This window comes from Lethenteron reissneri, chromosome 14, assembly GCF_015708825.2.
Source record: "Lethenteron reissneri isolate LAM-NWPU_2019-01 chromosome 14, ASM1570882v1, whole genome shotgun sequence".
NCBI classification, from domain to species: domain Eukaryota; kingdom Metazoa; phylum Chordata; class Hyperoartia; order Petromyzontiformes; family Petromyzontidae; genus Lethenteron; species Lethenteron reissneri.
Genome location: NC_083792.1, coordinates 8,683,558 through 8,827,736, shown reverse-complemented (window position 1 = coordinate 8,827,736; position 144,179 = coordinate 8,683,558). Strand labels below are relative to the sequence as shown.

Genomic DNA, 144,179 nt, shown 5'->3' with positions numbered 1-144,179 from the left:
GGCACAAGCGTTGTGGTCACGTCACCGCCACTTAGTGGCGAATGGCGGTTGTTGTTGTTGTGTGGGGAGCGGTAGTGTAGCGGTTAGCGCGCTGCCCAATACAAGCGGGGACCCGAGTTCGATTCGCGCTCACGGCCAACACCAGTCATGGGCCTCTCCTAGATCGACTCAGCCTCAAATGAATACCTGGTGCGGTGTGTTAAGTCATCGCCACTCGGGAGATAAAAGCGACCGAGCGTGATGCTGGCCACCCCCACCTCACCGTGTGTCGTGCCGGCCTTCATAGGTGCTACTCGCTAACAACACTTGCCCCAACAGTCTATGGATGCTATACGGGAATCTTTGTCTTGGTGCGTCTATCTATGCATCTAAGTTGGCCCGCTGACAGCACTTGCCCTGCAAGCCTGTACACGTAAACGAGGGATCTTTATCATTCCACTGTGATCTTTACAAATCAATTCGTACTGGGAACGAGCCGGATATCCACGCCACTTTGACATCTCGGCTTAAATATAACGTAACAAAATGCAGCAAAAAAATATATACTTTGCCTATTTTTTTTATCATTTTTGCTAAATTGGGCCAATCTATGATGCACACGTGGATATTTTGACACCACTCAATCGGAATACTACATTTCACGAAAAAACAATATCGTTGCTCCGTCTTATTTACCCCAAAAAAACCACGATGAGTCTCGAGACATCGGGCAGATATGTTTTTTGGCGAATTTAAATGTATCCTCAAAGACAAAGACCCCTCCCGCCCCCCATATCGCCTAACAGACTTGTTGGGTGCAATTGCTGTCCGTGAGCACCTCAGAATTTATCCTGGAGGAATCCTATGAGCTGTAAAGCTCTTTTTCACAGATGTCCACCTAATGAAGGCCGGCACACACACACACACACGGCACACACACACACACGGCACACACACACACGGTACACACACACACGGCACACACACACACGGCACACACACACACACACGGTACACACACACACGGCACACACACACACGGCACACACACACACACACGGCACACACACACACGGCACACACACACACACGCAGATAAACCTTTGATCTCTATCGCCGAGCCGCGTGTATTGGTAACGGGGCTGTAGCCACGACCATCGCCATCTCAAGCTCGTGCCGTCCCCAGAATACAAAACACCCCGGCTGGCTGGCTGGCTGGCCAGGGGTTATTTATTCACTCGCTCGGAGGTTTTTTTCTTTTCTTTTGGAGCCTGAGCTTGAAACGAAAGATGGAGAGAATTGCGTGAAGACAAATCTCTTTGCTGCCTCTGTTAATGTGCGTTTCTTCCCCCTCTCTCCTTCTCTCAGCATCGTTTTATATTTGTGTTAGTTGCTTTACAAAAACACATGCGTCTTATCTAATATGAATGTCATGCCGTGTAATGAACAGCAGTCAATCCGCCGCTGGATGAAGGGCTCCCCACGCTGTGTCAGTCAGTCATGGAGGTTGTGTAACCATACTTCACCACGCTGGTCAGTAAGGGTTTAGGGAAGGGCAGAGGAGGGGGTCGATGCTTTTTGACTCGTACGTGTCGCATCTAATGGATTCACACGACCTCGAGCCAACAGAAAGCCACTAACATCGATCACGCTCTCCATGGCCCACGGTGGCTGCTACGCCGCTGCACGTGGCCGCCTGTAATCCGGCACTACCACGGAGGGCAGCAGCGATGGTTTGTGGGTCACCGCACACAGATGTTGCGTGAAACTCCCTTCCACCCGTGGCTGGACGTCGAGGAGGTGCCGTAACCGTGGCTCGCTAGAAGCAATTGTGTGGACGAATCTCTATATGTTTCCATCTGTACGGGGATAGAGCGTTGCCCCCTCGCTCGCGCGTGTGAGTTTGTTCCGGGTGCTCCGCTTTCCTTCCGCGTGGATAATGAAGACGCTCATTATTAATTGTCTGGAACCATCTTAAAATGGAAAGATAAAACGCCATTGTAGCAGCAGCAGCAGCAGGACCCCTCCTGAAACGAAAGAGGAATTGGACTCGGCGTGGCGTTCCTAGACGAACGACTATTTGAGAAGCGATGCCTGAATCGGATCGTGACTGAATCGCGAGTAAGGGACTCGCATCGGACCTGCAGTACAGTGATGTTAATCCTCAGAGGAAATAATAGCACCGTTTGTATTTATTTATTTACCTGAGAAACGATGTTAAATTGATCCGGGTGCTGGGACCCAAGTGTAAGAAATCAATGTGTTTTTAAAACTGCAAAAAAATTCCCCCTGCTACCTAATGAAGTTTTCACGATGGATATTGCCGATCAATCCGCTGGCTCCGCTTCTGGGTGTGCCGCGCAGGAACGAGCTGATTTCGCGTTCGGATGAAGCCTCTGTCAATATTAACAATCGTCTATTATTCACAAAGTTTTGCTCAATTAAATGCTAATTTCCCCCCATGTGTTTTTTTCTTGCTTTCTCTCATCTCCAGGTTTCATCGATCGACGACACTCATGTTCCCGTGTACCCAGCAACGCCTCCCCGAGTCTCACGGCTCTTTGACATGAGGGTCCTGTCAGCTCTTACCGCAGCACGGCGGGGGGTCATTGCTACGTACGATTGCATCATACGAATTGAACAAGAAAAAAATATTTTTTTACCTTTCCCCGAGACCTTTTCTCCCTTTTGTCAAATCAATAAATGAAGACACTGGACTAGAACTCTCGCGGAGCGGCGCGGCAATGCGTGTGTTGGAGAACGACCTTTGCGAAAGTAGATGTCACAGAACTACTTCTGAGACCACTTCAAGTGACACCTCTTTACTTGATACAGCAATTGTGCTGTGACGGTTCCACCTGAAGACGGAAGCTTGTGTTGCCTCCGAAACGTCGTGATGTATTATTTTATTTCTATTATTACTTTTATTAATTTTATTTGTATTTTTTACTTACGTGACTTTACCGAAAAAGCCTAAGAGTATATATGGAGGGCGCTGCACTTTCGCGTGTGGCTTGCTGTGCAGAAAAGCCACGTTGCATGACGGTCACACCAAACTGTTTCATTCTCAGAGCTGGGAATTTGGCCAACTGAAGTAAAATTCCAGATGTGACATGATGTTCGTGTGCGAGTGTGTGGGAGCGGTAGCAAGCAGCGCTACGAAACCGGCGACCCGAGTTCGATTCCCGCTCACGGCCACCCCCAGTGACGATTATTTGAACCGGTCCTGGGTCTCCCCTAGGTCGGCTCAGCCAGTGCCTGGTGCAATGTGTAAAAAAATCGCCATTGGGAAGACAAAGGCGGCCAGGACGTGGTGATGGCCACCCACCCCCTCGTGTACCGTGCCGGCCGTCATAGGTGCTCGCTAACAGCACTTGCCCCAACAGTGTGTTGAGACTATATGGGGAATCTTTGTCTTTGAAGTTATTGATGACGGTATTGGGATCGTCAAGTCGCTACACTTGAGAATTATTTAATTATTACTTTTATGGGTGGCTGAATCCTGGATTCCAACCCAGGTTCTCAGCTGTGCTGACTCAATACACACAGCGTGGTAGTCGTAGTGCGCTAACCACGCCACACCAGTGAAATCTGAATATTTACGAGATGAAAAAAATTACACCGAGGATGCAGTAGCAGACGCCCAATTTAAATACTACAAGCAAGTGAAATTCCGCCTTGTCTGTCGTATTAGGTGAAACGGCACCGTAAGCCAAAACAATATATAATCTGGAAAAAATAAATAAAACAACAAAACATCTGCTTTGCAAGATTTCGCTTTGCAAGTGCTGAGCAAGGTTCTCCAAAGCCACCGATCGGTAGCGCTGCCCATCGCAGCGGATAACAATGCACATTAATAACAATGTTCTTCGGTAATCCGTGAAAACCCTTACGGGGGTGACTCTTTGAGGAGGTCTCCCGCTGCATTGGGACCGTTCGGCCAATTGCACCAACGGGCGTTTGTCTTTGTGTGCGGAACAAACGGAGAACCCAGAGAATAATCCACCAGGCAAACTGGAGGCCAGGGATTCTCAACATTTTGTTGGCTGCTGCTGCTGCTGTTATCCCTTCCTCCCCGCGCCCCTTGTTGAATTTTGTTTAAACCGAGTCACCGGCCCTCCCCTTTATTTTTGTTGCCTGACCCAACATGGTTCTGAGAAATAAATGCATGAACAATGAACGTCAATAATTTAATCAATCGTCCATTTTTGCGAGATATCCTAACTGGCAGGTAACTGCAAGCGAATAACAAAAATAACAACAACATTTCAACGGGCGCTCTGCATGCGCCACGTGATTTGTTCCCGCTCGCTGCTTCCTCTTCGAGCCACGTTGTTCGCGATCAATGAGTATAGAAAGATCTTTTATATCATTCTAGGTTATCATATGGATTAAAAAGCTACGGTGGTTAGTCGACATTGGCAGATTCATACGCGATTATTAACCAACGACTCTCACGCACGATATCATTTTCACACATTTATAGCTCGCCACGTGTAACCCCCTCGGACATTGCCACGTGTAACCCCCTGTGGTCCGCGTGTCCCCGGATGAGAACCGCTGCCCGAGAGCTCTGCAACCTGTGGCCACGTGTACCAGAGGTCGCAACCGGGTACCCGATACCCGATACCCGGCTACCCGTACACGGCCGGGTACGGGTACCCGTTTGCGACGCTGGTGCGGCCGGGTACGGGTACGGGTAAGGAATCAAAACCCTAGATTTGAAGCTTTCGTGACTGCAAGGATTCATACTTGTGTTGCTTCCGAAACGTCGTGAATTTTTTAATTTGTTTTATTTTACTTTCATTAATTTAAAATGTTTTACCTACGTGACTTTACCGAAAAAACCTAAGAGTATGAATCAAAACCCGCTTGCGACCTCTGACGTGTACCTCCCTGGTGGTCAGCAATGCTACTGCAGGGGGGGTCCGTAGTCGAGAAACATGAATAACATCCTCGCCAAGGAAATGTACGACTTTTAAATAACTAGTATAGGATGTGGTGGTCCGCGACATTGTTGAAGGTTTGAAAAAAGGGTCCGCACACTCGAAAAAAAACTGCTAAAGACACGTGCCCACATTGTTGCTGCCTCGCAAGCCCGGCAGGCTTAGAAGTCTCCGCTTAGCTTTGAGAACTCATGCGTGGTCGTCGAAAACTCAAATCCGCAATGCAGCAGCCACTTGTAGCATGTGATACGCTACAGCGCTTTGTCAGGCTGCGGTATCGGGGGTTCGTTGAGCATGCCCTAACCCCGCTGGGTCAATGCGCTTCGAGTAATATCCCTCGTCGCTGATGTTGGCCGTGTCAGAGAATCAAACTCAGATCGCCGGTTGTGAAAGAGAGTCCACGCAAATCGTCCTGGTAAGGCAGGGGTGGGGAACGTCCGTCCCGCGGGCCGTATAGGGCCCGTGAAATAATTTGGTGTGGCCCTGCCAAGGCAACCGCAGGCGGAACTCGAAATTCAATAAATCTATGAGCAAATCTGGAAAAGCAGTTGCGAGTAGCAACATCATCAATACCAGCTAACATCATCACACGCCTCGCCAAAGAGAAGCAGTTCCAGCCATCACATTAGGGGTGAGTTAATTCAATGTTTGACCAAATATAACAGGCTATTTTTTAAGTTGATGATTTTGTATGGCCCGCGAATGATGTTATAAATATCCAAATGGCCCTTGGCAGAGAAATGTTCATCACCCTTGTGGTTATTATCTCTCTTTTGGGTTTGCTGCAACCCCCTTTCTCCTTTATCGCGCCTTTGTTACCAGGGTCTTCTTTAACGCTTGCCCTCTGCTCTGCAGCAATGCCTGCGTGAACAGTAGTGGGATACGTTTGTCCCAATCCCAGCCAGCTGGCTCAAACCACGTCATAAACTATCAAATAATTCAAAATAAAGGTTTGTTTAGGTTAGATCGTGTAAATCTAAATGTGTCGTGAAGATAGAAAAAATTACTTTGCTGTGATCTCATGTTACCCCTACCTAACCATCTTGGCGAGATGTTAATTACCTCGCCTGGTGTGCAAGAGGTCGTGGGTTTGATCCCGACCCTGACGCCTGCTGCATATTGGAGTTTATTTTGTTTCTCTCCCCGTGGTCGCGTGGATTTTTTCTCCGGGTCCTCCGGTTTTTCCCTCCACATTTAGAATTAACATGCGTTTAAAGTTTTTGGCTGCTATAAATTTCCACATCATAAGCCACTTCGTTGAGCTATCATTTGTGGCGAGGTCGCTTCTGAAAAAGAGCTCTAGGGCTCAGTGGACCCTACCTGGTCAAATAAATATCTTATTTTTGTTTGATTTAAATATGCATCCACATCTGTCATTGTTTGTGCAATTGATGCGGTTTAGGGTGGACAATGAGCTTCGTGGAAGATCAAACCCAGAGGGATATTCTCCACTTCTCCCCTGACATTTAGAAACACGCGCTTAGAGTACTTGGCTGCGATACATTTCCACGTGATAAGCCACTTCGTTGAGCTATCATTTGTGGCCAGGTCGCTTCTGAAAAAGAGCTGGAAAGCTCACTGGGCCTTACCTGATAAAATAAAATAAAAATGATTGAGTTATTTTTTAAACCTCAGCGTGACACCCGCAAGACCTTCGCACGTACACACGGTGAGCGGGTCCATTCGCTTGCCCGTCTGCCTGCACTGACCGCGCGGAATGAGGGCCCTGATTTGCATGACAATGACATTAATGTAGCAGTCTCTGACGCATTGAATGGGCGGCGATGCCACTCAACGTCGTAGCGCGCAAATGGAGTCATGGAGATTGCAATAAAAAAAATTGATCAATATTTATGCGACCCGCGTTCAAATTAAATGTTATGAGCTTTGGTGAAAAAGTGCCATACACTCTAAATAATAATAATTTTAATTTGTACGGTGGATTTCATCCGTAAGTCCAAAAGCGCCTTGTATAGAGAGCAGGAAACCAACACGGAACCAATGCAAATGACCAGAACTCTGGGTAAAGGCCAATTTAAAGAGGTGAGTTTACAAGACGGATTTCAGTATCTCGAGTGACCAATTGTCTGATTGCCAAAGGCGAGGCGTTCCACAGCCTTTGAAACTGCGCTGGCAAAGAAAAGGGGCCTGGTCACCCCATGAACAGGGAGCAACGACTGTGTGAGCACTTCGGACAAGACGAGCCGAGGATCTCGTTGGAGAATACAAACGGATCAGTTCATGCCGATGACGTGGGGCTGACCCATTCAGAGCCTTCTAGGTCAACAGCAGGACCTTAAGAGTCCACTCCGCGCCTCCGATTAGCACGGTTGGCGACGTACGGCACGAAAGAAGCTCAACATACATTCACACACACACACACTCGCTCGTGTGCAATAGGCGACGTTTCGGGAAATGTCCCTTCTTCTTAGCACGTGCATTGAGAGGCGCGCGCACACGCCCCGTGCGGTACGGGCGGATGGACCGCTCGGGGCTTGCAAGCGGCCATCCGTCCGTTTCCGACGCGTCGTACGCAGACGCCCGTCGGCCAGGCCCGCTCTGTTTGATGTGGCCCATCCGCGGCTGGCCTCGATAGGCGGCCAACGAAGCGGAGCGTGTCCTATGGGCCGGAGCAACCAGGTGTCATGAAATGTGCATCGCCGTTTCGTTTCACGTCCCCTCCTTCTCTCTCTCTCTCATGCCCCCCGCCCCCCTCAATGAGAGCTGCGTACTAAGAATGTGGTCGTCTGGTTCTCCCGCAGTGCAGTCAACACAGATCTATGGAGCACAAATACAAAGATACCCCGTATTGTGTTACATACTTTTGCGGCAAGTGCGGTTTAGCGAGCACCTATGAAGGCCGGAACAGCACGCGAGGGGGTGGGTGGACAGCACCACGCCCGGCTGTATTTGTCTATCTCGTGTCGATGTTTACACACCGCACCAGGTACTCATTTGAGGCTGAGTAGACCTAGGGGTGTCCCAAGGCCGGTTCAGATAATCGTCATCGGTGTTGGCCGTGAGCGGGCATCGGACTGGGTTCGCCTGGTTCCGTAGAGCTGCACGCTGACCTTTGCACTGCCGCACACGCACACACACGCACACACACGCACACACACACGCACGCACACACACACACGCACACACGCACACACACGCACACACGCACGCACTCACACGCACACACACGCATGCACTCGCACGCACGCACACACACGCACGCACACACAAGCACGCACGCACACCCACGCACACATACACACACGCACGCACGCACACGCACGCAGACACACGCACACACACACACGCACACACACGCACACACGCACGCACTCACACGCACACACACGCACGCACACACACGCACGCACACACACGCACGCACGCACAAGCACGCACGCACACACACGCACACATACACACACGCACGCACACGCACGCACACACACGCACACGCACACACACGCACACACACGCACGAACACACACGCACTGTGCCTGGCCGAATTTCCATGGGGCAAATGGAAATTTCGCCAGAGTTTTAAATATTGAAAACCGTTATTAGAAACATTGTAAAGTAATGATATTGATTTATTTGTATTAAATGCCGACAAAATATGATAATTGTCTGCTCCATGTGGACAAATGATTGAGTGGCTTTCCATAGTATACAATAAGTAAAGAAAGTAGTGTAATCGATACAATTTGTTTAAGATTTGCAAGCTAGGTATTTTTCGCGTGACACAAAAGATAAATTGTCACAATTCAAGGTCATGCTTTAATTCACGTATCGATATTTGTTCTCACATCGTGTTAAGTGTAGCCGCCTCCAGTGGCTGCAGGGTGCAACGCACATTAAACGAAAGCACATCTATTCCAACGCACGCAATCAAATGCATGTGCCGTGAAAGTAAGGATCGATAGCCGATGAATTGACATTGATTTGAATCCCCTTGGAAAAGTTATCGCCAGCAAAAAGTGTATTATCAGGTGGATTATTGTATCGCAGGATCGTTAGAGATGCCAATTTATCAGGGAGGCCTTAATCCAGCAGTGGATTAAACCATGACTGATGACGAACCTACTTCCCAATTAGAACACGAAAGACGTTTGAGTCTCAATGAGCCCTCCCGCGGTGGAACATTTCAGCGTGCGAACTGATAAGCAGAGAAAAAAAAGAGAGCAAAGCAAATTCGGCCAGGTTTTGTTTTGTCTGTGAAGCAATACTTTACACGTTGTGTTCATTGCCGCAGAGATAAACTGAAGAAAGTTCCTGTTAAAGTGTCAAGGACATCGCTCGGTTCATGTTATCAGCAGCATCATCATCATCATCAGCCATGATCGATCCACAGTTGGATAAAGGCCTACCCAGGCTGTCGCCAATCCTCACCTGTCTCGCAATGCGAAAATTGATCTCGCACATGATCTCATTGGTAAATCTCCACAGTGGACTTCCTCATCGGAGCATTTCCTCCTTGGCTACCAGTTAGCACCACTGCAGTTATTCTCGCCCTTAAGTCACGATCCCGTTGAGCGATGTGTCTTGCCCATGCCCAGTTACGTTCCTTGCACACATTTGCAAGCCGTCCGCTGCTGCGTACATCTTGTTCTACGTAGGGACAGCTGCCACTGGAGGTCCCCATCGGCGAGATTCGCGTGGGGAAATAAAATGGTTGTGTTGAGATGGGACATAGGGTGCTTTGGGATGCTGTGAAAACCATAAAAAATGTTTTGCAAATTAATTGGTGCTTCTGCTGCGTGGGCAGTGGAACACAATCACAAAATAAAAAAAAATCGTCAACAACACCTCGGCCTTAAAAAGAAAAGGATATGTAATAGGCAACGTTTCTGAGCAATGGTCCTTTTTCAGAGGCCACAGAGAGGCCCGCGATGCAAATGCAACATCAACGTCTTTCCCCTCCGTGTGCGCTCCACTCCCATGCGTTCCTCTCTCTCTGTCTCTCCGCGAGGCCGCTTCTCTCCGCTTCTTCTTCTCCCTCCTCCTTCTTTGCGCCACAACTTCTCGCCGCCAGTATTTTCTTAGCGAGGATAGGGGCGGGCAGCGGGGGGGGGGGGGGGGTCCGGCCGTAATTTATTCATTCGCTGGAGAAATGAGTAACGAGTGCCGCGCGTATCGGCCCTGGCGGTTTGAATAAAAGATGAGCCCCCCTTGCTCTACGATGCTCATCGCCAGCGGTACCTCTGGCGCACTGGGATGGAGGAGGGTGGAGGGGTAATCAGATGTTATTATATTTTTTTTTGGGGGGGGGAGGGAAGAGTGAAGAATCGCCGACACTCATTTCAATTAACGATATCATCGCGAGATGACAAACGAGGCGTGTATGTCGTGAGATGAGAGATAATGAGAGATACGGATGACGCAGACACGTCGTGAAATTTACGCGTGCATGTTGAACTTCTTTCGCGCCGTACGTAGCCGCACCGTGCTAAGCGGAAAGAAAGGAGGCGTCGAAGCGAGAGATGGAGGTCGAGAGTGATGAGAGATGGGCGAACGACAAAGAGAGACGTAGTGAGATCAGAGATTCATCGCGTTGTTGTCGCTGTTGTAAATTACGTTGCGTATGATGATTTCAACTTAAGTCGTGTGTTTGATGCCCCCGTGATTGTGTTCACGAATGTAGCAACCTCTGTAGCCGCTCGGGGCCACGTCTGTGCGTATGTTGACCTTCTTTCGCGCCGTACGTAGCCAACCTAATAATGGCACCGCATGAATCGTCGTCATTTCCCCTCCGTTTTTACGATATCAAGGAAGAGGTTCAAGAGGTCGAGTGAATCGCCCCCGCCCTCCCCGCCCTCCCTCCTTCCCGAGCGCTCCCAGATGCAGGCGGACGTGAGTCGCGCAATTACGAATGGGCCGAGGTTCAGGGTGGACAGAGTTCACATTCGAAGCGGCTTGCACGCGAACGATGTTTGACGTTCAATTTGACCGCCCCGCGTTTAAATCGCGGCGCGTGCACGCAAGGAAATGCGTCTGAGGCCATCTTCGTGGAAAATCGGCTCGTCCCCGTTCAATAAACGCACGTGTGTTACCAATTTGCACGCCCGTGTAGGGTTAAGTGTTTCAATAAAAACGAAGGTCCACGTCGATATCTGCTCACATGCATATTCATCCTCTCCTGCTAATCAACCAGCATGGGCATCAGAACGTTTAATTGGACAGGATGCGTTTGCCAAGAATAGACCCTTGGCACTTATCTTGATGTAATGTATGAGTTTGACCTTTCAGCAGCAAAGGGCGCGTCAGTGCAAACGGTGAATAATTTAACTCGTTGCTTGATTAGTCTTTTAGGTGCAAGTGCGGCGCGGGGGGCGGGGGAACGTCCCAGAAGTAATGTCTTCGCGTGTTTTTTTTTGTTTCCAAGCAAAACTTTCGATGAACTCGCAAGATTTATTCTCAGTGATTTTTATTTTATTTTTTTTTTATTTTATTTTCAGTGATCTACTGTTTACAGATCCCGTAGTTTGGGTTGCGCGGTGGCAGACGCACTCCTGCCGTGCCTTGCTGGCGTCTTCAATCTCCCATTCGGGAAGGTAGACGTGCGCGCATCCGTTGAATCGCAATCAATCGTCTCACTCGAATGGCTGCGTAGCACCAAACGACCACGAAACAAAAAAAGAAGGGGCCGTCCATAAATGACGTCACGCACCTGGGGGGGGGGGGCAGACATTTGTGACGATGCGTGACGAGGGGGGGGGGGGGGTTTGAGAAATGTGACGTCACATCAAAATGCGCAACTTTAAATAAATATAGACAACACGTTCTATTTAATTAAATACACTTTTTGATAAATGTTTTCTCTTACGACATCAAAGTGCAGCGGCACATTAAATACGCACTACAAAGACAATAGTTTAAAGCGATTTGAAGCATGTTTAATTTTTTTTAGGGTAGGGGGGGGCAGAGCTTTGTGACGTCATATTTGAGGGGGGGGGGGGTCTGACTTTTTGTGACGCCGTGTGACGAGGGGGAGGGGGGTCAAAAATCGTCCAAAATCGCGTGACGTCATTTATGGAAGGCCCCTAAGCAGATATTTTGTTATCTCGTTTGGGCTCTTGCCACACTGTTGAAAAGAAGAAGAAGCCCTCTTCGCAAAGTGAGTTGAAGTGACTGATTTGCCGTGGCGTGTTATTTAATGCTCCGTGTCAGGACCATGCATCACGGCACCTTTGCGGTCGAATGCGGGCTGCGTAAACGCGGGCGGACCCCCCCCCCCCCCTCTGACCCCTCCTCCCCCCACCTTGCTTCCTATCGTTTGATATTCCGCCCCATGCATCCGCTTAGCAGGAAGCATGCATCACCAAGAAGAGTCGTTCAATTTCGCAAGCGAGGGCAAAACATTGCCTGCATGGTAACGCACTGATTAAATACAATAAAAAAAGATGAAATCTAAAAGTGAGCACTTTCTTGGCCTGCCAAATAATATTGTTAAACATTACAGTGAAATTAGGGCTCGCTGCTGTGATTCGCATCATTGCTCTCAATATGTACGTTCTGTCGCTTGTTTTGCTTGCAATCTTGTTGTTGGCATCCACTACACGAAGTGTAATGTCTCCCAATGTAATCAGAATCAGAATATGTATTCATATTGAAGGGATCCGATGAGCTATGAAGCTATTTTTCGCAGATGTCCACTCGGGGCAGGTCAGAACGTTACAACAACAAACAATATAAACACACGAAAGGGGTGCAAAGTATAGAAAAAAGTAAGCGAATCACTTTAAAATGTATACAAATAAAACTAAACTATGGTTTACCTTACCAGGTGAAGCCCACTGAGCTATTAGTTTCTTTTCCAAAAGTGATCTGACCACAAACGATAACGTCGGTCATGCCTGATGTTTGACCATACTCCACACGATGGCCCACTCTTTCCAATGATGCCACGGGATCTTTAACGTCCAACTGTGAAGAAGACCGGCGCGTCATAATTGTACGGCCGAGAAAGCTCATATGGGTGCCACGGTGGCGAGATGTGACCTACCTCGCCTGGTATGCAGGAGCACGTGGGTTAGATCCCGACCCTAACGTCTGTGTTTGTGGATGCTGGGAGTCTTTCTCCCCGCGGTCGCGTGGGTTTTTCCTCCGGGTCCTCCGGTTTTCCCCTCCACATTTAGAAACACGCGTTTAGAGTATTTGGCTGCAATACATTTCCACGTGATAAGCCACTTCGTTGGGCTATCATTTGTGGCCAGGTGGCTTCTGTAAAAGAGCTATACAGCTCAGTGGGTCTTACCTGGTATAATTTTTTTAAAAATGTAATAATTTTTTTTGTAATAACCAGCCTGGCCGCTAGTTTCAAACAGTGAGCCTCTTCAATGAGAGGAGAATGCGCTACCGCCTGGTCGTGTTCATAATGGTTTCTTGAATCCATATGTGCGTGGGTTTTCTCTGGCTACTCCCACACCCCCCAAAAAGAGCAATCGATGGCATTGGCCAAATATCTCAAATCCAGGACTCTGCTGGAAAAAACACATTCTCGATCCTGGGTGAGGATATCCTCGATTGCATTGCGTTCTCGTATTGTAATAATATCTGGGTTTTGGTTTGAGATGCAAATTGTAGGGGGGCGGGGGGGAGCTGAGACCGATATTGTAATTGGGGTATAACATTCCGGCGTGTGATGTCCTGGTGCCGCCTAGTCACGAACCACCACACAGTGAAGGCGTTAAGGGCATTTGGGCAAGCACAACATCCAGTAAACATTCAGATCGTAACGACGCCGTCGATGCTTTGACCAAAACCGGTACTTGTACTCATGATGCATCGGATTGTGCATGTTATAAACTGTTTGCATGTTCCATTCGCATTGTCAACGGCTCTGTCTGAGATACCAGATATCACAGCGGCGAATATGCATTGATTAAAACATATTCTTGGGAATAGATCCACCGTGGAGATGAGATGGAGCAATGAAATCAGCTCGTGTGCATGGGCCAAGGTGGAGTGTTCTATCCCAATATTGTTGCGAGATGGCGACTGCTGGCGGAGGTCATCATCCAGCAATGGATCGATCATGGCTGTTGACGTTGAGGATTATTTGTTGTGTGTAATCAGTTCACACGTGACTGCCCCCCCCCCTCGGCCCACCACCCCGCCCCCACCCTACCCCCCTCCCCCGCGGCCTCTACATTCATCACAATGTTTAGAAAAAATAATCAATCCTTGAATCAAATTGTTACCCTGAATCAAGACGATTCATTGAATTGTGAGAATGAAATATTGCACAGCGAGTGGACATGCCCCGCTCCCTTGCGACGACCTTTGCTTCCCTGCAGAATGTTTGTTGCATCTTCTTTGCCCCCCGCCCCCCCCACCGTATTGCAGGAGGAGAAAATCAACGGTGGTGAGACGCGTTCAGAGTCGAATTCTCCCACGTACGTTCAACCAATGTTCGCGCGCACGTTGAAATTATTTCGCGCTGTACGTAGCCGACCGTGCTAGTCGGAGTTGCGGTCCAAGAGGAGGCAGCGACAGCAGCAGCAGCAGCATTCGACGCCGTGTGAATCGCAGCGACACCGCCAGGGTGATGTTGCACGGATGGAGCGCCCTTTTCGTCGTTCTTTGACGGCTTTGTGCTTCACCGCAGCCGCAGTTGGGCGAGTCTCGGATCCCTCCTCTTTCGTGACGGCCGCTGGTGTAGATGCAGAGCAACTGCACTTTGACATTCAGGTGTTCAAGCCAGACAACCGCGTCGCAATGTCTCCTTTGTATTTGTGGATCGGCCATTGCGGCGTCATACGTGGCCCGGTCTGTTCTGGATGACCACACGGTCTGTGGTTGATCTTCCATGCGTGGCAGGTGGGGCGCGAACCTCCCACGTTGCTTCTAGATTTGAAGCTTTCGTGACTGCAAGGATTCATATTCTTAGGTTTTTTCGGTAAAATCACGTAGGTAAAAAATTGGAATTACTTGATACAGCTATCGTGCTGTGACGGTTCCACCTGAAGACGGAAGCTTGTGTTGCCTCCGAAATGTCGTGATTTTTATTTAATTTTTTATTTTACTTTTTTTAATTTTAATTTTTTACCTACCTCCCACGTTGCGTCCGAGCGCGGCGTAGCGAGGTCCGTGGCTTTCGTGGCAAAGAGAAGCCTCAACCAGAGTCTTGTTTATTGCCGCGTCCGTAGCAAGCCACGATTCAAAAGACCGAGTCCCGACGTCTTAAAGTGTAACGCAGAATTTTGATTTAAAGCTTTCGTGACTGCAGGGATTCATCTTCTTGGTTCTTTCGGTAAAGTCACGTAGAAGGGAAGTAATAAAATAATAAAAATAAAACATAATAAAATTATTCTCACGACGTTTCGGCCACAACGCAAGCAGCCGTCCTCAGGTGAAAACCAGGTCCGTCGAGGCGGCTGCTTGCGTTGTGGCCGAAACATCGTGAGAATAATTTTATTATGTTTTATTTTGTTTTATTTTTATTATTTTATTACTTCCCTTCTACGTGACTTTACCGAAAGAACCAAGAAGATGTAACGCAGAAGCCGTGTTACACTTTAAGACTTTAACACAGCTTCTGTGTAACACAGCTTCTGTGTAACACAGAAGTGGTGTTGCGCGTCAAAGCACGTGTTATAGGTTACTGCAGGGTTGCGCTGTCAGCAGAGGGCCCTCATCCAGCAGTGGATTGACAGAAGAAGGGCGGTAGATGTGCATGTTAGACTTTATATTCAGCTTATGCTGGTTGGATGTTTCCGTTCGTTGATAAATTATTGACACTTTTCCTGATGACCACCCCTTGTGTTGCGATCGAAACGTCGTAGTCTTTTTTGTTACTTTTCTTTGGACCTATCTACGTGACTTTTACCGAAAGACCCAAATAATATAAATTAGTAATCCTTTGAAAAAATAAAGCGTTTATTCAATCGCGGGATATAGTTTCTCATATAAACATTTTTTTTGCCCAAATGTTATCCCGATTGCGTTGTCGGCGAGATGTCACGAGGACGGAAGTAGCCAATCGGAAACCCTCACAGAGAACAGTCCCCCTGAAGGAGACACGCACGGTCGGGCTACGTACGGTGCGAAAGAAGTTCAGCATGCATACATGGCACACACATTCTTCTGAATCCCCTTCGTGGGATCTCAAATGTACACTAGGAGGCAACACTTTTCCACCAGCACTGACACGGATAACTACGTTTACCGCATAACAGTAAAAAAAAAAATTCACGAGCTGGAATTTAGCCAGATAAAGTAAAAAACAAAACGTAATGTCACGGGGAATTTGCATGCAGCCATTATGGAGGACGCTACCGTATATCCATCCAGGCGGAGAGCGGATGAAGGCCGTGTGAGTCACAGCACAGTACAGTCGTCCGTCCCAGGGTCTCGTGGGATCCGTGAGATCTGTCGTGACTCCGGCACGAAGAGTCCCCCTTCTCCAGCGCGTCGACACGTGGACACTGCTCTGGCTGGCGCAACGAGAGCCTTCGGAGCCGAAGCGTTCCCGGATGATGATAGGCGACGGTGTAGACAGCGTGCACAATTGACAAGTCGGCTTTGGTCGCGAGTGGCTGTACCCAGTCTCAGCCCAGCATCTCAGCGGTGCCAACTCTGCACTCTGACCTATGGACCACGTGGCGTGACCTCTGGGCCACGTGGACACGCTTTAATTATGATTGCTAAAAACAACACATCCTGTTTCCCTCTTCGTAATTGTGGACTATGCACCTATTAAATTGAGTTTTTGTTTCCTCCCAAGGTCAAATTGCCTGCATAGTTCCGCGTGAGATGTGTGAAATATGAGAACGGCGAGCAGCATCACGAAGACAGGCGGATAGTCAACACGTCCATAAACAGAGAACAATTACAACCACTTCAAGGCAATTTTGGTTTCAAAGCAAACGCATGCCTCCATTGACGTGTCTCCTTATTGATGCTCGGTATCAAACGATGAACCACAAATGAAAGTGCCGCGCTTGGGCCGTGAGTATTAACCCACAGAAAATAAGAGATCAATAACAGAGTGCGGCTTTGATCAATGTTTAATAGCAACAGGAGCAGCAGCAGCGGCAGCAGCGGCGGCAGCGGTCATGATGCATCCACTGCTGGATAAAGACCTACCCAAGGCACCGCTAACTCTCACGATCCTGCCGTGCAACAATTGACCTTGCGCAGTGCACACGTGCTGATGTCATCACTCCCATCTTAAATTCGATTTAAAGCTTTCGTGACTGCAGGGATTCATCTTCTTGGTTCTCTCGGTGAAGTCACGTAGAAGGGAAATAATAAAATAATAAAATACAACATAATAAAATAATTCTCACGACGTTTCGGCCACAACGCAAGCAGCCGTCCTCAGGTGAAGAACAGGAAAGACGCTGTCTTTCCGACAGACCTGTTCTTCACCTGAGGATGGCTGCTTGCGTTGTGGCCGAAACGTCGTGAAAATTATTTTATTATGTTTTATTTTTATTATTTTATTATTTCCACTCCCATCTTCTCTCGGTGAACGAATTCCATTCCTCGGCTGCCACTCCGCCGATAAGCTTGTCCGCAGATCATCGTCTCTCCTTGATTAATATAAACTCGGGATGCAACCGTCTCGACGCAACAAAAGGCGTACTGAGGTTGGCGCACACTCCAAAGTGTAACTGAATGTCAACGTTTGGCATCGGCCAACCTTGTCACACTCTCGCGGTCCGCACGGCGAGGTCACTCCGTTATCTAGGTGTATTCGTCAAGAGACAATTGTGCCCGAGCGCGGCCAGTTGATGGGGTTGCTTCATGGGGTCAGGACACGTTAACAATCTCAGCTAAGTGAATTGGTGCACCCCAGCGGACGGATGTGTACACAACGAATGATGGTGGCGGCGGTGGTGGTGGTGGTGACGGTGGTGGTGATCGCACCACCAACACAGCACAATCTCCTCCATTCGCTCCCGGCCACGGAGATGCGTTCATTGGACTTCACGGGAGGGGATTATCTGGCGCCCAACTCATTGCCCGAGTGCGCGCGGATCTTGTCGGACGATAATGTTGCAGCGTAATGCTTGGGTCTCCGGTCAAGGTGGCAAATGCAAGCGCCGGTGTTCATGATGGGCGCGGTGTTGGTGACGGCGAGATGTTAACTCCCTCGCCTGGTATCCAGGACGTCGTGGGTTCAATCCCGACCCTGACGCCTGCTGTACGCTTGGAGTTTGCATGGTCGCTTCTCATACTCGTGTGGATGTTTCTCCGGGTCCTCTGTTTTTCCGCCCCCATCGACATTTGCATACATGCATTTCGAGTATCCGGCCTCTATAAACCTCCACGTGATGATAAGCCACTTCGTTGAGCTATCATTTGTGGCCAGATCGCGTCTGAAAAGAGCGACATTGCTCAGTGTGGATTTCCTGGTCAAATATACCAAAACATGTTTAGTTTTAGTAGTTTATAGAATGGCACGATCATTGTAACTTTTCCCTCCGTTGACTTCACCATACGATGTGCCGCGTTGTGCTTGCGTTTGTTCGCTTGGGATGTTTTTGAATACTCACCGTTGTATTTTGTGCGCGGACATATTTACGTATTAATCTCTGTTTTCAGTGCGTGTTCTCAACAGTTTCCATCTGTCTATAACCGATTACGATATTTTACTACTTGTCAACTCTTTGCCTACAAATCGTTGTTTCCAAATGCCCTTGATTTTTGCAATCCGTCCGCAACGCCTCCTTGATTTTCGGTGGGTGCCACTGTCCGATTGATCGGTGAACAACCTCACGCGTTCCAGAACGTGGGCAGCATAGAGAGAGAGAGAGAACGGTTCCTCAAAGGGAATTATGAACATTTGACAAAATTTGTGTCCATTGGTTTGCAAGTGTCAATCCACTGCTGAATGAGGGCCTCCCCACACCACCGTGCTGTTCGCGGGGGCTTTAAGACAACATACCTCTTCTTGGTTCTTTCGGTAAAGTCACGTAGAATGGAAATAATAAAATAATAAAAATAAAACATATAAAATAATTCTCACGACGTTTCGGCCACAACACAAGCAGCCGTCCTCAGGTGAAGAACAGGTCTGTCGATAAGACAGAGTCAGACTCTGTCTTATTTTATTATGTTTTATTTTTTATTATTTTACTATTTCCATTCTACGTGACTTTACCGAAAGAACCAAAAAGATGAATTCTAGTTTTGAAGCTTTCGTGACTGCAAGGATTCATATTCTTAGGTTTTTTTTCGGTAAAGTCACGTAGGTAAAACATTAAAATTAATAAAAGTAAAATAAAATAAAAATCACGACGTTTCGGAGGCAACACAAGCTTCCGTCTTCAGGTGGAACCGTCACAGCCACGACAGCTGTTAAAGCTTGTGTTGCCTCCGAAACGTCGTGATTTTTATTTTATTTTACTTTTATTAATTTTAATGTTTTACCTACGTGACTTTACCGAAAAAAACCTCAAAAAAGATTAATCCCTGCAGTCACGAAAGCTTTAAATCGACAACATACCTCGCCACGCCGATAGGCACGGGTGTGCGTAGGCGGGGAGCGCAGACATGGACGCATAGAAGAACAGCACAACACTGAATGTTGCCATATTGGCCACACACGTAGGCACGCAGCTCCCACTGTGCTTGGCAATCATCCCATCGAAGCACTGCCCAGGCTCAACCCCGCTTAGCTTCCGACACCGAACACAATCGCGTGGGTGATGGGATGATTGGGTCATCGGCGTGTTTTACTTGCTTGGTGTACATTGCGACGAGATATAATCCGGCAATAATGAAGCATATCCATTGTCCGTCATCAATATTCCCAAGGCCGTGAGGGTGTCTGCTGTGGCTATTAAGAGAGCAGCTGCTTCAGCATTACTAAAATGTAACTACAGCACGATGTACGGTGGAATTTCTTTTTTTTTCTTTTGGTACCTTAGAGAAATCGTGCCGACCGTAGGCATTATTAAGATTTTATAACCGTTGGAAATGGCCAGGTTCCGTTATTGGCTGCATCGGGAGACGTGAAGTGGCAACTCGTTGAAATATTTAACGTGATAAAAGACACACACACACACACTTTCGTGCGTGCCGCGGTATTCATGTAAACGTTTGAGCATTTGGTGACGGTAATATCTAATCTTAATTACGTTATGAAGTATAAATATTTCATGACGTTTTACAATTGCCTTCTTTGCAAGCCATGTATCCACACACCATGGTAGTGCAGGGCGATGCGGCCAGCAATATCCATTGCGGCACTGTACTCCTGTGCTGCATCGTTTGAGCTTGCAAGCCTTCATCAACCCGCACTGATACCACGTGGTGTAGTACGGTCAAATAGCCCCCCCATGACCGCCAAATACAGCGTGGGCAAGCCCCTCATCCAGCAGTGGATTGTCAAAGGGCTGTACGTGCATACACATGTACACAGCATCGTAGTGCAGTGGCGCGTAACTGTTAAATGCGTTATCGCGTGGGCATTTCGCTCTTACGCAGAGGGAATCATTGAGAGCTACTGACCCCAACTCTGTTGAATTCTCATCGGCACCATGGGCAAGTGGCACGTCGTTAAAGGGCCTTTCCTTTCGGATTTGTAAAGCATTGTCCTAAATGTACGATTGATCATAATCACAGTAAATCACAGCGGCAAGCCAGCAAGCCATTCCGGTGTGGCTACGTACGGCGCAAAAGAAGTTCAACAATTATTGTTGGTTGGCATTGGCGTTGCTAAAGTATTAAGACGCGTGTGCTGCCCTCTGGTGGCTGGCGACTGATATGGAATGGCATAGAATGTCGCTCAGAGCTTCGTGTTTGACGATCCAGCCTCGTAGATGAAACACATTCCTGCGTAGGGAGCTGGTAGGAACGTTGGGTTGCTCGGTCAATGGCCAGGGTCAACGGCGGCGTGGTGTATTCCGCAAATACGCCCGACTGTCAGGGCGGGCACAAGCTGGCGTGAGTAGGTTAAACGTTGAGTTTTATAAGGACACCATGGGGTGACCAGCCCTTCCCCACCCAGCCCCACCCCTCCCACCCCCCACCTAGCCCCACCCTTCCCACCAAGCCCCTCCCCACCCTCCCCACCCAGCCCCTCCCCACCTTCCCCACCCAGCCCCTCCCTTCCACACCCAGCCCCACCCTTCCCACCCAGCCCCTCCCCACCTTCCCCTCCCCACCCACCCAGCCACTCCCTCCCCACCCAGCTCCTCTCCACCTTCCCCTCCCCACCCACCCAGCCCTTCCCTCCCCACCCAGCCCCTCCCTGCACGAAGGACGGACACAATAATCCCCTGTGGGCTGGTGGAACCAGTGGGTTCCTACCAGTATAACGTGTTCTTTAAATGAGACGTAAATGTTACCTCCGTCACCCTGAGCGGCACCAGTAGTGTAGTGTATAGTGTAGCGTATAGCAGTGTATAGTGTCGTGTATAGTAGTGGAGTGTATAGTAGTATAGTCGTGTATAGTGCAGTGTATAGTCGTGCATAGTGTAGTGTATCGTGTAGTAGTGTATAGTGTATAGTAGTATGTAGTAGTGCTTGAGTCCGTCACGAGGGAGGTGTGGACCGCCACTACTCAACACGCTGACGCCGCGACCCTTGCGGACTGAGAAACGAACATTCCGCGCCATGGCCCTATTGCCATGGCTAAAATATGATTTGCGTTTCGGGCATGTATTTACTATGACATGTATTTCCTATGAAGAAGGGCCATTGGCCGAAACGTCACCTGTTCCATATTTTTTATTAAAGTTTAGATTTGTCGTTTGTTGTTGTTGTTGCACCGCTGGCTATGCAGTGTCACCATATAATCCATCAGAAAAATATACGTTTCTCATCGTGCAAACAGCAAATTGACAGCTGGGGAAATATCAAAAATTGAAACAACAAAAAGTGTAATCGAGTACATCGTTTAACTCTTACGACTCGTGCGCCTTTCGGCCACGCTTTCACGCGCGCGTGTCAGACGAGCGTCAGAGTGCACGTGTCTGTCCATTCGCCCGCTTGCCACGTGCAACGAGTAGAGCAAGGCTGGCGAACTATATGATGGCTGTCGATGATGGTGAAGCAACATTCACATCATCGCCCCGTTCGCTTGCATGCGTTATAACATCTATTACAATGATAGTAATATCGTAGTAGAGGTAGTATTTTATTGTGCAATTTTATTTAGGGACTCCGTGTTGTATTGACGTGGTCTGGGACTCTTTTTGCTGGAAATTTATGTACTTGTGGAATTTAACTTATATACTATTCATTTATTTAAGGAGCGGCACGGTGACGAGTTGTCATCTTCCTCGCCTGGTCTACAGGAAGTCGGTGGTTCGATCCCGACCCTGATGCCTGTATATTTGGAGTTTGCATGTTCTACCTTCCTGGTCGCATGGATTATTTTCTGAGGTTCCTCCGGTTTTTCCCTCCACATTGAGAAACATGCGCTTAGACTATTCGGCTGCTTGTAAATCTCCACGTGATAAGCCACTTTGTTGAGCGATCATTCGTGGCCAGGCTTCTGAAAATAAGCGAATGGCTCAGTAAGCTTTACCTGCAGCTGCAAACACCTGTGTATGCACCACACCTCGGCAAACCACACAAACAACACAAGCAGCAAAAACAAACTCAATACACCCGTCAGTAACCCAGCCTCCAAAAGGAAAGACATAAAACAGGGCTATGCCCCTTCTGCGTAGTTTTTTTGTCGGTTATATTCTTGTGTTCGCCACTGCCAATGCAGCGTCACCAAAGTGTTCGTTTAATTTTCGACCGCAGAAATCGATTATTGATTTCGAATCGTGAGCAAGGATCGTGACCTGTCATTTTTTTCCGATCGCGTTGGATGTCGAACACGTACGTGGACTTACGTGAATAGAGCTTGTGGCATCGGTTGACACGAATTGCATTCGGTAACAAACTGTATCGATCTGCATGATGATGATGAGTGGATAGCCGATAGAGTCGATCACGACACCACTTTGGAGAGGACAAACCTGGTGCCAGAAGCGTTATAAACCCTGTAATTAATTCCGTACCCCCAAAAACCCTGGCACGGTTGTCTCACTCGGAATGTGAGCCAATCGCGTCACGAGCCCTGGAGGAAATCGTTGAATCTAGATTCTTAGATAACTGCACGAACGCATGATGCGCCTGTGATCGATGCACCTGAAACGCGCCCGACCTAGACGGACCTCGAAAGCCAAGCAGGGATTTTGAGCCTGGATAAAGCTTGTATGGGTGATCACGCCGTACATCAGATTGTGATTTAGAGATTTTTTTTTAAACAGTAATATATTATTTCTTATCGGGCATCAATACCGTACCGAGGGCACGGCGAATCGGTGCGACCGCCCCGAGCCCACGCTTTGGTGGGCCCGAACTTTGACGCGAACGTACCAGATGTAATACTTTCGGTTTATCTTCTTGGTTCTTTCGGTAAAGTCACGTAGAATGGAAATAATAAAATAATAAAAATATAAAACAATACAATTCTGGATATCACACCTGATGATGATTACTTGTGTTGCAGTCGAAACGTCGCGAGAATGTTATTGTTTAATATTTTTATTATTTTATTATTTCCCTTCTACGTGACTTTACCGAAAGAACCAAGAATATGAATCCCTGCAGTCACGAAAGCTTTAAATCAAAATGTTATGTTAACCTAATAAAAGACAGCGTCCGAATTTCCGACAGACCTGTTCTTCACCTGACGACGGCTGCTTGCGTTGTGGCCGAAACGTCGTGAGAATTTTATTTTATTGTTTAAATTATTTTATTTTATTATTTCTCTTCTACGTGACTTTACCGAAAGAACCAATAAGTTGAATCCCTGCACTCACGAAAGCTTTATATCGAAACTTTCAGTTTAGTTTGCAGGCGTCCGGGTGCACCACACGGTGGGATTCGCCCCGGGCCCCGCACCGTCAATCACCCCCCCCACCCCCCCATGGGCGGTCCTATCCACTCCTGGTTTAATGTCTCATCTTTCACGGTGATGCGATTTAACAATCCCATCTATCTCCAAGCCTGCCTGACGTCCTCTCGGGCATATTCACTCCTTTGGTAGTCACTCCGTTGTTAGTCTCGACCACCGGCCATCACCCCCGTCTAGCGTGTCCTTCCCAAACCCCCTTTTCCTGACTCCCAATATCATATCTCAAGCTCTACGTCTCTAACTTAGGCATGTCGTCCTCCCGTGCACGTGTTCCCCTTCCCGTCTCAGCGTGATTCGAACGAGATGCACTTTTTGCAAATCTTGCCGCACTTTGCAAATGCTCTTCCACTTTCTTTGTCCGTGTCTATGTTTCTGATTCGCGCCACATAGCGAGCCGAAAGCTAAACTAATGAACCACAGCAACATACCCACGTGCCAATCATTACATAAGTAATAGATTGACGAAAATGCTGAAGTTCCAAAAAGAAATAAAATAAATGCGCGCGCGCGTGTGTGTTACATAACGACTTTCCCCAGCACTGCCGCGGGAAGGGCCTCTGCTGGTAGGTAGTTGGCATATTCTTCCACGTTGGTTAGACGTAGGAGTACCCACATTTCTCCCCACCACACGTGCCGTGTAATTCGACCGACTGTGATGTACCCCCTTATCCTGCTGGGTGGACAGAAGCAGGGGGCAGGGGGGTGGGGATTCCAAAACACGTGATCCATTGTTGTTAACTACCACACCGTCGAATATAATTATCTATAATCCAAACATTTACTTTTGGCCTCGTGACGTTATTAGCTTACTTAGTATCATGTGTACTGACATTCCACTGATTTGACACCTGTAATTTACGAGCTGTGTGAGGTGTGGTTCGGATGCTTGTTCATCACCGGATCACCTGAAGTGCGCCAGAGCTCGTCAAAAGCTAAGCAGGTTGTGGCTGGATAGTGATTGGGCGGATGAGCACGATGCGTTACACGCGGAGCGACGTTATGTGAAATGAAGATCATTACGATGAAAAAAAATCCATTGTTGTACTGTACTATGTCCCCACGTCTATGCTCCCTTCCTGCCAGTAGTGTGTTGACACCTGTAAACATGTGTATTGTGTATCTCGTATGTAATACACTATAATTTGTATTTACATAGCATCTACGATGAACAGCATGACATTAAATAGGATGGCGCGGTGACACCATAATGCCGGCTCCCTGAGTTCCATTGCTGACCACGGCTACCATCAGTGGTGAGTGATATCCGAGCCGGTTTTGGGCACCACTGCACCCGACCCCGTGCTATCCAACGTATAGTCGAGCATCACCCACGACCCACACCGTGCAGAGAAGCAGGCAGGCCGTCATCCAGCAGTGGACTGACGTACACCGACACACACGTGTGCCTTCCTTGCTCGCCAGCTGATGCCACAGCCACTCCCGCACCGTTTCCAAACGCACGCAATCATTCGACCCGAAATGAAACCAACCGGCAAACACGCTGCGTGAGTATTACTTTAGTCAGCATCGGTTTTTTTTTGTTTTTCAAATATATTTTAGTCGCAGCCTTGGTTGGCCGGGCGGCAGAGGCTACGTCGCACGCGGCCTGTAATCCAGCACTGTGGAGACAGCATGCGACCAGGGTTAGTGGATCACACACAGATGTTGCAAAATTCCCGTCCCGTGGGCGTCGAGTAGCCACTATCGCGCAGCCCGTCAGGAGAAAGCGGTTACAGCAGAACGCGCGGCCTCATATCATCTGTCCCGTCTGTGTGGGATAGAGCGTTACCCCCTCGCACGCGTGGGCTTTTCTCCGCGTGTGATAAAGTGTGCACCACTTTGTGGGAAAGTCAACAGTGGTTGCTCGGATGCAGAAACTCGCTCCCACCCACCATAGGAAACGTGGAATTTCTACCACCGGCTCACGGGGGCTGTAGACGGGACACGGGCAAAATATCATCTCTCTTGACTTTTCACTTTTTGAACTTCGTTCGCTGAAATGAACACCGTCACTTCCCCGCCTGCGCGCCGGTGTACTCTGCATCCAGGGCAGCGGTGACGGTGGTGGAAGAGGGGGGCGAGGGGGAGGCGGTGGCGGTGGTGGTGGAGGAGGAGGAGGAAGAAGAGGAGGCGGTGATAATTGCCCTGCGTCGATGCTTACGCAGCGCGGCGCTGTCGGGATGCAGCAGTCGCAGGTGGTCGTGGTAAGACTCCGGATCGCTGGCCGTGAAGCCACAGATCTCGCACACGAACAGCTTGGAGCGGCGCTCCTTGAACGAGTAGAGCTGCTGCACGCTGTGAATCTTGTGCAGGTGCGACTCGAGCGAGCACCGCTGCGTGAACGCCTTGTCGCACGCCTGGCACTTGTAGGGGCGCACACCTGCACAGGCGGGGGTGGTGGGTGGTGGTCAGTAGCGTAACGAGGGTGGGGGCCTTGCCCCCCCCCCCCCCCTGGTGGCCAAAGCAACGAGTTGGGGCCCCCTTAACAATCACCGTGAGACATGTTTTCAACATCAATGTACAGGAACAAACACTTATTATGTGAAGACGGAGCGCCCCTACAGCGTTAAGTGTTCGAGACCGTGAACGTGACGATGTGATGAGACAAAAGATGCCGCGATATAGAAAAGAGCCTCTAGGTGCGACCGTGCGAGACAAATCAAATATTGGGGGGGGGGGACACCTGACCGATTGCCGCACCCCCTGAGCTGAAAATGTCGTCACTCCGCCACAGGTGGTGGTCACAGCGTCGGTGGTTATCGAAATAATTTAAGTTGATTTTGTCTAACCAGGTGAGACCTCAAGAGATCACGGGATGTCAATCTCATTTTGCAAGCATCATACACTGGCGACGCATGTGCACGTGTGCTCGCGTGCAATACATTGGGCCGCTGTGATGATGGTGAATTGAACTCAGTGCGCACGTGGACTGCACGTGGTCTGCGTTCGGTGTGAAAGGGTGGAACGATTCCCCACTTACCATGAATTCAGGGTCACTCTTCGGCTCAAGTGTCGATTCATTTTTTTTTCAGTAGCGCCTCTGTTGGCTGTAGCGGCGTCAACCCCGCTGCATGTTTTAATTGTATTGTTCTGTCCTTATCCAGGTGATGACTCATGGGGCATAAGTCTGACAGTAGGGGGCGATGTCTAACCCAAATCGAGTAATTTGTGGGTTTGTTTCGAATTTCGCTAATTTGGCAAGCAATGGCCCACTTTTTTGCGATTGACGTCACTGAAGCAGACGGCGCGTAGTGTTGACATGGTTACTACACCGGCAGTACTAATCAGGGCGGCCGCTGGAAACCGAACCGTGAACCTCTTGCATGCGACCTTTGTAGAGACACAGAGTATGCAGTTGTCGTATCGCCATCCTGCCACACTAACTAATGTGGCCACAATGTGTCCTCTGTTGAGTTTGTATAATTATACACGCGCTATGGTAGGGTGATTATCCGGAGATGTATTTCTCAATCGATATTTCATTTCAAAACGCTGCTCGGCTGACTTGCAGTCGGCACTATTAGCGTTAGGTAATACCACTGTAGTCCCCTTCACTACGCCCCCTCTCCCATCCCTGTGCACAGTCGTGTTTCCGCTCCTCTTCCCTCCTGGCTGCCCTCCATTGGCATAAACTCCCACTCCACATCAAACAGGCAACTCCACGAAAGATGTTCCGTTCCTGCCTTAAGACTCATCGCTTTTTAATAGCTTATCCCTCTCCTACTTGTTGTCCTCTTTCTTAAAACCTTAACCACCACCCCCTCTTCCCCTCCCTAACCTCGCCATCGTCTTTTTACCTATCATCACCCTTATTAACCATGCAAAAAAAGTTTTAACTACACATATTTGTACCATCTTATTTCACAGGTACTATATTCTACTTTACCGAGTGTTGACATCCCCAGCGTTTAACAGTACTCTCCTTTTTGTATTTGATTGTCAACCAACACCGGGTAGTACAACAACATGTGCACCTATTGTTCTCTTTCAGCCCCCCCCCCACAACACGTTCCATTCAGATAAGCCCCTCCCCCCTCCTCCCCCCTTAACTTCTATTTAAGAGCTTGTCTCTTGGAATTTTGCCTCACTTGATACAGTAAATTTAGCTGTGACGGTCCCACCTGATGACGGAGACTTATGTTGCCTCCGAAACGTCGTGATTTATTATTTTATTTCTATTATTTTTACTATTTATATTTTATTATTATTTTATTACTTAGTTATTAATTTTTTACCTACGTGACTTTACCAAAAAAACCTAAGAGTATCACCCTTTCTTGCCATGCCTTCCCCTCCCCAACACTCAAACCTCATCCATTTTTCCCATCAGCCCCACACGAGTGTACCATGTTTAATTCTTGTTAAGCAATCTAGATTTGAAGTTTTCGTGACTGCAGGGATCCATACTCGTTGGTTCTTTCGGTAAAGTCACGTAGGTATAAAATAAAATAAATTAAATCACGACGTTTCGATTGCAACACAAGCAATCGGCATCTCCCACTTCAGCAACAAGTGTTCTTGCTGTGGTTTCCCCACCTGATGATGATTGCCTGTGTTGCAATCGAAACGTCGTGATTTAATTTATTTTATTTTATACCTACGTGACTTTACCGAAAGAACCAACGAGTCTTGCAAAGCGCTTTGACAAAGGCGCTATATAAAATCTGAGAACAGAAAAGTGCACGGCCCACAATAATCCTATACTCCTGTAATGAACATGTTTTTTTTTCTCATAAATCCGTTCATCACCAAGTTGTCACTTGAGGCTGAGTCGACCAAATAATCGTCATTGGTGTTCACCGTGAGCGGGAATTGAACTCGGTTCGCTGGCATCGTAACACCGTCCGCTAAACCACTACACTGCCGCTCCCCAACCGATGCTACGGTCACAGTACAGACACACACACACACACCGCTGTATAAATGACAGCATCTGTCAATGCGTCAGCATCTGTCAATCCACCCCTGATTAGCACGGTCGGCTACGTACGGTGCGAAAGAAGTTCAACGTGCACACGTGCAATGAGTAAAGAAGGCCTCTTCACGCCATAGCGGAGAGTGTGCGGGTGGGTGGTGGGCGGGTTCCGCGGGTGGCCGACTTCATATAACAATGCATAATATTTATGTGCAAAAAACAACATTGTCGCGACCATACTTCACCACGCCGGCGCTCCCCCTCACCCGTGTGCGTGCGCACGTGCCGCTTCAGGTCGAAGGTGTCGTTGAAGCCCTTGGCGCAGAAGGGGCACACGTGTCGCTTGACGCCGCTGTGGCACTTGACGTGGCGGTTGAGCATGCGCTGCAGGTTGAAGTGCTTGCCGCACACGGGGCACGAGAGCAGGCCCGGCTGCCCGCTCGCCGCGCCGTTCACCTGCCCAGCACAGAACGACAACGCCGAGAGGTCGGTATGCAATGCACGGTGACACCCCCTCCCCCCCTCCCCCCCCTCCCCGTTGTACGCCGCTTCGCAAATACGTTGCCCGCTTTTTTTTGTTACTTTTAATACCGCCACTTGCGTCGCTAGGAGGACGTTGCTGAGTCGTGTCTTGTGCTTGTGAGTGTCTTGCGCTGACAAGCCTCACTCCGTTGTCAGCCGGACAATATTGAGGTGAGAAATTACGCCCGAGATCGGTGACACGCCATATATTTCTCGTGCAGTAATACCCCGATATACGTCTGCCCCTTTCTACGTCGTTTCGCAAATACGTCGTCGCTACCTGATTTGCTGTCGCCTCAACCCACCCACACTTACGTCGCTGACGGCATCATCCGTCTTTGTTCGTATCCGTCACCTCCACCACCTGCTACCCTGTAAATCGCTTTGATTTTACGTCGTTTCGATATTCGTCGTCGCACCTCTCAGGAACGCATCCCCGACGTAAAGCGGGCTATTACTGTGTATAGATGTAATGTTATTGCACTCGTAGCACGCGCGCCCTTAAGACGTGACCGACCGTCCGTCCCTCTCTCCCTCCCTCCCTCCAGACCTGACGTCCTGCCTTGCCCTTCAGCCAGCCAGTCGGCAAAACTTTTTTTCTCTTACTTTCGTATGAAGCGTGATTATTGGTGAGGTTTCAAGCAAAGGCCCCCCTTTTTTCACGCATAATAGGCAACGTGTCGGAGAATGGTCCTTCAACTATGGTTAGCGACGTCCTGGCCAATGACTCTGCATATAAAATAGGTGACGTGTCATACAATGGCCCTTCTTCATTACAGAAATACCGTCTCGCCTCACTTAGCTGAGAGATAATATCTAATGAAAGGGCTGTGAAGAAGGGACATTGTCCGAAACGTCACCTCTTGTTTTTCTCTGTTCATGCCAGTGTCATTGACGAGTTTGTTGAGGTTTTTGTTGGGTTGCGTACCATTGCCGATAGAGCATCACGTGATTTTTTAAACCATTAATGTTTCATTTAGTTGTGTCTGTTTCCCACCATTCACCCCTCATTCTGTTATAGGTATCATTTCATGATACGAAGAATCCATTCGAAAGTCACGCAGAGTACGCAGTGTACAGCTTCGTGTTAGAGAACGCCCCGCAGAGGCAGACACTACGGAGCTACTCCTGAACACCTATCGAGTGACCTGTGATGTTTTCTTGAATAAAGTGCCGAAGTGAAATTTAGCAACATTGGTGCAGAAGGGAAAATTAGCGCAATTAAGTGCATTCATCGGTGACTGCGCTGATACCATCAACTCGCTACTCTTGAGAACCCAATTTAATCACTGGCGGCTGAATCATTGATTCGAACCCAGGATCTCAGTGCTGTAAACTCTCAGACAACTTGACACATCATGGGACCTCCTTTGCCAGTACCAACTCTAAAGAAAGCTGTCTCTGGTGTGGACCAATCAGTTTCAAGGACAATGCATAAATAATCAGAGTTGTGTTTTTTGTTTGCATTTGACTGCAAGTATTGTGGTTAATGTAAGCATGATTCCTTGCAAAAGGTGTTAGTTTTGTTGCCAGAAAAAAGGGGAAAACCCCCTATTATTAACTTGACACATCGTTTGTCTCCCCGCCCACCCGGCCTGGTGCAATCGCCGTCACGGCCGGACCTGCACCGCCAACGGTGGCCACCACCGCCACCACCACCACCACCACCGCACCTGCAGCTGAGTGTCCCAGGCCGGCGGGCACCCGTGCGCCTCTCGTCGAGACATTATCGACACCAGGCTCTGGATCTCCTGCCACCCCGCGTGGAAATCGGCGGCTGCCGCTGCCCGCAGCTCGGCAGGCACGGGCAGCGGCGGGGGTCCACGGGGCAACACGCAGCCGTGCGGGTAGGGCCGCCCGGGTAGGGCCGCGCCGGTATGACCGTGCGGGTAGGGCCGCCCGGGTAGGGCCGCGTGGGTAGGGCCGTGCGGGTAGGGCCGCGAGAGGAAGGGCCGGTGAGATGCCTCCGCGGGCGAAAAGCGGACGGGCGGAGGCAGGAGGGAGAATCTCCGCAGGGACTCGAACGGAGTCGCCGGGTACCGCGGCGGCAGCGGCGGCGGCGGTGGCGGCGCAGCGTCGGTGGGAGACGGGGAGCGCGTGCCAAGGGATGGGTTCCCCATCGAGGAGCAGGGGGAGGACACCCGCACGGTCAGATCGAGCGGCAGCTCCTCCGATGATTGCGGCCGCTCCTCACTGCTGTTTTCCGACGCTGGGAGGAAGGAGCGAGAACGGGAGAGAGGCGCGCGTGTTGATCAACCCGAGGGGCAGCGAGGCCACAGGGCGCCGGCCGCGTGGGGTCCGAGCTGGAGCTTTGGAGGCGAGGGTTGGTGTATCACGTAGGGGAGTGGTGGTGGTAGTGGTTGGTTGTGCAATTGAGTGATTATATCGACTGCCAAAGTGAAGACGGCTATATAATCGCCACGCGGTCAACTTATCCGGGAAATTCATCGCAATCCATTGCAGTAAACGTGAATGGGCAACAGCTATATAATTCGGACTTCCATTGTTGTGCTTTTGTTAAATTATTGTGTCAGAACGATGACGAATATGTGAGCCACGACCATGACCATGTAACGATATTTAGCATAAAGGACTCAACTCGTTTGGCGGATCATATATCCAGTGTTTACATTCAGCCGGAATAATCCCTAACGCAGTTCCAAGAATACGTTTTGCAATGCCACATCCATTATCTCGTCTTATTTTGTCCATCAATTTTTTTCACGTGTTCATTAACAAAAAACACACACACACATCGGGTACAATAATATCGCATTCTTATTAAGGACATCTGTACCGTGGCACTCGAGTGGCAATGCCTTATGCCGATAATCCATACTCCATGTAGTGCCTCACGCACATAATCTGCACGAATCGCATATCGGGGGGGGGGAGGGGGCTTTGGGGGGGTAACTTTTGAGTGAGAAATGAAGACCTCCTGATATCGTGCGCCAATATCGTAGTATCGCCACATCGCGGCAACCCCATTATGGACACGGGAGGTGGGGGGCTGGTGTCACCGACCTGTGGAGGGCGCGCCCTCGTCCGCGCACGTCTCAGGAGAGGAGTCCTGCCAGTCGCGACACCACCTGCTGACCCAGCGCTTCTTCATCATGAAGGAGCGAGGCATGATGATGCTGCTGATGATGATGGTGATGCTGGTGATGCTGGTGATGTTGCTGCTGATAGTAATGATCTTAATGGTGGTGGTGGTGGTAGTAGTCGTCGTAATGTTAATACGTATTGCGGCTGTGAGGCTGACGATGTTGGTGTTGATGGTGGCGTTTGTCGACGGTGTTGTTCCTTTGGCGGTGTTAGTGGTATGCACGTATGTTGAACTTCTGTCGCACCGTACGTAGCGGTGTTGATGATGGTGGTGGTGTTGCTGGTAGTGTTTTGTAAATGTTCTCAGCTCTTTGGTCAGCCCAATGACCACCAAGATAGTCTTCTTCTGCTGCTGATGCTGTTAATGTTTATGTTGCGCTGGTAAAGTATTCTTCTTTTTCTTCTTCTTCTGATGATGATCACGATGCTCCTGCCACTGCTACTGCTGCTACTGCTTCTGCTGATGATTATTTCTACAAGCAGAAGAGCGACTCGCATCCGCGTGGGCCTCGGAACTTGGGTACGCGTCTCCGTCCGTCCGTTCACGCGCACGGACGCACGTGCACGGACGCACGCGCGCGCGCGCAACGCAAAACAAAACAAGCGACCCACACCCCAGCGGTCGATTGCGAGTTGTGAAACTCGTCGCGAGCGATCTCAGGCGAGGAGACGAAGAGAGGCGCGGCTCGCCCAACCTCGAAGACCAAGACCGGGCCACCCCGGCGAACGAGAAAGACGGGATGGCACGACGCTTGGAGATCACACGACATGGTTCCCCGAAATAACGGTGCCAATGCGATTGCCAAAGGGTGGCCACGCCACTGCTGGTTAAACCGGTTCATCATATTGGTTCGTTGCATCGCCCGGAGCGATTGCACACACGTACACACAACTACAACCCATAACTTCACAGAACAGGTATAAGTTTTGTTATTTACATTTTTGCATTCCTTCTCCCTGAAGTTTCACGCTCATTATGCATGCGCAATCCTGATCGTGTACGTGTAACCATCACTCACGCGCGCACTGGCTATTGTGAGGATAAAGTGTCGTCGTCTCAAGACAAAAACACATTACATTCATTTGTTCTGAGTCACGGGTGGCCAAACTGGAGAACGTGTTCCGCGAATTATGAGGTCCACTCTGGCTCCGTTCTTGTCCGAGTAATGTGAATGCTTCCATAAAAAAGTGCGTTCAGAGTGATTGGCTGCTCGACATTTCCACGTGTCAAGCCACTTCGTTGAGCTATCATTTTTGGCCAGGTCGCTTCTGAAAAAGAACTTTCTTTTTTTCTCTCCTGATGAAGATTGCTTGTGTTGCGATCGAAACGTCGTAGTTTTTTGTAATTTATTTTGTTCGACGTGACTTTACCGAAAGACCCAAAGAATAAAAGCTATACAGCTTAGTGGGCATATTAGTTATATCCATGTTGTATGTATGGATGTATGTATGTTGAACTTCTTTCGCACTGAATGTAGCCAACCGTGTTAATCGGAGGTCCGGGGGAAGGACAACAAACTAAACGTAAAAAGCAGTTCCAAAGGAATTCGTTTTCAACCTCGTTTGTAATTAGTTATTCGGGTCCGTATTTTTTGAAGCCACCTCATGAACAGATCACCCGTAGTGAGCCTTGTCTCCGTCACATCCCACAGACTCGACAGGCGTGAGCCTGCGCAGAGCTCGTAAGGTCGGCGTGTTGCCAGCGGGGTGCGGAACCGAGGTGGTGGGACATCAGGAAGCAGTGTAGCCAAATCGATTGTTGTATTATACTTCAATGCTTCCAGGCAGGACTGTTCCTAGGAAGGGGGGTGCGGGTTCCCGGGGCAAATCCCACTGTGCCCCCCGCCCCCCACCTCACAACGCCTTCAAACTAAATCGAAAAGTATGACATCTGACACCGTGACGTCCAAGTTCGGAGGCTCCCCCAAAGCACAGGGCCCGGGACGGTCGCCCCGATTCGCCAACACCTCTGCTCCCAAGTCCTTCTTCACCAACTCGCATTGACCAGAGCGGTGACACCCGTACGGTAAAATAACCTCCCCCCCCCCATCCCTCCCCACCATGCCTCGCATAGCTTGTAAATGCGCTCATCCAACAGTGGGGTTCACAAAACGTGTGTGCACGTAACATGCTGGTTTTGCACGTGATTTTACAGAGGTATATTCTTCGAGAAGAGGCGTGGGCTTCCGTGATTTGACGGCATGCTTTTGGTCGAGGCGGGTAAAGGTCAGGACGGGGAAGATGGGGAATCGGATGCGCTTGAACAGTGGGTTCCACGGAGCCATCCAGCCCAAAACTCAGGATGTTGTTGGATATCGAGCGTGCCAAATAAGACGTATTTGAGGAATTCGTGTCTTTTTTATTATTATTATCATCCTGCCAGGTGGCTCAGCGGTCGAACGAGGAAGGTTGCGAGTTCAAATCTCGATTGGGGTGGGGTGGGATGACTCATCCCATTATCCCTCCGGGGTCGAAATAACGCACGCCACTGTGTGGGGAAGTGAACAGCGACTGTCCTATGGGTAAATTCGCACTCCGCCATGGGAATGTAGAATTTCCACCACTGGCTCAGGGCTGTGAAACAGGAGATGAGCGGCGATGTCTCATTACTCATTTGAGTTGTTTGCCCGCTTATGAGCTGCATGGTCGTTGACGTTTGCTGCTGGTTCCGTTTCTCACGACAGTGATTACGTCAAATCTAGAATTAAGTGATTACGTCGTTTCAGAGTCGGCATCAGCGCGATGCGACCGCGATTACCGCATTCTCCGTATAATAAGACGCAACTTGTTTTTTTAAAGAGTGTTTAAATAAATAAAATGGGGTGAGAGGAGGAGGTGCGTCTCATAATCCGATATGTGTGTGTATGCGTCAGAGAGAGATCCGATGTGTGTAACTTTATTGACGCCGGGTGCAGGTGTGCGGTGCGTCTTATTCTTTTTTAAAACCGGAGAATACGGTAATCGAGGATGATATGGGTTCGACTTCAACCGTCTCCCACTTTGATGCGCCCGTGACGTGTTGACGTCAGGGCGCTCGTTTATCGTTGACGGTCTCCATGTGAGCGAGGTAGTGAATGGCTCAAAGCGAACACGTGCGTCCCATCCAAACGCATCAGAGGTGGAGACGTCCACCAGGGAGACGGAGCGATTAAATCAGCTCGTGCACGGGAGCCAAATGGAGTATTGACAACGTGGGGACGTCAGGGGTGGTGGCCGCTTGGGGAGGCCTTCATCCAGCAGTGGATTGATCATGGCTGATGATGATGATGATGAGGACGTGCATCATCCAGTTGTGACGAGGAAATAGCGTTGTCTTGCAATAACTCAAGCGAGCGTGGATAGGTGATCGCTTCCCGTTCACAGCCCGAAACCAGTTTTAGTAATGTCACATTCGCGGGCAAGTCCATCCAAAGAACAACCGTTGATGATTTGTACGTACTATGAATGTATGTTGAACTTATTTCGCACCAAGACGTAGCCAACCGCGCTAATCGGAGTTGCGGGGGAAGGACAACAAACTAAACACAAAATATAAGTTCTAATGAAATTCGTTTTCAAACGAGCCTCCACCACACAATGATACCCATTTCATTCTGCCCCCAGGAATGACTCCTGGCCACGGCTGCAATCAGTGGCGAGTGATATTTGAATCAGTCCTTGGCACCCAAACTCTGCTAGTCCGCACTGGACCAGCGTGGTGAAGTATGGTCCAACAACCACCAAGACTGAAATGGTGTAAAGGAGGCCCTTTATCCAGCAGTGGATTGACAAAAGTGGCTGTTACATTATTCATTACGAGAGAATCGCTGTTATTATCGCAATACAAGCTTGTGCAGTTTCGCATGCATGTCGCAGTGGGCTCGGATAGTGATGCATTCATAGGTGCTCTGCCAAACTTTTAATTCACATCTTATAATATTCTTTAATCTGCAGTCAGTCAACGAGCTTTCTCCAAATGTCGCATTTGATGCCAGCCTTTGCTCTGAGTGACGCCAGATCACTGCTGTGCTGAAATGCGTAATGGGCATGGCATTGGTCGTCGGCCAATGTCATGCTTCAACAAATAATGTTGCTAATCACCGTGCCACACGAAAGAAGGAGAATATAAATGAGACATTACACAACACTAACGCTAACGACAGTTATTGACAATTATTAAAATTACCGGGATAAGCAGTGCAACTCATAGTAGATTAGGTTAACATTAAATGTTTATTTAAAGCTTTCATGACTGCACAGATTCATATTCTTGGTTCTTTCGGTAAAGTCACGTAGAAGGGAAATAATCAAATAATAAAAATATAAAACAATGAAATTCTCACGACGTTTCGACTGCAACACAAACAATCATCATCAGGTGTGATATCTAGAATTGTATTGTTTTATATTTTTATTATTTTATTATTTCCCTTCTACGTGACTTTACCGAAAGAACAAAGAATATAGGTTAACATTTTCAAAGGGATGGGGTGGTGGTGGTGGTGCATTTGTTGGTGCACTGCGTATATGACCGTGTCCGCCTGAGTTTGATTCCCGGCCACGGCTAACGTCAGTGGCGAGCCCCCCCCACCCCTCCGCCCCCCCCCTGCCCCCCCTTTCACTCGACCCCACCTTCACCAACACACACTCACCAGCGTGGTGAAGTATGGTCAAACTCCCATTATTAACAAGGCAAGGAGGATGTATGTGTGTGTGTGGGGGTTCATCTAACAGTAGATTGGCAATGAGCTGTACATTATTCGTATAATGATTCATTATTATCAAATAAAAAAGTTTAATAATAATGAATCATTAAAAAAGAAACACTCATACGTTTGCTTAAATTATTAATGACTTCACATCAGCCGAGTAGTCAAGTAGACATTACGTTCAGCTGGCCCAGCAAGTCCACGTCTCCATGCGGCACAGACCCTGGAGACAACAAAAACGTCGCCGATTTATTAATAGGCACCTCGGCAGATGCCACTTGGAAACAGTGCTCAGAACGGGTCGGGCAGCTATGTTTTCCAGTTTGTATTATTCATCACCGTACAGTGTTTGATGTGGGAGCGCTGCGTGCACACATACGGTGTGGTGGTATCTATGCGGGGACTGGAAGCTCTTGCGAATTTAACCCAGAGCAGCGATTGCTGCTATCTCCTCCTCCGACACCGATGGACAATTCAGAATAGCCCGACAGAGCGATTGCGGTCGCTGGTCTCAAATCATGGGCCACATCATTCTCAGACAGAATTTAAGATGTTCGCCAAGAGTACGTGTGTGTGTCTTGACTCCGCTATTGGAGTCTATGGGTCTATATATGAGTCTATGGGTGTCTACGTGAGTCCATATCTGAAACCATGGACCACATAGTAACACCACCCACTTGCATTATTTCAGATATTCACCAAGTGTGTGTTTGTGTGGCTCTCTATGTGAATCTATGGGTGTATATAGGAATATATGAGTCTCCGTGTGAGTCTTTATTTAAAATCGTGGACCACACAGTAACACCACTCACCGGCATCATTTCAGATATTCACCGAGTGTGTGTGTGTGGCTCTCGATGTGAATCTATGGGTGTATATGTGAATCTATGAGTCTCCATGTGAGTCTTAATTTAAAATAATGGACCACAGAGTAACACCACTCACCGGCATCATTTCAGATATTCACCGAGTGTGTGTGTGTGGCTCTCGATGTGAATCTATGGGTGTATATGTGAATCTATGAGTCTCCATGTGAGTCTTAATTTAAAATAATGGACCACAGAGTAACACCACTCACCGGCATCATTTCAGATATTCACCAAGTGTGTGTGTGTGGCTCTATGTGAATATATGGGTGTATATAGGAATCTATGAGTCTCCGTGTGAATATTTATTTAAAATCATGGACCACACAGTAACACCACTCACCGGCATCATTTCAGATATTCACCGAGTGTGTGTGTGTGGCTCTCTATGTGAATCTATGAGTCTCCGTGTGAGTCTTTATTTAAAATCATGGACCACATAATAACACCACCCACCGGCATAATTTCAGATATTCACCAAGTGTGTGTGTGACTATGTGAATCTATGGGTGTATATGGGAATCTATGAGTCTCGGCGTGAGCCTTTATTTAAAATCATGGACCACACAGTAACACCACCCACCGGCATCATTTCAGATATTCACCGAGTGTGTGTGTGTGGCTCTCTATGTGAATCTATGGGTGTTTATGTGAATCTATGAGTCTCCGTGTGAGTCTTTATTTAAAATCATGGACCACACAGTAACACCACTCACCGGCATCATTTCAGATATTCACCGAGTGTGAGTGTGTGTGTGTGTGGCTCTCGATGTGAATCTATGAGTCTCGGCGTGAGTCTCCATCTCAAACCGTGGAACGCGCCATCAAGTCACCGCCCGCGTCCGTCATTCGCCGGCAGCAATTCAAAAGCAGGGTGCACTGCCTCGCTCACCATCCGCGACACGAACGCATCAACACCGCTGATCAACTCCCCGCCGTACAAGAGAAGAAGCGTGCAGTGCACCTTGGTCGAGGCGTTTTACTTTCTGCAAAGACGCGCGGCCCTTTTGCTCGCGAGACATTTGGTTTAACCACGCAGGAGGTGACGCACGTGCAGTAAGAGGGAATGTTTGTCGTCGAGAATTCGCCTGCGTATGTTTCGCGGCCTACTTTATGCACTGCACTGCACGTTGCTGGCTCAACGAGCGGCAGAAGGTCGCAGTTAGCGCGTATACGGACACCACCAGGGCTTGCCAGGTGCTGTAGGTTGTGGTGCTGCGAGGTGTGACCAGGGGAGCGGTTGCGCTGCGGCTATGAACCCGGCGTCCACGGGTTCAATTCCCACTTATGGCCAACACCACCGACGATTATCTGAACTGGTTCTGCCCCCCCCCCTACGTCGACTCAGCCTCAAATTGGTACCTGGTGCGGTGTGTAAACATTGCCATTGGCGAGACGAAGGCGCCCGAGCGTGGAGTTGACGACCTATCCCCTAATAGGTTTCTTGCTAACAGCACTTTCCCCACACGTCTATTGAGGCTTTACGGGCGATCTTTGTCTTTGGTGTGACTACGAAAAGAGATGGCCGTGCTGAGAGATTTGAATGGCCCAAACACCTGGAATTCCATCGCTTCAAAAATGTATTTCGTTACTCTCCCATCTAAACCAAAATGCAATGCTGATTTGTCGATGCTTTTATACGATAACTTAACTCGCAGTTGCATTTTACTTGCGTCCGTTCGTCCGTTTATATATAAGTCCTCCGTTTAATGTTTTTGGAACTTAAGTGTAATTGTGCTATGTGCAATAAAAAAATAACCTGCCGGAGTCAACTTATGCGATATGGAATGAACTATTTAACGATGATTTAAGTTTGTTTTTGCTCCGATTTATCTTCAATGCATGAATATAAACATTTATTATTAATTCTTTTTTGTCATTTTGGTGATTCACGTGGTCACTCTTGCAAATGAGACTCCTATCCTGGTTTCTTGAGCTCTCACCGACTGGTTAAACAACAACAAAAGGTTGAACTTGAAACGTCAAGATTCGCACGCATAAGACGTTCTACTAAAATAAATAACCGAAATATAAAGTCACCATTAACTTTAACATATTTGATTATATTTTGATTTAAAGCTTTCGTGACTGCAGGGATTCATATTCTTGGTTCTTTCGGTAAAGTCACGTAGACTTTACCGAAACAACCAATAACATATTTGATTATGTTCACGTGCGCGGTGTAAAAGTGATTGGAGAAAGCGCCACCCCACGATAAACTTCCAGAACGTCGATCCCCCCCCCCCCCCCCGTTCTCGGATAATGGGATGATGATTATCCTGGTGTTGTGCATTGTAGAGATTTGCATCGAACTCGGACCCCATATCTGTATGTGTGTATGTATGTTGAACTTCTTTCCAACCGTACGTCGCCAACCGTGTTAATCGGAGGCGCGGAGTGGACTCTTAAGGTCCTGCTGCTGACCAAGAAGGCTCTGGATGGGTCAGCCCCACGTCATCGGCATGAACTGATCCGTTTGTATTCTCCAACGAGATTCTCGGCTCGCCTGGTTCGAAGTGCTCACACGTCGATGCACCCTGTTCATGGGGTGACCTAGCCCTTTTTCTTTGCCAGCGCAGTTTCAAAGACTGTGGAACGCCTCGCCTTTGTCAATCAGATAATTAGTCACTCGAGATATTGAAATCCGTCTTGTAAACTCACCTCTTTAAATTGGTCTTCATTCCCCTATTAACATTTGGCAATGCACCAGCATTGCTTGAAGCAAGCAGCCTGCCTCAGCTGGTGAGACACTGAATGTCGAAACCGGTCCAGAGTTTGGTTGTTTGTTTGGATGAAACCATTCACTCTCAGAAGGGCCGTGTGTGGGCGATGGAATGTGTGGCCGATTTTTTTAACTAAATTGTTACGTGGAGAGACATGTGTGAACGCGGTAAATCTCCCGCTTAATTATTGTGTTACTTATATTATCCGGGTGGAAGCTCGTGATTAGTTCGGCTAATCTGTAGGTATGGCAGAGATGCCAGGCCAAAGGAGGCGTGCCAAGGAGGGGGAGTGCGTATTTAATGTGGCGCTGCACTCTGATGTTGTAGGAGTGTTGTTATAACAATTAGTGTTGTTATAACAATTCTATAATTATTTAAAGTTGCCCATTTTGATGTGACGTCACATTTCTCAAACCCCCGCCCCCTCGTCACACATAGTCACAAATGTCTGACCCCACCCCCACCCCCCTAGGTGCATGACGTCATTTATGGACGGCCGCTTAAGACGACCCTGACGTTCCATATAAAGCAGAATAAGCGGAAAAACCAGGCAGAGATTTGTTCATTTGTTTTGCTACAGCTTTCGACGCGGTGGCGATGGCTCGTGCCTCACAGCAATGCGAACCAGGGTTCGGTTCCAGAATCGGGCGGACTTTATATGCTCTCCCTGTTGTGCAGTTTCCGTGTGTGAGAGAGAGAGCGCGTGACTGAGTGTATGAGTAATTGTGGGTGAGTGTGTTTGGAGTTTGTGTGTTCTCCACCTGGTCTGCAGTATACGTGTTTGTGTGATGAATTCATAGATGCTCGCTAACAGCACTTACCAAAACAGTATGTTACAGACTATGCGGGTGATCTTTGTCTTTGTAATGATTTTAATTACTTAAAATCGCACGATAATTTTTTTTACAAATGTGTTGGAATAAAGAGACGCCAACACAATATGAAGCAGAATTGTGTTAAAAGTAGGTTCCTAAGGCAAGTGTAATCATTGTAGCGGTGGCCTGGAATCGAACTCAGGTCACCGGATTCATAGTGCAATGCGAAAACTACTGCCCCCAAAGATAAAAGATCCCCATAGCCTTTAACAGGCTGTTGGGGCAAGTGCTGTCAGCGAGCACCTATGAAGGCAGGCACAGCACACGAGAGAGTGGGTGGCCAGAACCAACACACGACCGCCTGTGTCTCCCCGGTGGCGATGTTTACACATCCCACCAGGTACTAATTTTAGGCTGAGTAAACCTAGGAGAGGTCTAGGACAGGTTCGGACAATCGTCGCTAGGTGTTAGCCGTGAGCGGTAATCGAACTCAGGTCGCCGAGTTCGTAGCGCAGCACAGTAACCACTGCACTACCGCTCCCCAAAGACGAAGGCAAAGATGTCCCTATAGCATTAAAATACTGTTGGGGCAAGTGCTCTTAGCGAACACCTATGAAGGCAGGCATGATACACGAGTGGCACCACACCCGGCCGCCTTTGTCTCCCGAGTGGCGGTGTGGAAACATTGCACCAGGTACTCATTGGAGCCTGAGTCGACATACCGCTCCCCACAACAAAAGCAAAGATCCCCCGTATAGCCTCAGCAGACAGTTGGGACAAGTGCTGTTTAGCGAGCACCTATGAAGGCCGGCAGGCACACGAGGGGGTGGTTGGCCAGCACCACGCCCGACCGCCTTTGTCTCCCCCGTGGCGATGTTTACTACACACCGCACAAGGTGCTCATTTGTTGCGCTCCCCACACCCACGCACAGAACTAAAAGCGATCACACGAGTTTCACCACCCGTGGGAAGCTGGCTGCGTGGCTGTGACGCTGTGCGCAGTGAAATCGCCCAGGGAATGGGAGCGGAGGTTTTGTCTCTGCCCAAGGGCACGACGGTGAATTTAAACTGCATTACGTTTCGCGTTACAGACACACCGTGTTGCTCCGGGTAAAACGGCTCGCAAAAAAAAAAACTTTGGGCGAGTTGATTAAAATGTGCCGTTGCCAGGGATAAAACCCATTTCGCCGGGCTCGTATAGGACCCACAGCTCCACCCCCCAACTTAATATTTACGGCGTATATTTCCAATGACTCTCATGGCTCTTCTCAAGTTCTATTTGCAGTGTTCAAACACTGGAACTTGTAAAAGGAAACGTCACACACTTGCCCATTGCAATCCACGAAGTCTATCGCTGGGGTACGGCGAATCGGGGCGGTCGCCCTGGACCCCGCGCATTGGGGGGTGCCCGCACTTCGACGTCACGGTGTCATATGGAATGCTTCTGGCTTAGTCTGAAGGCCCCGCATTGTGGGATTTGCCCTGGCCCCCCCCCTTCCACCCCCCTTATGGACAGCCCTGGCCATCCACGTGTCGTGCAGCATACCATTATACGTCACAGGTAAATGCCCACTGAGCTACGTAGTTCGCTTTCAGAAGCGACCTGGCCACAAATGGCTTAACACGTGGAAATTTATAGCAGTAGCCAAATACTCCAAACGCGTGTTTGCTCAAAGTGGAGGGGTGGGGGGTAAAGGGCCCGGAGTTCGACATCTGCCATACGGAAAAAAAAGTCGAGTTTAAAGCAACGTGGCTTTAAGAGCGGAATAGGCCTCACGCCGTAACAGCATATTCGATACTATACGAGCTTGTTGTATGCGTGACAGCGACGTCTGAATTACATATATTGCCCCTGCCACAGCATGTAAAATTGGTACACTATTCTTTTAAAATAGTAACCTTTATTATTGACGCTTTATAGAAATAAAATCGTTCCAATGAATGCAATGCACCTTGTTTCGTGTGGCAGGAGGAAAAAGCAGCAGTGTTGTGACGCGCTCAGAGAGTTGGTTTCATGGCTTTATTTTGGTGATTTCGAAAAGTGTATTGGTTTAGCCATGTTTGTTTGTTGTAGTACAGAGTTAGACTGATGGCCTTAATCTAAGTTGTCTTGTGGTTGTTGTTGGTTGTTTGACTTGCATCCCACTGGGATGTTTGCACACAGCGTTGGTGTACGGTGTTTTTTTCTGCAATATTTTTTTTTCTTGGATTTTCTGTTTGCACTCAGTCACATATTCACTTTAAGATGTTTTTTTGTTCATGTTTTAGTTTTTTGTTTGTTGCGGTTGCACCCGATTCAAGAGCCGAATGTCTCACAGGGCTATACCTAATACATTAACTTGAACTTGACTGTTCAAAGGAGTCAGCAGCAGCAGCAGCAGTCGACGCCGTGTGGATCGCAGCGACACCGCCAGGATGATGTGCCACGGATGACGCGATTCTTTGACGATCTTCTGTGCGTGCCTTCGAGTGCGGTGTCGCGAAATCAGTGGCTGTCGTTGGGACGAGAAGCCCCGTACTTGATGCAAGTGCACTGCGTAGGGGATTCTTGAAAGCAGGATTGTGCCTTAGGGGTCGTCCATAAATGACGTCACAAAAAGTCAGACCCCCCTAAAATATGACGTCATAAAGCTCTGCCCCCCCCAAACCATATTTCCATTTCGAAAATAAAACATGCTTCAAATCGCTTTAAACTATTGTCATTGAAGTGCGTATTTAATGTGGCGCTGCACTCTGATGTTGCTATAACAGTTCTATATTTATTTAAAGTTGCGCATTGTGATGTGACGTCACATTTTCAGCCCCCCCCCTCGTCACACATCATCACAAATGTCTGACCCCCGGTGCCACTTTGGGTGGCTAATGCTACGAGTACGGTATGGACAATTGACAAATAACCCAACATTCGTCAATAATACTATCTTAACAGAGAAGCAAAATACATTGGCGACATTTCTGGCAATCACCCTTCTTTATAGCGCTGCTATGATGTGATGTGCAATGAAGAAGGGTGATTGTTCGAAACGTCGCTGCTTCAATATTTATTTTTAAGCGCATGTTAATTGCATGTTGCATTAAGGTTAGTTTCTTCTCCAAAACGATATTCTCTTTCAAACGTACAATGGTAACAATCTTTAACATTTTCATGTAAAAATAACTACCGCATTGACCTCGCTATCATACAAATTTGTGATTTAGAGATACGATCGATCGTAGGAGAGAGAAAAAAAATGGACAGCATTTTCCACGGTGGCTTGAACAAACGAGCCACTTTTGTGCCAAACGCTCAAGGCGAATATAAATTGCTCCGAATTATGAAACCCTGTAAAACAGATATCATTGCGCCCTCTGGTGACACCAAATGTATTGTAACAGTATTTAGTTGCGGTGTTTCACTTGACAACAGGATGTTTTAAGTATTGTTTATCGATTCAAATCCAAGTGTCTCCCTGCTCAAACGAGCAACGGGGCTGGGGGCAGAAAATCCACGTTCCCATGTCAAAAGCCACTGTATGCTTAGGGGCCGTCCATAAATGACGTCACGCGATTTTGGACGATTTTTTACCCCCCCCCCTTCGTCACACGGCGTCACAAAAAGTCAGACCCCCCCTCTCAAATATGACGTCACAAAGCTCTGCCCCCCCCCCAAAAAAAAACATGCTTCAAATCGCTTTAAACTATTGTCATTGTAGTGCGTATTTAATGTGGTGCTGCACTCTGATGTTGTAGGACAAAACATTTATTTTAAAAAAGTCTATTTAATTAAGTAGAACGTGTTGTCTATATTAATTTAAAGTTGCGCATTTTGATGTGACGTCACATTTCTCAAACCCCCGCCCCCTCGTCACACATCGTCACAAATGTCTAACCCCCCCCAACCCCCCTAGGTGCGTGACGTCATTTATGGACGGCCCCTAAAGACGACCCTGACGTCCCATATAAAGCCGAATAAGCGGTCGACTTGAGATTGCATTAACACAGTGGGGTCAGACCAGGAGCCAGCCTTGAGGCAAAGTTATGCAAAGCGGCATTCGATGTTCTCAGGGTAAAAAAAAAATAATCGGTGAAACTAATGCAGACGGAGAGAACGTGAGCATTCTTAAGTTTTTGTGTGTAAATTGTTATAATTCAATACTTAGTATTTATTACAGAAACCAACAGAATGTATATAAAGTTAACATTTATATGTTCCTATTATTACTGATCGCACAGCATATGTACTCTTACTGCTCGGTATAAAACCAGTTTATGAGCACTGGAATTAAAATCGAAGACGAAATTCTCAACAGCAACAAAGACAACACCCTCCAAACTAACCGCGCTTATTTCTCAATGAAAAAAAAATAACAACCAAAGGGCTGCCACTTATATAAGTGACGACGGCACGTGGGGTGGGGGGTGCCTATGAGTCACCACGCCTCAATACCACCGGTCCCACGTGGCCGCGTGCGTGCAGGGCGACTTTAATCCACGTGGCAGGTCCAGCCAGTCCTGGTGACGTACACACCCCAAACGCCCTCTGACACACGATTGCATTTCGCAGTTCACTTCGGCGGTGACCGTATTGTCCGGATTGGACGCGACGTCCCGGAAAAGTCGGAATCTATGGGGTGTTTTTTTGGGGGGGGCTGGAGGAATCCGATAAGCTGTGAAGTTCTTTCTAACGGATGTCCAGTAAAAGGGGGCACGGGGTCAGAAAGTTACAACAATACGAAGACACGATGGGAGTACAAAGTATAGGAAAGGTTAGCGAATCATGAATTACCAGGTAAAGTTATTACATTATTTTTCAGAAGCGACCTGGCGACAAATAGCTCAACGAAGTGGCTGACCATCACGTGGAAATGTATAGCAGACAAATAATCTAAACGGCAAGTTGCTTCTTAACGTGGAGGGGAAAACTGGAGGACCCGGAGAAGAACAAATCCACGGGAAGAGAGAGAGAGACACACACAAACTCCAAATATACAGCAGCAGGCGTCGGGATCGGGATCGAACCCACGCCCTCCTGCATACCAGACGCCACCCCAAATTGTACCCGGTGTCAATATCTCGTCTGATACACAACTACCCGGGACATATCGATGCACCCCCCACCCCCTCCTCCCGCAACGTTTGCTTACCAAACTCCCCCCCTCCACCCAGTATACAGAAGGGTGAAATCTCCGTCTTCCTAATCTGCTGAGTGCGGTTCAGAGTCCGGCAAAATCGCACGCGCGTAGGGCCCCCATTCGACAGAGCCAGCGCTCTGCCATCTTACTAAGGGGTGGCAATCGCGACACGAGTGGCGCCACAGGCGACGTGGGGGCCCATTCCGCTCTTAAGGCCACGTTGCTTTAAAATTCTTCGTTTTTTTTATCCCCCCCCCCCGTATGGCTGATGTCAAACTCCGAGCACTTTAGCTCCCCCACCCTCCCTCCACTTTGAGCAAACACGCGTTTGGAGTAGCTGACTACTGCTATGAATTGCCACGTGTTAAGAAGTCACTTGTGGCCAGGTCGCTTCTGAAAACGAGCTACATAGCTCAGTGGGCATTTTAACCCAAAGCCGGAATTATATATTAGTGGGGACCCCCCCACTCCCATTATTCATATATGCTCAAAATGACCCCCCCCCTAATATGTTGCTATAAAAATATAATTGCTATGCTATGTAAAAAAAAACAATTTGCTAAACCTTGGTCACAATATCTAGACTTGTCTTCATATAAATCAATGCATATATGATTGTGGTTATGGTTGTAATTTATTAATCCCTAATCTATGCCATTACATACAATGAAACAAGAAATGGTAAAAAAACAGCAATGTAATCCAATACACTATTCGACATTATTGTAAAAAAAAAGTCGATCCCATGTGTTAGTGAATTTTTTTATATTTTAGGCAGGAAATTTTGATATTTTTCTGGGTTGGGACCCCCAGACACCCTGGAAGATTTGGTCCCCCCCCCCCCCCCCCCAATGTTGACTCCATGGCTACGGCCTTGTTTTTACCTGGTTAGATTTAAATATATATATTTAAATAGATATCTACACCTGCCATGGTTTGTGCAATGGATGCAGTTTAGGATGCACCATGAACTTTCGTGGAAGATCACAAACCCAGAGGGAACCTGCGTTAGGGCTCAAAACACAGAATAAAAACGTCAGATTAATTAATAACCCCTTACTACGCGAGACGGCCGACATGAATCAGTTTCATTTCATTTATTTAGTATAGCCCTGTGAGCCATTCGGCTCTTGACCGTAACAAACAAAAACATGAACAAGAAAACATCTTAAAGTGATTATGTGGCTATGTACAAACAGAAAATCCAGGAAAAAACAGCAAAAATATTCCAGAAAAAGCACCGTACACCAACGCTGTGTGGAAAACCAATCGACACGCATTGGGTTGAGCATCGTGTGGAGCACACATCTCCATCGCGAGAGGTACACGATCTAAACGTCAATAGCTTAACACGGGGTGTGTGGAGCGCTATTCCCTGCTCACGTCCAACACCAGTGACGAGTATCTGAACCGGTCCCGGGCCTCCCCTAGGTCGACTCAGCCTCAAATGAGTATCTGGTGCGGTGTGTAGTAAATATCGCCACTGGGGAGACAAAGGCGGCCGGGCGTGGTTTTGGCCAGCCACCTCCTCGTGTGCCACAGTGCCGGCCTTTATAGGTGCTCGCTAACAGCACTTGCCCCAACAGTCTGTTAAGGCTATACGGGGGATCTTTGTCTTTGTGTGTGTGGCTGGTGTGTGGGTGTAGCTGGCTGGGTGGGTGTGTGAGTGTGTGCCTGGGTGTGTGGCTGGGTGTGTGGGTGGCTAGGTCTGTGAGTGGCTGGCTGGGTGTGTGTGTATGTGGCTGTGTGTGAGTGTGTGTGATAGTGTGTTGTGGCTGTGTGAGTGTGTGGCTGTGTGTGTGAGTGTGTGGCTGTGTGTGAGTGTGTGTGATAGTGTGTTGTGGCTGTGTGAGTGTGTGTGTAAGTGTGTGGCTGGGTGAGTGTGTTAGTGTGCGTCTGTGTGTAAGTATGTGGCTGTGTGTGTAAGTGTGTGGCTGGGTGAGTGTGTTAGTGTGTGTAAGTGTATTAGTATGTGGCTGTGTGTGTAAGTGTGTGGCTGGGTGAGTGTGTTAGTGTGTGTCTGTGTGTAAGTATGTGGCTGTGTGTGTAAGTGTGTGGCTGGGTGAGTGTGTTAGTGTGTGGCTGGGTGTGTAAGTGTGTGGCTGGGTGAGTGTGTTAGTGTGTAAGTCTGTGTGTAAGTATGTGGCTGTGTGTGTAAGTGTGTGGCTGGGTGAGTGTGTTAGTGTGTGGCTGGGTGTGTAAGTGTGTGGCTGGGTGAGTGTGTTAGTGTGTGGCTGGGTGTGTAAGTGTGTGGCTGGGTGAGTGTGTTAGTGTGTGTAAGTGTATTAGTATGTGGCTGTGTGTGTAAGTGTGTGGCTGGGTGAGTGTGTTAGTGTGTGTCTGTGTGTAAGTATGTGGCTGTGTGTGTAAGTGTGTGGCTGGGTGAGTGTGTTAGTGTGTGGCTGTGTGTGTAAGTGTGTGGCTGGGTGAGTGTGTGGCTGTGTGTGTAAGTGTGTGGCTGGGTGAGTGTGTTAGTGTGTGTCTGTGTGTAAGTATGTGGCTGTGTGTGTAAGTGTGTGGCTGGGTGAGTGTGTTAGTGTGTGTCTGTGTGTAAGTATGTGGCTGTGTGTGTAAGTGTGTGGCTGGGTGAGTGTGTTAGTGTGTGGCTGTGTGTGTAAGTGTGTGGCTGGGTGAGTGTGTTAGTGTGTGTCTGTGTGTAAGTATGTGGATGTGTGTGTAAGTGTGTGGCTGGGTGAGTGTGTTAGTGTGTGGCTGGGTGTGTAAGTGTGTGGCTGGGTGAGTGTGTTAGTGTGTAAGTCTGTGTGTAAGTATGTGGCTGTGTGTGTAAGTGTGTTAGTGTGTGTCTGTGTGGCTGTGTATTTGCCCCACGCAAGGTGGCCGGCTAAACCCCAACCCCCGTGACGCTACCCAACTTGGCCCCGCCCATCACCCCCCATCACCCCCCCCCTCTCCCGGCCTCTCCGCTGTAGCGATCTTGTGTGGAGGCCGACCGCCGTCTCGTGATCCAGGAAGACTTCTCTCTCGGCGAACAGCGGACAGTCGTGTCGAGTTAAGGTAAGAGGAGGGGCATCATCATCACCATCATCATCATCGTCGTGTCCGTGTCGTTGATCGTTCGCGTGGCGGTCAGCTACGAACCCGGCGAGCCGAGTTCGATTTCCGCTCAACGCGGCCAACGCCGGTGACGATTGTCCGAACCGGTAACCGGTGGGCCCTCCTCGGCCTCGGACGAGGACATTGATGCGGGGAGACAAAGGCGGCCCCGGGCGTGGTGTTGGCCACCATCGGGTGCTACTGTCGAGGCTATACGGAGCAGGCTAGAGATGGGGGGGGGGGGGGTCTTTGTCTTCGTCGTTAAAGTTAATACTGTGGGGGGCCCCCTCTCAATGGGGGGGGGGGGGGTCCTTTTGAATGGGGGCCCCCCTCTGAATGAACGGCATCGGTTATGAAGAGGCGGTCAGTGGGCAACTACATTCCCAAGTCGCCGACATATCCGGAGTGAATGTACCCCCCCCCCCCCACCCCTATTAGACCCCGTAGTGTCACATCCACTTGTGGTTTGAAGGGTCTGTCGGTCCTGGTTAGAGGTAGGGAGACGTGGAAGGAGTGGGGGGGGGGGGGTGTTTGACCATACTTCACCACGCTGGACTGTGGAGGATGCCGTTTTGAGATATCGCTCACCGCACTCACTGTTAGCCTTGGCTGGGGATTGAACCCTGGCCGGCTGTGGTCACATCCGAGCGATGATTAAACACACCCCACCACCCTCCCTGCCCTTTGGCTTTTGTTCTTAATTGTGCTGCCTTGTTAATACGCCCGCTGAAATAAACGTCGCTCATTACATCCAAGGCTATACATCTTCATCACATCCGTTGCCTTTCGTCTATAAGTAAAAACAGCGACAACAACATTGGGTAGCTGACGTTCTGCCGGGTTAATGCGAGAACTTTGTGTGAGTATTCAACGGGTAAAGTTTGACTCGAGCAGACCCGGTGGCATCTACCCGCATATGCCACGTTTAGCAGCTGTTGCCAACGCGACCGATACGTGTGGGATGTATCCCAGCAGCTGTTTCTGTACTTCTATGCTTCCCCCTGTCAGCCTGTCTTCACCAAACCAGCACTGACCAGCGTGGTGAAGTATGGTCAAAGAACCCCACCATGCCCGCCACGGCGTGGGTTCGGAGCATTCTTTCGTCAAGCAGTGGATTGACAAAAGGGATGTTCGTTTACCGTACAGCTGTTACGAGTAAGCTGGTCAAGAATGTAAATGTAAAATTTAGATTCAAAGCTTTCGTGACTGCAGGGATTCATATTCTTGGCTCTTTCGGTAAAGTCACGTAGAAGGGAACTAATCAAATAATACAAATATAAAACAATACAAATTCTCACGACGTTTCGACTGCAACACAAGCACTCATCATCAGGTGTGAAATCTACAGCAAGAAAATTTTAAAAAGTGCCACGTTTACCAGCTGTGGATTTCACACCTGATGATGATGATTGCTTGTTGTTGCAGTCGAAACGTCGTGAGAATTTTGATTGTTTTATATTTGTATTATTTTATTAGTTCCCTTCTACAGTGACTTTACCGAAAGAACCAAGAATATAATGTAAATGTAGTCCAGCTTTTGAGAATGTAATTTGTAATATTTATCTGCATAGCCTCGGATTCTGTATTGGCCCTAGGAATACGTTGGCATATCTCAGCAGTCAGCCCATTTCTGTGATCGCTTATATGAGATTACAACTCCCAAGTTATATTCCATGTTTGAACCTGTAATAGTGTAATAGGATCAGCGTTTAGTTTGAATATTTGTTTTTTACATTCGTTGAATGAGTAACGTGGCTCATTCAAATGGACACCTCCGATTAGCACGGCTGGCTCGGTACGGCACGAAAGAAGTTCAACGTACATACGTATTTCCTGTCATGAATTAGACCAACAATGATGAATTAGACAGTGCGCAGGTTATAGACGTAATTATTTTGACTGTTAAGAACGTTGAAGTGGGGTTTGGGCAGGGTAACATCATTCGAAGGGACTATGAAGTCTGCTCGTGTGCCAGGTGTTGGGGGGGTTGATTGTTAACATCGCGGGGACCCTGAAAGGTGGCGGCGAATTAGGTGGACGCCTTCATCAAGCAGTGGATGGATCCTGGCTACTGGTGATTAAGATCCTGCCCCTTATGCTGCATGACAGCCTATCAATCATCCCCACCCCCCACCCAGAGTTACTCCCTTTAAGTTGTGACGCAAGTTTCCCCAACTATTGACGTAACGACAAGCGCAACTGCAAACACAAACGCGACAATAATAGCCCAGTTGACGTGAATGAACACGCACCAGTTTGGTACCATCGTTTAGGCCACGATATTTCAAAATAGGAAATTCCTCTACCTGCTTGAGGTGGGTTCTCACAAGAATGATAAATACTCAACAGACAAGCATCTGTTTCGTCACAAAAAACCAACATTTTTTTCCCCTGTGAAATTGTTGACCATTAAACATTTTTCTTATTACAGAAACACACTCTGGACCGCTTTTCTAATGCTGATGAATTGCAGGGTGCTATAGGCAAGAACCAGACCTAAATCATTTTGTGCGGTAGATAAAATTTGTAAAAAAATATAACACCTCGTTGTGGAATATCGGTAATGTACATATTGAAAACTACACTTCATGTTTTAATTTCGTGTTACGTTAACAGATGTGTCATGTTTCTGCACAAAATGAGTGTGAATGATTTAACGTGATATTTTATTAATGTGCAAAGGGATTAATTATTTGACGAAGGTATAATGAGCTTACGTTGTTCAAACACTCGAGCAGATATCCTGCATGCCTTCTGCGGTCAGTCCTCTATAGCAAAGTAGAGTTGAGCTTGGTTACTACAGTTCTTGGCTGGGCAAAGTCCTGGGAGTGCCAGGTGTTGTAGGCTTGGGTTGCGAGGTAGTCAGGAGATGGCAGTACGGCGGTATATTTTGAATGCATCGGTGCGGAGTTTTGAGTGTGTTCCTCTCCTTGTATGCGTCGGTTATTCTCTGAGCTTTCTCCCACATGCCAAACACTCAAGTGTCTTGAGATCCATTTATATGAAGACACTTCATGAAATAAAATATTGCTGTATTGTTAAATAACATTCACAGGTTAAAGACATTGTCTTGACTGTTGTGCAAAGTTAGTGGGTTTGGGCAGAACACAGCACTAGGAAGGGATGATGGGTGTTTAATGAGACTAATGATGGAGTGACGGACAGAAGAAGGAGGGAGGGGCCGTGCTTGAGAGTGTATCCACCACGAAAGGACGTCCACCATCGCAGGTCTGTGAGAGATGGTGATGGCTAAGGAAGGCTTTTATCCAGAAATAGACTATTAATGACTGATTATGATAACGATGATTATCTACAATAGGGATGGGGGGGGATCCTTTCTTGACTAGGGGCCGAATAGAACTTTCTAATGCCTTTGCTGGGCCAAACTTTAACACGCGTATGTATGTACGTATGTTGAACATCCTTCATACTTAGCCAACCGTGCTAATCGGAGGTGCAAACAACACACACACACACACTTCAGTTAGTTCTGTCTCCGCAGAAGCCGGAGGAGACACCCGCCGACGGTCAGCCATGGCCACGTACCAGGAGTTCATCTCCCAGGGCGAGGAGCGCGACGGCGTGCGCTTCAGCTGGAACGTGTGGCCCTCGAGCCGCATCGAGGCCACCAAGCTGGTGGTGCCCCTCGGCGGGCTCTACACGCCGCTCAAGGAGCGGCCCGACCTCCCGCCCGTGCAGTACGAGCCGGTGCTTTGCAGCCGCGCCACGTGCCGTGCCGTCCTCAACCCGCTGTGGTGTGTAGCGCTGGCAGGGCTTCCACACCCACCCGACCCCCCCACGCCCCCCAACCCTCCCACCCAACCCCATGGAGTAATAACAAGCCTGACCTCTGACCCAGCAGCAACCGACTTTGTTTCGGGGGACGTTAATAAGATGGGATTCAGCCAGGCGTTGTCGCCTCGGAGATTGTAGGGGATTGTGCAGACTTGATTTTTAAAGTTATAATCTGGTTGTCTTCCACACCCCTCCCTCCCCAATTGCATTACAATTGTGCTGCCGGTGTGACTTTGTGAGACGGATAAAACCTGTGGGGAAATCTCGCAGAGCAGTGCAGTCGCCCCTTGCGCGTTCAGGAACGGCCCCACGGAAGCAGATTTAGCCGTGTGTGAGACGCATATCCCCCAGGGCTATGAGGTGATTAGGAGAGGATGGTACAATACGCATACAAAATCTGTGCTGATGCTGCACTGGCACTGGTGCACAAAGTTAATAAATATATTAGTTAGGTTGCTGACCAATTAGCGTGAATTGATATAGTTATCCCATCATGTGGTCCCATATCACACTATGTAAGGAATTGCCCCAAACATCGTGATTCTGGACTGTACTAAAATACAATTGTGAGCTTCATCAATGCTTTCCCGGATAAAAAAGGACTTTTACAATTCTGTCTAGTCTTGAGCTGATCATTCGCCGTCATTCGTAAAATCTTTTTTTTTTATTCACAGCCAAGTGGATTACAACGCGAAGCTGTGGGCATGCAACTTTTGCCTTCAAAGAAATCCGGTTGGTAATTTTTGGCGTTTTGCCACAAACGTTTAATTACAGGTTCACATAAATCCACATATGCATTGGATTAATTATACAGAGTCTCCTCAACTTACGAACATTCAACTCACGAACTTTCAGAGATATGAAGAAACCTGTCCGTATGTCCAGCTGCCTGTTCGGACCGAGAGTCGTAAAGTTCAACCGCCGTGCAATAGACGGCGATGGTGGCATCTACGTCTGCAGAACATTAAGAACCAGTGGCATCTACATCTACAGGATATTATACAAATTTTAAAGCCACTCCCCGTGTTTAGTCTACATGCCGCACAACATGTTTGGAATGGACAGGAGTAAAGTTGTACTTACGAACAAATCAACTTACGAACAGACCTCTGGAACCTAACTCATTCGTAAGTAGAGGAGTCCCTGTAAACATGCACCTGTGTGGTTTGTGCACTGTTTGACAGTTTCCACCTACGTACGCTGGGATTTCAGAAGTGAACCAACCTGCAGAGCTCGTACCTCACTTCTCCACCATTGAATACATCGTACAGGTAAGAACGCTTCCCGTAAGCTATGCCAACAGTGTTTTAGTTTATCATCGCCAAATTGACCTCACCTACATCTACGGCAGAGGTCGCAAACGGGTTTTGATTCCTTACGCGTACCCGTACCCGGCCGTACCCTACCCGTACCCGACCGGGTACGGGTAGGGTACGGGTATCGGGTACCTGATTGCGATCTCTGGGATGAAGCCATGTTGCAGGCGCGGGTGAGTTGATTCTAGGAACTTAAATTGTGAGAAGAGACAAGATGTTGGGAAATGAGTGACAAACAGTTACTCACCAGTGACTCACGGTCTACCCGTACCCGTACCCGGCCGCACCAGGGTCGCAAATGGGTACCCGTACCCGGCCGGGTACGGGTAGCCCGGTATCGGGTAGGGTACGGGTATCGGGTACCCGGTTGCGACCTCTGATCTACGGCCCTTTGTCGGTCCGCTGCTGGATGAGAGCTCGCCATGTTGAGCGGTTCCAGGAGGGGTTATTCGACAGTACAGGTGGTCACCGCTTTTACGACCTTGCGACGCGTTCCTGGAAACCCCGTCTTCGTATATCTAGGACCCAGTTTTCCCACAGACAGTACAATCAGTAAAAACATCAGCCATGTTTAACAGGGTTTAATATGTAAAAATCCACAAAAAACATTTCAGAATAACAAAAGTCACACCGGAAACCAGACTGACCCTGTTCAGATGTGTTCGGAGTCATGTCGGAATATGCGTCGTGAATGTATCCATGGTGGCATTAAATATATGTCGTAAATGTGGATCGTCGTAAGCTAGAGACAGCCGTGCACTCCATTGTGGTCAGTGTGAATTGTTTAAGGTGGCCAGCATAGACATGAGAGCTTAGAGGCGCAGTGCAACTTTGGATGAAGCTGCAATTTTTCTGCTGCCAACCATGTAGACCCACTTGCCTATGACAACCCGCTGTAAATTTTATGAAAATATAATGGATTAAATAAATTTCGTGTCCCAATTTGGCACTTCAAAAGGTTGTCAGCAGGTGGCGCTAGCGTGAAGCGCTGCGCTCAAGAGAAGAAATGCCTGTCTTGTCGTGTGTTTGCATGAATGCATGTGTAGCTCTATGTATGTCGAAATTCTTTCACACCGTACCTAGCCAACCACGCTAATCGGAGGTGCGGGGGAAGAATAACAAACTAAACACAAAAAAGCAGTTCTAAAGAAGTGAGTTTTCAATCTGGATTTAAAAGTGCATAGCTCCAGTGGCTTCCTAATATCGGAAAGAAGAGCGTTCCGGAATAACGAAAAAGACCAATCGTGCCGTGAAATCTGTCTATTGCATGCGCGCTCAATCGATTGTCGCATCGAATCACTATAAAAGTTGGCGACGAGTGAGGGGGTGGGGGGGGGGGAACCTTCAATCAGAAGTGAGTTGACGATGGCCCACGACGATGACGACGACAGTAATGACGATAACGATGCGGGTCGCTGTCTGGCCCCTTCTCGCCCACAGCGCGGCACCACCCTGCCGCCCATCTTCCTCTACGTGGTGGACACGTGCCTGGAGGACGACGACCTGCAGGCGCTCAAGGAGTCGCTGCAGATGTCGCTGAGCCTGCTGCCGCCCGCCGCCCTCGTCGGCCTCATCACGTTCGGCCGCATGGTTCAGGTGCACGAGCTGGGCGCCGAGGGCATCGCCAAGAGCTACGTGTTCCGTGGGAGCAAGGACCTGGCGGCCAAGCAGATCCAGGTGCCTCCCGCCCCCCCCCATCCCCGACCAAGATCACAACTGTGTTGTGTCCTCGAAGTAATGTGTGCGGATGTACCACCTTGTCCCCCAGATATGAGTGGGTTTGGGGTGAGTGGGTGGATGGGGAAGGGTTTAAATGCTAAAATGGTGGTAACAATGGTGCAGCTCTGCAATTCCTTACTCATGCCACTGCTGGCAGAAGGGCCCACACTAGAGGATGCTCTGGAGTGTATTTTGGCTTAATTTTCCATGCTGGCCAGACATATTGGAAGAGGTAACAGTTTAACCCACCAATTTCCGACCTGCCAATGGACTGACAGTGTTGTGCTCATTTATGCTGGTTTCAACTGCTGAGCCGGCACATCAAATCAAACCACCGAACTCTGGATTGCAAGACCAGTGCTCGCTCACCATTAAAACACGGCAACATCCCGACTCAACAAGTATGGAAAATATTTATTACAATCCAGTAATGGTTTTTTTTTGTTTGTTGTGAACAGGATATGCTCGGGCTGATGAGACCAGTTGCTTCCCAAGGTGGCCAGGCTCAGCCAGTCCAGCCTCAGCATTCTCCAGTTCACAACCGGTAAAGGCTTCTCCTCGGTGGTGACATCCGACGACAACAACAACAACAGCAGCAACAACAAAAGACGACGCAGTCCAGCCCTTTGACTTGCGACGCACGCTCACAACGCTCGCCTTTCTCCGCCAACGTCTGCAGGTTTCTTCAGCCAGTGCAGAACATCGACATGGCCATGACGGACCTGCTGGGGGAGCTGCAGAGAGACCCGTGGCCCGTGCAGCAGGGCAAGAGGGCCCTGCGATCCACCGGCACTGCCCTCTCCATTGCCGTGGGATTGCTGGAGGTAAAGAAATTCACAGTGTTGCTCGCAGCAATTTGTGTCGGGAGGCTCTCCGACGCGTCTTCAGGAGCCGAGTTCGGTTCGTGAAAAAAAATAAACAAACGGTTCCCAGCACGTGGAGCGAAACATCAGACATTGTGCCGAACAATACGCGGTGCGACCTGAACAATGCCGTCGGCAGAGCTGTACAGCGCAACCGAGAAAATCTACGCAGTTGTCGTTTATGTGTCGGCAGTTGTTTATTTCTCTGTGCTGATTTGCAGTTGTGTTTTGCCTCCCCAACCTACTAACAAACTCCTGTTGTTGGTGACGCCCTTGAACCCGACAGTGCACTTTTCCCAACGCGGGTGCCCGGATCATGCTGTTCACGGGCGGGCCCCCAACACAAGGGCCTGGCATGGTCGTTGGCGAGGAGCTGAAGACGCCCATCCGTTCCTGGCACGATATTGAGAAGGACAATGTCAAACACATGAAGAAAGCAACCAAGGTTGGCATGCTGTCAGTTCACAAATTTGCTCGGGCTCGTTCCAATTTCCTCCACCTCCTCTTGGCGTTTCTTACACCCTAATTGACAAGGCTAGGTTTGTGCCAACCTTGGGTGGAGATGCTTTATTTGTTTTGTTTTTTTTCTCTCTGTTCGAGTGTCACGCAAGAAATTGGTCCTTTGCACAATGAGAACGATTTCTTTGGTGCGTGACACACTTTCTTGGTAGTTGACACTGTCCTTCTCAAGAGGGTTTGTATCCCTGGCTTGGTTTGAGGTTTGTGAGTGGCGCCTCGCATCGCTTTGCACCACTGGAGCGTTGGGATTCCGCATAAGACTGCATCGTTGTAGCGCTCGCGCGTTTTTTGCACAACGCTCTTGTTTGCCTTCCCATCCCATCCCCGACCTCTGTGCACGGTCAGCACTTTGAAGCTTTGGCAAACCGTGCCACGGTCAACGGCCATGCCATTGACATCTACGCCTGTGCGCTGGACCAGACCGGTCTGCTGGAGATGAAGTGCTGCCCCAACCTCACTGGGTACACCACCTGCACCACGCACACGTGTTCCCAGACGCTATCTCCCTCGCCTGGTGTGCAGGAGGTCGTGGGTTCGGTCCCGACCCTGACGCCTGCTGTATATTTGAAGTTTGCGTGTCTCTCTCCCCGTCGTGGTGGATGCACCGTCACCTTATGAGCTCTTCTGGTATTTATAAGCGCTCACTAAGAGCACTTGCCCCGGCAACCGATGCAGCCTACACGGGAGATCTTTGTACTTGAGTGTATTTGGTTTCGTCTAGCTTATGACCACAATGCATTGAATGCAGTGTGTCATTATCTAATCCACGCATAGCCTTATTATCTAAATCAAACCCAACACTCTCTTTTGGAATGCGACCTAATTTGTCCTGTTTAGTGGATCAGATCTTTGTGGCAAGGTGCATAAATACTGACATAATTCGGACTTGAACTCAGTATCTTCTCATCCAACCCTTTATACTGTAGAGGCGATAGCTGTTGGGCATCTACTTTTTACACGTTCAAGTAATTGTCATTAGATTGTTCTATTGGTTGATCATTCCTATCTGATGAAAGTTGTTTCTGATCCGATCGATGAAAGTGTAAAAGTGTCCTTTTTGTCCTTTTTTTTTCTAAGCGCGTAGGCAAATGCGACGACCAAATAAAAAATTGTCTCTGCGTGTGTCCCCTGGCTTGCGGATCGATGCAGTCGGTGTGACGTTGTCGAGTTTTGTTCTCCAGCGGCTACATGGTGATGGGCGATTCCTTCAACACGTCGCTCTTCAAGCAGACCTTCCAGCGAGTGTTTGGCAGGGACTTCCAAGGAAACCTGCGCATGGCTTTTGGAGCTGTCCTCGAAGTCAAGGTGAGCATAGCAGCTTGCAATGTGAAACCCCCACTTGTGTGTTGTTTGCCCGAGTATGCACTTAATAGTACAGGGTGGTCCAGATGTATTGTGACCCCCATTTTTATTCTCTAAAAACCTCATATTTTTGGAAGTAACGTTTATTTAAAACGTAAATGGATATGCAAAGGAAAATAAATAGGGCTCAATTAATTGGAGGTCACAAGGCATTTGGACCAACCTGTATCATAATTAATAACAATTTACATTTGTAAGGCACGTTTCATCCGTATATCCCAATGCGCCACCGTGTATGGAAAGCAGCGAATGAACAGAACCCGCAGGGTTAACGGCCAGAACTAGGGGATAGAGGCCTATTTAAAGAGGTGAGTTTTTGAACAATTCTGATTGTCCTATGAGCAATGGCAAAAGTATTCCAAAGCCTGGAAGCAGCACTGGCAAAAGCCCGATCACCCAAGGATATTCGGCTTGACCTCGGAGCCATTCGAAGAAGGCGATCGGAATATCTCGGCGACCTCGTTGGATCGTGAAAATGGATCGGTTCCCGTAAATATTGCGGGACTAACCCATTGAGTTCCTTGTAGGGTCTATCCAATATTGTTCCACATTTCCAGAAATATTGAGCGATGAAATCGGCGGTTCTGTGGGTGCGTGGTGGATTACTCCAGCACAGCATCGTGAGAGATGCCGATGGCTTGGGGAGGCATTCATTCAGCAGTGGATAGATCGTGGCTGATGGTGATGATGCGAGGTTTGGCAGTTTCATTGCGGCGTTTGTGAACGCAATCCACTTGTGAGTCAATTAAACCTCTTGCATAAATTAATCGCAAGTCGTTTGTTTGACATTTATTTTTATGCTCATGATAGCAGTAATAATAAGTGATGGTGCCTTGTTAATCCACTGCTGGATGGCAGCCTCTCCATTCTGTGTTGGTCATAGAGGTTTCTTTTTTACCATACTTCACCAGTGCGGATCGGGTGAAGGGATGCTCATGGTGCATGCGCCGATCGAATCGTGCGCTTGGGAGCTTAGAAATCCCTTCCAACAATGTGTTTTGCTGCTGACCATCACCTAGCACAGCCCCGCAGCAGCCTATGACAACCCGGAGTGCATGATGGCGACCCACCCAAGCACTGTCCGGGCTCAAGCCTGCTGAGATTCTAGAGATCTGACAATTTTGGTCAGAGGTGAATCTCCATTAGCTTTGCATAACCGATGTAATCTGACATTGGACGCCTTGATTCTGTTAGACCACGATAGATATATTTGGTACCTGTGCACGTACCGCTTCTGGGAGGGGGAGTGTCCATCGTGCCAAGTGTAAATAATCTTTCGTGCTCTTCATTTGTATGGTAATTTCAGACAACGCGAGAGCTTAAGGTGTCTGGAGCCATCGGTCCTTGCGTCTCGCTGAACACCAAGGGGCCCTGCGTGTCTGAGAACGTAAGTCGCCCACGTGACGATAAGCCGCCTTCCCCGTTGCAACCCGGCCGTTCTGGACGATAACCGTATAATTACACGTCGCTTTGATAAATCTGCATTAACTCGATGAATTACTCGCTGTTTATTTGACTTAATTAGGTTCATGTTTTCGCGACAATCGCAGCACGACACTTGTAATTAGCTCAGCTGGCCACAGCAGGGGTGTAATTGCATGGGGCGTTTATTGTTTGAAGGCACTGACAACAGAAAGTGCAATCAAGGGCTTTGTTGAAACAGCTTATTTCTTTCCACTGCTCTCAACACTTGAACGTTTTCAGAATACCACGTTAAAGGCGAGTGCGTTTTTCAGGTTAAATAAACATTTTTAAACGGGCGCGTGCGATTATGATTAAAGTCGCCCGCGCAGGCCGCTTAATGAAAGTGGCGATGCGCTTTGAGAATGCGCCGCGAGTGGTTGTTGCGGCTCTCGGACGTGTGAACGTTCCCGGGATGCGCTTCGCGGTGCTCGCCGCTGACCTCTGCGCGAACACCGATAGACGTGCGCCTCGGCGTTGAATTCTGCCGACAATCATGATCCTCGCCGCAGGAGATGGGCATCGGCGGTACGTGCCAGTGGAAGATCTGCTCGCTGGATTCCAGCACTACCCTGGCCATCTACTTTGACATTGTCAACCAGGTGAGGGCCACCTAAACGCACCTAAACGCACCTTGACACACTATTATATATATGTATGACGCAGTTGCTGAGCACAAGCCCAAAGGCCTGAAACGTCCGTTGGCCAGCAATAAACACAACACAATCAACGTTGTTATCGAAAGAGTTGGCACATTCCTCGGATTTGAGCAAGGTTTATTTATTATGAGAGATTTCTAAATAGAGACAATGGGACGGAATTTCAGAGTCGAGCAGCGCGAGGAATGAAGCAGAACGCAAAGTGTTGCGACCTGCAGTGTGGTTAGGTGGATGGATGGATGGCTGGGTGAGTTGGTGGGTGGGTGAGTGAGTGAGTGAATGTCGTTGTGACCTGCAGTACGGTATCGATGAGACAGAACGGTCAGTCTGGTTGAGCGAGTCCTCAAGATGAGTGGAGGAATCAATGATTGACATTCATGGGACCAGTAACCATGGTAGTAGTAGCAATGGAAGCGTTGAAAAGGATGGCACGTGACCATCGGCGAGAAAGTAAATGGAGTTAATCAGTAAGTGCTTGGACGGCTGCCACGGGAGTGGAGGGTATATGATGAGCAGTTGGGACGGGCTGAGTGTGCACCTTGTGCTGTGCTGCCACTTTGCATACCTGGCCTTGTGTCCTTGGACATGCGTAATGCCAGGCAGGTGTATCTATGTGAACCTGGCCTGAGCCACGCTTGGGTCATGGAGGCATCGGTTCATCAATTCAATTTATTGTCAAGGCTCACGATTCATGTGCCGAATTGTGTGTTAGAATCGGTGTGGTTTAAACAACAAAATCTATGTGCACTGATGTGAAAATGATGTGTTGTTATGATGCTCATGGGGCGATTTCAAATATACAAACGGGATGGAAAATAAGATAAATTTTACAAAGAAGATTGTAAAAACGAGACAATAATCATCAGAATTTCTTGCATTGAATCGGCGTCCAGATTTTATGACAATTCATCAAATCACTGGGGAAATGAATCGCTACATCTCCACATTATCTATATATAATCTACATATACATGTAAAGGTGCATTGAAGCGTGTGCATAAGAGCCGATTATGTTAGATTTATGTTAATTATATGTTAACGATACATTTAGGAAATTAGAACGATCGAGACTCAACGAGCCGTACAAATGAAACGGAGAAGCGAGAAATACACGTGACGTTAAACGGGATAACAACAATAATAATGTATTTCTCAATGAAAACAGTATTCCAAATTATGAGCCTTGGTCGAATCTGGGTTGGGTGAATCTTTAATAGTTATTAAATACAGCTGATATGCAGATTGTCCAACTTGACTTGCACAAACTTTGGTGAAAAGCGGGGGGAAAAGTCAGAACAGCATACACATGTGACGTAAAGAACGCAACACGGTCGGCTCGTGGGGACAACAAGTGATGACACTTTCAGAATGTACGTACGGTACATCGTGTCTGCATTGACCACATATAGACGTGGTGAACAAGCAAACGAAAACGTGCTCTGGTAGAAAATGCATTGTCTTTGGAACTGATTGGTTCACACTAGAGACAGCTTTCTTTAGAGCCTAGTCTCGAACGGTGTTAGACCAGAGAACGACAAAAAGCGAACAGCACAAAGCTTTCAATGTCTTGCCAGTGGCATTGTTTTTGTGCTGAACGCCTTTTGGCGTCTTCTGGTCTCATACTGTTTGAGACTAGGCTCTAAAGAAAGCTGTCTCTGGTGTGGATGACCAATCAGTTTAAAAATCAATGCATACAGTATCAGAGCACATGTTTTGTTTGCATGTTCACCACGGGTATATGTGGCTAATGCAGACATGATTCCTTGCAAAAATGTTTCAGTTTGGTGCTTTAACCTGTTTTATTGCCAGAAATTATAAAACTATTCTTATACGTACGGTACGTTGACATACGTGCGGGGGAAGGACAACAAACTAAACACACAGAGCAGTTTTAAATAAATTAGTTTTCAACTTAGATTGCCTTCAAACGAAAGTAAACCGTCACCACCTTCTTACTTTCAGCTCCCTGTTTAAGATTTTTGTTATTTAAATAGATTGATTTCACTCCACCGTGGTGGGTAGAGAGTGCTGCCCCGCGGATGGCTGGGGGCTCGGCTCGCCGTGTCCTCCTTTGTCCCGCTCCGCCCGCTCGCCGCTCGAGTCCCGTGCACAGCACGGCCATCGCTTCCAGCGCTGTGTCATCGCCTTGCGAAATTTTCTGTTCGGGGGTCCATCGGCAATGCCAAGCGCCAAGATTAACGTCTGCCGCTTAGCCCGCGCAAGCCGTTGGGGGGGGGGGCTCGCAGCACACCACCCCCACCGCCTTTGTTTCCCCGGAGTGCCGATGTTCACACACCGCACCGGGTACTCATTTAAGGCTGAGTTGACCCAGGGGAGGCACGGCACCGGTTCGAATATTCGTCACTGATGTCAGCCATGAAGTGGGATTTTCGAACGTGGGTTCATGGGTTCAAGGCACAGTGTGCTAATTGTAAGATTCCAAAACACGCACAACACGTAGATAATATGTGTTCGTTTCCTTAATGGGCAGTGCAGCATACGCCACTTAATGTCATTGCTCGCTAGTTTCATGGCAAACGATATTGAAGTTTGAAAGCGTTGGTAATAGGCGCCTCTGACCAAATCAACTGCAATGTGCTCGATCTCGTCATAGCTCAGAAGCTCAGCAGCTCTAAGCCTGGATCGCTAGTGCGCCGATGGCCACGCACAAGTAGGTTGTCGTGGGGCTTGCGGGGGCTACGTTGCGGGCAGCAGAGGGCAGTGCAGCAGCATTCATTGCTGCACTCCGCTTCCAGTGGTGTTAGACCAGAGTACGCTCCTAGCATTCACCAACCCGCACTAACCACAGCCCACTCAAGTGTTGGTGCAAGTGCCCCATCTGCAGTGGGCTCACAAAAGGGGTTGAGCCACGTACCCATTTACATTAGCTGGTGTTCGTTCGGTCCCTGTGGTAGCAACAATCCACAGTGATGATGCAACAGGTGATAATGTGCATGCAAGTAGATGCACCTCTGTGAGAGGGAGTTGGCCCAGGGGTTGAGGGCGGAGGGCAGGCTGAGCATCCAGGAGGCGATGGCTTGAGCCGTCCAGGGAGCGGGTTTGCCCGTGAAGGAAATGTAGAAGCTGATGGTCATATGGGGCAGCCAGCAGGTCAGCAGCGTGGCTGCAATAACACGAGAGAGACGAAGAGACGTTGGATTTTAATTTGGTCAGCCGGGTGGCTCGGAGGTGTGAACGCTGAGCTGCCGCTGCGGAGGCCCTGAGTTTGAATCCAGGCGGCCGCATGGGATTAAAACTGGATTCTCAATCGTCGTGTGTTGGATGGTCTCTCAGCTCGGTCACCAATGACTACAGGAAATAATTATCCAATTTAAATGTTGTTATGCCCTTGATTAGGCCGTGAGCGTTATGATTATCAGTTTGACTCTCCAGCGACAAACATTACTCTTGGTGGCAGGGTGGTCGACAAAGTGCTGCTGCCCACTACTGTGTGGACAAGTGCTCACTCAGAGGTCGTTCTGCGACATCCGCTTCTGGATTGCAAGCCCAGTTCGCCGCTTAAATAATCTCAAAACGCGGCCCTTAGTAGATGCGCAGTTTCCTGCGAGCGGCCGCGGCTCTTACCCACGGCGGTGATGAGCATGACGGTGCACTTGAGGTAGCGGTTGGCCGGCACGTAGCGGCAGTTCTCCTCGTCGCACACGAAGGTGCCGCGCTTGGCCTGCTTGCACGCCGCGTGCACCACGTACGCATACATGCCGCACAGCACCGCGATGGGGGCCGCCACCCCGCCCCCCAGTGCCAGCGAGCAGTACGCGCCGGAGCCCTCCTGCCGCACAAACGGGAGACCACCACCTTCGCCGTTTGACCGTCGCACTCCCGAATACGGCGAGTCGCTCGCTCAATGCGTGGTGTTGGCGCAACGCGTTCTCGCTGTCGCGCATTTCTTCCACCATTCTAATGAGGTGTCTGAGCTGTCTACGGCAAACTACTTTCTTGAGCTGCGTGGCTGATACAGTAGCGTGGTGGTGTACCCCAAGTTATTTGCCCCGCGCCATCTCACTGCGTGCGTACATCGTACTTTGCAAAACTTTATCGATACTCGGCACTTTTCGGGAAACGTATCTATTGCATTAAACGAGGACTTGGTGTACGGACAAAATCTGATGTCTGCTCGCCCTACTGGGAAACTGGTCCACCACCTTCCAAGCAGGTCGCAGACAGAGGTCACGTGGATGTCCAAGGCTGTGTGCTGCTTGGACCAAGCATTGTTCATCATACACACTTTTTAACAAACTCTGTTTTCCTTGGCTGGACAGAACTCTGACACTATTCCCTAGGTTAGCCAAACATCCTGATCCTATGAGCCGCAAAAGCAAGATCTTCATATGGCTGCGAGCCACAAGATGCTGAGCAGAGTGGTGACGTGGGATGGTCATGCGGCCTGTTGGCTCGCACCGCTTGCCTGTGAGAGTTTTGAATTTGGAAATTTGCGGGAGCAACCCCTTCGGGGGGGAGTGCTAATGGTCAAGTGCCCTGGGCCGCTCCTGCTTCCACAGATTTCTTTTAAATTAAATACTATTGAAAGGTTCAGAATTGTTCACGTCGAGACGCACTCGGGCTGCCCGGTAGTCACATTCAGCTCGCGAGCCGCTGTTCTGGTCACCGCTGCTCCATTCCGTTGCCGTAGCAAGTTGCCGTAACAAGTTGCCGTAACTGCTCACAATGAATTCGTTGGCAGCTCCTGTCGCCGGCAATGATTGCCTTGAAAGATTGCCCGAGTCGACCGGGACAAAGCGTTGCATGCAGTCGTCTATGAAATGCCCCAACATCTCAAATTTGACTTCTGGATACAATGGGGCAAGAGCCGACTGCGGTGGTTTGGTAACACATGCAGGAAGGAAGTCTTAAGGAAGATATTGTGAGGGAGGTGTGGGAGAGGAAGGGCAATGGGAGGAGGAGGCACTGCAGGCGGCCAGTCAAGAGGTGGATGGATTGCGTGAGTGAGGGCCTAAGAGACCTGAGGACAATGCAATCTGGATTTATAGTGTCTAAATTCATCCCTGTTTCAAGATGCTGCATAGAAGAGTGGGACATTGGTATCCTGTGGAAATGGAGCTTGTTTATTTATTTTATGGAGGGAAAGAGGCGGTCAGTCGCAGGCAGAGAAAACTAGGGGAAGGTCTTGAGCCTGGACCGGGTTGTCCACAGGACGGCTCGCCAACGACATTCGATTCGTAGATTTTTTTTCCTTTAAACCACTTCTCAGTCTTGCGATGCGCTCAAGGCAGATTCTTTAGAGCAGTGGTTCTCAACTCTTTTTGGCCGCTGTTACCCCTTATTGAATTTTGTTTCAACCAAGGACTCCCTTGCCTGACCTAAACATGGTTCTGTAAATAAATGTGTGAATGATGAACATCAATATTTTAACCAATTGTCCATTTCTTGAGTAACTGCAAGCAAATGAAAAATATATTCAACGGACGCTTTCCATGCATGGCGTACTTTGTTTGCGCTCGCTGGTTGCTCTTGAAATCGTTCGAGGTTCCCATTTGGATTCAAATTGCATCGTAGTTATTTTACATCGGCAGATTCATACGCGATTATTCACCAAATGACTCTCGCGTACGATATAATTTCAAATATTTATATTTCACCTCTTGCACCACCGTCCTGGGACATTGACACGTGAACCCCCAGGGGGTCCGCGTACTCCCCCGTCCCCCCCGGGTAGAGAACCCACTGCCCTAGAGAACGAAACGGCAGGGCCTGCGCCTTTCTCCCCCTTACCTCGAAGAGCGGGGTGCACATCCCCGCGTTGGCGTTGTAGCCGTAGCGGCCGAGTCCCGCGAAGGGAAGGCCCGCGATGAGTGCCGCGTACGTCCACACGGCGGCCAGCGCCAAGCCCGAGCGCGCCGGCGTCAGCACCTTGGGTCGTCGTCGTTGTCGTCGAGCTTCCGTTAGACGCAGAACGAGAACCGCAAACCGCGCGCCCCGTGGCAACGGGATTTAGGCGCTCTACGGGATTTTAAATCTCGTAGGGTGCCACGGGGGTAACATGTTAACTACCTCACCTGGTTCTGATGACGATGATGACGATAAGGATTACGTGCAGTCATTGCATCCCTTTCACTACGCCATCCCCAATCATGATGACACGGATTGCATCGCCATGCCGTGGTGGCGAGATATTAATGGGCTACCTTGCCTGGTATACAGGAGGTGGTGGTTTCGATCTCGACCGTGACGCCTGTATATTTGGAGTTTGCACGTTGTCCCCGAGGTTGCGTTGATTTTTCTCTCTACATCTAGAAACATGTGTTTCGAGTATTTGGCTGCTTTAATTTTCCACGTGATAAGCCACTTCGTTGAGCTATCATTTGTGGCCAGGTCGCTTCTGAAAAACAGCTACATATATATACACACACACGAATATATCTTGTATAATAAAAAAAAATGCAGTTTATAGTTTAAATCCAGGGCTACGCGGAGGCACAGCCGAGGGACGGTACAGACATGTTTACAGCAACTGATCCATCTTTATACGCCAACGAGCTCACTGAGATGTTTGGATCGCCTTCTTTATATAACTACTCCGAGGTCAAGGCTCTGTTCCTTGGGTGATCGGGCTTTTGCCAGTGCGGCTCCCAATCTTTGAAACTCCGTCCCTTTGCTAATAAGACATTGAGCGTCGTTAGAGATATTTAAGTCCGTCTTGAAAACTCACCTCTTTAAACTGGCCTTCAAACCTAGTGCTGGTCGCTTACCCTGCAGGTTCTGTTTATTTCCTGCTCTTCATACACGATGGAGCATTGGGAATCCACGGATGTGTAATGGGCCTTAAAGATGTAAATTATTATTATGAATTTACATTGCCGTACCATGCTTCGATGTTCTCATGTCGAAAGAAGTTCAACATACATATGTGTCACTGATCTCTGCCCTCAACAATCTGCACTGACCAGCATCATTACATAGCCCCCATGCCCCCCCCCCTCATCCAGCAGTGGATTTATAAAAGGGCTCGGACTTGTGCAATGGCTCCGCGGGCCGCAGTTTTGTTGGGCGTTTTAAGGTGACGGGCGGAAGTGTGCAACGATACGTAAATAAATAAACTAACCAATTTATATTTTACCTGGTAAAGCCCACTGAGCTATTAGTTCTGTTTTCAGAAGCGACACCTGGCCACAAATGATTGCTCAACGAAGTTTATTATCACGTGGAAATTTATAGTAACCAAATAATCTAAACCCACATTTCTATCGGGCAAGGTATGATCCGCTACTTCATTTTCATCCGGTCCTTGGCCACATCAAGTTCAAGTTCATTTATTAGGTATAGCCCTGTGAGCCATTCGGCTCTTGAATCGAGTGCAACCGCAACAAACAAAAAACAAAAACATGAACAAAAAACATCTTAAGTGAATGTGACTGAGTGCAAACAGAAAATCCAATAAAAGACAGTAAAATATTGCAGAAAAATATTACACATGAGGCCCACCACTTCGAAACGGCCCACAAACGGTATTTACCCGTCACTGACAGCGTGGTAGGCGGCCGTCTCTTTCCCACCTGTGACCCCCGACACCCAGCGTGTTATCTCGTGAAAAGCAGCCGCCGGTATTGCATTCGGTGAGCTTGAATTTATTATTTGCGTTTATTATTCGATATCACGACGACGTGTGTTGATGCAAGCCCCCCCCCCCCTTCAAAGATGTGTGAAAGTCCGATTCGATGCTCGGTTCCGAACCGATTCCACACCCCCCCAACGCTAGACTATTGCCAGGCAACCCTGTAGCGTGACCTCGATTAAACAGAGGTCAACAGCTAAACAGAATGAGCAACGACACGTTATGCCCTTGTCGATGGTGCCTTCTGCTTCAGGTCAATCGCCCCCCCTACGTACGTGAGCAACGGCTGTGCCAACAATTCTTTTGACCTGGCTTCAGGAATTTAGAAGGAGGTCTGAGGATGGGGATCGTCAGGGGGGGGGATTAGTGTGGATTTCCCAAGGAGCTGCGGTTGGGGGTTTGGGAGGTTGCGGGGCCCCACCTGCGTGTGCGTGAGGGAGAGGCGGATCTCGAGAAAGCGGCCGATGCTCAGCCAGGTGATGGAGTGCACGGCCATCACCTGCAGCTGCACGAGGACAAAGGTCGCCGCACGGCACGCCTCGTCCCCCAGCAGCCCGGCTTGCCGCGGCCGTAGCGACGAGGGTGCGGGAAGAGCGGCGGCGAGGCAGGGTGGTAGGGAAGGGAGCCGTCAATGATCAGACACTCATTGCATTTCGTTATTTTACAATCGCAGTTACCGTGCACACAGAGGGACCGAGGACTAAAGTGGCATGCGGCCAGCGTGTGTAATCGATGGGAGTTAAAACTAAAACAACTATTGAACTTTCTTGACTTACCAGGTAACGCCCACCGAGCTAGACAGCTCTCTTTCAGAAGTGACCTGGCCACAAATGATAGCTCAACGTAACGGCTTATGTGGAAATATATAGCATCCAAATACTGTAAACGCATGTCCGTAAATGTGGAGGAAAAATTGGATAACCCGGAGAAAAATCCACGTGACCACAGGGAGAGAGATGTGCAACGTCCAATGTACAGTAGCAGGCGTCGGGGTCGGGATGGAACCCACGACCTCCTGTGTACCAAGCGAGGTAGTTAACATCTCCTAGCCACCATGATGATGATGAGAGAGAGAGACACCGCAAACTCCAAATATACAGCAGCAGGCGTCAGGGTCGGGATCGAACCTACAACCTCCTGTATATCAGGCGAGGTAGTTAACTCTTGTCAGGGTGGCTAGATGTTAACTCGTGTCTTGAATTGAGCAAGGTTAACGATGGAAGCACGAGGAAAGATGCGACTCGCGTGAGTGAGAGGAAACGACCGCCGTACTTGGTGCCGTCGCTTGATGCGCTGTGCGCGTTTTGGGGGAACGTCTCATTGACCATCCCCCCCCTCCTTCAAAAGCGCCCCGCCCAGCATTTGTTATTAAACTGGAAATATACGGTGGTGCAGAGAATCCCTCGGTGAGGAAGTTATTGCAGGCCATATACAATGTGCATTCAAAAATCTTGCACAGACAGCATTCCTTTGCGGTTGTGAATTTTAAATGTAGAATGAAAACGAATTTTTTTTTGCGTTTAGAATGTTTTCCCTCGCCCCCCGCACCTCCAATTAGCACGGTTGGCTACGTACGGTGCGAAAGAAGTTCAACGTACATACATACAAACGTGTACACACACGCGCGCACGCACACCGCTGTAATTTTCACATTGTCGTAACGCAAGGTACAATTATTTTGTTCCTTAACGCACGAACAGACATGCGTACTTACAATGAATGATTATAGGCTGAACTGTGCTTGAGACTGCAAAGTGAAAAATTCACCACAGTGCCAAAAATGTATTATGATCATTTAATCACTTGAATGGCAGCATCACGATTCGTGATAATTCATGGAGCCCTGAGAGTAAGTCGTGACACACGTTTACTTATTGGCAACAAATGCACACTTTGTAATTTTTGCCTTTCCAGGAAAAGGCAGCGGTGACGGTGACGTGGTTAAAATGACTGGCGCATCCTTTTCACCACTCATAGCTATTGTGTATCATTCAATAAACGCGTCACGATTTTATCCTGCCAGCAAATTCGTGAATACATATTGTAGCCCATTGTAACTTAACGTACTCATTCAAGCTGATGACCAAATTGCGTGCAGTGCACCTGATTTTGTCACGTACTGGATGCCAAGCAGAATTAAGTCCGGATAGTGCTTGGGTGGGCTTCCACCATACAAAAAACAGGTTGCTAGAGGCTACAGGGCTACATGTTGGACAGCAGAGGTCAGTGAAACACAATCCATTGTTGTACTCTATGTCTATGTTTCTTCTTCTTGGCTCCACGTTTTCACCCACCCAACTCTGAGCCAACTTGGTGAAGTGTTTTAAATAATCCTCTCAACATGTACGGCGTTGACAGAAAGAGAGATAGACCAATCATCCAGCAGTAGATAGACAAAAGGGTTGTCGGTGTACATTTTGTTAATACCCCTGTTGAAGTTCTTTCGCACGGAGGTGCGGGGGAAGGACAACAAACTAAACACAACAAGCAGTTTTTAAGAAATTAGTTTTCAATCGAGTTGATTTAAAGGTGCGTAGCGTAGCTCCAGCGGCTTCCTACTATCGGAAGGAAGAGCTTTCCAGATGGCCGCAGAAGCGCATCTCAAAGCACTGCGCGATGCAGTGACCGTGTTTGTTCGATGGCGAGCCAAAAGCCGCCTGCTGCGACGATGACCGGAGTCTTATAGACGACGGTAACACCGGGCAGGTGGGGGTGGGGTGCGTTGGGAAATGAGAGCCAAGTAACCGACACCCCCCCTACCTTGGTGCGCGGAGGCCAGCGGCAGGCCGATGAGCCCCACCAGACCGAGGGCCAGGTCGCACGCGGCCAGGTGGAGCATGAAGGCGTTGGTGTGTGCTCGCAGGTGCCTGTACTCGGCGAGCAACAGCAGGTAGAGGAAGTTTGAAGCCACCACGAAGAGGCACGTGCATACGGCCAGCGCCGTGAACACCTGCTTGTGCACCAGCTCCATTCCCGGCAGATTGCGCCCCCCACCCCCCCCGCTTCTCCGAGTACCACCCTGGGCGGTCAGGTGCCGTGCCCGTCGAGTTGTCGTTTTTGAGATAAAAGTGCGGAAGCTGTGACGCAGGTTGTTATCGCTTCAAAATTAGTTTTTCGTTTGTGTGGTCGACCCGCCTGCCGGGTGGTCTTGTGCGGTGAGTTTTTAGTCGATGTGATCGCGAGTTTAAATGTCCCGCCCGTGATAGTAAATGATAGGGCTAGCTTCTCTACATTATTTCTGTAAGGTGGTCTCTCCCTTAAAATTTTGCACCGAGTGTGTGTTTAGCATTTGCCAGAGTCATTCATTTTGTCTTGCCACGCTTTAGACGTACATGTCTTTATATATTTACGTGTGTGTGCCTTTCTAAAATATACTACAGGATCCGATAGTAGTTTTCAAGTTCTATGCGGTTAGCGTGCGCAAAGCAATGGGAAGGGGAGCGTTCCTCAGGTCAGGCGCGTCCGCGTGTCGCGCTCGTGTCGGGCGCGGCGGTGATAGCCGTCGTACCTCTTTAGCCGTGGCTCCACCTTCGCGTTGGTCCCCTTACGCTGCGCTGATTGTTTGTAATTGAATTTTCCTGCAGGTGGGAGCTAAATATAATCTGGGCGCTCGGGATTGACGGAGCAGCGGGATCGTATTTGAATGGGGAAAAATATTTTGCTTTGTGGTTTGCTAATTTGTAACGCAATCGTGAAGCGTTCTCGGGCTCTGTTACATGAGTTTATATTTTGTAGGTTGTGTGGTCTATATATGTATTTGTGTGACAACGAGAATTTACAGCCTTTTGAAGAGCACCACTGCGTCTCGGTCGTGGGGGTTGTTTGACCTTTGACCATATTTGACCATGCTGACCAGTGCATGTTGATGGAGGGGGGTGCCCAGGTTGGGGCAGGGGTGGGGGGGAGGAGGGGCTGGTGGAGGAGGTAAGGAGGTGGGATGCAGAAACAGTTCAGATAGCACTCGCCACTGATGTTAGCCGTGGTTGGGAATCGACGTCAGGTTGCCAGATTCTTATGAATAACCCTGTGCCACCACTCTAACCATGCACATGCATTTATGTATGTTGAACGTCTTTTGCATCATACGTAGCCAACCGTGTTAATCGTATGTGTCGTATGTGTATATATATATTTGTGTGTGTGTGTGCCCTCTATATATGTAATTTTCTGACTCACCCCGACTGGACATCTGTGAAAAATAGCGTAATAGCTCATCGGATTCCTCCAGTAATAAATAAAGATTCTGATTCGAAGGTATAGGTGAGCAGTGACACATTGGTTTGCACATTGCACTATAACCATCGTGATTTTTGGCCACAGATAATAGCAGTGACAAGAGGTCAACTCGGAGCTTAAATTAGTTGCCTCTTTTGATGTTTCGAACATCGGCGCTGGGGAGACACGACCAGCCAGGCATGAGGATAAAAACTCCACCTCTTCATGTGCTGTGCCCGCCTAAATTTGTGCTCGCGAACAGCACTCCCCGCAACAGCCTGTGAGACTATAAAAGTGGGTCCGTTGTCCTTGCGCATTAACATTTATTGGCAATATAATATCAATGAACTGTGCCGAATTTTTTTTCAGACAGCTGCCGGCCGAGTCGCCCTTGAAATCGCCCTTCTTTTTAGTTCATTGGGCTTTACTCGGGGGAGATGAAACTTCCGATTCTGAATCTCCCGCACGCCGCGCGCGCGACACCGCCTGACGATAGGCTTGACCGCCGCCCCCCCCCCTCCCCCACTTGTTCCGCAGCACAACGCTCCGATCCCGCAGGGCGGGCGCGGCGCCGTGCAGTTCGTGACGCAGTACCAGCACTCGAGCGGCCAGCGCCGCATCCGCGTCACCACCATCGCCAGGAAGTACGGCCCCCTGCCCACCACATACCTAGCATGCTCTCGCACGTTTCACGCACACACAACACAACAACCACAACAACCGCCGTTCGCCACTCAGTGGCGGTGACATGACCATGGCGCTTGTCAACACGAGACACGGTGGTCCTTAAATAACTGTCACTAAACGGTCCTTCATGAGCTGCATGCGGCTCCGGAGCTGCAGATTGCCGACCCCTGTCCATGGTGAACTGGACTACCATGGTGAACTGGACGACTTCCATCCTGAACTGGACTTTCATGGTGAACTGGACTTTCATGGTGAACTGGACTTTCATCGTGAACTGGACTTTCATCGTGAACTGGACTGCTATGGTGAACTGGATGACTTACATCCTGAACTGGACTTTCATGGTGAACTGGACTTCCATGGTAAACTGGACGACTTCCATGGTGAACTGGACTTCCATGGTGAACTGGATTTCCATGGTGAACTGGATTTCTATGGTGAACTGGACTTCCATGGTGAATTGGGCTTCCATCGTGAACTGGATGACTACCATGGTGAACTGTACTTCCATTGTGAACTGTACTTCCATCGTGAACTGGACTACCATCGTGAATTGAGCTTCCATGGTGAACTGGATTTCCATGGTGAACTGGATTTCTATGGTGAACTGGACTTCCATGGTGAACTGGACTTCCATGGTGAATTGGGCTTCCATCGTGAACTGGATGACTACCATGGTGAACTGTACTTCCATTGTGAACTGTACTTCCATCGTGAACTGGACTACCATCGTGAATTGAGTTTCCATGGTGAACTGGACTTTCATGGCCAGGGGTCGGCAACCCAAAATAACAAGAAGAGACATTTTTTTCAAATTTCAAGAGCAGCACGGCAGTCCGTAAAGAGCCGCAAGTTGCCTACCTCTGCACTAGGTGCACTGCGCACGCTACACACAAACACACAAAGACAAAGATCCCCCATATAGCCTTAACATACTGTAGGGGCAAGTGCTGTTAGCGAGCACCTATGAAGGCCAGCACAGCACACGAGGGGGTGGGTGGCCAGCACCACGCCCGACCACCTTTGTCTCCCTAGTGGCAATGTTTACACACCGCACCAGGTACTCATTTGAGGCTGAGTCGACCTAGGGGAGGCCCGGGACGGTTCAGATAATCGTTGGCTGTGAGCGGGAATCGAACCCGTGTCGCCAGGTTCATAGCGCAGTGCGCTAACCGCTATACTACCGCTCCCCACACACACGCACACATACATGCGCACACACTCACACACACGCGCACGCGGTAACCGGCGATCGCCCCGTCACGGCAGGATGGGCGATGCCACATACAAAAGCGTTGTTTACCAGCGGATTACTTGAACACCACAACTGCCTGATGATGCTGGTTGTCACTCTCAGCCGATCGCTCTCCAACACAACGGTGGTGGCTGCTGAAGCAGTGGTAAATTGGCACGTTTGTTCATCTCTTGACAACTTTATTCATTGGCTGTGGTCGGGTGGAGCGGGGGTGCATAACACACATTTTACTTACGCAGTGATCTGACCCAAAAATCTATTATGAATCAAATTACTTTGCTTTATTGCAGAAGAGAGGACGTGACATTTCTTTGCAGAGCTATGACTTTTACCTCTAATTTTATAATTTAGTTGTTAAATGTCATAAGCATATTGAAAAAAGGTAAAGGTGCAGCCCTGCAACAGTTAACTCACGCCACTGCTTGCAAAAGGGCCTCCGCTAGAGGTCGCTTAAGAGAGCCTCTCTAGAGGCTATTTTGCCTACTCTTCCACGCCGGTCACACATTGTGGAAGAGTGGGGAGTGCCCACACTTTACCCCACCACACGCGACTTGCCCATTGACTGTGGTGTATCCACAGATGCATGGATAATGATTATATGGATGGATGGATGTATCAATGGATAAATGGATCGATGTATGGATATATGGATGGATGGATAGATGTCTGTATGGATAAATAAATGGATAGATGGATGATAAATGGATGGATGTCTAAATGGATGGATGCCCTCCGAACCCCCTGTGCGCGGCAGCTGGGCGGACACGCAGACGCAGCTGCAGCACATCTCGGCGTCGTTCGACCAGGAGGCAGCAGCCGTGGTGATGGCGCGTCTGGGCGTGCACCGCGCCCACTCCGAGGAGGGCCCCGACGTGCTACGCTGGCTCGACCGCCAGCTCATCCGCCTGGTACCCAGCGGTAGCCCGAACGTGCGGGAGAGCGTGCGAGTGAGCGTGAGAGGGCGGGCGTGCGAGCGTGGAGTGGTCGTCTCGCCGACGACGATTTTAAACTTGAGCTGAGAGCCACGGATTTGCAGTTCGTTTTTTTTGGTCCGAAGGGTTTGCCTCGTGAAGACCCTCCTCCGCCACCCGACGCGGCCGAAGATATTTAAATTGTTATGCGGCCCAACGACGCGAAATTCAAATTGTTTCAGCTCAGCGGTGATCTGAAGGGCAACTGGCGCAGCGAAAGTAATTTGCATCCCGGTTGCTACATTTGGTGGTAAAAATTGTTCGTCAACTAAAACCCAGTAGTGCGTGGATTAGATGCCAAATGAAGGGAGCTCAGAAGTAGGTCTGTGATAATCCGCTTCTGTTGACCGTTCCCTAACACGGGGTGATGCGCTGCTGTACGCGAGTTCTGATTTAATCCGACGTCTTGTGGCGTGGTTTCAAAAGCAGTTATCGATGGAGTTTGGTAACAAAAAACAGAGGACATTTGGTTCATCATCTGATTAAATTCAATTAGTGTTCTCATGATACATGCATGCATGAGTTATTCACGATTCGTGATAATTATTTGTTTATGGTGTGCTTGTGAAGAGCAAATCCTTGAACGTTGCGCGGCGGTCGGCAGTCGACGTACGATGGGGGGACGGTTGCGAATGTGCCTTCTGTCCGTTGCTTCCGCAGTGTCAGAAGTTTGGGGAGTACAGCAAGGACGACACGAGCTCCTTCAGACTCTCGGAATCCTTCTCCCTCTTCCCGCAGGTATCTCAACTCCTCGGTCGGAGCCTTGTAACTCTGGCGTGTGAAAATGTCTTCGTGTCACTTCGGCGCGGTGTCTTGAAACAAAATTTTAAATCCTTTATATTAAGTTCACTTGCTTGCTTGCGCGCTTACGACCGTGCAAATCTTTCGGTCGTTTTTTTACCCACTTCCCGTGATCCAATCGAGCTGACATTTTGCACACAGACTCGTTGTGCGTGACAATTCATTTTCGGGAATTTTTTTTCTCCAAAATTTTACACTTTTTAGGAAAAAAAAATTATATGTAATTACCAGAGGTGTGGACTCGAGTCATGTGACTTGGACTCGAGTCAGACTCGAGTCATGAATTTGATGACTTCAGACTCGACTCGGCAAAATGTACAAAGACTTGCAACTCGACTTGGACTTGCATAACAATGACTTTGTCCCACCTCTGAGGTGTGGACTCGAGTCATGTGACTTGGACTCGAGTCAGACTCGAGTCATGAATTTGATGACTTCAGACTCGACTCGGCAAAATGTACAAAGACTTGCAACTCGACTTGGACTTGCATAACAATGACTTTGTCCCACCTCTGGTAATTACCAATTGCTTAATGGTGTCAAGCAATCATCTGACCCATAGGTGGCAGCCATCTCAAGCCAGAGGACGAGAGGACCACGCATATAAAGGATTTATAGTGAAAAACTTTGCTTTTACGGGTTAATTTTTTCTAAAGTGAAAAGGCCGCACCGTTGTCGCCAACTGGAAAGAGCACGCTCCCCCAGCACTGCTGGAATGGGCCAATAAATTGTCAAAAAATGTGCCGCCCAAGAGCATCTTAAAGTGCAAAACTAAGAGGGAGGGAGGAAGCTTGCCACCAAACATGCAACGCCTTCACTACCTCTCCTTCAGTGGGCATTGATTCTTAAGAGCATTCATTAGGGCATTTAGGCACCGGCCCCTTCCCCCCCCTTCCCTTTTTTCTTCTTCTCCTACAGGGCTTACAGAGATTAGGAAGACACCACACCAGGGGGTTGTAGAGTGTATTGACACAGTTTATTGAAATATGCGGTTTTAGACAGGTTCCTAATGCAATTATAATCCGTAATGTGTTTGTGCCGGTGTCAACCCCCTTTCATGCCCTGTGTGTTGTGTACTTGAATTGTTTTGTTAATAAAATACTTTTGGAGATTAACAAAAAAGCTTAACAGCCACCTTAGAAATGGTGTCTGCACGTTTCACATTCCCAGTGTGTATGATAGTAAATCATATCAATGTTGTTTACCCAGGGAATTAGCATGGAGTCTCAAGACTGCTTTTCAGGAGGGTTCCTGCATTGGGATTTTTTGGCCAATGTCTTCAATGAGTCTTGAACTTAAAGCTTTTTTATTTTTTTTGTTATTTTTTTGTTCTTTTCTTTGAACCTATCTACGTGACTTTACCGAAAGACCCAAAAATATCTTCAATGAGTGTTTGGCAATGCGGGACGAAACGGCAGAACCCAGAGAAAACCCACCACTCAATCAAGGGGGTGACACTCAGATCTGCCACCGCACAGCCCCGCCCCACCTACAACACCTGGCAAGCCCTTGTAGTTGCCCATCCAGGCGTCAACAGCCAGTAGACCGCGATGACCTCTCGAGCGTTCCGAGTGTGCGGTGTCTCATCGCCGTCCGCGTTCGTCTCTCCCATGCAGTTCATTTTCCACCTGCGGAGGTCGCCGTTCCTGCAGGTGTTTAACAACAGCCCCGACGAGTCGTCCTACTACCGGCACCACTTCGTGCGCCAGGACCTGACGCAGTCGCTCATCATGATCCAGCCCATCTTGTACGCCTACTCCTTCAGCGGACCCCCCGAGGTGCACACGCACACACACACGCATGCGTCATCTGCGGTGTGTTGTTTTGCGGGGCGTCGTTTGCAGCGCGTCGTCTGCAGCGTGTTGTTTGTAGGGCGTCAGTTGCAGCGAGTCGTTGGCATGGCGTTGTCTGCAGGGCGTCCTGCATGGCTTCGTCTGCATGGTGTCGTTTGCATGGTGTCATTTGCGTGGTGTCATCTGTATGGCGTTGTTTGCAGGGCGTCGTCTGCATGGCATCGTTTGCAGGGCGTCGTCTGTAGGGCATCGTCTGCAGGGCGTCGTTTGCAGGGCGTCGTCTGCAGGGCATCGTTTGCAGCGTGTCAGTCACATGGCGTCGTTTGTAGGGCGTCGTCTGCATCCTGTTAGGCACGTGGGTGATTTTCCCCGCAGTGCGAGCTGATGAGTTAGCCGGATATGGGGTCACCACGATTGTGACACTCTTTTTGAAAATCTTTTCAGTTTTTGTCTGATTTTCAAGTTTATTTGTTTAACCGGGTGAGAACGCAAGAGAGAGTAGGATTGCCGCGCTTGTTTCTACCATCTGGGCCTGCACTCTCCGTCTCTTATGTACCATCGGACTCGTTTTGTTGGGTCGTCTGCGTGCAATTTGTCTCATTTGTACCGCTTGCCCCGATTGCTCTGTCCTTTTCATCTGTGTGGTCTAGCGTGGGGAAGTATTCATCCAGCAGTGGATTGATCATGTTGTCTTCCACCCCACACAGCCCGTTCTGTTGGACAGCAACAGCATTCTGCCAGACCGCATCCTCCTGATGGACACGTTCTTCCAGATTCTCATCTACCACGGGGAGGTGCGTATGCTTGCACACGAGCAACCCCGAATACCACGCACGCACCGCTGCCTCGCCGCACTCATCGATGCAAGTGTGAATCTATTAACGCTCGGTAATTGACTGAAACAGTCCGATTGTATTGAGGATTGCAGATCTTGGGCAATTGTTGGTAGTGCCGGCCCACTGCCTGGCTGCCTTCTCCATGGCTCCTCAGCGATTATAAGATGCAATCTGCATGAACGACGCGAAATTAAATAAACGATATTATTTTTGGCGTGGTATGTATATACGTGTAGGGTAGCAGTGGTACAAATCCACTCAACGTACTTTGATTCCCCGTCTCGGTTGACATCTTGACGCGTGTTTATCACAACGGGTTCTGGGCCTCCCGTAGGTTAACTCGGCCTTAAACGGGCACATGGTGTGGGCATGTACACATCAGGACTTGGAGATGAGACAAAACTGACAGGGCATGGTGTGGAGCAAAACCACCCTTCCCTATTCCCCATTAACCTTAATAGGTGCTCGCTAACTGCGCATGTCCCAACACTATAGATGGGTAAATGTGGGATAAATGTGGATAGACCAAGCCAATAAGAATATGCAGTGGCGTCGTTGTTAAAATATCATACCAGGTTCTTTATACTATAAGGTGACAAAATGCACAATTCACTTGCACATATGTTTGCATATGATAGAATAAAAAATGCACAGTCCATGTGTACATAATTTTTTTAATGCCATTCTTCTTCAAGCTATCGGTGACCTTGCGATATCGTCTCTACCAGACTAAGTTCACTTTAAGTTAACGCTATTGCTTTGCAATTCCTTTACACTCGTACGTAGCCAAATTAAACATTTACACACACGGACACAATGGATGTATTTTTGGATCCTGTTATTTTAAAGTTACATCTTTCCGATCATGTTATATATATAAATATATACGTGTTTGTCTGTGTCTAGAGAGCGGTAGGGTAGTGGTTAGCACACAACCCGAATTCCCAAGTTCGATTCCCACTCACGGCCAACGCCACTGACGATCATCAGAATCAGAACATTTATTGCGGAGGAATCCGATGAGCTATAAAGCTTTCTGAACCGATCCTGGGCCTCGCATAGGTCGACTCGGCCTCAAATTATTACCCAGTGCGGTGTGTAAACATCGCATGGTGCTGTCCACCCACCTAACTGTGTGCCGTGCCAGCCTTCATAGGTGCCACTCCCTAACAGCACTTGCCCCAAAGTCGGTTGAGGCTATACGGAGGTCCTTTGTCATTGTTTGTCTCCAGACGATCGCACAGTGGCGGAAGGCAAACTACCAGGACCAGCCCGAGTACGAGAACTTCCGGCAGCTGCTGAAGGCTCCCCTGGATGACGCCCAGGACATCCTGCAGACGCGCTTCCCCATGCCGCGCTACATCGACACGGAGCACGGGGGCAGCCAGGCAAGCACACGTGCACACACACACACATGCAGGCGCGCAGACTCCGGACACAGATGCACACACAGACGTGCCCGTGCAGTGTGCACAGACGCGCCAACACCGAGAGACGGGGAAGCCGCATGCAGACACGCACACTCGGACACACAGATGCGCGTGCAGACGCACGCACAGATGCACACAGACGCACACAGTCAGATACGCAGACCCACACTCAGACACGCAGACCTGCAAGCAGACACGCAGACGCGCACGCAGACACGCAGATGCACGCACGCATGCAAGTGCACAGATGGACGTGCACACTCAGACAGATGCACACAGATATATGGATACACCTTCTTGTTTCTTTCGGTAAAGTCACGTAGAAGGGAAGTAATAAAATAATAAAAATAAAACATAATAAAACAATTCTCACGACGTTTCGGCTACAACGCAAGCAGCCGTCTTCAGGTGAAGAATGAGACACTACCAAACTAGGAGCTTATATATAAGCTGCATTGGGGGTTGAAGAGCGCCTTAACAAAAAGAATGTGCATGTGAAGAGGGATTTAGCATATTCATGGAAAATGCGTAGGCGTTGGGCGGGGGGGTGTCAAAGTCATATTATGCCCATGCATTATGCAGGATCAGCAGCAACCAAGGGGGGTGCAGGGATTAGCAGTAACAAAGGAAAGGAATGTTAATGATATGTAGCTGCAGTTACTCAACAACACGTAGAAAACTAAAGTATAAACTACATAAAAAACTAAAGTATAAACTGCATCGCACCATCAGTATACTTACTATACTCTATAATAAGCTGAGTTACTAACAGCAAGTAATACATTACAATTTTACCTCGTAAAAATTCTATAATATGCTTCCATCTAAACCTTATTCTCTTACATCACACGAGCATATACCGTACTATATACTGCCATAGATAAACCCAACATTAAATTATATACTGTATTGCTGTAAACCAACCTATATCTTATACATTTAATATCACACTATGTATTATTCTACACACCCTAATGTGTATAGAATAATACATAGTGTGATATTAAATGTATAAGATATAGGTTGGTTTACAGCAATACAGTATATAATTTAATGTTGGGTTTATCTATGGCAGTATATAGTACGGTATATGCTCGTGTGATGTAAGAGAATAAGGTTTAGATGGAAGCATATTATAGAATTTTTACGAGGTAAAATTGTAATGTATTACTTGCTGTTAGTAACTCAGCTTATTATAGAGTATAGTAAGTATACTGATGGTGCGATGCAGTTTATACTTTAGTTTTTTATGTAGTTTATACTTTAGTTTTCTACGTGTTGTTGAGTAACTGCAGCTACATATCATTAACATTCCTTTCCTTTGTTACTGCTAATCCCTGCACCCCCCTTGGTTGCTGCTGATCCTGCATAATGCATGGGCATAATATGACTTTGACACCCCCCCGCCCAACGCCTACGCATTTTCCATGAATATGCTAAATCCCTCTTCACATGCACATTCTTTTTGTTAAGGCGCTCTTCAACCCCCAATGCAGCTTATATATAAGCTCCTAGTTTGGTAGTGTCTCATTCTTCACCTGAAGACGGCTGCTTGCGTTGTAGCCGAAACGTCGTGAGAATTGTTTTATTATGTTTTATTTTTATTATTTTATTACTTCCCTTCTACGTGACTTTACTGAAAGAAACAAGAAGATGAATCCCTGCAGTCACGAAAGCTTTAAATCGAAAAATATGGATACACGTAAAGACAAAGCTTCCCCGTTATAGCCTTTAACATACTGTTGGGGCAAGTGCTGTTCGCAAGCTTTTGTCTTTCCAATTAACACACAGACACGCACACAGAGACACACACGCACCCAATGATCGTGTGCGTAGCGCTTCAGTTTATTTCCTGTCCTGAGTTTTTTTTCAAATTCACAGAAAGTGTTGAAAGAATTGGGCTATTGTTGCACAGAGGAAGTGCCACACTGCCCCCAACAAGTGGCCAGAGAGGGTGTATCCACAGAGGTGTGGTCTCGGGACAGATTTAGAGACGCTGATGTTATCCTACGGTTGGGAATAACGCTTAGGTCTCTGGGATCGTAGTGCAGCGCGCTAACCACTTCGCCACCGCTCTCAACACACGCACATGACGCATGCACGCACGCACTCACACTCTCCAACTTAACATTCGGAGGACGGTAACATATTGCAACAAATTATCTGAAGCCTTACTACTTTGGGATGTTTAAATTGATTAAGTGAATGTAAGTTTGAAAATTACACTTTCGTACATATAATTTGCTTTTGTTATATTCAGATATCCACTTTGCCAAGCTAGTAGAAATGTTTCCAGTAATGACTCCCTCTTTAGCAGCGGACTTTTAACTTGTGTCATCGTGTTCTTCGTCACGCCACGAGGTTTTCACACTTTTTCTCTTTTCGTCTCCAGGCCCGGTTCCTGCTGTCAAAAGTGAACCCTTCACAGACGCACAACAACATGTACGGCTGGGGACAGGTATTGATTGATTTACATATTTGCATTTACAAATCGTGTGTTTTTTTTTTCACGAAAAAAGTTCACAACTCGAGCACACATTTCCCAGCAGCTTTGCGACGATATCCAGCGTCTATTCGGCACGATATGCGACGTTTATTCGCTTCCAACGCGCGGAAGAAACTCCCGGCACATGGAGCGAAATGCCGGGCGTCGTGCCGAACGACGCGCAGCACGACCCGAACGCGTCGCGTCGGGGAGAGCGGCGCAGAAGCACAACCACGGAGACTTGCGCGCTTGGATTCTCACACCCGTGTTCGTTTGAGCTTTGCGTTTTATCGCAGGCATTAGTTCCGGCGGCTCTTTGGTTGTACCCATCTCGCCCCCACCGTGCGATGTCCACAGGGAGCCACGTAGAAGCCGTGGCTCTTCCTCCTGCTACTTTTATTTCTCGAGTTAAAAGTGGAACGATGGATAAGCGGCCTATCAGTGCACCAATAAAGTAGTCGGATGATGACGATTTATTTGCTCAGTTCCCTCGGCTAGACGGTTACATCGCGGTACCGATGGCGACGGCTTGGGGAGGCCTTCATCCAGCGGTGGATTGTGTATGGCTGATGATGGCGATGATGATCATGCAAGCCAACATAATTCAAGAAGTCGTTAGTAGTTGAATGATTTGAAGCACATTGTAATGTAGGCAGCGAGCAGTCGACCTGTCACTTGAAGTTTTTTCCCACTCTACGGGTCAGGTGATGTGTTATATTTATTTTTTTAAAACTTGCATTGTGGAAAATAATTTTGTTCAACTATTTTTGGTGGATCGCCCCATCCTCGTCCTGCTTTCCACATTTCCATTTACGAGCGGAACAACAACGGTGGCTTTAATGCACGCACTTCAAAAAAAAAAGGAAAAAAAATACCTTAATTTGCCGTCTCTCGAGATGCGTTCCCTTGATGAGGCCTATCGCTCCAAATGGGCAGTGCCCAAGGAAGGTGTTACAAGCGCTTAATTGTGTGTGGAAGAGCGTCCGTCTGGGGCGCAGCCAGCTGTCTCGTGAGGACACAGCCAGTGATAATGAGTACATTTGGTAGTTGAGTAACGTCTTATAGCGCACAGCCTCTCGCGAAGAACGGTATATGTAAGCTTTGCAGAACATTTCCTGCCCGAGGCTTCTGCAGGACTCGCTGGCGGTGAGTGACAAATCCTAGACGGTAACCGGCAGTGAGTTTCACATAGACATGCTAGAAACTTCAAAAGTATGCCAGTGAGTGAGCAGATGAGCGGGGTATGCCAGTGAGTTTCAGTGAGTCAGCGGATGAGTGGGGTAGGCGAGCGAGTGTGCGGGTAAGTAGACAAAGCAAAACTGCTCTGGGTCCTTCTCTCTTGCCGTCTTGGGGTGTAGGCTGATCCAGTTTGCCCGTGTGCTGCCGACCGGAGGTTGGACGATGATTTGTATCGGCAGAAAAACTGGCACCGTGCACACTTGCCAGCCGAGATCTCATCAACGCCCGCCCCCCCCCCGCCTTGTCGTGGTGTGTGCTAACGCAGGAGTCTGGCGCGCCCATCCTCACAGACGACGTCAGCCTGCAGGTCTTCATGGACCACCTCAAGCGCCTGGCGGTGTCCAGTGCCAACTAGGATGCGAGATAATAACGGAGCTTGCGGACTCACGCTCGACGCTAGGGTTGTCACCTGCGCGCGGTATATGTATAAAAAAAATAAACGAACGGGACATATCTTTGGAAGAGGAATCTCACGAGATCGTTATAAAGAGGGAAGAGCCACGCTTGAGTGCAATCGTGTTCAGGGTTTCATTGCAGATGGGGCTGAGCTCCAGAAAGTATTTCCCCCCCAGCATGCAGGGGGTTTTTGCGAACATCGAAAAATATGTCCACGAGTAATTAAACCCTGGATGTATTATAATAATAATTGTTATTATGCATCTGAAAAGAATAGGGGACTTTTGACTTTTGATGTCTCGGGAAGACTTAGCAGGTTTCGGAATTCCCACAGATTTTACCGGGACGTGCAGAGGTCGATTCTGGGGGGTGGTGGGTAACCAGGGACAGGTGGCAACCCTAGCCAAGACTCGCGGACGATTCGCGGCCACGTGAATCAACGGGGGGGGGGGGGGGGGGGCGGGGGGCGGCTGTCTGCTTGTGACTACTTTGGTAAAAACGATGGTGGTTTTCATCGTTAATGTTTTTCCACACACTGTACTTCGCGGTGGCGCTGCTTTGCTTCTTTTGTTCTAAAGAAGCCAGGGTATGAAAGGTTGCGTTCACCTCTCTCCCGGGCGCACGCCACGATTCCCCAGTGCCATCCGAATTACGGTTTTCTTGCGGACAGTTGTCGTCCGTATGACGGAGCAATACTGGCTGCACACTGACCAAACACACGCCAGGGTGACCAAACGCCCGCTTACAGAAACGTGTCTTTCCATGTAGTTTATTTAAATGTAACTTAATACTGTAATAGGAACAGTATTTAATTAAGTCAATGATAGCACACTTGTTTTAGCACCGGATGAATTTTTTTTTTTGAAATGTTCATAAGAGTATCGTAATTGTTTTAGATGTTTAAAATTACATGGAAATTATTATTATTATTATATGAAATGACCTTCAGCATTTTAAATGTTTTACCGTTTCTACGTAGTGTGAGGGTCATCAGACAAAATAAAACCGAATGAAATGGAACGTGCTTTCTCGGTGGTTGCCTTCACACATTAACGTCTTTTAATCATCGGCCATCGTCAGTCCACTGCTAGATGAATGCCTCCATAAAAAGGTCGGAATCACCAATCCACCCAGCACCTGCGCACACACACACACACGGGTCGATGTCATCGCTCCGTCTCATCGGTCGAGGTTCCCTTGGACGCCTTCTGTGCCTTGCCTTGCACTCCATCACTCCCCTTGCCCTTCCCCCGCACCTCCGATTAGCACTGTCGGCTACGTACGGTGCAAAAGAAGTTCAACGTGTACATTCATACTTGACCATCAGCCGGCGTCGGTCCCTTCTAACAAAGTGCCCAGCCCAAACCTTCATTTCTCAACCATCTGAACGATGTATTTTACAATGTCTTTTTTTTTACCAGTGGACTGTTGTAATGCCACCGCAGGGAGGAGGAGGTGGCATGACGAATCTGGCAAGCACGGCTAACGTCAGTGGCGAGTGACATTTGAACCAGTTCTTGGGTACTCCCTTCGCCAAACCCGCAACTGACCGGCGCGATTGAAGCATGGTGAAACAACTCTCCGCTGCTGGATGGAGGCTTTTATGCAGCAGTGTATTGACAACGACCCGTACACTCTTAGGTAAAAATTATCTCCCCACACCTTTGCACAACTCTGAAGCTGGGCATTTAATTTCGCATCGATTTCAAAACAAAATAAGTGAACTTGTCAAGACGTGTTTACATTCAGCCCCTCCCGGCGGGTCCCTCGTTAACATGATGGCGATAATGATGATGATGAGATAGAAGGTGTTGACAGCATGTGGCGAAAATTGTGACGCAAACTGTTAAGGTTTTGCAGTCGCACAATTAACGGGTGTCCCCCCCCCGGCCCTCTTGAGAGGGGGCCTCATTAGGCTGATAAACGTCCAAGCACACGAGTGCTGCGACTATTTCAAGCAGCCCACCAGTGTGTGAACAATTGCTTAAGAGCCATGAGCTGCCATCCACTTGTGATTGGAATCCATTAGCCCTCGTTGATCCCCGATGTGAGATTAGGCATAATGACGATAAAGAGCTTGTCGATTCGATCTCCCAGCTCAGCAGCTAAAAACGAAATAATTTTTTATTTTTTATGTTACCAGGTAAGGGCCCACTAAGCTGTGTGGCTCTTTTTCAGAAGCGACCTGGCCACAAATGATAGCTCAACGAAAGTGGCTTGTCGCGCATGTAAATTTAGAGCTGGCCAAATAAACGCGTGATGTTGATTCTGAACGTGGAGGGGAAAAACCCGGAGGTCCCGGAGAAAACATCCACCCGACCACAAGGAAAATATGCAAGCTCCAAATATACAGCAGGCGGTCAAGGGTCGTGATCGAACCCACGGACGGCCTCCTCCACACATGGCGAGGCAGTTAACATCTCGCCACTGTGGCGCCACAGAAGCAAGGGGTACATTTATCAATTACCCCCCCCCCTTTCCACTATCCACCCAGCAGATCATTTTACATTTGCCGATCGGCAGGTAGCGTGTGGTGGGGTAAAGAAGTGTGGGGTCCTCTCCCGCCGCTTCCAAGACGTCTGGTCCGCGTGGAAGAGGAGGCCAAGTACCCTCTTCGGAGGGAGCTCTCTGGAGCTCCGTCGATGTAAGGACCTGTCAGCCAGCAGTGGAGTGAGCAAGGCTGTGCCTTTACCCTGGCAGCGATAAAACACGAGTCTCCTCGGTTCACGAGATTGACTCGAGGTGGCCTTAAACTACTGATCACATGAAATAAAACAAAAGCCGCTCTCACGAGCTGTGACGATGTGAAGGGTCACCTCGTGCAGGATTCACGTTCAAGGCAATGCTCTCAAGCGTTTTCAATTTACCTTCACAATGGATCCGCGCGAAGCGACTTTTTCACGCGAACAGCAGCGGATGATGCACCTGAATGGCAGCGGCGCTGAAGGATCTCGCACCGTGGAGGCAGCGGGGGTTGGTGGCTCGTGCAAGTGTTGCGAAACTACCCGTGGCTTGCCACGAGAACGCGGTTCAAGTAACAATGACAATGCGACATCCACCTCCTCCTGTTCCATGTTTTGCGGGATGTGAGCGTTGCAACCCCCCCCCACACCCCACACTCGCACACGCGGGTTTTCTCCGGTCGCTCCGGTTTCCTCCCACAGGTGAACGCTCATTCATTCGTCGTTAACATCTTGATACACAGAGGACCGCAGAGCTTGGCGCGCGGATTACCTGCCTGGCTGCTGTGGGTTCCTCCACAGTCGTGCTCTCGCTTCGTGAGCGAGTGAATAACCGCACGCGTTTAAAGTTGAAATGATAAGCATTGTTACACGATGACTTTTAATTACGATTTCAGCTTCTTATTATAATTATGAGAACTATTCTTGTGGGAGCCGTGATGACTCTTTGTCCCTGAGTGGGTAATCATTTGTTAATTGGTTTTTTACCCTTTTATCTGGCAACAAAACTGACACCTTTTTTTACGAGGAGTCATGTTTGCATAGACCACAATACCTGCAGTCATAATGCAAACAAAAAACATAACTCTAATGTATGCACTGTCCTTGAAGTTGATTGGTCCACACCCGAGACAGCTTTCCTTAGAGCCTAGTCTCACATGGGTTGGACCAGATGACGCCAAAAGGCGCCTTTTGGCGTCATCTGGTCCAACCCATGTGAGACTAGGCTCGGGTGTGGACCAATCAACTTCAAGGACAGTGCATACATTATCAGAGTTATGTTTTTTGTTTGCATTATGACTGCAGGTATTGTGGTCTATGCAAACATGACTCCTCGTAAAAAAGGTGTCAGTCGTGTTGCCAGATAAAAGGGTAAAAAACCAATATCATATTTTTTACTGGCAAATGAGGTACCAATGGTGTAATCATTTGTTATTCAAAAACAGCCAAAGAACACCCTATAGGCTGCATTAAGCTGTTGGAGCAAGTGCTGTTTGTTGCCTATTAGCGAGCACGGGGCCCATCACGGTGGTGTGGCGAGGGAGACGCATTACACGCCCAGCCACCTTTGTCTCCCCGGTGTTGATGTGTGCACACCGCATCCTGGCACTCATTTACAAAGCCGAGTCTCGACCCTGGTGGAGACCCGGGACCGGTTCAGATGTCACTCGATCGCTCCTGAAGTTAGCACGCGGGGCGGGATTCGAACTCGGTTAGCCGGCTTCGTAGCAGACCTCGCTCACCGCTGCACCACCGCTCTAAGCAATACTCTTTGGTTCTTTCGGTAAAGTCACGTAGATAGGAAATTAATAGATCACGACGTTTTGATCGCAACACAAGCGACCGTCTTCAGGTGAGATCGCTCTAGGCAAGTTATTGCGTACGAACAGAAGGCGTCATTGAAACCTCCTTGCAAATGAGACTCAACTCCCGGTTTCCCCTTTTGAGTTCTCTCCCGGTTAAAGGAAACAATTCAAACTCTTAGGTTTTTTCGATAAAGTCACGTAGGTAAAAAATAAAATAAATAAAAATAAAATAAAAATCACGACGTTTCGGAGGCAACACAAGCTTCCGTCTTCAGGTGGAACCGTCACAGCACGATTGCTGTATCAAGTAAAGAGAAATTCGAAGAGACCCGTCCTTGTATATATACTGGTTGAGGGGGGGGGGGAGCCAAGGTAGGCTCCTGGATCGGAGTTTTGTATTATTATTGTGAGGTTGGTGCGGCTGAGGTTGCTGCTAGGAATGAGCCTTTGTTGTGTAGACTGGTTGAACTGGGAGGTGCCAGAGTTGTTTAGGTGCGGCTGCTGTAAATGGGACTGAGCCTTTGTTATGTAGATGAAACAGCCCTTTGCAATGTTGCTGGGTGGGTAAAACTTAAAGCAGGAAACCAGTGTGTGAATAAAGAAGCTAAATATGATAAAACAAAACTGGCTGTCTTATCAGTAAACTGTACGGTAACTAAAGAATAGTGCCTGTCAAAAAAGGTGGTCCAAATATGTGTAGTTAAATCTTTTTTGCATGGTTAATAACATCTTTCCAATGATTATTCAGTTTGTACCCAAACAGAGCTCGTAAACAATGCAACTTCACCCGACTTGATTACACCACCGGCGCGTTCACCTTCACGCGCGCGATGGACGAGGTTTACGGCGGAACATTTTGTGAATTGTTAATCGTCTCGTGAGTTTCGCTGGAATTGCAATGATCTGTGTGCGGTGCGCGCCGTGATTGGAATTTTCATTTTTTTTTTGGGGGGGGGGGGGGGGGCACGGAGAGAGCCAGGGAGAGGAGGCAACGTGGATGAGAGAGAGAGCGCACACGCGAGTTTGTGACTTTCAATCTGCTCCGTAACAAAACGGACACACAGACAATGCGCTTCCTTCTTTGTTGTCGTATCCCCCGGATGATGAGACGCACTCCGAACCCGTGCCCCGCGTCAACACGGGTTGCGTGTGCGTGTCAATTGGAACTTCTTTCACACCGTGCGTAGCCAGCCGTGATAAATCGGAGGTGAGATTAGCTGGTCGCAGAGCTCGTAACGCACACACACACACCCCGGACTATGAGACGCACCCCAAATATTGATTTAACATGGAAGAGGGAAAGCGTGTCTCGTAATCCAGATAATGCTGTATATATGTAGAGTTGAAGGCTTACCGAATCAGTCTGGCACAATCTGAGATCCAATACAAGCCAAAGTGCCCCAGCATAGATTTATCTATTCTGGAGGAATCCGATGAGCTATAGATTTCGTTAGAACTGCCAAATATAGGAAACAAATCACTGAAAATTATACAAATAAAACTAAATAATTGGTTATTTAACCCAGGTAAAGCCCACAAAGGTATTCGCTTATTTTTTCAGAAGCGAACTGGCCACAGACGAGAGCCCCGCAAAGTGGCTTATCACGTGGAAATGTTTCGCAGCAAAATATTCTAAATACTATCAATGCATGCTTATAAATGTGGAGGGTCAAACCGGAGGACCCGGAGGAAAAAAAAAAAGATATTCGACCACCACGGGGGAGAAAGACAAACAACCTCCAAATATACAGCAGCAGGCGTCAGGGTCAGATCGAACCCCCGACCTCCTGCGTACCAAGCGAGGAAGATGACATCACACCACCGTGGCACCCCATAAAGCAGGGGTGGGGAATGTCCGGCCCGCGGGCCGTATAAGGCCCGCGAAATCATTTGGTGTGACCCTGCCAAGGCAACCGCAGGCGTTACTCGAAATTCAATAAATCTAGGAGCAAACCTGGAAAAGCAGTTGCGAGTAGCAACATCATCAATACCAGCTAACATCACACGCCTCACCAAAGAGAAGCAGTTCCAGCCATCGCATTAGGGGCGAGTTAATTAAATGTTTGACCAAATATAACAGGCTAATTTTTAAGTTGATAATGTTGTATGGCCCGCGAATGATGTTATAAATATCAAAATGGCCCTTGGCAGAAAAAAGGTTCCCCACCCCTGTAAGCTTAAATCGATAAGTAATGTGCGTTCAAATTGCATGATCAATTCTCAAGCTTGGGTAAGGCATGTAATAGGCGTGATCATTCCAGACACTGCTCGCCATCCTTGACGGAGATGCCATGATTCATGGCTTAATAATCACGGCGAAAAATGGCACGTTGTGAATTTCCAATTAGTGCCACGTGCCGGGAAAACGTCTATTGTTCTCAGCTGGTCCGGGTGTTGGGTGAAACGAATCATCGCTTCCGTTCATAGAGTTACAGACTCGGTCTGCCATTCCATGGTGTTTCCGAAATAAATTTGTTAGAAGGAAATTAAAGTGTTTATTTTTTAACAAGCTGCACGCGCCTGATAGTTGCTATAGTTGCGTCCCACGTGACGTATAGAGGGCGCTGATTGCGTTCTCTACGCCACGTGTGACACGCGTTCACACCATCATTGTGAAGACAAAGACCCCCCGTATAGCCTTAACAGACTGTTGGGGCAAGTGGTGTTTGCGAGCATCTATGCAGGCCGGCACGGCACAGGACGGGGTGGGTGGCCAACACGACACTCGGCCGCCTTTGTCTCCCTCGTCGCGATATTTACACACCGCATCAGGTACTCATTTGAGGCTAAGTTGACCAAGAGGAGGCCCTGGACCGGTTCAAATTTTCCCCACCGTTATTGACCCTGAGCGCTAACCACTGCGCCGCCACTCCCCACACTCAGGGTGCACACGTACACACGTACTTACACACAGAGTTAATTGGAATCGCAGTGCTTTTGCGTAACGTGGGATATATCTCGTGAAAAGATTTTCCGATAGGAACAAAATCTTCGCGTAACATTGTATTGCCATTAGGGACTTAGGCTCGAATGCAAACCGACCAAACGAATGAAAAGTTTGCCCACATTTTGGATACCCAAACCAGAGCCAAACGGACATTGCGAATATGCAAACGCGTGTTGCCATGAGTCGACTACTTGTCTATCCGATGATGTGGTTTGCTGGGAGAACAACAACAACAAACCGTCACACTGCTGCACGAATCCATGCGTGTGCACGATTTTTCTTGCATGCTTTGGACCGCGTCTCAATTAATCCGCGTGCGGACCGGGAGCACCGCGAGCTTCGTGTTTGTGGGGGAAAAAAACCGGATCGGCGAGTTGCGAAGCCGCCGACGAGGATGGGATCCTGCGATTTCACGATCAGGGTCCGCTGTCAACCCACGCCGTCGAAGCGTACCACATCTGTCCCACGACATCTCGTCGTGAGTTCACACACACAAGATACACACACAAACCTGCTGAGTTGTCACATTAATGTGTATAATGTATGTTGAACTTCTTTCGCGCCGTACGTAGCCAACCGTGTTCATCGGAGGTTCGGGAAATGCTGTCGTGCAGCCGTTAGCGCGCTGCGCTCCGAACCCGGAGACCCAAGTTCGATTCCCACTCACGGTCACCACCGGTGACAATTATCTGAACCGGTCTTGGACCTTCCCCGAGGTCGACTCGGACTCACATGAGCACTCAATGCGATGTGTTAACAGCGCCACCGGGGAGACAAAGGCGGCCGGGCGTGGTGCTTGGCCGCCCACCCCCCTTCGTGTGCCGTGCCTGGTTCGTCACGCGGCATGCTCACCGTTGCGCAACCTGCTCCCCACGACAGGTCAAATCGCTCGGCGTGGGGAACCGGGGATCGAAAAAAAAAGTTCATGGACAGCAAGAGTTGGTGGGGGGGGGGGGTGCAGCTGAGACGAGCTGCCCCCCCCCCCGCCCCCCGTGAGAGACGTGAACTTAGTTTACGCGTCCGCTCGAGTGAGATCGCGAGCGGGTCCCAGCACAAGGTGAGCGTGAGCCATCGGCGTGTTAATAACTTTCCGCCTAATTAATTCTAATGGTAGTGCACCGCAGTCAAAAATGTTGGGGACCAAGGGGGGGACTTGCCCCCTACCCCAACCCCCCCCCCAAGGGGGGACTTCCCCCCCAAACCCCCCCCCCCCAAGGGGGGTCTTGCTCCCCCCAAACCCCCCACCCCCCAACGTTTGGCATTGACCGGCTGAGCCACGTGCAGCGCCCCCTACACAACCCAGTGGCGTAGTGACGACATCATCAGCTCAGGGGGCGCAGCAATCGTTCAGGTGGGGCCCCCCAATATTTGATTTGTCTCGCACGGTCGCACCTCGAGCCGATTTTATAAATCGCGGCTCTTCTTGCCTAATCGCATCGTTAAGCATTTGAACACAATGAATTTAAACCGCGTTTTAAATCTTTGTATTCGTTATTCCACGCTGTTGTTCGTTACAAATCTCATGGTGGTTGTCAAGAGGGGGCCCAACTGATAGCTTTGGCCACCAGGGCAGAGGGGGGGGGCATGGCACCCCCTGCCTGCCCCCCTCTATCGTTGCATCGCGAGACTCAGACGGCGACAGCTTCTCGCGAAGGCCTTCATTCAGCAGTGGATAGACCATGGCTGCTGCTGCTGTGTATGCACACTGCTGCAGTCTGGAGCCAACCCAGACCGAACAACCAGTGGCACGGTTTTACGACGCCGCCGCGACCCGGATGTACCCCAAGTCAAGAAGCGCTCACTCTTGTTTCTGCAGTGAGAGACAGCCACTGTGGCGGATAGACCATGGGCTGACCATAACGATAGACTATTGTTGCAAACCATGCAGTGATGTATCGGTTCGTCAATAATAACTTGCATCGAATCGTCAAGATAGACGCTCGTCGATGCCGATGGTGCTGCTGATGATGATGTCGTCCCTAAGCCTCTTCCTCCATCCAGCTTCCCGTCCAGCGGCACACGTGGCGTCAGAGGTGAAAACTTTTTTTCTCGTGTCTCCGTCTCCTCCGATTAGTTGAATAATCGAAACGGTAATCGGCAGAGTTCATCAACCACCACCAGGGTAATCGGATATCCCAACTCCCGTGTTAGCCCCCGCCCACCCTCTCAGCACCCCCCCACAACCCTCCCATTCGTGACCTCTCCTTCCCCTATGACGAGCCAAGTGCTCCAAAGGTTACGTTCATGGTTATTCTATTTAACAATGCCACTGGAAGCCTGATGATGAATTGTCTTCACGAGAAAAAGACATCCCCCCCCCACCCAGACCCCCTCTCCCCCTACACACTTTTGAGTTCCTGGAATTATAGTAAATTGTTTTTTTTTAAATAAGTTTTAGTATTCGTCTTGGTGTAGCCCAGGATGTTTGGGAGAGAGCATGCGGGTTCGCGTGGGATGTTAGTGGCCACAGCCGGGAAATTGGCTCGGGGGTCTATCAGTGGATAAGCGGAGCTTTGTGAGTCGCTACGAATGTCAATGTGCGTGCGGCGACGCGTTCCTATTAACGGAGGCCATTGAACTGAAACTCCCCAATACAGTAACTTAAATTGACGTAAACGATTCACATGTACAGCACTCAAATAGAATTCAATTAGTTGTCAGTCCACTGATGAATGAGGGCCCCACCCAACGCTGTCGTGCGAGTCGTGGGGGTCATTTGGCCATACTTCACCACGCTGGTGAATGCATGGATGTTGGAGTAAAGTACAGCATGGCACAACAGTGGGTGTTGCTGCACTGCCTTCGACTGACAACGTAGCCCCGCCACAGAGCCTATAACGCCTGTTATGCACCGCCGATTAGCACGGTTGGCTACGTACGGTGCAAAAGAAGTTCAACATACACGCACGTACACGCATAAAGCTGCTCTTAAGTGCCAGCGCGATGGGTGGTGCAGGGGTTTGGGGCACTGTGCTACGACTCCAGTGACAACGAGTTCGATTCCCGTTCACGTCAAACATCAGTGGGTGGTGAGTAATGTACACGGACGTGACACCGGTCCTTAGATCGGATAAATCCGCTCGGTGTGGTGGTTTAATCCGAGCGGAAAGTGGATGTGTCGGCTGTCCAATTAAACCACTCTCGTGTCACTTAAAAGATTAACCAGGAGCAGTGCAAGAGGGGACCCTCTTGTATAGGCAATTAAGGTCGCACAACCCATTACCTGCCAATACCAGCAGACGGCAGCAGAATTAAGCCCGTAGAGAATCGGCCGGCATAAAACTATTAAACTATTTTTTTTTATGTTCCCAGGTAAGACCCACTGAGCTATACAGCCGGCATAAAACTATGAAACTATTTTTTTATGTTCCCAGGTAAGACCCACTGAGCTATACAGCTCTTTTCCAGAAGCGACCTGGCCACAATTGATAGCTCAACGAAGTGGCTTTTCGCGTGGACATTTACAGCAGCCAAGTAATCTAAACGCATCTTTCTAAATGTGGAGGGGAAAAACCGGAGGACCCGGAAAAAAATCCACGCGACCACGGGGGAGAGAGAGAGAGAGAGAACATGTAAACTCCAAATATACAGCAGCAGGTGTCAGGGTCGGGATCGAACCCACGACCTCCTGTGTACCGGGCAACGTCATTGACATCTCGCTGCCGAGGCATGACGATACAATCCCTGTCATCGTGATTGGCGCTGGCGTAATTACCAGGGATGTAATGACTGCACGTAATTATCATCATCATCATCATCGTCGTCATCACAATCCATGGGCAGATAACCCGCAAGTTTTCACTGCACATTTCGTCATTTGTTTCCACTTTTGTGCTCAAGTAGTGTCACATCTTAGTGGCACCAATCTCTTTGTGTCGTCAAGCCATTCTTTGTTAGGTCTTCCTCTCTTTCCGGTTCCTTCAAATTTGTCCAAACAACACACTTTTAATGTGCCTGTTATCCATCCTACACTTGTGTCCAAATAGTGCCCAGTTTCTTTCTCATCACTGCATGCATCTGCATCATCATCATCATCAGCTCGTCTTCTCTGTGCAACCTTTTTTCTATCCTACACTTGTGTCCAAATAGTGCCCAGTTTCCTTCTCATCACCGCATGCATCATCATCATCAGCTCGTCTTCTTTGTGCAACCTTCTTCTCACTTCTACGTTGGTCAATTTTTGTTGGGGTCCAACTTAGATGCGGGCAGTGATCCTTCTGCAGCAAAACATTTCGAGTGCCAATATCTTATCTCTGTCAGCCTTTTGTGAATGTCCCAAGTTCTCGGAAGCATACAAAGCTGTAACCCACGCCTCGAGATTGCTGGATGGCTGGCTGCCGGTTGGGTTCCTCTCCACCACCCCGACGATGACTCCATTGTTAGTGGCTGCTGCGGGGCCGTTGTCACCGAAGCCAGCTGGGTAACTGGCTACAACGGGATTTTGTTCCGTGGAACACGTAACAATCGAGTTGAAGTTCGGAAGACATCATGGGTAGTGACACCAAAGAGGAGTAACTGATACGGAAGACTCACGCGGTTCATTTAAAACTGCTCTAACTTTTGAGTGTGTGCTCCTTTTCATGTTATTCTTTCCCTAGAACATTGTAATCCTATATATGACATAAAAGAAAACCCGCACTGTGCAAATTATCATGGCAATGTATTATTACGTGAAAAAACATTAGTTTTAGTGCTCCGAATACAGGAAGATTGTGAGAAGAGTGAAAATGACAGCCATCTCTTATTCTCGACTGCAAAGCAATGGGTTCTCTCCTGGAAATAATTTTGTTAAAATGAAACAACTATATTTAATGTACGTTTTCATTAAATTTGCCACTGAGAATTAGAGTGGAACAGGGCTATTACATTGCTATGATAACATTCTCTGTAACTCTACGATGTGCTCATGAACCCATTGTGTGAGGGGTACCGTGGAGGCGAGATGTTAACTACTTCGCCTGGTCTGCAGGAGGTCGTGGGTTTGATTGCGACGCTGACGTCTGTATATTTAGAGTTTTCATGTCTCTACTCTCTCCCCGTGGTTGCGTGGATGTTTCCCCTGGTCCTCTGGTTTATGCCCCTACATTTAGAATTGACATGCGTCTAGAGTATTTGGCTGCTATACATTTCCACGTGGTAAGCCACTTCGTTGAACAATATATTGTGGCCAGGTCGCTTCTGAAAAATATTTCCATAGCTCAGTGTGCCTTACCTGGCAACGTGAAAAAAAGTTTAGTTTGAATAGTTTTAGTGTGGATAAGAGGTCACTTTGAACCAAGGCCGTAGCCATGGAGTCAACATTGGGGGGGGGGGCCAATCTTTCTTATAGCAACAATATACTGGGGGGGGGAGACATTTTGAGCATATTTGAATATTGGGGAGGATGTGTCCCCCCTCAATATTCAAATATGCTCAAAATATCTCCCCCCAATATATATATTATAATTACGGCCTTGCTTTGAACGAATCTCGGAAGCAGTTCTGAGATATCATCTTCCACAGTCCGTTCTCTAATCCACTGCTCTGTGAGAATGCCAAACAGTTGCTTTGTCTCCAGGTGTAATGTTAATAAAACCGTGCAACAAAACCCACGGAAAGTAATTAAAAGATTTATCCAAGCATTTCCAAATGAAATTAGTTTTATTGGCAGGCAGGATAAGAGGGCAGCTCTTTACTTTGCCTCCAATTCCGTTCAACTGATGTCCCAAGCAAGCTGTGCACGGCTCCTGTGCCAAGTGAATTATTTGCCTGGGTGTCAAATTTCTGATTGGAATGCATGAGCCACAGCCGGTTATTGTAATCCCATAAATAGACGGTAGGTCTCCTTCACATGTATACTATCTGTCTCTTCACACAGAGCAACAACAACAAACATATTCGAGTGCAAATGTTGGTGGCAAAACGCGAGACCACTTGATTAATGGTTATTTGCATTCGTGCGGTACCTGTGTGCTTATTCTTAGGAAATTGCAAATTGGCAAACGCAAAAGAAAAAGAACAGTTAAAATGTTAAGCACGAGCACACAATGTGATCGCCCTCGTGAATAGCAATGTGTGAAAAGCACTTTCCTCCTATTTTCAAATCCTGGCCCGGGACCTTCAAACCCTACACTGTCATCAGTTCCGCACAATATGTACCAAAAGCCTACGTGATCAAATGTACCACTTAGTGGGACGTCAGCCATGGTCACCCTATTCATACACAGCCCCCCCCCCCCCCTCCACATGCCAGTCTGCAAGTGGAATTCTCATCCACAGCCATCGGCAGAGTTCGAGCACAGGGTGGTGGTGGTGGTGGTGGGGGGAGACCCAGTTTAACTTTTGACTGCGTTTTCATTTAAGCAGTCGATACACCCACGCTTGAGAAAAAGACCTCAAGGACACAGCCGCCCAGCCGCGGGGCGAGTGCAGACGCGTGGGCTCGCCGATGAAACGTCGTCTGAGTTCCCAGTCCACAGCGTCTGAATTCCATCTCGCCCGTGGGGGGGGGGGGGGGTGGTGAGAGGGGGGAGTTAAATTAAACTACGAGAATTTTTTTTTTTTAACAAATAACTGTCCACTGAGCTATGTAGCGCTTTTTTCAGAAGCGACCTGGCCACGAAAGATAGTTCAACGAAGTGGCTTACAAACGTGACAATTTATAGCAGGAGCTATAATCTAAACGCGCGTTTCTCAATGTGGGGGAGGGACTGGAGGACCCCGAGAAAACTCCACGCGACCACGGGAAGAGAGAACACGCCAACTCCAAATATACAGCAGGCGTCAGGGTCGGGATCGAACCTACGACCTCCTGTACACGAGGCGAGCTCGCTAACATCTCGACCACCGTGCTGCTGGCGAGAGAGGGGTGCTGGTCGCAGTGGGGCGGGAGGTGGGGGAGGGGGGTTGGTGGTTCATGGGGAGCGGTCAGTTGGGCGCGGACCGGCCTTACGTACACGCTGTTGGCGGCTTGCCCAACACTCACCATTTGATAGGAGCCCCGTGGGATTCGTCCGGCTTCAAATGCGAGGGGGGGGGCGGGGGGGGGCCTTGCCACTGCGGTATTGCTGACGCGCGGCTGTGCGGTTCAACGGGATGTTTGACTTCGGTGCTCCCAAATCAGGCGGGGTCAGTCGCCACATTTTGGGGACAGGTGTGGCCTGGGAAATGTGCCCCGGGGATGACGTTTCTCTCGCCCCCTTTGATGGCGCGACGGGGCTGGCTGGGCAGGATTAGCGGGTGATTGCGACGGAGGCGAAATCGAGCGGCCGGATGAATAATAATGATGATGATGCACGTGCAGCGAGTGTTGTGGGGGCTTTTGCCCTCCTGCGATGGCCACGTGGCATCTCGCCCGTTTGTTACTTATACTTGTTCATTCGATAAACGTGATTTTTTTCGACATATAAATTCGTTGAAATGGGCATAACGCGACATTTCATATAAATACTGTATATATGTATAGACCAGGGTTCGGAAACCAAAATAACAAGAGGATACTCTTAGGTTTTTTCGGTAAAGTCACGTAGGTAAAAAAATGAAGTAAAAAATTACTAAATGTAATAATAGAAATAAAATAAAAGAATAATGTGATTTATTATTTTATTTTATTTCTATTATTACTTTGAGTAATTCTTTTTTTATTTTTTTACCTACGTGACTTTACCGAAAAAACCTAAGAGTATGAATCCTTGCAGTCACGAAAGCTTCAAATCTAGAAATAACAAGAAGAGCCATTTGTTTTCGAATTCGGTAAAAAAAACAAATAAACATTTCAATAGCCACAGTGCACGTGAACACATACATTCATTACGTCACGAAGCAGTCCTTGAAAGAGCCACGTGTGGCCGACTCCTGGTATAGACCGTGGAATGGCAGGGCCAAGATTCGTAGATTAATGGCAGTGGGGGTTGTCTATGGTACCATTCTTACCAGGATCAAGATGTTAAATCATTTAATACGTCTAGCAAAGCCTCAAATCTGCATTTACTGCACATGCTTGTAAAAACATTATTTGATAATCCATGATAAGGGGGGGGAGGGGTGGTGGTTATTTAGCGTAAATATAAATGTCGTTAGGCCGCCACCACACGACACAGTCGCGACTCCAACACACGCCGGTGTGTGTTGGAGAGTAAACCCACAAGATTCACAAATGGAGATTACAACCAGCGGTGAACGACACATTTATATTTACCCGATCTAACCCGAAAAAAAAAACCTTTTATGGATAATATTGGTCACGCAAGCCTTCGTGTTAATGCTTTGATATCACTATGTAACGCAATTTTTGTTCCTGGGTAGTAAGTGTTTTTTGTAATTGCTTATGCCTAAAAAGTATAGAAAATGGCTATTATTCCGCACAAGCTTTGCTTTTGTGACCAGGACCGTGATATTTTGAAAATTACCTCTTTTCAATGAGAAAACGGGCGAATTTGTGTCTTTTCGTTCACGTAAAGTCAGAATAAAACAACATATGAATAAAAAAATTACATGTATTTATACTAAATTAATAAAAAAATTACTACAAAAATTGTTTTGCTTACACAGTGTAATGTAATGTTCTCATTGTCCTTGAAACTGATTTGCCTGCACCAGAGACAGCCGCCTCGATGGACCTCGTCTCGCCAAGTGTCTAGGCCAGAGAACGCCACAAGGCGAACGGCACACAGACACAGCATGCGCATTTCAAAAACATGAATGGCTCAGGTGGAGCAGTTGATTCTATTCTGTCTGTGTATTGACCCAAAGCCCGGGGGGGAGGGGGGCGAGTGTATGAATGTTGTCAGCTGTCGTTGTTTGCGCTGAGCGTGTGAGCCGCGCAGAAGTCTCGTTGTGGAGTTGCGCGCTCACGTTCCACGGGGCGACTCGAGTGCTCATTGGGGCTGGAGCGGACTCAATGTTTCGGCGCGCGGTTTTTCTTTTGTTCGTGACGGCCACGGGGCTTTTTGGCGATAGTCCGAGCGGTATTAACAGGGAACCCGGCAGGCTTCCCGAATCCCTGGGAAGGTGGCGCTTTGGGAAGGGGTGAGGGGGGGGGGGGGCTCTGGGGGATGGGTGGGGGGGTGTCCAGGCGGGGATCAGCAGGGGTTTGGTTTCCTTCCCGTGTGGTCCCCCTCGCTCCCCGTCCGTTTGCTCTTCGGGGTCATTTCTGGTTCGACTCGCAGATCTGACTCGGCAAGATAATGCCCGTGCGTGAGTTTTTATACGTGCACGTGGTGGGGAGCGGTGGCTCACGGCCACCAACAACCGTGACGATTATCTGAACCGATCCTCGGCCTCAAATGAGAACACGCGTAAAATATTTCCGCTCGGGAGACAAAGGCGGCTGGGCGTGGTGCTGGTTATCCACCCCCTCGCGTACCATACCCGTCTTCATAGGTGCTACTCGCTAGCAACATTTGCCCCAACAGTCTCTTAAGGCTATATCGGGGGGGGGGGGAGGGTGGTCTTTGTCTGCACAAAGAACAACCCCACTCATTTGAAGTTGAGGGAACTGTACGAATGACACAGATCCGCACGACGATGCAGGCGAAATAAAAAAAACGGAGTTCGTATTGCAGAGTCGCCACGGCGAATCGTGACGGCTTCGCTGAATCACAGGTGGTGTGGCGGGGCGGAGGGTTAAATCCGTTTGCGTGCTTATCACAAGTGCGGAGTTCACCGTGAACTCCCTGCAGCCACTAGTGGCCGCTACGTTGATGGTTGGATGCCTTCGCAGAGCCACCTGCGTCGAACGATCCGTTTTTTGTCGCATCTCGCTCGAGAGACAACAACAAACCCGCACGGGCATTTTACAAAAATATGTTTTGGGTTATATTTAATGTTAGTACTGTAATGTTTGTTTATTCTTCTTCTTCTGCTTTCTTCATCGTTTTGTACGGCTGATGTAGATGATACAGAGCAATAACTACAATCTCAGACTCGGGCGGTTAAGCCCAGATAACCGCGTCAGGCGCAGCGGAGTGTACCGCTGTGGTGATGTCTCTTTCGTATTTGTGGACCGGGGCATTGCGTCTTCATACGGTCCCTGTTCTGGATGATCACAGTCGCACCACTCCTGGAGAGTTTTTAATTTTCCATTTGTGCATCATCAGCTATCTACTGTAATGGTTTGTGCAGTGGATGCGGCTTAGGTGTGGACCATGAGCTTCGTGGAATATCAAACCCAGGCACCTTCTGCGTTGGGGTCTATCTTCTTTAAATCACTGCCTATTGAGCACAGACCCACACTCACCCAAGCGGCGAGCAACAAACAGCCACTCTTAAATGTGCAACAGATAAAGAGTTAATACTGGTAGGAACCTCCTGGTTCCACCAGCCCACAGGGGATTATTGTGCTCGTCCGTCCGTCGTGCATCCAAAAATGGGAGGGGTGGGGCTGCGTGGAGATGGGAGGGTGGGGAGGGGCTGGGTGGGGAGGGTGCGGCTGGGTGAGGGGTGGGAGGGGTGGGGCTAGGTGGGGAGGGGAGGGGCTGGTCACCCCGTGGTGCCCTTATAAAACTCAACGTTTAACCTACTCACGCCGGCTTGTACCCGCCCTCACAGTCGGCCGTATTTGCGGAATACACCACGCCGCCGTTGACCCTGGCCATTGACCGAGCAACCCAACGTTCCTACCAGCTCCCTCCGTAGGAATGTTTTGCTCTTGTAGTAATGTGACTCAAGACGATGTATAGTAGATGCTTCAGGATAAACATATCACGGTTACGTATGTTTTCAGAAAATCCTAGTACATTCATTTTTCTTTGCTAGAACCACGTTGTAAAATGGCTTCATGTATTGCCTTTGTCTTCTGCTTTCCCAGAGGCCCGAGACACGTAGCGTGAGGGTTATCTCGTGAAACCACTTTGACGACATACGGCAGTGTCTTCTCTGATGACGGAAGCGGTGAAGTGGTTTCATCTGCACTCGTGCAAATAACACAATTGCTCTGTGTCTTCCTGCCCTTTGATATTGTACTCCTTGCATCATGACGAACACATTGGTTTTGATCGGAGGGGCTTCTCGTGTGTGTTGTGGGCGCCCGTATCTTCATGATATTGTGATGTAGCCTTTGGAATAACCTGGAATCCCCTTGATCACAAGTGCGTGGTGGTTTTCACTTCAGGGGTATCAACCCTCCGAGGATACAGACAGAATCAGAATCTTTATTTAGACTGGAGGACGAATCCGATGAGCTCTGAAGGTCAGAATGTTACAACAACGATACAAAACCCGATATGAGTGCAACGTATAGGCAAGGCAAGGAAGGCAATACAAATAATGTACGTAAGTACATTTTTCATTAATTCAGAGCCCCGTGTCAACACAATCGCCTGGATGATGGACTATCCATGGCTTGTTGGTGGTCACGGGAGTTGTTTGACCATACTTCACCACGCTGGTCGAGTTGGTGCTCAGAACCAGGTCGAATAGCACCCGCCACTGACATTCACTGCGCCACCGCTCCACCCGGCTCCACGGTTTACGGCGAGCGTTGCGTAACGGCAAACAAAAATAAATTTGCTAGGACAAAATTACTCGACGTATTTTACATGTCTTAGAAAAAACACAAGAACGGGAGTAGTCGAGAAAACTAATTATTTTAAGAAATGCGAGGGATTTATCCGCTTGGATGTATCTCCGCTGCTTTCCATTCGTGGCGTCGACGTCTCTCACTCCGGGATTGTTTGTTGTTGGGTCTAAGAGAGGCGGGCGATGAATCCTGCTGAAGCAGTTGCTCACTGGTGGAAGGCCTTCTGCTTCGCGTTGCGTCTGCTCCGTGTTCGTTGGGAGGTAGGGGGGAGGTCTTATGGCCTTTCACTTAGCAGATGCAAACATCTAAACAAAAAAAGGTGTGAGATGGGATATTGCTTTTTTGAAAGAGGCATCTTGGCTAGCAATAGACCCTCTTATACATGCGCATTCATTCGGACTTGCAACAACGCCTTGATCCTTTGTTGATAAGCAAAGACAGAGCCGGCGTCCACGCCATCCACCGTCTGGGTGTAGTTTCTGCCTCGTTGGTCACGGCTCACTTGGCCGCGCAAAAGCGACCGGCAACTATGGGGCGATTGGGCTATTTGGGGCCCCCAAAAATATCTCGTTGGGTTACCCCACCCACCATTGATGGCGAATGCTGTGGCAGATTTTCTCTCTCGAGATAGCGAGGCCACCGTGGTGGCTTTCTAATGAGGCAAAAAATTTAACCAAAAATACATTAAGGCTACGACTACTACTACTACGTTGTTAAGTTTGACGGCCACTATCTTTATGGGAAAAAATACCGATGCGACGTTGAAACATCTTCGAATATGAACAATCGGAAGGAGTGTCGACACAACCGGACGGCGCTTGCTGCCCCCGGTGGACGCAGCCCACGGGGGTAGATGATGGAAGCATTGGTCACCCCAGGTGCCATTGACCCCCCCACCGCCGCCACCCACCCTGCCCTGCTGCCCGTCTGGCAGTGTACGTGGGGGGTTTGTTGTGGGTAGAGAGAGAGAGAAAGGTGGACCTGACCACTACTCCACGCTGCCACCGTTGGCTTTAACGACGAAATGTCCCCCGGTAACAAACCGCGCCCGCTGCTAACGCGGCCTGTCGGATTTGTCCCCGGCAATTTGCCGAATGCGGTCGCGCAAATGGGCGAGGGCCCCGCGTGCCGCACGCTCATCTCCTCTCCGTCCGTGCGTCAAGGATAAACAAAATAATCGTTGCGGGCGTTACGGCAATATGAACAAACACTGCAGCGGTGTGCTTGCGCGCGTGCGTGCGTGCGTGTGTTCACACGTGTGTATGTCTGTACGGTAAACGGGGAGCGGTAGTGTAGCGGTCAGCGCGCTGCGCTACGAATGTGACGGCCCGGGTTCGATTCCCACTCACGGCCAACACCAGTGACGAGTATTTGAATCGGTCTTGAGCCCTCTTTCCTGGTGCATTGTGCAAAAATGATCGCCACTGGGGATACGAAGGCGGTCAGGGCGTGGTGCTGGCCACCCATCCCCTCATGTGCCGTGCCGGCCTTCGCAGCTGCTCGCTAACAGCACTTGCGCCAGCAGTCTGTTATAGGCTACGCGGGGGGAGCTTTGTCTCTGTGCATGCGCGCTCGCATGCCTCTTCCGCCGTCACATAGGTCTGCACATCGCCCAGGCTCCCAAGGGGGTGGGGGAATGCGAGAGACTGCGCCCGTAATTGACGCGGAATGATAGTGGCAGGTGCATTTCAGTAACCTCACCGCCGTGCCCAAAAAACCGCACGAGCATTCTATGTGGCAATCGCTCAAAAATCGCTGGAGATTATCTCCAATGGGCCTTTTAGTTGCCGCGGTGAATTCCTTTGTAGCTCGATGCTCTCTTGGGCTTGCTGTCCAGATGATGATGATGATTTTAGATTGGAAGTCACGACACGACTTCAGAAACCGGTGTTCTTTCGGGCGCTAATATTTCAGGGACCGTCATGCGAATACGATGAACGTAATTTGTAATCTCATGGCTGTTTGTTTATTTTAGCGCCTGTTTATTTCCCTTGCTTCCAGTGATTGCGTTTCGATGTCGCGCGCGACAACACCGCGCGTGTAAAATGTTCCATTTAATACCGAGAGAGACGGCGGATGATCGGCGGCGGATGATCATCGGCGGCGTTCAGCGCATCACGCTGTCAACCCACCATCCCGAGTTCGACTCCCAGCCACGGTTAACATCGATGGCAGGGGGCGACAGCTGAACCGGGGGGAGGGGGGGGGTCGCTTCATCAACTCGCGCGAACGCGACGTGACGAAGTGCGGTCAAAACAACTCCCTGTTGACCGACGCGGCGTGGGTAGGCCCCCCTTCCAGCAGTGGGATCCATAAGTTGCTGCACAGACAGTCCTCGACTTACGAACGCCGGGTTACATTCACGAAGGACCGTTCGTAAGTCGAGGACTGCCTGGTTACGTTCCTGAAGACCCGTTCGTAAGTCGATTTTTCAGTTCGTATCTCAGAACTCGATGTTAAATTGTGCACGGGAAATGGGTGGGGGGGGGGGGTTAAGGACCGCTTCGTGACGTCATTCACATGCATTGCGGTTCTTTAGGGGTTTTTTTTTTACCAAATAAAAAAAAGTAATCTTGTTATTTTGGTTGCCGACCTCTGGCTCTGTCCCATTTAAACAACCACGGCTGGCTTCTCGCAAAGGAGGCTTCATATTCACACCCTGCGCCTTGGGCAGCAGCAGCAGCAGTTGTGTTAATGTTTTATTGCGCGATTCATAAGGGACCCTTTGGGCCCCGTCATTACCTCCTGTTGCGCTTACGTAATTTTGTTTAAGTTTAATTGCGTTGTTATACAGTTTATATCATTGGGAACAAAGTTATTTCAATATTATTGTTTAAATTCAATATTACACGATGTCTCCCAATCCCTTTTTGAGTCGTTGACTCGATTAATGATGTATTTAGACAATTTGTGACATTGCACATCATTTCAGTGTCCATTGTTCATGCGTTCTTCTGCGTCTCAAGTTGCCTGCCCCAAGGGGAGGGCGAAATCTCCAAGCCCCTCCGGATCTTATTCTGCACACCACCACCACCAGAATCAGATTCGTTCACATCTTGGACAGGGATATTGTAATTTTACCTCGTTTTTTTGGGTTATTTGTGCACGTAAGCCATTTTATTTCTTGTTTATCCTGTTTGCAGAAAATCGTCGCGTGGGATTCTTGGAAATAAATTGTCGTCGTTGTTGTTGGCTTTTGTAAGTTTCCACCTTCCCTCCACCCTGCAATGTCCGGAAACTGCCGCCACTGATGAAGGTGTTGGGGCTCTGGTCGTCCTGACAGAATAGCTGCTTCTCTCAACGGGACCCTACCGGCTGAAATAAAGTGTGCGTCTGAGTCAAAGCTGTTAAGCCATGCCGATGGAAGGACTGCTAAGGTGAATGTCCCTTGCCTGCACTCTGTGGTGTTTCGAAGGTTACTCCATCGCCAGATGATTACTTTTAATTTACTCATTTATCCAGCAGAGCCACGCTGAGTCGTAAACAAGCAATGAAGCGTACACATTAGAGCTTGGAAAATATTTTTATTGAGACATTTTTTTAAAATAAATATATAAAAACTCTGAACACATTGGCAATTTCGCCACACAGACCGGCCCACCGGCCGTCGGAATGGACCGGCCCACCGGGCATTTGCCCCACGTACTGCTACCCTATGTCTCAGTCCGAGCCAGCACGTGGGGATGCAGTGGCGCGACCAGTTGATGTGCAGGAGCGAGGCCGATTGTAGCCTCGCCGAACCATGGCGGTGGTGAGGGTAGGCATTCGTTCAGCAGTAGATAGACAATGGCTGCTGATGATGACGATGATGATGACGATGGTTATTATATAACACCCTGACCTGGATTTGAACTCTCAACCAATTTGTTTGTGAGTCGGTGGGACACTGTGACCGTGGCAGCGCTAATGCATAAAGTGCCGTCTGTGGCTGAAGGGGGCGACTGATGGGTTTGTGGTTATCCTGCACAGAGCCCTCACCGTAGAAGGACGTTTTAACATTTTTTTACAACACTTTCTAAATCTCTGAGTCACTGCCTACATATTCGGCTAAGGCACCGTGTGTTTTTGTGGGGAAAGGCTCATTGGCAGGCGTGAGCATTGGCAACGCACAGCGAGCTGCTCAGCCAAAGCGACTTAAATGCGTTATCTCCAAATATGTTAATCGATGCCGCTAATTCCATTTATATATATATATGCAGGCTTTAATTGCCTACACGTTGGCGCGGTTGTTGGAGCACGGCCCTGTGAACCCGACACTCATCCGAGAACGCGCGACATGACGTACAGAGAACGTAGCGCACGAGAGGACGCGAGTCGTCGGGAGAAGCGACGGTGGCCGCTGGGTGAGACTAACGACGGAGCGGCAGCGCAAAGGAGGGGAACGCCCGAGGAGACGTCAGTGGGAGAGATGGAGCGCTCAATTCGGCCTGCGTGCAGAAGCAATATGGACCGTTGCGTTGCACGACCGTGAGATGTAGCGGCGGTTTAGGTAACGTCTTCATCTTCACAGCGGATCGATGATGGCTGATGACGATATTAAATTCACGGCACTTTAAATATAAATATTTCCACACACGCAAAGAAATGTCTACGCTTCTTGCACATCAATTCAAATGTATTCCTCTTGCAAGATCTGGTCGCCTTAAGTTACACAAATCTGTAATGTTACTCCCTGCTGCTTATATTATCATTTTTAAGAATAAATGGGGTGGTGTTTTTTTATTCCTCTGGTGACAAAAATTGCATCCTTTGCTGTTTGGTGGCCCCGAGGGCTTCGATGGGCAGCCGATTCCGCTCGGCGTCGCTCGGAGGCAAACGCCGGAGCCTTCGTCTGGTGGTGGGGGGTGCCACAAAAAAATTAAATTGGGACGTCTCTCTGCCTTTGCCACGAGGGTTATTTTCCCTGTGGTTGGTGGTTGGTTCGCGGGATGGTGGAGGTCTCGCGGCATCGCTCAGCCGACAAACACAGGCAAGAGACAAAGGTCACCCGTGTCTAGCCTGTTACAGGCTGTCGGGGAGCAGGTGCTGTTAGCGAGCACCTAATGAAGGCCGGATACGGGATACGAAGGGCAAGTGTGACCAGCACCATGCCCTCCCGGCCGCCTTTGTCTCCCTAGTGGCGATCTTAAACATACTGCCACAGGTACTCATTTCAGGCTGAGTCGACCGTAGGGAGGAGGCCCAGGACTAGTTCAAATAATCGTCGTGAGCAGGAATAAAACTCGGGTCTCCGGGTTCGTAGCGCAGCGCGCTAACCGCTCCACTACCGCTCCCCACACAAAGACAAAGATCCCCCGTATAGCCTTAACAGACTAGGGACAAGTGCTGATAGCGAGCACCTATGAAGGCCGGAACAGCACACGAGGGGGTGGGTGGCCAGCACCCCACGCCCGACCGCCTTTGTCTCCCCAGTGGCGATGTTTACACACCGCACCCGGTACTCATTTGAGGCTGAGTCGACCTAGGGGAGGCCCAGGACCGGTTCAGAAAATCGTCACTGATGTTGGCCGTGAGTGGGAATAGAACCCGGGTCGCCAGGTTCGTAGCGCAGCGCACTAACGGCTACGCTACCGCTCCCCACACACACACGCGAACACAAACACACACACATAGACACACACACGCACACACATAGACACACACACGCACACACATACACACACACGCACACACATACACACACACACGCGAACACAAACACACACACATAGACACACACACGCACACACATACACACATACACACGCGAACACAAACACACGCACACACAACGGCGACGCTTTATTATTCCGGTCAGGTCCCTGTGTCAATTTAACGGGCCAAGAAGGCACCCCCACATCTGTCTCTATCGGCAAATGAACGCAATTTTCTTTATAAATATAGTCTGGCAGCTGTCAAACGTAACTGGTCTTAAAATTATGGCGCTGTGTGGTTAAAACGCGTGGTGAAAGAGCGATGTATTTATTTATTTTCACAACGTTCCGCCGCCTCTTTTTTACGGCCCTGATAATGCCCAGATCGTGCTACGTGTGGGAAGAGAAGAACAGGAGCAATAGGAATGGGTCATAAGACGAAAGCGAACAGAGAATCTGCGTTGAAATGCCTAACAACAGTCGCACCTCCGATTAGCACGGTTGGCTACGTACGGGACGAAAGAAGTTCAGTGTACATACATACACACGTGTGCACACACACACAAGACAACGATACCCCGTATAGCTATCACATACTGTTGGGGCAAGTGCTGTTGGCGAGCACCTATGAAGGCCGGCACGGTACACGAGGGGGTGGCCAGCACCACGCCCGACCGCCTTTGTCTCCCCGGTGACGATGTTTACACTGGGTACTCATTCATACATGCACACTTTGAGAATTAGCCATATAGTTGGGCAGTGCCAGATTAAGCTAGTGCCTGTAGTATGTGTTATAAAGGGGCCCTAAATAAAATAAAAAACACATACATATGTAGTGACATAGAATGGGTTACTACGGCGCCTAGCGCCAGTTACTGATCGAGAGGGGAACTGCGAGTGTAGTAGCCCTCTCTGCCAGCAGGGCATGTAATGTCATGGAACGGGTCTCTCAGGGGCGTAGTGCTGGTGGACTGGCAGAGAGGGGGCATCTGAGGACGTAGCAGCCCGGTTGCCTGGCAAGGGCACGTGATAGGCCAGGGTAAGGATGTGGGCCAGAGGTGACAGAAGGGACACGTGGGGTATGGCCTAGAGCCTTCTGGTAGGTTCCAGAAGGCGGCGTGGTCGAGTGCAGAGCCAGGACACTCTGGGGGGCATAAAAGGGAGGTCCCGAGGCTGGGTCGGGGCTGTCTGCTGGAATGGAGTCCTCCGTGCTGCGTCTTCCTCTGGGTCTTGGGTCTTCGGTTTTCGTGCTCGGCATTGTGGGTCGGGCAGTGTGCCGATTGTCCTGACCCGGTTTATGTCGTTATCCCGTTGTTGTTCATATAATAAACGTGTTGCCCCCTGAGTTAGTGTGTGTCTCTCAGTGAACCCACTACACATATTAAAACACAAAATGTTTAACTTGCATCGTTAAGTAATTGTATTTTTTTCATTTGCTATACAGCCAGGTAATACGACAAATCGCTTAACTTAAACACCCAGTCGTTCATAAAAGTTGAAGGCAGTATAGTACTATAGTGATAGAACAAGTGCAGAAACACTGAACCGGAATTGAAAGCTTATGTAGCTACTTTTGCTATGAGGATTTATCCGGCACTGCAGGTGGGAAAGATTATTAATATGATGTGCACATCTACAGCTCTCTTTGTCAGTCCACTGCAGGATGAGTGAGGATCCTCCCCGCGCCGTGTGGGTTGTAAGGGGTCGTTTGACCACACCGCACCAGGCTGGTCAGTGCAGGCCTTTGGGAGCTTACGAGTGCAGTACAACAATTGGTTTTCCCCGCATTTCCCACTTCTGCATCGTAGCCCTGCAGCCTTGTTGTGACACCTGTTTGCGCGTGGGTCACCCATCTCAAGCACTGTCAGCCACCTTTAAAGCTGCTCAACTTCTGGCCACAGACTGGCTCGTCAATTGGGCCGATGCGAGTTGGCAGCAGAATGACATCACAGCCGTGCCACGTGGCTTCCCAGAGCTCGCGCGTTGCAAGGGCCCTGCGCGACTTCGAGGAAACCCATTGTGTCCGTTGAGCCGCGCTAAATAGGGGTCCGCACTCACGGGGAGGAGGAGGGGTAGACTTTTACAGACTTCCTTTACGACAACTCTCATTGACCCAGAGCGTGGTGAAGTATGGTCAAACCACCCCCCACCCCCACTCCATCCCCATGAGCAACACGGCATGGGGAGACGTCCCGGAGTTGTTTCCTTTATTTCTGAGAGAGGTGGAATGATGTTGCGGTAAATGTGGCGTGGGGGCGGGGGGGGGCAGGGGGGCAAAGGGGGGGGGGCAGTCTATCGCGTGTTGTAGAGGAATATTCGCGTCTTGAGCCTGGAGTCTTGAACAGCAGCACGGTCTCAGTGTTGTTCGCAGACCAGCGGAAGACAACTCCAGACGCGTACGAGCAACAGCAGCAGCAACAGCAGCAACAGCCGTAGCAGCAGCAACAGCAGCAGCAACAGCAGCAGCAGCAACAGCCGTAGCAGCAGCAACAGCCGTAGCAGCAGCAGTAGCAGCAACAGCCGTAGCAGCAGCAACAGCAGTAGCAGCAGCAACAGCCGTAGCAGCAGCAACAGCCGTAGCAGCAGCAGTAGCAGCAACAGCCGTAGCAGCAGCAACAGCAGTAGCAGCAGCAACAGCCGTAGCAGCAGCAACAGCAGCAGCAGCAACAGCAGCAGCAACAGCCGTAGCAGCAGCAACAGCCGTAGCAGCAGCAACAGCCGTAGCAGCAGCAACAGCCGTAGCAGCAGCAACAGCCGTAGCAGCAGCAACAGCCGTAGCAGCAGCAACAGCCGTAGCAGCAACAGCAGCAGCAACAGCCGTAGCAGCAGCAACAGCCGTAGCAGCAGCAACAGCAGCAGCAACAGCCGTAGCAGCAGCAACAGCCGTAGCAGCAGCAACAGCCGTAGAAGCAGCAACAGCCGTAGCAGCAACAGCCGTAGCAGCAACAGCAGTAGCAGCAGCAACAGCCGTAGCAGCAGCAACAGCAGCAGCAACAGCAGCAGCAACAGCCGTAGCAGCAGCAACAGCCGTAGCAGCAGCAACAGCCGTAGCAGCAGCAACAGCCGTAGCAGCAGCAACAGCCGTAGCAGCAGCAACAGCCGTAGCAGCAGCAACAGCCGTAGCAGCAGCAACAGCAGTAGCAACAGCAGCAGCAGCAACAGCAGTAGCAGCAGCAACAGCCGTAGCAGCAGCAACAGCAGCAGCAGCAACAGCCGTAGCAGCAGCAACAGCCGTAGCAGCAGCAACAGCCGTAGCAGCAGCAAGAGCCGTAGCAGCAGCAACAGCCGTAGCAGCAGCAACAGCCGTAGCAGCAGCAGCAGCAACAGCAGCAGCAACAGCCGTAGAAGCAGCAACAGCCGTAGCAGCAGCAACAGCAGTAGCAGCAGCAACAGCCGTAGCAGCAGCAACAGCCGTAGCAGCAGCAACAGCCGTAGCAGCAGCAGCAGCAACAGCAGCAGCAACAGCCGTAGAAGCAGCAACAGCCGTAGCAGCAACAGCCGTAGCAGCAGCAACAGCAGCAGCAACAGCAGTAGCAGCAGCAACAGCAGCAGCAACAGCAGTAGCAGCAACAGCAGTAGCAGCAGCAACAGCAGCAGCAGCAACAGCCGTAGCAGCAGCAACAGCCGTAGCAGCAGCAACAGCAGCAGCAGCAGCAACAGCAGTAGCAGCAGCAACAGCAGTAGCAACAGCAGTAGCAGCAGCAACAGCAGTAGCAGCAGCAGCAGAGAAAGAGCGACCCGTTCCACCCAGTGAAGCGCGTTCCCTGTTGGCATTGTTGCGGCGTCATTACGTTGGGCTGCTTGGGTTGAAGTAAGAGTCCCAGCCTCTCTGTGGCTAATCGGCAGCAGTTTACGGCAATCAGCGAGCATTCTGCCAGATGGCAAGAAAAGTGTCTAGGGCTCTCTGGCTCATCGCGTTGAACATCTCGAATCTCTGCTCTCCTTTGTGCCTGCCTTATCTATATATATATATTTTTTTAAATCTTTCCCCCCTTCATTTTATTCTGATTGTGCCATCGTCGTTGGGTAATGAGACGAAGTATCGATTTGGATCTCTCGAGCGAAGCAGTGTAACCCTTCGTTGTTCGAGAATATCCCACCACGCAAGATCCATTCGAAAGGCCATCTGCTCTACACAGTAGAAGGTGACACGTTTCCACCCGTGATTAAATCAACGAGTAAACACTTTAATTTATAGGGCACATTGTAACCATGCATGACAGTCAAACGGAGACCTTGTTCTTCAGACCTGGAAATTTGCCAAAAATGAAGTCCATAACCAAATTGAATGGGATTGGGGTTTATTTTTTTTCCTGCGTGCAGTCATTGGTGTGACCGGGGCTGAGAACATCAACACACAAGCAGCTGAAACCTCGATTCGAACCCAGGTTTCTCAGATGCATTGATCTCCGGACCGGCTTTGTTCGTCCCCTTCTCTCTCTCTCCAGCAGTCCTGATCCCAAATCTTGACGTAAAGCTTTCGTGACTGCAGGAGTTCCTATTCTTTGGGTCTTTCAGTAAAGTCATATGAAACAAAAACAAAAATAGATAATAAAAAACTACGACGTTTCGATCGCAACACAAGCAATCGTCATCAGGAGAGAAAAAAGAGCCAAAGACGATTGCTTGTGTTGCGATCGAAACGTCGTATTTTTTTTGTAAATGTAGTCCTACAGTCTTTGTCTGCCTTCAGTCGTGCGGCTCCTTGCAGCTGTTTAATCCCAAGGCTACAGCTCCTAATGCTATTCATATCAATGCGCTTTGTTTATCCAGAAAATGCAGGCGTGCGGGGGGGGGGGGTCCTGCATTTTGATGTTTGGCCAATTTTTTGAAGGAGTCCTTGGCGTGCGATACAGGATGTCGGCAGGAACCCGATAAAACTCACGCTTACGGGGAAGGGTGGGTGGGGGAGGTGACACTGAAAGCATAGCGCAGATGGATTCAAGAATCCATTGCTGAAATGTCATCTGGCTAACACGTAGCCCAAGCCTACATCACCTGGTGTACGCAAGAAGTCCCCAATTGAAGAAGCAACCAGGCCGAAAAGCCTGCTTAGATTCCTAGGTCTGTATTTCGGGAAGATCTGCTCACAGGAATTGGGATTGTACTCCCCGGGGATAGTAGTAATGTTGTCCTAACTGTGCGTTTGATAAAACGCAGTAAATTATTGCGTAGCAAATAGAATAATACAAATAATAAGTTACTTTATTTATCCAGATGAGGGCACGATGTGTCGTTGGACTTTTTTTTTTGCAGGAGGGTCCTTTGTTTGATTTGATTAAAGACGTTATCAGTCAATTAACGATGAGTATTTACTATACAAGTGGTGGCAGAGGGGATCCCACGCACGTGCGAGGGGGCAATACTCAATTACCCCCGTACGGACGGAAACACGCGTCGATTCGTCTACTTGCTGTACCGCCTTCTCCTGGCGAGCCAGAGTACAGCGGCTCCTGGAGGGAGTTTCACACACTCGTAGCGCAGCGGTGATCCACCAACACCTCGCTGCTGCCTCCACAGTGCTGGAGGATTACCGGCAGCCACGTGCAGGAGCGTAGCCAGAAAAGCTAAATGCGGTGGTCTGAGCTGCGTTATCTCCTCGGGCTGCTTGCGGCAGCTGCTACTGCGGGATTGGTCGTGGCCCGGACATTCCTCTTCGTCGGTTGACTGTGACCTCCCCACCGCCACTGCCTTCATTGTATGACTTTTGGCCAAGGTCAGTACTCCGAATCCCACGTGCGTGTTTTTTCGTTCAAGAAGGGGCTTTTTTTTTGCTTTTCCGTGATGTGAATCGGAGCCATTGTCGGTGGAATTTTAATAAAATGAAATGCACAGTAAGGAAACGTGTGCATTAAATCAACGAGTAAACACGTTTACGCATGATGTGGCACACACTAACCGTGCACTGTGATGACTATGTGTCGAGTACTGCTGGGTGATGATCTCCCCGTGCCACGAGGATTGTGGTGTTTGTTCACCCGTGAAGTATACGAATTAGTGAAGGCAGGGAGCATAGAAGCACAGTACAGGACAATAATTGATTTGGCTGCACTACCCTATGTTGCTCATCATGTAGCCCCATATGATATTCAGGGTGGATGCCAATCCATTATTTTCCCATGTATAGTTTCATTAGCGCCATTATCCTAAATATCAAATAAGATAAATCCCATCCACTCTCAATGCACCAATGGATGGAAGGCCTCCCCACGTGATGTCGATCTTGAGAGTTTTTGACCATACTTCACCACGATGGTCATTCAGCGCTGGTTGGTGAATGAGTGGGGAGGGGCAAAACCGGTTTCCGATATCGCTCGCCACTGATAAAAAGCAGTGGCTGAGAATCGAACTCGGATCACCTGGTTCACGGCGTGTTAGGACCCGTTGGGAGGGGTGGGGGGGTTTAGGTGAAGACACGGAGACACGGCACGGCCCCAATTAATAAATAAAGTGCTGCGGGAATGCAGCCTGGAAGGAGGCAGGGGATTGGCTGAGCACTGGAGGAGAGAGATTTGGTGGGGAAAGGAGGAAGAGTTAGAGCAACCTTCTGGAACGTTCCACAAAGATCTGTGGGTAGAGTATTTATATGGAGGAAATCTTATTTTTTATGCTGGAGGAATCCGATGAGCTATTAAGCTCTTTCACAGAAGTCCAGTAGGGGCTGGTCAGAACGTTACAACAACAAACAATGCAAAACACGATGGGAGTGCAAAGTATAGGAAAGGTAAAGAAATCAATGAAATTATACAATCAAAACTTTAGAATTTATTTTTTATTTTATCTGGTAAAGCCCACTGAGCTATTAGCTTCTTTTCGGAAGCGTCCTGATCACAAATGATAGCTCAACGAAGTGGCTTGACGTGTGGAAATTGATAGCAGTCAAATAATCTAAATGCACGCTGCTAGATTCCTATAAACGTGCGTTTCTAGGAATCGTTCGGGGCTCGTGCAGAGAAGGCTCCTTACTCGCTGCCCCGCTGGCTAAGAGATGTTAACTACCTCGCCTGGTATGCAGGAGGTCGTGGGTTCGATTTCGACCTTGACGCCTGCTGCTGCTGTATATTTTGGAGTTAGCGCGTCTCTCTCTCTCTCTCCGTGGTCGCGTGGATTTTTCTCTGGGTCCTGCGGGTTTTCTATCCACATTTTGGCTGCTGTACATTTCCACGTGAAAAGCAACTTTGTTGAGCTATCATTTGTGGCCAGGCTGCTTCTAATAAAATTTCTATATAACTCGGTGGGCCTTACTTGATCAAATATATACTTTTCTTTATAGTTGCGAGTGTGAGCAATCCCAATAAAGTCCTTAGCCGAAGATCGCCTAATGTAGACCCCCAGTACACATGTGAACGTCACCGTGCAACCTGCGCGCTTGTGAAGCGACCCTATCCTTGCACGCGCAATGCCACGCGAGCAGCAGAATCGGGAATCGGTGATGTCGATGCGTGCATACTTTCGCAATGATCGTGGCAGGTGTTCGAGTACAAAAATAAAAAAAAATATTTACCCGGCGATTACTTTCCTACCCCCCACTCCGAACGCGTCGTAAACGTTAAATTGGGGCTCTGTTTAGTTTGTTGTTGTTGTTGTTTGTAGCGGACCGAATGTTTTCCCCTTAAAGCTGCTCGGTGCTCTCTGCCCTCATCAGCGCCAACGCCAACACCTGGCGCGGCGCTTCTGTGTAACCGCTGATGTAACATCCGCGCCTTGGGACCCGAGACAAACCCCGGTTGTGTTGCGGGGAATTTTTTGTTTATTTGAAAAGAGAATCCGCTCAAGTTGGGACGCGTGGGGGAGGCGGCACGGTGGCGCTGTTTGTCACGCACTGCCCTCTTTATATTCCCAAATATATATATTTTAAAACATCTACTGGAATGCTACTCCCACATATTCTCGTGCGTGATGGCAGTGATACTTTCAGGCGCTGATTGCCAAAGTGGAGGTCTCTGCTGATACTGGCCCTGATGAGAGGGCTTCGGGAGAGGAAGATCGTGTCGTTTTGCTGTTCCTCTGCCGTTGAAGTAGTGCAAACCACAGCGGTTTACTGTAAAGTACAGAGTTTGTGTTGCATGGCCCCAGTCACAACACTGTGGCTTGTGGCTTTAATTTACCATTCGTGAAAGCGATGTGCGTTACTGGAATCACGTCATGAGATGAAGCGTTTATGCGAAGCCGTTGCAGGAAGCAGTGGATCTTGCGTGAGAGAATGGTCATTCAATAGACTCTCTAATCTCTACCAAAAAAATCAACACACTTGTTAAAAAATAAGGCAACGTGTCATGTAATTTGCCCTTCTTCATAGCGCAGCTTACTAGGCGGCATAAGGAAGCCATACGAGGTGGAGTAAGGATTTGCATTAATCGGGCACTTAAATTCCACACTTAAATCGCAAGAGCGCCTTACGTCACACCTCGTCGCAACCATTCCAATGCACAACTGGAAGTCCTGCTCTCTTCGTTAACATTTGAGGACCTTCCAATAACAGATTAAAAACATGAATCTCATGGAATACATTTCATTTTCATAGTAATTCTCAGAGCCCGATGAAGGCAAAGAAATAACGAACCAAACTTAATATGGCTGCGATGTGTGTGTGTGTAGGTATTTGTGACCGGGCTGAGACGGTCAATTTCAACCATTGCTTCTTGAAACGAACCGCGGTTTAATGGCACACGACTGGGTCCTGGATTTGGATTCGGGGGATTCAAACCCAGGATATCTACCTGACCAGGGCCGGCTCGGCGTTCACTCTCACTCGCGGCCTTAAGCCTTCTGAGCGACCCCAAGCCATCTCGGAGCACGAGAAAATAATCTCAAATTGAATGTAAAATTAGATGATCCGCTCGACCCTATACCGCGTCACCTGCCAGTTTATATTTTGCTCGAGCGGACCGCCGGCGGCGTTCAACTTTCGCTGGGAATCTCTGAGTGCACTCTCCTATCAAAGCAGCATAAACAGCGCATTTTGCAGGACTGTCTTTTTTGTGACAATTATGAAGCGTGGCTGCTAGCGATGTCAGTCGTTTTTTTTGTGTCGGATGAGACCGATTGAGTCAAGAAACTTCCATTTTTAAATCCTTTATATTAAGTTCGCTTGCTTGCTTGCGTGCTTGCTTGCTTAGGACCGTGCAAATCTTTCGGTCGTTTTTTAACCCACTTCCCGTGATCCAATCGAGCTGACATTTTCCACACAGACTCGTTGTGTGTGACAATTAATTTTCGTGAAAACAAATCTAAAATTTTACACTGTTTAGGGAAAACAAATTAAATATTTAATTACCAATTGCTTAATGGTGGCAGACAATCATCTGACCCATAGGTGGCAGCCATCTCAAGCCAGAGGACGAGAAGACTCTAGCCGCCACGCATATAAAGGATTTATAGTGAAAAACTTTGTTTTTACGGGTTTACTTGTTTAAATCATTGACGACCCGCGATGCGGCGCTGTTCCATCGAACGTGTCTATCGACTTTTTGTTAAACGATTTTTTTTCATGGAAATGCTACGATTCAAAATTAACAAACACAAACAAGAACAACTGCTCTCGGTTCAAATGTATTATTTTAATTGCGTTATTTTTATACAAAGGATTTCCTAAAACATACGATTCCACCCGACAGCTCTCTCTCTCTAGCGCATGACAAGTAAGTAGCTTCAGGAGTGGCGCGACTAATACCGCTCAGTCCGCCGGAGAGCGCGCGTAGGATGTAGTTGTTCGCAATGTCGTCCATTGTCTGATTCGGGTGGCCGCAGTCACTGTGTTCTGAAACGGGTGATGGAGCCACCCTAGTTTTCTTGGCAGATCAACGTCGTGCATATAGCGTTCGTGGGGTCGTCGATGAGGTATTTATTGGGAATGTCCACAGAACTCCACAGTGTTCGCCAGTGGTTTTCATTTGACCCCGCTTCATCCAATTGTCTCGCATCACCCCAGATTGGTTTCCGGGATTTCAAACGAGTCCGTGGAGGGTCAGGCAGGTCTTGTTGTATTGGTAAATGTACACTGCCTCGGATTTGTTCTAATAGGTTTGAATCCCAGCGGAGGTTTGCTCGCGTAATGTTGGCCAGAACCGGTAGCCACTCAATGGGAGTGCATTTCAGCCGTGTTCGTTACTGGTTCGAAGGACGCCGTTGATCTGAACGTCCAATTTCTTCGTGTGGGCGCTTGATGCCCAGACTGGCGGCGCAGTACTCGCCGCTGGAGCTCACGAGCGCGAGGGCGGTCGTGCGAAGGGTTTTGGTGGCGGCTCCGCACGTTGTACCGGCCAGTTTGCGTAACAGAGCCCCTCTGCTTTTTGTTTTTGCACACACCTTTTTGATGTGTTTTTTTAATGTGAGGCTTCTGTCTAGGTGTTATGCCCAAGTACTTGGGATATGGGTAATTTTTTACAGAATGTCATTTCCAAACGGGCGTTTATGTCACGGTTATTGAGATTGTGTATTGAGAAGGTCGTTTTGGATGGATTCGCTCGTAGTCTCCACTTTTGGAAGTAGTCTTCTCATATGGACAAGACTGATGTTAGTGTGTCACTAATGGACCTCAGGTTTCTTCCCTGAGTAGCCATAGACACATTTGCGGGACGATGTCTTTGGCAGGTCGTTGGTGAATATGTTAAGCAAGATCGGAGCGAGTACTGACCCCTGGGGTAAGCCGTCGTTGACATTCTTTTGTACGGCTGTGTTACTGGCAAGGTGTACACTGAAGTTTCCGTTGTTGAGCATCGAGTTTTAAGCTGATTCATTGTTGAACGGCACTTGATGATGGGCGCTGCCTTGAGCAGTAGCCCATGTCTCCAGACGGTGTCGTAAGCGGATGAGAGGTCCATCATGGCCGATTCCGGTTTGTTGTCTTTACTGGAATCCAGATTCGATGTAGCTGGTGAGGTCAAGGACTTGCTCACAGCAGCTTCTGGCAGGTCGGAAGACGGCTTGTTCGACGGGCAGGTGTGGCTCAATTTGTACACCGTCGACAGCAGTGAGATAGGCCTGTAACTTGAGGCCTGATCTTCTGGCTTTCTAGGTTTGGGCCGGGCGATGACGACCTTTGCTCCCTTCCAGGCTCTGAGGATTGTGCCACTTAAATGGACAGCGGTAAACAAGGCCGCTAGCCAGTCTTGGCCGGCAGGTCCCAAGTTCTTGAGGAATTCGGAATACATGTCGTCATTGCCCGTGGCTTTTTTTGGCTTTGGTGGCCAGACGAGCATCAGCAATCTCCTGCCCCTTGAGCATGGACGGGAGATCGTGACGCTTGTTGGTGGGCTCCTTAAGGTTGCAGTGAGATCCTTGCGCACGTCTTGTTTGTGTTGCTTGTTTATTGCGGCTTCTGTGCCCACAGCCAAGCTGTTGTCAATACCTGACGATCTCCAGCGAAACGTCGGTTACAATTGTCAACATGTCGCTTAGGCTTTTCAACGAACGATGGCTATCAATTCCTCCTCGAGTTTTACTGATTAAACCAAAATCAAATATAGGTTTCCCTCGCTCTGTGCAGGTGTCGGTTTGTGTGATTTCGCGTTGTATATGCGGCTAACCTATTTCTACATAAAATTCGCTATATTATGCCTCTTGAATTCCAAAAATGTGGAGCTGTGCCGTCAGACGCGAGACAACACTGTGTATGTACTGTGTATGTAGTGTGTGTGTACTGTGTGTGTACTGTGCGTGTACTGTTAATGTACTGTGCGTGGACTGTGTATGCACTGTGTATGTACTGTGTGTGTACTGTGCGTGTACTGTGTGTGTACTGTGTATGTACAGTGTGTATTGTGTATGTACTGTGTGTACTGTGTATGTACGGTGTGTGTACTGTGTGTGTGTACTGTGTGTGTGTACTGTGTATGTACTGTGTATGTATTGTGTGTGTACTGTGTATGTACTGTGTGTGTACTATGCATGTACTGTTAATGTACTGTGCATGTAGTTTCCCCGTGCGATGCACTGTGGGTTTGGGTGGCTGTGCACACCACGCTGCGCGATTTCACTTTGGTGTGCCCAATTTTTTCGGGTACGCATCTCCTGCCGGGGCGAGCGAGGAAACCGTGCAAGATATTTGCCCGTGACGTTGCCAACTCGATTCACAATTGGCTGTCGGGTGGTGGAGGGTTTCTGTAAAAAAAAAAAAAACCTGCCACGATCTAAATCACCTCTCCAAAAAAACTAATTCAAAATTCAATCTTGATTTGAAGCTTTCGTGACTGCAGGAATCCATACTCGTTTTGGTTCTTTCGCTAAAGTCACGTAGTTAGGAATAAAGAACCAAAGGGTATGAATTAAGAATTGTAAGTATTCTGTCGGCGATGTTTTACCGCTGTGCAATTTGTTTGCTTTCGTGACACTCGTGACACGAGGTCTCCCTTGAATTATAGCGCCTTGTAGCAGCCCCGATCGCTTGATCTCATTCAAAGGGGCAGGGGGGCTACACATAAACTCGGAATTTGAAAGGGGAGCACGACGAGGTCAACGTTAAGCAAACGTTAAACAAATGTCAATCTCTGAACGGCACAAACTATGGCTATCAATTCTGCGTTTGTCTACCGTGCCCCGCTGTCCTCGAGCTCACCCCGTCCGTGTGAGCTCGATGGCTGATAGCAAACGGCCACAGATGAGACATTTTTTCCGTCCAAATTTTCGACTTGACTCGCAATATACGGCGAGTCCCCGTTCAACGCGGCAGATGCGTTCCTGAAGAGCGCCGCGTTAAGCGAAAACGATTTCCCCACGAAAAATGTGACGATGAAGTTTGGCGAGACGCAGTGTACCAACGACGAACGCGCAGCGACGTACAAATAACTGAGGGTTCACCACCGCGTCACTGTATCATTCCGCGTCACTGTGTTACACCGCTCAGCCGCGCAGCTCAAGAAAGTAGTTCGCCGTCGACGGCTCAGAAACTGCGTTATAGCGGTGAGCGCGTGCCGCGTTGTGCGAAGAGTATCCCCTGAATGGAAGGACCGCGTCATAGCAAGAACGTGTTATGTGGACACGCGTTAAGCGAGGATTTGCCGTACTTTTAATTGCACGTGCTATAAAGCTAAAATACAAAACGCTGATCAACAGCCCCTTGCTCTAAACATCAGAATTATTTCCGGGAAGGGTAAAGCTTATACCTCTATCAACATCGTGATACCGGCAAATAGGATCCCATTGATAAATTCATTCCCCTGTTGGACGATGTTATGTATTGCTTGAGAGAGGTCACCTAAAAATTATAATAATAATAATTCAAATGTTTCATGCGCGTTCCGTCCTAGGATCCCAATGTGCAATGCATGAAAAGCAGGAGAAAAAAAAACAGAACCAGGGCAACCGACCAAACGAAAGAGAGAAGGCCACTTTAAAGAGATGAGGTTTTCAAAGCAGACTTAAATATATCTACCGACTCTGATTGCCTGATTTCAAGTGGCGAGGCGTCCCACAGCTTAGGTAGCACGCTAACAAAAGCCCAATCACCAAAAGGGTTCAACCTGTCGACCGAGGAGTACTGAGCAGTTGGAGATCAGAACTTAACGGACCTTGATGGAATATATAAATTTATTAGTTCTTGAAAGTAATGTAGGTTGAGCCTTTTTAAAGCCGTAGAGGTTAATGAAGAGATAAGAGGACTGGTGTAATGTGCTCGCGTAACGGTGCACGTGTAAGCACTCGAGCAGCTGCATTACGAACAGGCCGGAGTCTTATCCAGTACTTTGCTCGACTAATGCATTCAATCCTGAGGTTGGACTACACTCCAAGGGGTCCATTATAGCTTCGTTGAAGGTGAGAAGACAAGGGTAGCGATGAGTTGTGGAATGAAATATTTCGGACTTTGGATTTTTGAATGAGAATCTTTTATTCATCCTGGAGTAAATCCGATGATCTTTGAAATTCTTTTTCACACACATCGAGGTCAGAGTTACAATAACAAACCATACAAAAAAATAACGGAGTTGCAAAGTAGATAAAAGGTTAGCAAGTCCCCAAAAAAATAAATGAAGTTTTTTAGTACAAGTAGCATAATATATATTTTGATGTTTTTCATTATTACATTTAGCAGTAATAAAAAATGCGGTTCGTACGAAAACAGCGTTTGTGCATGAGCCCTAGAGCAAGGAATTAAATATACCCCGACCCCCCTCTCGCCCTTTCCCACCTCACCCTCTGCCCCCCCTCTGCCCAATTCCCTCTCTGTTCAAAACCCAGCGCTCAAGCGTCCCTGTCCCGTGGAGCCTGACGCGCAGTTGCACCGCCTGCACACTCGACAGCCACGCCACCGAGGTGGCAGAACAAATTCGTAAAATTTGACTTTGAACATCGATCGTTCTTCTTTCCGTCGGACGAGCCGAAAAGTTTTTTTAATCTTCGCTGCGGCTCCCCCCTTGGGGATTTCTCGCCAACACGCGAAAAGCTCTGCGCGTGATTTACCGCCGCTCGTAATTGCACTGTAACACAGATGAACACAACTTGGGTTCCCGGCTTGGCCGTAAAGCACGAACCGTCTTTGTTTTTACGACGGCGGAGGCGATGATGGTGCCAATCGAAGCGGCGAAAAGTGGAGCTGAGGATCTGCATTGCAGCGAAAAGTTTAAACCTTTTCGACGAGTTCAATTTGTTTGGAAACGGAAGTTGCTTATGCAAAATAATTCATCTCGGAACATTAACATTGCCCCCAATGTTTGCAGATCCATAGAGATGGCATCCACTGCATCTTGGTGGAGTGGCTGGAAATTATTTATGAAGCTCTGGCAGCCCCGAGGATTAGTGATTCACAGATCTCTGATCTATTGATGGAAACCCCATGAGCTTAGTCATTGCACAGGGAAAAAGAAAGTTTTTTTTTTTTTATGCTGGGAGCTTATTACGTGTCTGATTTCCAGAATTCGTTAACCCCTTGGTGTATTTGAAGTCTCCATCGTTTGCAATACGACAAATTCACACGCGTTTTGGAATGTTTGTATTTCGTATGGTGTGTGTATGTATAATTGTAAAAGCAAAAGAGCAGAGAGAGGACTTTTAAGGAACATCAAGATCGTTGCCTTTGATAGCCGAGCGAGATTTACGCAACTCGTTACCTGAAGCTACTCTTGCTCTAACCATTCAAACGCATTTTTTTAAACACTGGGTCATCAGAGAAAGGATTTTTGAAATTGTAATTCTCACCATGCTGTTCAGAGCGTTCTCCCAACCTTATTCTTATTATAATTACTACAAGAATAATAATTATTATTATCCATCTCTCTGGCCTCACTTTTTATGCGCTGTGAAGAAGGGTCAATGCCAAAAAAACATTGCCAATAAGGACGTTTTTAATTAAAGGCCACGGTGCTGTTGACGAATGTGAATTTTTAATCATATCCTATACTCATTAAATAACATATGCACTTGTATAAACTACAGCATCTGTCAATCCGTCAGGGTCTCTTAATCCACCTCCGATTAGCACAGGCTATCTATGTGCGGTGCAAAAGAAGTTCCACATGCTGCACGTACAATTGTCTATACCGGGGGTGGGGTGGTCTTTGTCCACGAGATGCTTACACGACAAAGGTTGAGGTGCCGCTGACAGCACACATTTGGACCGTGTTGTTGGCTCCTACCAGACCCTGTGGTCCCTGGGCCCTCGAACCTCAGGCCCTCAAAACCTGGCTCCCTCTTGAACCCATTTATTTACGGCAGGCTGGGGGGAAGGGGGAGGTACCATTCAAGAAGCTTGCAACATTGTTTCAATCGCCATGCCCGAGATGGAATCTAACTCGTGAAACCTCTGGATCACAATTAAGTCCAGCACACCAACCATTCATTGCGCCACCGCACGGATAACGGGAGTTAGTTGGCAAAATAGAGAGTGGCGGACGAGAGGAGTTATCCTGCGGCTGCGATGGCTGCACGAGCCTCGGAGGCTCTCGACTTTCGTGGGTTGCAGAGGCAAGGGGAGGGGTGTGGACCCGAACCCGGACCCGGGTCGTTCCGTAACTGAGCGTTCCTCGCGGACGCGATGCTATTACTTCTAGATTTGAAGCTTTCGTGACTGCAAGGATTCATCTTCTTAGGTTTTTTCGGTAAAGTCACGTAGGTAAAAAATGTAAATTAATAAAAGTAAAATAAAACAAAATAAAAATCACGACGTTTCGGAAGCAACACAAGCCTCCGTCTTCAGGTGGAACCGTCACAGCCACGACAGCTGTGTCAAGTGGCTGTGTTGCTTCCAAAACGTCGTGATTTTTATTTTGTTTTATTTTACTTTTATTAATTTACATTTTTTACCTACGTGACTTTACCGAAAAAAAACCTAAGAAGATGCTATTACTGTAAAGTGCAATCCGAATGTTCGACGCGCGCACAGATTTTTAGTTTTTCTCATGCAACGGGCTTCCGGCGATTGTTGGCGGCAACTTTTACGCAACCACGGCGAGATGCATCTGCAGCCGCTCTCTGCGGTCCATCCCACAGGCACCACCACCACCAAGTTATTTTCTCGCTGCTTCCCGTGACCTTAGCCCCCCCACCCACCCCTCCTCGTGGTTTTGTTTCCGCAGCAGAGTGAGTGCGAGCCCGCGCCGCCGCGCCTGCTTGCGTACGCACGCGGTGTTTTTGTTTGTTTGAGCCACACACAAGGGATTTTTTAAATCTCGACTCGTTTTAGCCTCGCCATCCCTCCAATCCCCACCCACCTACCCCCAGCTTCCGCAGTTGAAATCAGTGCCCGTGTGGTTGTTTTCTGTTTGTTCGTTTGTTAGAATTTCCTGCCACAAATCCGTAGTCCGAAGGAAGGCACGGCTGTCACCCCCGTGGAAACATCGCCCCCCACCCCCCACGTATTTTCGCGCAAACTCCCGCAGCAACAAAATTGCGCCCACTTCAGTTGGCGGTCGACGGTTTCGAAGCGGACTGCCACCCTCGAAGGAATGGCGGCCGCCTCCGTGACCCGTGGATCAAACAAATCACTCGAGACCGCCGGTTTGCGGCGGCAAGAGGCACGGACCATGAGAGACTTCTGCACAAATCTGGCTCTCGCCTGATGATGGTGGTCGTCATTACCGGCGAAACGTCGTACTCGAATTGTAAATGTCGTGGGTTGAACACACCGGGTGGGCTGTACTAGAAACGGATTGGCGTGTTTTGTTCACGTGACAAACCTTGCGAGTTGGCTGCGTTGGGTGGTGGCGGGTTTAACGACACTTATATTTAAGCGATCTAACCCAATAAAAATCGTTTATTATGAACAAGAAGTACTGTATATAGACGCATAGCAGAATGATGATATGTACTACACATGTTGGCGTCTTCAGTAGTGAAACATCATGGGGAAGCAGCGCCGAATGCTTTGCTTGTGAATATGACATCACCGTCCTAGACAGATATCTTGCACACAACGTGTTGGAGAGCCAAGCCACAACATTTGCAATCTGAGTACGACGTTTTGCCAGTAATTACAACTAGCTTCATCAGGCGACAGCCAGCTTTGTGGAGAAGTCCTGTTTTAACCTTTCTAATTGGCTGTGTTGGGTGGTGTCGGGTTTAACGACACATTTATATTTTTTCGCGATCGAACCCAATAAAAACCTTTAGTATGGATGATATTGGTCGTGAAAGCCTACAGTACTTCTGTTATTACCCAATCTTGTCAGTTATGGTAAAGGAGTCGGGCTTAGAAGTTGGTTGAGTATTGTGTATACAGTTAAGGGAAAAGAAAGCCAACCCTGCACTGGGGATCCCACTTCCACCTGGGACCGCGTGGAGGCCCCCAATGCCCAAAGATCTGCGGATCCAGAATTGGGCTCCTCGGTCACCTCAAGAGCCACCACCAAACCTGACGGACGTCATCCTTGAACCCTGAGGGACTCCTGACGATGACGACGACGACGATGCAGTAAAGGAATGATGTCATTGTTGGTTCAATCTAGATCTGAAGTTGTTGTCCCTGTTGGTTGTGTGGGTCGGGCTGTTGGTTGTTTATTCGGTGGGGGGTTAGGTCAATGTTGGGAGACCCGCTGCGTTTCATGGACTTGCGGCGGCGCTGGTCTTCCATGCGCACTGCGGTTGCATCCTTATGTAGCCCAACAGACGGGGCCTTCGGCTTTGCGAAACATTGGCGTGCCACAGCATAACGAGGTGGAATGATAAAACAAAATAATCGCCGCCACCACCACCACCACCTGTGGCGGTTGTGAAATCTCCACCTGGCGTGAATATGTCGGGGATCTTATTCGTGGCAATCTTTCTTTGTTTCAGAATTCGGCTCGTGTTGCATTACACGCCAGGTGGTTCCTTGGCATCGCAGAGGACGTCAGAGATGGATGAGGAGGAGGAAGCGGTGGCGGTGGTTTGTGGATGACTTCATCCAGCAGTGGATTGAATAAAGCCGATGATTTTCGTAAGGAACACAGTGGGAGGGAGGGAGGGGGCAGGTGGGGGGATACAGTGCATCATTAAAAGCGGGATGAATGCGCACGATGTGGACATTGCTATGGGACAGCTGTTTAGTGCACACGGCTAAGTTTCACAGTGGAATAATCCTTACTACACTGCTTTGGAGTTTACACACAATGATGGTTATTGCTTTGGCTGCAGCAGTGTAATCATAGGGACACCACATCAATTCATCTAAATTGGATAGGTGGGTTCTTTTTTTCAACAGCATGGGCTTCAATCACAGATGATGGATGCGTTTATCGGAATTCACGCTTGCCGAGCAAATGCCATCAACAATCGTCACTTGCCAAGTGTACGATGGCACAAGACGCTCTGTAGAGTAAGGCTCAGCCTGCTTTAAAACACAGCAATACCCCGATTCACGTCTGCCCAATTGACGTCGTTTTGCAAATATGTCGTCACTTTATTCTGAATACGGCCACCCGATTTTGATGTTGCCTCAACCCGCACACTTACGTCGCTGACAGCATCGTCATCGTCGTCCGTCCTCGTTATCCGTCGCCTCTCAGCCTTCGCCTCCACCACCACCACCAACCACCACCACCAACCACCACCACCACCAACCACCACCACCACCAAACACCACTCACCACCACCACCAACCACCACCACCAACCATCACCACCAACCACCACCCACCACCACCACCAACCACCACCACCACCACCAACCACCACCACCAACCACCACCAATTTTCGTTGTCGCACATTTCAGGAACGTATCCCTGACGTAAAACGCGGTGAGGAGATGTTAACTCCCTCGTCTGGTCGACAGGAGGCCGTGGGTTCGATACCGACCCTGACGCCTGCTGCTGTATATTAGAAGTTTGCGTGTCTCTCTCTTTCCAGGGGCCTCTGGGTTTTCCCTCCACATTTAGAATCAACGTGTGTGTTCGAGTTTTTGACCGCGCAACATTTACAAGTGACGAGCCACTTCGTTGAGCTATTATTTGTGGCCAGGTCGCTTCTGAAAAAGAGCTGCATAGCTCAGTGGGCCTTACCTCGTAGAATGAACATAATTTAGTTTTAATAGTAGAGTTCAAACCGGGGTGTTGCTGTACAGGATGTGGGTGGGTAAGCGAGCGAAGCGGGGGGGGGGGGGGGACGCATCTTGTAATCCGTGGAATCCCACGGGGCGGCTATTATTTGCTTTTACATGGTAGAGTTGAGTGTCGTGAATGACGATGGTGATGCTTCGCCGTGGTAGTTGTATTTGGGACGCGTGACCGTTTTTCTTTGTTTTGAGGTGGACAAATTATTTTTTTTCTCCATCCAGTAACCTTTGTGCCTCCGTTTACCGGCATGATTTGAATTTCCGAGGGGGACCTTTTTAATCTACTTTCAATAGCCGCCTCGTTCGGCGAAGCACATCTCTCGTGTGCCCTTTTGCTTCTAGATGCAAAGCACAAATGACAACAACAGCATTCGCGTGTTATCTAAAAGGGCAGCAGAGTACGCAAATCCGGTGCCCTGATGCAATCATTGATTCCATAGCAGACATTTTTAATTGTAATGAACAACATGTAACATCGTCAAGTCGTGTTCTCTTTGCAGTGTTTGTCTACTGGTGATGCAAAGCCACGTCATTTGCTGTGTGCGTGTGTGTGAAGAGCCCGAATGCCACGCCTGAATCTGCCGCCTCCCAACCGTCCCGTGACTTTGAAAGCTCGTCTCCACATTGTATGGCCTCGGTCATGATGCAAATTGTTAATGCTCATTTTTATGATTACGAGTAGAGCACTAGCAGACAGCTGTCACATTCAAACGGCAAGATGACGCGTCAGTTTAACGCGTAGGCTTTCGCTACCAATATCATCTATGATACAGTTATTTTTTTGTTAGATCGCGTCAATATAAATGTGTCGTTAAACCCGCCACCACCCGACAAAGCCAATTAGTAAGGTTTGTCACGTAAACAGAGCATGCAAATTCGTTGCTAGTACAGCACACCGGTGCGTTGGAGAGTAAATCCACAACATTTACAAACAATGTGGGATGTTCTGTTTACGTGACAAAACTTACTAATTGGTTGTGTCGGGTGGTGACGGGTTGAACGACACATTTATATTTACGCGATCTTACAAAAAAAACGTATTATGGAAAATAATATGTATTAATTGTTACGTTCTCCAAGATTTCAATAGTTTTCTCGCGAAATAATTCTATTCATAGGAGCACACATTGAAGAGTTGGGAGTCATTTCGAACGAAGCGCTTCAGTCCTCTGCATGTGTTACTGTCCACCCCTTCGGTGTCAATATCTATGACACGTCTTCCAAACTTATTCATGTTCAGCCAGTTACCACCAGCTAGTCTCGCAGCAGCCACTACCAATCGAATTATTGTCGGGGTAGAGAGGAGCCCAGTCAGCAGCCAGCCAGGAAACTCGAGGCAGAGATTATTTGTAAATCGATGACAATTCCAGCTCTTCAGAATGATACACAATTATATCGTTCTAGATTTGAAGCTTTCGTGACTGTAAGGATTCATATTCTTAGGTTTTTTCGGTAAAGTCACGTAGGTAAAAAATGTAAATTCTCTCACTTGATACAGCTATCGTGCTGTGACGGTTCCACCTGAAGACGGAAGATTGTGTTGCCTCCGAAACGTCGTGATTTTTATTTAATTTTTATTTTACTTGAATTAATTTAAATGCTATATCGGTTCGGCTGATCACGTGATGAACATTACTCTCGGTCGCAGAAGCGGGCGGGTAAGTTCTGACCTCTGCTGCGTTTGCCATGGGTCACTTGAAGAGAGCGATCTCAGAGTTAGAGCTGTGATATGGAGCCGTCCATAAATGACGTCACGCACCTGGGGGGGGGGGGGTCAGACATTTGTGACGATGTGTGACGAGGGGGGGGGGGGTGAGAAATGTGACGTCACGTAAAAATGCGCAACTTTAAATAAATATAGACAACACGTTCTACTTAATTAAATAGACTTTCATTAAATGTTTTCTCCTACAACATCAGAGTGCAGCGCCACATTAAATACGCACTACAATGACAATAGTTTAAAGCGATTTGAAGCATGTTTATTTTTTGGAGGAGGGGGGGGGGGCAGAGCTTTATGACGTCATATTTGAGGGGGGGGGTTTGACTTTTTGTGACGCCGTGTGACGAAGGGGGGCGGGGGGGGGGTCAAAAATCGTCCAAAATCGCGTGACGTCATTTATGGACGGCCCCTATCCGCTTCCTTGGGCCGCTCTGTAACGCGCGAGAGGGAGTTGCAGTGCTTTGTAAGAGAGCTGAATGGACGCTACTTCCGCTCGTGACATCATACCAGTAGACCACCATGATCGATCATCATGATCATCGCCGGCCATGATCAATCCTCTGCTGGATGACGGTCTCCATCTTTCACAAAGCTGCAATGTGACAATTCGTCTGGCACCGGTGCTAATATTTATTTCACATTGAAATATTAATAGTTGGAAATGCCGATACAGAATAAGCTATATATATATGTTCTATTAGCGCACCGTATTGCATATATGCACACCTAAATATGACGTAAATATTCTTAATATGATATTTAAGCACATATAAGCACACCTTACATGAACACCTTTCTGATATAAGCAACACACGTTTACATTACGCGAGTGGTGGAAGGAATTGTGCTTTATAAGCATTGACGTTTTTGTTTCCGAACGACTGTGCTTATATCCAGCTTCAGCTTCATGACAATCGTTCGGAATCGACGATGATTCATCACGCAGCTATCTCCGGTCTCTGTCATGCTGCATTGTATTGAATAAAAATATCAATGTGTTCCACTGATAAGAAAGGGAGACAAAATTCAGAGGCAGCGTTGATTTAATCGGAGCCCTCTTCATCATCGTCGGCGCCAGTGACTTGAAGCCAGGGGGTGCACAGCCGCTCCGGGTGTCGGCTAAGAGACGCCCACAAGACTTGGAACAAAAAATAATCGTGGGAGTATTTGAGTCCGCGTTCGGTGGCGTAAATGCAAAATAATTTTCCAGTTCGCTGTGTTGGGCCACACGCAGAGTAGAGAGCAAAGGGCGCCATGGTTGTGAGACGTTAACTACCTCGCCTGGTATACAAGAGGTCGTGGGTTCGATTCCGACCATGACGCCAGCTGTATATTTGGAGTTTGCACGTTCTCCCCGTGGTCGCGTAGATTTTTCTCCAGCTCCTCCTGTTCTTCCCTCTGCATTTAGATACATGAGTTTAGAGATTTTGGTTGCTATAACTTTCCACGTGATAAGCCACTTCGTTGAATTATCAATTGTGAAATCCAGGTCACTTCTAAAAAATAATTATATAGCTCAATGGGCCTTACCTGGTAAAATAAAAAATCAATAGTTTATTGTATGTTCAACTTCTTTTGCACCGTATGAAGCCAACCATGCTAATCGGTGGTGCGATGTACTGGAGTTGGTATGCCATGTGTGCAAAGTTTATTTTGGGCCGCCCGCTAAAGAGGCTGCAAGCGCGACATTGCTGGGTTTCCGTTCAGGATGTAGGAGAAATAGCCCCGACGATTCAACTCAAGATGCATTCCTATGACTTGAGTAATTTTTACCGTTTTCCAAAAAAGATTTGTTTTGAATGGCCGCTACTGACATCGCGAGCTTTGAAAGGTGGCTGGGTGGGTGGGTTGCTGGGTGGCGGGGTGGCTGGGTGGCTGGGTGGTTGTGGTGGCTGGGTGGCTGGGTGGCTGGGTGGCGGGGTGGCTGGGTGGCTGGGTGGGTGGGTGGCTGGGTGGCTGGGTGGCTGGGTGGCTGGGTGGCGGGGTGGCTGGGAGGCTGGGTGGCTGGGTGGCTGGGCTGGGTGGCGGGGTGGGTGGGTGGCTGGGTGGCGGGGTGATTGGGTGGCTGTGAGGCGGGGTGGTTGGGTGATTGGGTGGCTGGGTGGCTGGGTGGTTGGGTGGCTGAGTGGCTGTGTGGCTGTGTGGCTGGGTGGTTGGGTGGCGGGGTGGTTGGGTGGCTGGGTGGCGGGGTGGCTGGGTGGCTGGGTGGTTGGGTGGCTGGGTGGCGGGGTGGCTGGGTGGCTGGGTGGTTGGGTGGCTGGGTGGCGGGGTGGCTGGGTGGCTGGGTGGCGGGGTGGCTGGGCGGTTGGGTGGGTGGGGGGTGGCCGGGGTGGTGGGTAATATGGGTGGCTGGCGTGGCTGTGTGGGACGGGGTGGTGAGGGTGGGTGGGTGGCTGAGGGGTGGGTGGCTGAGGTGGTGGAGGGGTTGTGTGGTGGGTGGGGCTGGGTTGTGTGGGTGGCTGGCGGGGGCGAGTGGGGTTGGGTGGCTGGGGGGTGCTGGGTGGTGGGTGGATGGGTGGGTGGGTGGGTGGGTGGCTGGGTGGCAGGGCAGTGATGACACTTATGCCTCACAGCAAGAATCGCCTGGGTTCGATTCCTGACTCGGGCACCTTTTTCTATGGAATTAGTATGGCCTCCGTCTGTTCTGTCCTGGATTTCATCTGTCGTTATCCAGTTTTACTCCCATCGCAAACAAACGTTTTTTTTTTACAGTATTGGTCAATACATCCCAGTAATGAAAAAACCCAATAATATCTGCACACGTTGCTCCCCTCGGCAAAAAACAAAAACTTGGCAGAACCCTCCTGAATAAGTGAAGCGATTCAGCGAGGCTTGTCTGGGTAAGCAAGCATAATAATAATAATACATAGAAAAAGTCAAAATAATGCCTCGTGTTGTTTTTGAAGTCGCATTCCGATCACAACTGCAAATGGATGGAACCCGTCGAACACAGCCTGCCACTTCAACTTAAAACTTTCCCCTGCACACAGCGTCCCCCATGCCATGCGGGCGTTATTTGACCATACTTCCACCGAGCCAGCCAGTGCGGGTTGTGAAGGAGCAAGCAATACACACGTGAGCATAGGAGTTTAGTACAACATGCATTTTGCAGCAACGCCTATAGCATCTGCGTGTCGATTCGCCCGTGCGAGGACGGTGGCGAGATGTTAACTACCTTGCCTTGTATACAGGTGGTCGTGAGTTCGATCCTGACCTTGACGCCCGCTGCTGTATATTTGGAGTTTGCGTATCTCTCTTACCGTGGTCGCGTGCTTTTTTCTCCGGGTCCTCCGGTTTTTACCTATACATTTAGAAACGTGCGTTAAGAGCATTTGGCTGTTATAAGTTTCCACATGATAAGCCACTTCGTTGAACTATCATTTGTGGCCTGGTCGATTCTGAAAATAAGCTATATATCGCAGTGGGCCTTACCTGGTTAAATAAAAAATAGTTTAGTTATTATAGTTAGCTTCCGAGACCTGCCAGATCATTTGGTCACGGGGCATTGCTTGTGTAGTGGGTTCCACAGAGGGCACACTCGAACTTGGAGGTAACATGTTTAGTCTTAATACAACAAGGTAACTACATAACCACTCGACGGGATAATGACTTAGGGTGGTAACCACCACGCGTAACTACATAACCACTCGACGGGATAACGACTTAGGGTGGTGACCACCACGGTTAGCTACGTAACCACTCAACGGGATAACTATATACTGGTACCAGGTCAGCTAACTCCCAGCCTGGTCCGCGATGCCGTGCGTGAAGCCTGAAGCCCGAAGATCGAAGACTTAATTCTCGATTTGAAGCTTTCGTGACTGCAAGGATTCATATTCTTAGGTTTTTTCGGTAAAGTCACGTAGGTAAAAAATTAAAATTAATAAAATAAAAATAAAAGAAAAATTACGACGTTTCGGAGGCAACACAAGCCTCCGTCTTCAGGTGGAACCATCACAGCACGATAGCTGTATCAAGTGAGAGAAGTTCCAAGAAAACAGTCCTTGTATATATACTGGTTGAGGGTGGGAGGAGACGAGGTAGGCCCTGGATATTAGTGGATTCCATTCCCAGAGACGAACGGCCAAGGTCGCTCTCGGGACTCGGCCCTGATTGGCTGCGGCGAGGCCAGGCTCCGCCCTCGGCCACGCCCCCTTTCCAGATCCTTCTCGGAGATTCTGGGCCCACATCACGTGTCCCTCTCACCTGCTCTTTGGCCCTCGTGGAATCCTGGAGTCCTGGCTCAGAGCGATGAATTACAACACCCCACACCTCCAATTAGCACGGTTGGCTTACATACGGTGCAAAAGAAGTTCAACATACAGACGTAGAGGAGGAGCATTCGTAATGGACTCAGTGGTGACTGAGCTACTACTACCACTGTTGTTGGTTCATGGGTCATATTCATATGTAAATGTATCCGCGAATGAGGTTCGCAACTTTTTCTGTTTCGCCAAACAGAATAGTCTCTCTGTAACCGCCACTACTGGGCGTTATGTGCTGCAGTTTGCGCACTGTTGCTTTTAAATCTATTACAACTGTAATTACCACCGTCGTTAAATTGAATCTGTCAAGCGCAGTTTACATCAGTTCAATACCTACGCGCTGTCCTGAATGTAATTACTTAACAATATATCAACAACAATGGACGTGATGATGCCACAGGTGGTGGGTTCATGGGTTGTGACATTGGCATGGCAATGCAGAGGTCGTCGGCGCGGAATCGACCTCCCCGCCTCTGTCCATCCAGCAAGTCTGTACGGTTAGTCCTCTATCGACAGGTCACGTGTCGTGTGGGGTAAAGTGTGGGTAGTTTAACACGTAGGCTTTCGCGACCAATATTATTTATAATCAACGTTTTTGGGTTTAGATCGCGTTATTTATAAATGTGTCGTAACCCTCCACCACCCGACACGGCCAATCAGTAAAAAAGTGTCACGTTGACAAAAGACAAATAGTGTTCACTGCTTTAGCCCACCGGTGTGTTGAAGCGTGAAACCACAACAATTTACAATTTGAGTAGTACGACGTTTCGCTGGTAATTGCATCCAGCATCATCGGGCAATTCGCCAGAATGGTGAGGCTCTGCTCTGTCTCCCGTTCTTATATAGAGCAGCAGCAGGGTAACGTCATGTGTGGGTAAGTGTGGGTAACTCCTGCCTATTGCACGACGTCTGGCCGGCGCGTGGAAGCGCGGCCCAAAGTGCCCTCTTGGAGGGGCTCGAGAGAGCGGCCTCGAGGGGGGGAGGCCCTTCTGCCAGCAGTGACGTGAGCAGGCATTTCTAGAGCTGCGCCTTGTACCTTTACACCTTTCATACACAAATGTTGCTTACGTTTTCCATCCGATTTTGCGAGTAGAATCGTTTCTTTTTTCCGAAGGACTATATATATTTTATAATCCACGTTTTCAATTTCGCATAAAAACAGACTTCATCACGTAAATAAAACAATCCACAAGCAAAAGGGGATGATTGATTGGAGGCCCAGTAGCCTGAGGGGGTGGGCGGCTTTGCAGAGCGGCGGCGGTGCGGTCTTCCCACCTGCGCCGGGATTATTCGCGTCCGGAAATTGCAATCTTCGCCGCGTTTGTCTCCGCCGCCCGCGGCTTCGTTATTCGCCGTCGTCGACTCGGTGGCGGTGACAATCGTGCGCCCCAACCCCCGACTGTCGCATGCGGGGACAAAAGTTACCTGCCCTGAGCGGATTTCACTTTATTTATCTAGTTTTTACCATGGGGACAAAAGTTACCTGCCCTGCGCGTATTTACTTTTTCACCACCGAGCTACGTGGCTCGTTTTTTCAGAAACTACCTGGTTATCACAAATGATCAACTCAGCCATGTGGCTAATTATAACGTGAGCATCTATAGCGGCCAAACATTCTAAACGCGTGTGATGTTGATTCAAAATGTGGAGGGGAAAAAACGGAGGGCCCGGAGGAAAATCCACGCGACTACGGGGAGAGAGAGAGAATGCAAACTCAAAATATACAGCAGCAGGCGTCAGGGTCGGGATCGAACCCACGGCCACCTGTAGACCAGGCGAGGTAGTTAACATCTCGTCACCGCGGATGTCTCAGGACGAAAAATGTCACGGTCACACGAGTGTGCGCGCAATGCAAATTTATTTTTAGCCCTGTTTTCTAGACTTTGGATTTTATGTTCGGCTCCGTATTGTGTGCCGTCCATGTGGTGGCCAAGTGCAGTTGTTGCAGTGTTGCGATGATCGTAATTGCTGTTGTAACTGATTGTTGCATGTAACTCGCTGACCCGCCCCTAATGGACATCTGTGAAAAAGAAGCTTTATAGCTCATCGGATTCCTCCAATTTAAATACAGATTATGATATTAACAACAACAATCGGAGCTTAATTTCTCACTGAATATGTTTAGGGCTGGCTGGTAGACTGGAGTAGGTGACATTTGACTGGTATACAGAGAGACTGGTATTGTGGATGTGGTGTGCTGGGTGTGTGAATATTTTTCAAGGTCACCAACCCAGACACAAACCTAGCTGCTGATGATAATAATAATATAAATGTTTTCGTTTACCCACGTAAACATTACCGAGTTTTAAGACTCAATCTTAGGTGGAGCCTGCATCGGTTGATGTTTGGCAAATTCCATGAATGACTAAACAAATTTAAACTAAACGAATGAGTAGTTGGCTTCAATCGGTAGGAAATTGAAATATTCATTGAAAGAAAATCCACCACGTCAGAGTTCCGCACAGACAGCGTCAAGAATCCATTGCGGTGGTGCCATGTCCTGGCTGCCTTGCAGCTCATACCTTCACCATCTGGCGTTTCTATTCAGATCAGTTCCTCGTGCCAGCTCAGCGGCTGGAATTCTTTCCCGTCGTCTACCCCCCCCCCCCTCCAGTTTCTCATAATCTTGCTTGATTCAAGAGAGGTAGTATAATAACCTGCATCCGTTACACTTTCAAGCGTGCTGATTTGTTCCTGACCGCTTGCTGTTTTGGCCGTTTGGACCTGTGCTCAGCAACAACAACGTACTTTGAAAACCCATGTTTTTGTAAAATCCAGTGACAGAAGTTGTGATGCAGTGTTCTTCACTAATATTCAGGGGGGGGGGAGGGGGGTGTCACTTTGGTCGATAAAACATCATCAGCGTGAGGGCCGCCACACCGCCCTGCGAGGGGTCTTTTCACTATTTGTGTATTTGACTGGAAAACCTGAGCTGGAATTCTATGTGATATCTTACCTGGAGCCACTGCATGACCCTGGCAATATTGAATGCAGAAGTGCACGTCTGGTATTCTGGTTTTCCTTCCAGCTGAGCCTTCATTCAACTTGTTAGAATCATCCTTGCCTATCTGACTAATGACAGAAGAGCCATATTCACCAATTCCTCCCCAGACTGCCCGAGATGGGGACAGTGGAGACATACCTACATGCCTCATGGACGTGCCCATGTATCTCAGAATTTTACCATATTACAGACTATTATAATCATCCATAATTCAGGTTTTTTTTGGGTTATATCGCGTAAATATATATATATATCGTTAAACCCGCCACCACCAATTAGTAAGGTTTGTCACGTAAAAAGAACATACCAATTCGTTACTAGTACGTTTCGCCAGTAATTACAACTAGCTACTCAGATTGTAAATGTTGTGGCTTGGCTCTCCAACACACCGGTGTGCTGTACTAATAACGAATTGGCCACGTTTTGTTTACGTGACAACCCTCACTAGTTGGCTGTGTCGGGTGGTGGCGGGTTTAACGACACATTTATATATTCACGCGATCTAAACCAAAAAAACCTGTATTTTGGATTATAATGGTCGCGAAAGCCGACTACGCGTTAAACTGTTTTAATCAGATCTGCGGCACAGAGTTTCAGTGGACTCAACTCTGTGGGGCTTAAAGCCGAGATGGGCCGTCAGAATATTTCAGCACGCACTCCTCCAACCCTCCTACATTGTAGCAAGGAACACCATCCTGGCCAATTCTAAAGATCATGATCCCCCTTCGTGGGGACTATGACACTCTCCTTGCATTGGTGGGAATGGGGCACCTGAGCCATCATCTGAATGGGAAGGAATTGGAGTATGAGGCTACGTGGTCCCCGCTTCTGCTGAACTCAGCATGAGTAGCTAGAACAATGGGGGCCAGGAACAGGAGATGGACTCTTGACACCAACACCATTTCTGTAAACATATGATGACCGTTGCTCCTAGGGGAAAACAAGAACGATAAACTCGGGCATTGCGTTTATATTCTTTTATTTGCAGTTTTGTTTGCTTACATTAACCCCCCCCCCCTTCATCCCTTCCTCTTCTTCCCTCGTCTTCCCTCCCCCTGCGTATCTGCTGCTCCCAATCGTTGCTCCCGACGGCAGTAGGGCAGTGACCTCAAGCGCCTCCAATCTGTCCCTTAAATTGAGGGCGTCTTGCTCCGGGTTTGTTGTCCGTTCGTGACCTGTGTTTCCCACTTTGATTTTCGCGTTGTGTATTTGGTTCTTATTCACAATCATAACAAAATATATGTAGTAAATGGAATCCTCCTTAAGTGCCCAAATGGCTTAATTTGATGTTTTTTGTGCTTATTTCAATCGATCGAAGCAACTGCAAAAAAACGATGCTTAGAGAACCGCAATGCTGTGAAAAAAAAAAACGTTGAAAAACATTTGGCGAAGCCTTAATGGAATGACCAATAGCTGGTCTGGCTCTTTCAACGGCGCTCTGCTGACGGTACAGATGTTACCGTAGATGTTTATTTACTTTAAATCCCTTTGCTATTTCATGCTTTTGTTATTTTATTATTTTTCTATCTAAGTGACTTTACCGAAAGACCCAAAGAGTATGAATTCCTGCAGTCACGAAAGCTTTAGGTCAAGATTTAACTCTCGAGTTTGCTATTTCATGCTTTTAAGCAACACAAATTAAAACACAAATTAGCAATGATAATCACACCATTACGATGTTTCGCAGAGCCGCCTGGATACGATTATCGTGGACCTCATATCGCTCGACTTATCGTGTTATCGCGTCACTGTGGCAACCATAGCAACAAGGTGAAGCCACAACGAATCACCGGGCAAAGGGCCTCACGTTTCTCCTCTCATTCCGACAACTTTCTCTTCCAAAAGCAAAACCAAAAAGACAGGCGTGCTTTGAGTTGTGTATTTACGAACGCATCTTCTTGCTTGCCCCTTTACAAACCCACATCAAAGGACATCGGAGCTGCAATCTCTCCAAAATTACCCGGACCTTCAGATTTCACGTGGACGCTTCCGTTGAAGTGATCAGAGACGAGTTATTTTTTTAGGTCTTCGCCCTCCGCCCCTACCGGCGCCGTATTTGAAGAGCTTTTGCACGTGATTTGTACATTCCGAGGCCACGGATAGGGAGGGAATGAAACGGCGTGCGAGCCTCACGAAGGAGGCAATTTTGAGCACCGTTCTTCCACTTTCATCTGATTCCGTGACACCCACGCCGGACTGCATCACCTCCTCTCCAACCTTTTCGCTTTTAGGATGCAAGGTACGGCACTTTATAGAGCACACTGCCTTCAAGGAGTTTCGTATGTTCCTCCGCCCCACCCCACTCTGCTGCATGAGTTCTCTAGGTTATCCGGCTTCCTCCTGTAGCATAATAAACTCGCACAATTTTCGATTTAAAGCTTTCGTGACTGCAGGGATTCATCTTCTTGGTTCTTTCGGTAAAGTCACGTAGAAGGGAAATAATAAAATAATGAAAATAATAAAACATAATACATTAATATAATATAATAAAATATTCTTTTATTATATTGTTTCATTTTAATTGTTTTATTATTTCCCTTCTACGTGACTTTACAGAAATAACAAAGAAGAAGCTCGCACAATCGGTGTTGCACAAAACTTTCCAATGCAAAAATATTTGCAGGCGGTCCTCGACTTACGAACGCGTTTTGCTCCTGAGATCGGTTCATAATAATAGGGTTTCCCCCATTTATCTGGCAACAAAACTGAAACCTTTTTACAAGGATTCATGTCTGCATTAACAAAAAACACACTCTGATAATATATTAATTGTCCTTAGAATAGCCCGTAAGTCGGAACACGTCAATCTACTGTATGCCCACACAGTCACTCCCAGCACGTGGCTGGTTTATTTACATCCCGTGAAGGATCGCTGAACAAAACAGTGCCGCGGTTCGATTTGCGGGAAAAAACAACAAAACTTTCATGGAAGTTCGTAAGTGCGGGTGTTCGTTTGTCAGTGTTCGTAAGTCGAGGACTAGCTTTGTCTGTAAAATACTCATTTGGGATTACACATTGCAGAATCCACTTCCTACTGTTAAAACTTGGAAGGAACCTCTTCAAAAAGAGTTTCGAGACCTGGTGAGACCAAATTGGTTCGATGGCACTCTTGGGCAGGAACAATGTGCTAGAAGGGATGATGGCCAGTGATCAGTTTGGGTCCAGATGCTAGCCACGAGTGGATTGCTCATGGCTCATTATGGCGGTAACCCAACCGCAGGTATGTTGGACTGAATGGTCATGGATACCTGATTTGGGCAGGTGGCAAATCATGAGCTGTAGATAATAATCAGAGGTTAAATTTCGATTTAAAGCTTTCGTGACTGCAGGGGTTCATCTTCTCTGTCGAGGAGACAGAGTCTATTTCAGACTGTCTCTATTTCAGATTCTGTCTCCTGGAGAACAGGTCTGTCGAGGAGACAGAGTTTGAAATAGACTCTGTCTCCTCGACAGACCTGTTCTCCACCTGAGGACGGCTACTTGCGTTGTGGCCAAAACGTCGTGAGAATTATTTAATAATGTTTTATTTTTATTATTTAATTATTTCCATTATACGTGACTTTACCGAAAGAACCAAGAAGATACTAATCAGAGGGTTTGCTTGGAGAGTTTAGTCTGTGATTAGGGTGAGGCGAAGTAATAAGCCGATGAACAAAATCAGGTCCCCGTCTCTTCCTGTTTAGGCTCTGCGTCTTTCCTTTTTAGGACCCGCCTCCTCCTTGTTTAGGCCACGCCCCTTCTTGTTTAGACCACGTCCCTGTCTTGTTTAGACCCGCCCCTTCTTGTTTAGACCCGCCCCTTCTTGTTTAGACCCGCCCCTTCTTGTTTAGACCCGGCCCTTCCTTGCCTAGACCACGCCTCTTTCCTGCTTAGACCCCGCCCCTTCTTGTTTAGGCCCTGCCTCTTTACATTTAGGACCTGCCCCTTACCCCCGGACATGGCGTTGGGCTGCTTTGGGTCGTGGTGGGGATTGTGGGGGTGGCGGGGGGGGAGTGGGGGATAGCGGTGGGCGGCTTCAGGACGATCACCGAAATCTCTCCTAGAGCAATACAACACAACAATAAACAAAAACTAGATGTTTATCTACTTATTATTAATGCATGGGCCACTTAAGAAAGATTGACATTTTAGGACCAACTCGCTTGCTCCCCACATGTTAAAGGGGGGGGCGAGATGTCTATTGAGAAGGGTAGGACACCGCACAATTGAGCTTGAAGGTGCATTTCACCGACACGGCGATGTTCAGCGCGAGCGAACGGCATCTCATTGTGGGGGGAGGGGGGAGGGGATCGTTTTCAGTGCCGCAGTGCGGGCGAGGAGGACAATTCGAGCTGAAAAGGAAGCGGAAGTTCGTGGGCCTCCCTGGGTGTGGCTGCCTTCCTTAGCAAAGAAGCACGAGTACTCTTAACGTAAATAAATTACCATTGTTGTGCCCCGCTACGCTTTTTGTCTAAGTTTCGACAAATGAGCTCAATTGCGACAACCGCCCGCCCAATGCATTGTGCGTTTCCCTGGAGCATTGTGAGTAACGGTAAATATAGGCACGACTCCGTCTCTATGTGTCTCCACAAAATGTAGAAAGATGTACGTGTGTTGAACTTATTTTGCACCATACGTATTGGACCACCGTCAGCCTATTGCACTTTTCGAGAGCAACATCGTCCGACAGAACGTACTTTTCGCAAGCCAACTCCGCACAGGTTTCGACCTTCTGGGTCTCATTGGCAGAGTATGGGCCTGTTTAAATAAATGCTGCCGCTGGATTTACCAGACGTTATTGGGATGAGTACTCCCATCTGAACTGCAGTGCGCATCGGGAAGTCTTTGTCCGTGTTCAGACGAATGAGATTAATTGCGGGAAGCGTCACGCTCAGAGTTTATGGGGAGAAAGCAATCGATGTGCTTCCCTCCCGAGGATTCCAAAGCGGCGCTGTTCGGTGCTGATCTTCGCTCATGCGAAACTCTCTAATTAAGCAGGATGATGGTGCTGTGAAAACATTTTAAAAGTTGGATTTTTTATCTCTCGATGCCAAGCAAATGCCAAGAGTCGGTTTAAATTCCCCATGCGCAAACAGCGTAATGGACTTGGATAATATTGTCTAATATCAGCATTGCGAAAACGTGCCTGTCATGAACGTCTCATCGTTTATTTTTTTTCATTTTCCATTTCTTTTATGCAGCTGTGTATGTGTATGATGAACTTGTTTCACACCGTACATAAGGCAACCGTGCTAATCGGAGGTACGGGGTAATGATGATCGACTGTGTATTTTAAGGTGATGGATTTAATAATGTCAAGCCTTTTGTAAATTCACTGCTGGATGGATGTGGAAACCGTTAAACCCCATGCAGAACCAAAGGGGCATCTCGATAGAATGTTATTGATACACACACGACGGAGACACCATCTCGGCCATGGGGAGGGGGGGGGGGGAGCTGTTGAACCATATTTCACCACGTTGGTTAATTTGGTGTCTGAAGTAGTGGGGGTGGAGGGAGCTAAGTCCGATTCGGACATCGCTCTTCAAATGACGCCGGCTGCGGACGGGAATCAAAACCTGGGGTCGCCGGGTTCGTGGCGCAATGCACCAACCATCACGGAGCCCATCACGGAACTGATGGAATTTACGATTTCCAAATCAATGATAGTCTACCCCGGCGCCACCCCACGCTCCCGTGCAGCCGGCGGAATGAAATATGAAACAGAGATGCGTCGGGAGATGCGATGAATCAGCCACGGGCCGTCGTCACTCCAGTGAGTCTTCGTGTCGCCTGCCCTTGTTCACCAAGGTGCCTGTGCCTGACACCATCGCAATCATTGAAGACTTGGTTCATCAAGGACTGAATGCTGGGGTACCCCCCCTGGTGAGACACTGCTTAACCAATACATACTTCACCTGGAATGGAACCTTCTACAAGCAAATTGAGGGCACCCCAATGGGCTCCCCCCTATCTCCGGTTGTAGCCAACATCTTCATGGAGAAATTTGAGACGGACGCCATCCAGACTGCCACTCTACGCCCGACCTTATGGAAGAGGTACGTAGACGACACTTTTGTCATCTGGCCACATGGCCGGCCTGCTCTAGACCAATTTCTCGACCACATCAATTCCATACACCCAGCCATCAGATTCACCATGGACGTCGAAAATGATGGCAAGCTACCCTTTCTGGATGTCCTAATCAAAAGGAGACCTGATGGTTCAATGAGCCACTCTGTCTACAGGAAAGCCACCCACACGGATGCTTATCTAAAACCGGATTCCCACCACCATCCATCCCAGAAGAATTCCCTCATCAAGACTCTATATCATAGAGCCCAATGCATCTCCGACCATGAACACATTTCCAGTGAACTCAAACACGTACGCCAAGCTCTTAAGGCTAATGGTTA

The 144,179-nt window shown here is 48.7% G+C and overlaps 3 protein-coding genes across 3 annotated transcripts; 1 reads left to right on the top strand and 2 right to left on the bottom strand.

The window, feature by feature from the left end:
* Nucleotides 1–25,353: 25,353 nt before the first annotated feature.
* LOC133342172 (putative transcription factor Ovo-like 1) lies at nucleotides 25,354–29,108 on the bottom strand. The gene is made up of 3 exons (XM_061551139.1): nucleotides 28,979–29,108; nucleotides 25,930–26,177; nucleotides 25,354–25,416 (listed from the first exon to the last, which is right to left on the bottom strand). The coding sequence occupies exons 1-3, from the start codon at nucleotides 29,091–29,093 to the stop codon at nucleotides 25,354–25,356; spliced, it is 426 nt and encodes a 141-aa protein (XP_061407123.1). The 5' UTR covers nucleotides 29,094–29,108.
* A 20,302-nt stretch (nucleotides 29,109–49,410) lies between these two features.
* LOC133342358 (protein transport protein Sec23A-like) lies at nucleotides 49,411–86,009 on the top strand. The gene is made up of 20 exons (XM_061551469.1): nucleotides 49,411–49,557; nucleotides 53,099–53,351; nucleotides 54,066–54,123; nucleotides 54,576–54,662; nucleotides 56,148–56,384; nucleotides 56,885–56,970; nucleotides 57,106–57,250; nucleotides 57,576–57,734; nucleotides 58,154–58,269; nucleotides 58,990–59,113; nucleotides 60,477–60,557; nucleotides 61,144–61,233; nucleotides 73,634–73,740; nucleotides 75,793–75,946; nucleotides 76,670–76,747; nucleotides 78,427–78,588; nucleotides 79,311–79,397; nucleotides 80,672–80,827; nucleotides 83,262–83,327; nucleotides 84,859–86,009. Exons 2-20 carry the CDS (start codon nucleotides 53,131–53,133, stop codon nucleotides 84,946–84,948), a joined length of 2,304 nt encoding a protein of 767 aa, XP_061407453.1. The 5' UTR covers nucleotides 49,411–49,557; nucleotides 53,099–53,130; the 3' UTR covers nucleotides 84,949–86,009.
* On the bottom strand, nucleotides 63,292–71,852 carry LOC133342204 (trace amine-associated receptor 6-like). The gene is made up of 7 exons (XM_061551175.1): nucleotides 71,642–71,852; nucleotides 69,303–69,439; nucleotides 67,042–67,179; nucleotides 66,909–66,924; nucleotides 64,876–65,151; nucleotides 64,261–64,414; nucleotides 63,292–63,448 (listed from the first exon to the last, which is right to left on the bottom strand). Exons 1-7 carry the CDS (start codon nucleotides 71,850–71,852, stop codon nucleotides 63,292–63,294), a joined length of 1,089 nt encoding a protein of 362 aa, XP_061407159.1.
* Nucleotides 86,010–144,179: the final 58,170 nt, after the last annotated feature.

Excerpts from the sequence above, each read along its gene's own strand:
- LOC133342172 (XM_061551139.1), bottom strand. The coding sequence starts at position 29,093 with ATGCTCAACCGCCACGTCAAGTGCCACAGCGGCGTCAAGCGACACGTG. Across the intron at positions 26,178-28,978 it reads GCACGTGCGCACGCACACGG|GTGTGCGCCCCTACAAGTGC; the intron begins GTGAGGGGGAGC and ends CCGCCTGTGCAG. Across the intron at positions 25,417-25,929 it reads GACGCAGGGCAATTATCACC|TGCTGGATTACAGGCCGCGT; the intron begins GCCTCCTCTTCT and ends CTGTCTCCACAG.
- LOC133342358 (XM_061551469.1), top strand. The coding sequence starts at position 53,131 with ATGGCCACGTACCAGGAGTTCATCTCCCAGGGCGAGGAGCGCGACGGC. Across the intron at positions 53,352-54,065 it reads GCCGTCCTCAACCCGCTGTG|CCAAGTGGATTACAACGCGA; the intron begins GTGTGTAGCGCT and ends TTTTATTCACAG. Across the intron at positions 58,270-58,989 it reads TGCTGCCCCAACCTCACTGG|CGGCTACATGGTGATGGGCG; the intron begins GTACACCACCTG and ends TTTGTTCTCCAG.
- LOC133342204 (XM_061551175.1), bottom strand. The coding sequence starts at position 71,852 with ATGGAGCTGGTGCACAAGCAGGTGTTCACGGCGCTGGCCGTATGCACG. Across the intron at positions 67,180-69,302 it reads TCTCCCTCACGCACACGCAG|GTGCTGACGCCGGCGCGCTC; the intron begins GTGGGGCCCCGC and ends CGACGACCCAAG. Across the intron at positions 63,449-64,260 it reads GCCAACTCCCTCTCACAGAG|AAAATTTCGCAAGGCGATGA; the intron begins GTGCATCTACTT and ends ACCCCCGAACAG.